The sequence below is a fragment of the Bubalus bubalis genome, chromosome 4, assembly GCF_019923935.1.
Source record: "Bubalus bubalis isolate 160015118507 breed Murrah chromosome 4, NDDB_SH_1, whole genome shotgun sequence".
Lineage (NCBI taxonomy): Eukaryota > Metazoa > Chordata > Mammalia > Artiodactyla > Bovidae > Bubalus > Bubalus bubalis.
In genome coordinates this window covers 163,669,257-163,811,381 of record NC_059160.1, presented here as the reverse complement: position 1 = coordinate 163,811,381, position 142,125 = coordinate 163,669,257, and the positions used below count along the sequence as shown (strand labels likewise).

General features: G+C 47.6%; 4 protein-coding genes, 1 long non-coding RNA gene and 1 pseudogene across 13 annotated transcripts; 4 read left to right on the top strand and 2 right to left on the bottom strand.

The window, feature by feature from the left end:
* Nucleotides 1-10,443: 10,443 nt before the first annotated feature.
* On the top strand, nt 10,444-32,213 carry TMEM72 (transmembrane protein 72). Of its 2 annotated transcripts, XM_006073973.4 has the most exons (6): nt 10,444-10,600; nt 10,715-10,854; nt 26,109-26,175; nt 27,872-27,943; nt 29,500-29,639; nt 30,978-32,213. In XM_006073973.4, exons 2-6 carry the CDS (start codon nt 10,785-10,787, stop codon nt 31,451-31,453), a joined length of 825 nt encoding a protein of 274 aa, XP_006074035.4. In that variant the 5' UTR covers nt 10,444-10,600; nt 10,715-10,784; the 3' UTR covers nt 31,454-32,213. The 2 variants fall into 2 exon arrangements, with proteins under 2 accessions (XP_006074035.4, XP_044798388.2); XM_044942453.2 differs by lacking the exon at nt 10,444-10,600 and having other exon boundaries at nt 10,840-10,854; nt 27,880-27,943.
* Nucleotides 32,214-49,114: 16,901 nt separating this feature from the next.
* Nucleotides 49,115-82,966, top strand: RASSF4 (Ras association domain family member 4). Of its 5 annotated transcripts, none has more exons than XM_044942450.2 (11): nt 49,115-49,251; nt 59,622-59,715; nt 62,113-62,188; nt 71,189-71,322; nt 72,680-72,771; nt 73,778-73,935; nt 78,161-78,262; nt 78,530-78,581; nt 79,141-79,262; nt 80,086-80,183; nt 81,431-82,966. In XM_044942450.2, the coding sequence occupies exons 2-11, from the start codon at nt 59,654-59,656 to the stop codon at nt 81,489-81,491; spliced, it is 957 nt and encodes a 318-aa protein (XP_044798385.2). In that variant the 5' UTR covers nt 49,115-49,251; nt 59,622-59,653; the 3' UTR covers nt 81,492-82,966. The 5 variants fall into 5 exon arrangements, with proteins under 5 accessions (XP_044798385.2, XP_006074032.2, XP_044798386.2 ...); XM_006073970.4 differs by lacking the exon at nt 81,431-82,966 and adding an exon at nt 80,938-81,407; XM_006073969.4 differs by lacking the exon at nt 81,431-82,966 and adding an exon at nt 80,938-81,407 and having other exon boundaries at nt 49,118-49,251; nt 59,619-59,715.
* On the bottom strand, nt 67,121-68,668 carry DEPP1 (DEPP1 autophagy regulator). Its single transcript, XM_006073968.3, has 2 exons — nt 68,367-68,668; nt 67,121-67,806 (listed from the first exon to the last, which is right to left on the bottom strand). Exon 2 carries the CDS (start codon nt 67,777-67,779, stop codon nt 67,153-67,155), a length of 627 nt encoding a protein of 208 aa, XP_006074030.2. The 5' UTR covers nt 67,780-67,806; nt 68,367-68,668; the 3' UTR covers nt 67,121-67,152.
* LOC102403213 lies at nt 75,908-86,744 on the bottom strand. 3 transcript variants are annotated; one of them, XR_006550892.1, is made up of 4 exons: nt 86,280-86,473; nt 84,829-84,860; nt 83,750-84,022; nt 75,908-76,553 (listed from the first exon to the last, which is right to left on the bottom strand). It is a non-coding gene; the product is annotated as an uncharacterized LOC102403213 (long non-coding RNA). The 3 variants fall into 3 exon arrangements; XR_006550893.2 differs by lacking the exon at nt 75,908-76,553 and adding an exon at nt 86,615-86,744 and having other exon boundaries at nt 83,322-84,022; nt 86,280-86,373; XR_328885.4 differs by lacking the exon at nt 75,908-76,553 and having other exon boundaries at nt 83,322-84,022.
* Nucleotides 86,745-91,380: 4,636 nt separating this feature from the next.
* ZNF22 (zinc finger protein 22) lies at nt 91,381-96,567 on the top strand. 2 transcript variants are annotated; one of them, XM_006073967.4, is made up of 2 exons: nt 91,381-91,520; nt 93,923-96,567. In XM_006073967.4, the coding sequence occupies exon 2, from the start codon at nt 94,009-94,011 to the stop codon at nt 94,684-94,686; it is 678 nt and encodes a 225-aa protein (XP_006074029.2). In that variant the 5' UTR covers nt 91,381-91,520; nt 93,923-94,008; the 3' UTR covers nt 94,687-96,567. The 2 variants fall into 2 exon arrangements, with proteins under 2 accessions (XP_006074029.2, XP_025140742.2); XM_025284957.3 differs by lacking the exon at nt 91,381-91,520 and adding an exon at nt 92,679-92,791.
* A 28,391-nt stretch (nt 96,568-124,958) lies between these two features.
* LOC102406126 lies at nt 124,959-126,900 on the top strand (annotated as a pseudogene).
* Nucleotides 126,901-142,125: the final 15,225 nt, after the last annotated feature.

Sequence of the window (142,125 nt, the reverse complement as noted above, 5' to 3'; positions counted from 1 at the left end):
TTAGGGCACTGAGGCAGGCTGCTCATTTTGTTGTTGCTGTTGTTCTTTTCTTTCCCAATTGATTCTAATGTGCAGTCAGGATTGGGCTTTCCTGGTGGCTCAGATGGTAAAGAACCTGCCTGCAATGCGAGAGACCAAGGTTTGATCCTTGAGTCAGGAAGATCCCCTAGAGAAGGGAATGGCTACCCACTCCAGTATTCTTGCCTGGAGAATTCTACAGTCTACGGGGTTGCAAAGAGTCAGATATGCCTAAGCAGCTAACACTTTAGCGTTAAGATAGACAGCCACGGTCAGACCAGCAGTTCTCCATGTTACCTGCACATTAACGTTACCCAAGAAGCTTAAAAAAAAGGTGCTGAGCCTGAGTCCCTCCCACCCCCAACCTCCCTGTGATCTGCTTGAATTGACATGAGGTGACCTGGGCATCAGGATGTGTAAAAGCTCCTCAAGATGATTCCTCTGTGCAGTCAAGTATAAGATCCAATGTTTTAGGTGATACTTAGGGGAAAAGAGTCTGGGTTTCTCAACAAGTCCAAGGATCCCATTAGCTGGGTGCTTAACCCTATTCTCCAGGATCAAAGTCTCTGGTTTCACCTGTTCCTCAGACACCCTTTCACACAGAGAACCCTGCAGCCAGCACTGCAGAGCTTCAGCCAGCCTGTGTCCTTGCCCGGAGCCCCGTCTGAGGCTCTTCCCCGCACCTCAGTTCCCACATCCCCATGTCGCGAGCACAGCTGGCATCCCAGAGACCCTGCAGAGGCTTTTCAGTTCCTCCTAGCCAATTTTCTGGGTTGTGTTACTTATTCAAGGCATCAGCAGCATGACTGCTGAGGAGATGAAGCGCAGTCCTCCAAGGAGTCCCCAGAGTGACTGAGAAGCACTGGCATCCTAAGAAGCCCTCACTGGCCATCATGCACAAGGCAGAGAGAGTCCAGCCCAGGTGCACAGCAAGGCTGGAAGGATGGCTGAGCTGGAGCCCAGGTCTCAGCAGAGCCACCCGCAGGGCTTATTAAGCCAGCCTGGAAAGAGGCTTGAGGATCTATTGTGGTGAGGCATGTGGTGGATATCATCTTCAAGAGGAGGAAGGGGTCTGGCCCCACCCGGCCTCCTTCCCAGCCAGGGACAGAGCCCCCCGAAGCCAGCAAGGAGTTTCCTGTCCCCTGGCCAAGCATGGCTGATGTGGCCCAGCAAGCCTCAGACAGGCACGTCAGTGGCTGTGGGTGATGTGGGGCTGGGCCTGTTCAGGGCAGTGTCCTCTCTCACCAAGGCCTCCACACCTGTGACTTCAAGTGCTTCCTGGAAACCACTTCTCCTAAGGAGTCTCCCTGGATAAGACCAGCCCTCTCATTTCTCTCCCAGGGCACTCAGATCATGCAGCTCTTCTAATTGTTAACTGTATACAACGTCATTCTCTTCTGTACCACCTAGCAGTGGGCCTTCCATATATAGGCTTTCTATATATTTTATTGACTGGTACATAATTCCAATATACTTTTAGGTTAAAGAATCAATTATTTAGCAACATGCATACTGTGGTGAAAAAATGTTTTTCTGTACATGCTTAACTATATAACTTGAAGGATTTACTCTAGTATGTTAGATTAAACAATCTGGAAGGAGGTACTTTCTTAATTTTTATCCCTATTTCTTTTTTCAAAATGCATTTTTGTTTTTGTCCAAGTAAAAAAAAGTAACCAGGCTTAACTCAATTCAGTTCAGTTCAGTCGCTCAGTCATGTCTGATTCTTTGCGACCCCATGGACTGCAGCACACCAGGCTTCCCTGTCCATCACCAACTCCTGGAGCTTGCTCAGACTCACGTCCATTAAGTCGGTGATGCCATCCAACCATCTCATCCTCTGTCATCCCCTTCTCCTCCTGCCTTCTATCTTTCCCAGTACCAGGGTCTTTTCCAATGAGTCAGTTCTTCGCATCAGGTGGCCAGAGGACTGGAGTTTCAGCTTCAGCATCAGTCTTTCCAATGAATATTCAGGAGTGATTTCCTTTAAGATGGACTGGTCGGATCTCCTTGCAGTCCAAGGAACTCTCAAGAGTCTTCTCCAATACACAGTTTGAAAGCATCAATTTTAAAAAAGATTTACTGAGCACAGCCCTGCCTATCAGAACAAGACCCAGTTTCCCCCCAAGTCAGTCTCTCCCCATCAGGAAGCTTCCATAAGCCTCTTATCCTTACCCATCAGAGGACAGACAGAATGAAACCCACAATCACAGAAAACTAATCAAATTGATCACATGGACCACAGCCTTGTCTAATACAATGAAACTATGAGCCATGCCGGGTAGGGCCACTCAAGACAGATGGGTCATAGTAGAAAGTTCTGACAAAACGTGGTCCACTGCAGAGGGGACTGGCAAACCACTTCAGTATTCTTGCCTTGAGAACCTCATGAACAGTATGAAAAGGCCAAAAGGTATGACACTGAAAGATGAACTCCCCAGGCTGGTAGGTGCCCAGTATGCTATCAGAGAAGAGTGTAGAAATAACTCCATAAAGAATGAAAAGACAGCCAAAGTGGAAACAGCTCCTGGCTGTAGATGTGACTGGTGATGAAAGTAAAGCCCAATGCTGTAAAACACCCAGCTTAGTAAGGGCACGAAATAATCAGAGCCTTAGAGCTGCAGATAAAAGCGATAGCAACAAACAGCGATTTGTTTCTCTGATTCCTCTCCCCGATTCCACTGCCCAGAGACAAATGCTGTCAACTCTTCTAGAAAATTCTTCTGATAGACACTTTCGAAGTTTTGGGAATATTCTTGTTGCAGCTTCTCATCAGTCAGCTGTAGACATGAACTTCTGGCATCCTCATCACCGCCTCTCCTCCCAGCTTCCTAAAATATGATCATTCCGGACACTTGTTTTCTTCATTTCTGAGAAATCCTCCTGTGCCGTTTCTTCAGTACTCTTTCCCCTTTGGTCTGTATTTCTGGAACTTCTATAGAGAAGTAGATAAACCTTAGCCTTTCTCCTTTATTTCTCTGTCTCTTTCTTTTGTTCTATTGATTTTAGATTCCGACTGTTCTATCATTTCGTTCCGTTATTTCATTTGATTCTGTTTTCTTTTCTTTTCAGAATTCTGTGCTCTGGCTGTTTTTCCATTGTGCTCTGTCCTTGTTTCGTGGATGTATCATCTTCCCACATATCTTTTAAGATGGTAATCATCGGGCTTACTGGTTTCCGCCTCCGGCACTGTCCACACCTTCCCTCTGTGTATTTTCTTTCTATTTGTCTTGGGCCCTCTCTGTCACATTGGAGCCTTCCCCAGATAACCCATGGCCCTGTGTGGTCCTCATATCTCGGACAAGGTCCTGCAACTCTGACTGGGAGTTTTCTGTGGAGATTTCAGGGGCTTGTGGGTTCCACCAGCAGACCATTAGATTTTTGGTCCCCTGAAAGTTAATGCCCAGGCCTTCTCTGAGGCTGTTCGTACTCTCCAGAAGGGGCCCTCCAGCTGCCTGTCTGGGGGTATAGGTCTGCCTGCTGTTGTTCTAGAGTCAGGGAGGAGAAAAGGGCTGAAGGGCCCACAGCTCAGCACAAGTCTGATTAATCCCTGTCTTCTGTCCTCCGCTTTGCCTAGCCTTCCAGGGCCTTCCATGGCCACCATCCAGTTCATCTGGAGAAGAGGCTCTGGTTTCTGTTGCATGGAGAAACAGGAGAAGGGCAGGACAGAATGGAGGGAAGGGGGTCCCCAGATGATAGGGGAAGGACCTACGAGTCCAACTGCTCAGTTTACAGAATTTCAACTACCTACCCGCCTTTGGGCCCACTCCTGAGCCCTGCTCTTTGGTTCTTGGTGTCTCTGCATGTTGAGCCCCTCAGGGATTTGCAGGGTGAAAGATACACTGTTGACAGGAAAAACCCACTGCAGGCAAGTAGCTCGAACCTTTCCATGTTCTGAAAAGTCAGCCACCATGACTCCATCCTTCACTTGAATCCCCCTCTCTGCTCTTACCTTGTGTTCTTGCAGTGAACACCTTTTTTAAACATTCATTTATTTGGCTGAGCCTTGAAGGATCTTTTAGTTGTGGCTAATGGGATCTAGTTCCCTGACCAGGGATGGAATCTGGGTCCGCTGCATTGGGAGCATAGAGTCTTAGCCACTTAACCACCAGGGAAATCCCAGAATGAACACTTCTGAAATTCTCACACTCTACTTTGATGGGAGCAGGAGCTGCAGAGATCAAAAACAATTCATTCCTCAGCCAGGCTTTAATCACATGGACTTTCAAGGATGAGTATGATGGTGATGAGGAGGGGAGGCTGTTGCAAAAGCAAACATGCCGAGAGAACAGCACAAGGAGGCAACGTGGAAGTGTGTGTCTGGTGGGGCTGAGGCTAAGAGCCCAGACTGTCCGGAGAAAGAGAGGAAGGGAGGGGCCAAAGACTCAAGAGATGGCATGAGGCAGCTTACGGAAGGCCCGAGATGCTGGCCTGAGGAGTTTAGACGTTATTCGTTAGGCAGTAGAAAATCTTTGACGGTATTAAGCAAAGTCATAGCTTGTAAGATCTGCAATCTCCACCAACAACTCAGGCGCAGGATGGAGGCTGGAAGACCATACAATGACAATTATCTGAGCAAGAAAGAGTGAGAGCTGAGCTCAAACAGGGCTAGGAGCAGCAGACATGTGGATGAGATGAGAAGCAATCATGGTGTAAAACTGGAAGAACTGGAGACAGAGGGAGGGGGGTTCTCAAAACAGATGTGCTAGCTTTGGTGACTAGCGAGATAATGAGGCTAGTAGCCAGGATGTAAAAATCAGGGCACAGGAAAATAATGGGGTGGAAATACTAAGTTCAACTTGGGACATAGCAAGTTTGACTCATAGGTGACCAATATACAGGCGGAAGTTTACCTAAGGAAAGGAGGCTTAGGCCAGAGGCCCTCCGCGGGATTAATCTCATACTGGTAACACTCAAGCTATGAAATTAGAGAGAATGGAGAGGGGATGAGAGAGAAGAGGGTTCCAAAGAATGTATTAGTTAATTCTTGGTGAGTAAAAGATTACCCTAAAACTTAGCAACTTGAAACAACACACTCAGCTGGGTGAGTCTAGCTGGAACCTCTTAAGATTATGGTCAAGCTGCCAGCTGGGGCCACAGTCATCCATCTGAAGGTTCAGCTGGGGCGGGGGATTTGCTTCTAGGCTCACTCATGTGGCTGCTGTGGAGGAGGTGCCGGTTCCCCAACATGTGGCCTCTCAGTGGATCTCCTCAAGACACAGCAACTGTCTTCCCTGAGATAGAGAAAGTGGCCAAGGCAGTGTCTCTTATCACCTAGCCTCAGGCTGACGCACTACCACTTCTGCCATATCCAGTCACACAGACCGACCCTCCCGACGCAGGACACACTCCAAGGCGTGACTACCAGGAGTGGAGATCGTTGGAACCGTTCAGAGGCTACCAACCACAGATCACCCCAGGGAAACAGAAAAGAGGACTCAGCCAAGGACACATAAGAAAAAGAAAGTACACAAGCCCTAACGCAGGAAGGAGGATTGCCAAAGGCTGACGTCACAGGGAGCATTTCCAGTAGGAAGGATGTTAATAGCTTCAAAAGCTGAAAAAATCCAAGAGGTGGAGCTGATAGAACACAGCCATTAGGCTGCTGGATCTGGTGGCCCGTTGCCAGGCCGACACAGTGGCAGTGACATGCACCCGGCTGGGAGCCACATTTTAGTAGGTGGACAAGGAAACAAAACGCAAAGAAGTAGTGGGAGGGGTGGTCATTTGAGGCCACTCTCAAAAGCCTAGGTAGTGCAGGGAGGAAGGACTGCATGTGGTTTGCAGGGGGAAGTAGTGCCTCATAGGATAGCTTTGTTCTTGGCTGTAGACGAGTAGGTGGGAAAGGCGGAGGCAAAGAGGAAGATACAGGTCCGAGGTCCCAGGGGACTCGTGAGTGACAGCACGGGTGTGAGGATTAACCCTTGCACCTCCACTGGAAGGAAAGAACAGGTGAGGGGGAGGATACAGGTGAGGGGGAGGATGCCGTTAAGAGGAATGCAAGGGTTCAGGGGCGCAAGTCTGAGGGCCTGTTTTCTTCGGCAGACGCTGAAATGAGGGGCGAGGTGACAGGGCAACTGACGAGGTCAAAGGCTTAGATCAGCTCCAGACTTGTCTCCAGGCCCAGGCGCTCTCGGGAGTTATGCCTTGAGCCTCCTAGTGCTTTGCTGAGGCTTCTGCAGTCTTGACAGATGAAGGTCCATGTACACCCGCATTTCATCTTCCCCTGACTTCTCATGCTCCCCAGGGCCATCCCGAGCATCTGGAATTTGTGTGCTGCTATTAATGGTGCACAATTTATGGCTACCCTGCACGATGGGGAGTCCTGAGAAGCACCCCTTTATAGCAACACACAGACGCTCTCGACGAGACCCAGGGTGAGCTGCAGTCCAGCACCGGAGGCATTCATTCCCATGCACTGTCACTGGGAGGACAGTGTGGACAGCTTCACCATACCCACCACTGCTGCCTGGGATCCAGGAGCAGCGAGGAATTAACACCCATCTTCCACCCAAAGCCCTCCTGAATGCTCTGCCCAAGGGTACTGGGATGGTCTCCTCTCATCCGCGGCAACTGTAAAACCAGACAGGGCGACAGAAGGGGTCCAAGCCGAGACAAGCGGACTAAAATTCCCCTCACTTCTGTTCTCTGTAGGCTTCAGCAAATGCACTTAACCCAACATGACTCCGCTTCCTTGTCTGCAAAATGTGAATAATAATAATAAGATTGTGTATATAGCATTTTGGAGAAGGCGATGGCACCCCACTCCAGTACTCTTGCCTGGAAAATCCCATGGATGGAGGAGCCTGGTAGGCTGCAGCCCATGGGGTCGCGAAGAGTTGGACATGACTGAGTGACTTCCCTTTCACTTTTCACTTTCATGCATTGGAGAAGAGATGGCAACCCACTCCAGTGTTCTTGCCTGGAGAATCCCAGGGATGGGGGAGCCTGGTGGGCTGCTGTCTATGGGATCACACAGAGTCGGACACAACTGAAGTGACAGCAGGGATATAGCATTTAGCCCAGTCCCTGGAATACTGTTCATACTAAGCAAATGCTCGTTATAATTATAATAATCATTGACATCATCACTGGTTTTCACAGCCCTGGAGTCAGGACTCGGATTATGGTAAATTCCTTTCTTTTTGTTTGGCCGTGCCATATGGCACGTGGGATCTTAGTTCCCCAAACAGGGATCAAACCTGCACACAGTCTTAACCCCTGGACCCCCAGGGAAACCCCACGGTAACTTTCTGGAGTCAACTAGCCTTCCTATGGCCGCAACACACAAGGGCTCTGGTTGGTGCAGCATGAAATGAAACAATATGGTAAGCAAAGCCCTGGCTGAGCCCTGTCGTCTCAGATAGCAGCCTCTCCTTTCACCCTGGTTCTCCATGATGGCAGGGCCAGGCTGTGCCCCAGTCTGGGGTATCATTGGTTCAGTGCGTAGGACCCCATGTTAATGAGCCTACATAGGGTGGGCCATGGTGCAATCACTTTGTTCACTTATGCATTAGCCTCCATTTCCTGGCATCTGCTCTGGACAGGCCCTTCTGACACAGCACTTCTGATCCCCTAGTAAGACCCATTTTACAGATAAGGAAGTCAAGAGAGTAAGGAATGTTCCAGGCCACACAGCTGTTAAGGGCAGAAATGAGTTTGGAAACTATCCTGGCTAGTCCCCACAGTGATTCTCTTCCCTGGCCAGGCATTCAGAGCCCATGGTAGGTGGGCAGAAGAGGAACTAGGCGAGGCAGGAAGCCCCAGCTCTCTTCCTTTGAATCCTAGGAGATGCCCCAGTCACTTCTCACAGTCCCTGTCTTGATTCTTTCAGGCATCACAGCCACCAGCCCCTGGGTCTGAATCCTCCAGTCAGTGCTTGAGAACTTCCCACTCTGTCACCTCCCCCCACCAAGTAGTCACGTGGCTCCAAGGAGCCCATTATCTCCTGCAGCCATTCATCCTACCAATGGGGGAAGGATGGTGAGAACACCTTCCCCTACTTGGAGCTAAAAGCTTCCCCACATAATTTCCATCTGCTAGTGCGAGCTTAGACTCTCCAGGATGCAATAACAGGCAAAACAATGCTTTCTCTGTGCGAGATCCGGGTCACACCATTGTCAGGAGCAGCGGGGTCCCTAGCACGATGCTCCTTAGACCTCTGTAATCTGAGACTCCCTTTTTGTTGCTCCCTGTACTTTTCCACACTGTTTATGCTCGTTCCTCAGCAGTCCTTGTTTCTGTCCCGCCCCCTTCTTGGTTTTTCATAGGCTCCCTGGGCGGTCCCACTATTTCCCCAGGAATTGCCCCTTCTCCTTGTCCTCCGGGTCCATTTGTGACTACCAGGTCAGACTCGGATGTCTCTGCCTTCTCAGCCAACTTCTATTTTAGTGTCTCTGACCCCTGGCTCCTGGCAATCTTTTCTCTAAATTCAGAGTTCTAATCTGCCCCAACCAGATTTCTCCCTAAACCATAACCCTCTCCTCCATCCCTCTAAAGGAGCAAGACCCAGTGAAGAAGGGAACCTTCAGGGATGGAAGAACATTCCTAATGCTCAGCGCCATTAATTTCCAGTCTCTCCCAATCTAAGCCCAGCTCACAAACAAAGAGCTTCCCAAAAAAAGGCTTGGAGAGCCATGAAACCTAAGTCAACCGGCTACCAACAAGGAACAGGTAAATTCAGCAGCTCCGTAAGGACGTTCGACGCCCTGCTCTGCTGGGTCTGCCCTTTGCCTCATCCCCTCATCACCAGCGAGCTGCCCAGCCAACACAGGCATATCCAAAGGGAGAGAATGAAGCCCTTCCACCCCTGGGTTAAAGTGAGGGGCACTTTCCCAGCAGCTCATCAGTACATGCCCCTTCCAGGCTATTTGACCAGACTTGGCTTCCATATTCGTTCCTCAGCATCTATGAAGAGGAGGCTGTAACCGGGACCAGTGGGCTGAACAGACCCCACCAAGGCCTGGAAGGACTCCATGTCTTCTGAGCATGGAGGCACCAGATTTACAACATCACTGCTATTATCAAGGAAGAAGCAAGATGTGCTGTGGGGCCAGCCAGAGCTTCCCAAGCTGCTCAGGGAGAACAGGCTCCTCAAGCACATGAGCCTCAGGGTGCTGACCCCAGCCCCCAGCACCTCCACCTGTGCAATTCAGCATGTGCCACAGAGATCCAGGTATCACAGCAGAGAGCCATGCAAGTGCCAAGACCTCTTTAGATTGGGAAGTTTGGAGTTGTCTGCCACTAAAACACAGTCAAGCAACAAGAAAAATTAATATATATGTAAAATCATACTTTTTTTTAACCTCGGTCTTAAAGATCACATGAACACAGAGCTTCTTAAACTCATTCAAAGTGGGAAAGGAGTGTGAAAAATACGAGTTCTTTATGAAATCTTGGTCAAGTTAATCAAGTTAAAATAATTGAATAGAAAGAATATTTATTATATGAGGGTACATACATTTTCAACAAAGAGAAAAACAAAGCAGACTCTGCCTGAGTTTTCTATTGTTACTAGGATTTGGTCTGGGTTTTGGTTTTTTGTTGTTGTTTTTTTGGAGTATAGTTGCTTTATAATGTTGTGTTAGTTTCTGCTGTACAGCAAAGTGAGTCCGCTCTACAAACACATATATCTCCTTTTGTGTTGTTGTTGTTGGATTTCCTTCCAATTTAGGTCACCACAGACCATTGGTTTGAGGATTTTTTTTTTCCTCCTAATTTAGTGGTTGTTTTTGTTGTCTATCCCACAGGGGCAGACGCATAAAATATTTCAGGAAAATGTCTGGAAGGAAAACGAAGACTTGATAGAATTTGATCTATGTCAGTTAGTAAATTAAAAATTAGTAAAAGCCCACCATTGTCCAGTTTTAGAAGACAGTCTCCTCCAAGCCTCCCTCAGAACATGTTTTGAGGACCATCAATCCAGGCAAACACTCTAATTTGTTTTCTGCAAAAGTTACCAAGGCACACGCATATCTTTGGGCTTCCCCAAGGTCACTCAGTTAATTATTGACATAGAAACTCACCTCCCAAAGAATCATAGTAATTTCCCACATCACCTGTCGGGGATACATATCAGGGATGAAGAAAATTCTGTGTGTGGCATGGGCCTGAGCTAAGCATGTCTGGTCAGAGTCCAAACATGCCACAGACTTGAAAGCTTTCTAATCCACCTATGTGCAGAAGAATAGAAGCTTGGGACTCCTTTTAAAAGTTGTTTCTGGGATTTAAAGACACATGCCTCTCTCCCATACACACACACAAACACAAAGCTGCCTGCACATAGTCAGCACCAGACACTGACTCTCAGACCCTCAGGCTTGAGGCCCAGGTGTGACTCTCTCTGGGCCTTTCTGCTGCCCAGTAAGGAACAGCCTGGGCTGGCTCCTCCGCTGACTCCCTCCTCCCAGCCAGAAACAGTTAATTGCCAGCTCCAGGCTGCCTCCAGCCCAGCCCTAATCGGCCTGATCTCCAGCGGCCACGCTGGGGCCGCGGCAGCTCCAGACCAGGCCCTGGCTGTGCTGAGTGGTAAGGGCATTCTTCCAAGGTAATGATTAAGCCGAGCACCTGGCAAGCTGGGAAGGTGAGCGCTATTCACACCTCGGCCAGGCTGAGGTGGCCTGGACTGGTTTGGGAAGGCAGGGCCCCAGGGTGCACAAGCCCAGAGCTGGCAGCCACAGCCTCCCGCTGCACACAGGCAACCTGGAGCCTCTCGGGCCAGAGCTTCCACTGCCCGCCCTGCTGGGACCCTGCCTCGCCCGGGCACCATGAAGCAGCAGGTGTTCTGGACGGGGCTGGAATACACCTGCCGGCTCCTGGGCATCACCACCGCTGCAGGTAAGACCCTGCCTCCCACTCCGGCCCCCGAGCACGGGGCACAGCACACAGGGCTGCCCAAGGGGCTGGCGCCGGCCATGGGGGTGGGCAGAAACACCTGGCCACATCTTCACCTTCTTCCCTCAAACCCCAGAAATGGCTCTTCAGGGCAGGGGCAGATGCAGTGGGGTGATCCTGGGGCTGGGATCCAGGGGCACGGTACAGAATCTCGGCTTGGCCACCCGCCATCCATGTGACTTTGGGAACCCTCAGCATTGTCATCTATGAAATGAGTTGAGGGAGCGGCCCCCCCTTCCTGGGGACTCTTGCAAGGTGGATGGGGGAGACATGAAGGTGAAAGTGTAAAGGGCCAGGCAAAGGCAAGAACGGGATTCTCACTGTATGGGCATGGAAATGGTCAACGGAGTGCACCTTGTTTTATTCTAACCACAACCCACTTCACAGAGGGAAGCTACACTCGGAGATCCCAGGCTTCCCTTAAAGCACCATGGGTTTGGGAAAGAAACAGTTCCCCTTGCAGGGCTGCTCTTCCCCACCCAACCCGATCTGGGGGCTGCTTGGCTTGCTGGGAGGACAGATGGTTATAGAAGAACCTGAGTAGCTATGACTCTGAGCTCTGCCTGCTCACTTCCCCAACTCAAACCCGGTCCTGAACCCAGTGCCCCCTGCGTGGTCAGGACCTTTGCTGGGAAAGTGAGCAAGCAGCACTCTGAACCCCTAGCTCTGGGCCCCACTGAACATTAAAGACCAGGAAGAGACACCCACTGCTGATCAAGTCCTTGCCTTCCCACTACTGCTCACAGTCTCACTGCTGATCAAGTCCTTGCCTTCCCGATACTGCTCACAGTCTCACTGCTGATCAAGTCCTTGCCTTCCCACTACTACTCACAGTCTCACTGCTGATCAAGTCCTTGCCTTCCCGCTACTGCTCACAGTCTCACTGCTGATCAAGTCCTTGCCTTCCCGCTACTCCTCACAGTCTCACTGCTGATCAAATCCTTGCCTTCCCGCTACTGCTCACAGTCTCACTGCTGATCAAGTCCTTGCCTTCCCACTACTACTCACAGTCTCACTGCTGATCAAGTCCTTGCCTTCCCGCTACTGCTCACAGTCTCACTGCTGATCAAGTCCTTGCCTTCCCGCTACTACTCACAGTCTCACTGCTGATCAAGTCCTTGCCTTCCCACTACTACTCACAGTCTCACTGCTGATCAAGTCCTTGCCTTCCCGCTACTGCTCACAGTCTCACTGCTGATCAAGTCCTTGCCTTCCCACTACTACTCACAGTCTCACTGCTGATCAAGTCTTTGCCTTCCCACTACTGCTCACAGTCTTAAGCATGCATCTTGGCAAATGGGAAACGGCCCCCAGCTGATCTCAAACAGTGCTAGTTCCCAGCCCTGTCACTCACCAATGCATGACCTGGGGAAAGCCACCTGGGTGCTCTGGGGTCGTGCTTTCTGGTCTTTATGATAAAGATTACTGGACCTGCTGGCCAGGTGTTTTGGAAGATCAAGGATGCATGAACTGAGCATAGCTAAGTGGAACTGAGGATGTAAGCCTCTTGAGAGAAGCCCTAGGACGTACTTCAGAGCTCCAAGGGGATCTGTGTCATCCCCAAGGTAATATGCTAGCAAACAGACTTTCTCACATGTAACCCTGAGTTAGCACAGGGAGGGCTGTCATCAATGGGCTAATCCCACCCATCCTGTTACAAAACAGAGCACTGAAGTTCAAATAGGGGTAGTGACCTTGCTCAAGGTCATGCTACAAGCCAGGGGGACAGCAGACCTGGAACCCTGACGCCTCAACTTTTTAAAAGGCCAGGACTCTGGCCAAAGAGCTCCTTCTTCCCAGGGTAAGAAGCCCCATGCCCCAGGGGCACTAGAGGGTCCAGAATTGCTCTGCTGAGGGTTCTGGGTAAATGCACAAATGGAGGCCTCAGCTCCAACCTCTGCTGGAACCGCCATGAGGCCTGGACCTGGAGGAAAGAGCCCCAGGCCACCTTCCCACCCAGCCTGGGGGGGGAGGCTGGAACCGCCATGAGGCCTGGACCTGGGGGAAAGAGCCCCAGGCCGCCTTCCCACCCAGACTGGAGGAGGGATGGCCTGGACCTGGAGGAAAGAGCCCCAGGCCACCTTCCCACCCAGACTGGGGGAGGGATGGCCTGGACCTGGAGGAAGGAGCCCCAGGCCACCTTCCCACCCAGCCTGGGGGAGGGATGGCCTGGACCTGGAGGAAAGAGCCCCAGGCCGCCTTCCCACCCAGCCTGGGGGAGGGAGGTTAACCCAAGGGTTTCTGTGTCTGGGGCCCAACCCTCTACCACCGCTGGTCTGGTGGAGACCCTGCCATCCTCTAAGTCTGGGTTTCCTAATATGTGAAACGCACCCCTTTCATCTGTCAGAAATCACAGTGACATTTCTCCCTGTCTTACTCTGCCTGGAGGGGAGGCCTGGCTCCTGTTGGGAAGCTGTTTTAAGAGGTTTATAAACTTCTAATGGATTAGCTGCAGACAGCTTAAAAGTCTGATTTATCTCAGCCAGTGGAAGGGTCTGCAGCTACACACATATAGCACCCACACACACACACACACACCACACACACATGTACAAACTGCGCCTCTGAACCACAACCCTTATCTCTTGCAGAAAGCCACGGTTAATGCAGAGGATGGGCCTCCCGCTTGGTTTTGATATAGGGTCCAGGTTAAATATAGGCCACCATATTGCTTGCTAATGTCCAGGCTTTCCAGAAATGGTGTTTTGGGGCTTTCTAGAGTGCTAGGAGCAGGTGGGAAGCTAGAAAGAGGGGTGTTAGTCATCTTAGGAAAATCTCAAGTTTCTTTCAGCATGCCTGAACTGCTGACCTATTTCCAATGTGTAAGATCTGCAAATTCCTTATTCCCTTAAGCCTTTTTTTTTTTTTTCTTGAAATCCTCTGTTGAGAGGTCCAGGCCTTGTGAATAGGGCCATTGCTGCTAGAGGGGAGATCAGACTTGAGACAGAGGCTGTCACTTTGCAGAAACCCTGGGAAACCTAAAGTAGCCCTGGTCCCCCTGTGCGAGGAGCCTGAGTTTCCTGGAAACTAGGAAAAGCGTGTGACCCAGGTCACCCGGACTGTCACCTGCAGGGACCAGGCAGCTCCTGATCCAGCAGCCCCTCCTGGGTTTCCCTTTCCCTCTGCAGAAGGATCTGAGGCTGTCAGCAGCTCAGAAGGTCCCCAGCCCTGGGGACACACACCAGGGTGGCAAGCCCAGCAGCTGTGGCCAATGCATGCCTTGTGCAGGGCTTCTTGGCTAAGCTCGCCTCTTATTCCCCATTCAGCCCCTCTAAATGAAGCTCCACTAGGCTGTCCGGGGCCCCACAGGCCACTGCTGCCCCACCCCCGGCCAGCCCCACAACTGCACAGAGTATTGCCACTGCCAAACAAGGGCACCCAGGCTTCGCAGATTTCACCCCAGACAGGAGCATTTTTAAAATCAGAAAATGAGACTGTTTTACCTTTGGATCAGTCGTAAGTTTCCCAGATCATCACAGACCCACTTCTCCCCATTTACCATATGCTTGGCTAGCATCATTCATTGGTACCCCTTCCCTGGCCATGGAAGGCACTGGGAGTCCCTCCTTTGCTGAGATATGGCACCAGGCACACAGCACATGTGACTAGTTGAGGCCACCCTATCAGCCTAGTGCCCCCACCACCGGTCCATCCTGACCGGGCACAGCCTCAGGCAGGTGCGGTCGCGGCAAAAGTGGATAGAGTTACACTGAAACAAAGGGAGGTTGACCAAACACTTCCTAACTCTAAAGACTGGCCTTCTTTTTATCTGCAACATTATATGATCGATTTTATGCAATGAAAGATTTGTTAAATTCTATAGCACTTTACAACTTTCAAAAGTTTCACACACATGATTTCGTATAATTCCACAGTAACCCTTTGTGTTTCTTTTGCCTACTCCTCTATTGCCCTTCTGTCTCCCCACTGGTGGCCATCCATTCGTTCTCTATGTTTGTAAAGTCACTGATATGTAAGCCAACTACTCACGCTCTGTCTTTGAATGATTACCAAGCATGTTTGACCAGCACCACCATGACTATCTCCAGCCAAACTCCCTCCTGGACCTCATCTGGGGACAGACAAATCTGCACACATTTCCAGAGGGAATTATCACAGTAGGACCTTCCATGTATGTGTGCAGAGATACCTGACTGACAACAAACTTGAAAGTCAATTATTAATTAAAGTCACTGCCACAGACCTACCAGTGTCCATGAGGACCCAGCGCTGAGCTAAATCTCATTTGACAAATGAGGAAGTGAAGGATTAGAATGTTCAGGTAATTTGGGAGAGGTTAAACAGCCAGTGAACAGCAGGTCTGGTCTTCCCAGGTGGCGCAGTGGTAAAGAATCCGCCTGTAATTCAGGAAACATGGGTTTGATCCCTGGCTCAGGAAGATCCCCTGGAGGAGGGCGTGACAACCCACTCCAGTATTCTTGCCAGGAAAATCCTACGAACAGAGGAGCCTGGCGGGCTGCAGGCCACGGGGTTGCAAAGAGTCGGACATGACTTCGAGACTGAGCACACTTGTGCAGAGCAGGTCTGGTGTTGGAGCCCGTCTGCCCATCACCGCACAGTAATGCAGTGGGACAAGAAGTCTGGAGTCCACCTAGGGTTCATTCAACTGGCAAACGTTGACTGAGTCCCCACTTTGTGCAATGTAGGCACGTGGATTAGGATGGCATGACCTCTAGCCTGGAGAAGTGTGTCTGGGGGCTGTCCACACACATCTCCCAAGAGGATACCACATGGCCAACAAGAAAATGAGCTGGCTTGAGGCAAAGCCATTTTAAGCAAATCCTGCTGATCACAAATCAATGTGGGATCAACCTGGGGTCACTTAGGAATTTTGTTTTGTTCCAGGTTCTTGACCCGTTAACCTCTTCTCTACATAAGCTAGGGAGCTGCATTCCTGACAGCCCCATGCCTTGCACAGCCCATTCAAATGGAGACTTGGCTTATTAATATAGAGGATAAAGGAAGCATTTAAACCTAGATGTTCTCATTATTTTTTAAAGAGTACAGCAAATGCATAGTCTGACTTTAGTCCTATTTAAAGCCTTTGGAAGAAAAACAACTGATGCTTCTGAGACAATCATCTTGGGCCCTTCATACTAATGTCCACCCTTCTTAAATGGATGTCCCTGTGGCCTTCTCCTGCCACCTCGGGAAGCTCCACGCACTCCAACAGTCTGCAGGTGGATTTATTACCCAAGCAAGACCTTACTGTTTTCAGATCTTATAAGTGGATATAGACTGTTTTCCACTCTGATTGTCCCAATGAGCAAATGAAATATCCCCATCTTTGCTCCACCCTCCTACCATTAAGTGAAAGTGAAGTAGCTCAGTGGTGTCTCCAGGCTCCTCCATCCACGGGATTTTCCAGGCAAGAATACTGGAGTAGGTTGCCATTTCCTTCTCCAGGAGATCTTCCTGACCCAAGGATTGAACCCGAGTCTCCTGCATTGTAAGCAGATGCTTTACCGTCTGAGCCACCAGGGAAGATGCTCCTACCATTGGGAGATAATAAATTTGGTCCAAGCATTTCTCTCTTTACTTCTTTATGCCTATGACCTCCTTATTAGGGGCTTCCCTGGTGGCTCAGACAGTAAAGAATCCTCCTGCAAAGCGGGAGACCCAGGCTCGATCCCTGAGTTGGGAAGATTCCCTGGAGAGGGGAATGGTTACCCACTGCAGTATTCTTGCCTGGAGAATTCCACGGACAGAGAGGAGCCTGGTGGGCTACAGTCCACGGGGTCACAAAGAATCAGACACAACTGAGCAACAGACACTTTCACTTCACTTTCCTCCTTCTTGGAGTTAGAACAAAAAATCCAGAAGTCCACCTAAGACTCATTTATCTGGAAACTATTGGCTGAGTTCCCACTTTGCACAGTGTGGACACGCAGATGAGAATGGTGTGACCTCTAACCTAGAGACGTGCGTGATCTGACCAGGGGGACAAGCTAGTAAATACATATCCCAGTGCCTAGCTCTGAAGCGTAGTATTTGGGAGGGTGAATCTGTGTCCCTCTCTACCACTTACTAGACATATGACCTTAGGCATGTCACCTAGTCATTTTAAATGTCAGTTTTCTCATCTATGAAATAAGGATAACAAGTTCATCTGCCTTCTGGGGTCATGAGCATCCAATGAAACAATGACTAAAGCAGCAACCTCCACAGCACGTAGAGTCTCACTCAGCACTGTCTAGTTTTAGAGGATGTGTAGGACATATGGACTGCAGTGTGAGCTGTGGGATCTCCTTGCAGGATGGAAAAGAAAGATCAGAGGAAAGGAATAAGCTAACATATGATCCTTGAGGCTAGAAAGGAAAAGGGGGCTATACTGTGAAAGCTCTAACCCTGAGTCATATCTTTCTTCATGTTTTGAGCTTGGGCCATTGAGACCACCCCACAGGACGCTGGTTATTCCTACACCACGTGTAGTGATGAAACCAGAGGAAAGATGGTAGCCTCATTAAACTTTTCATGGGCTAACAGTTCTTTTAAGATTATTCTTTAGTCTGCGCAACCAACTGAAGAGAATTGTTATCAAGAACGAAGGTCGCCAGAACCAAACGGCCGACGCTGGGGCTGTCCCCGAGCCTTCCTAGCTGCCACAGGCCTCTGTCCCCGAGCCTTCCTAGCTGCCACAGGCCTCGGTAAAGATCCAATTAAAAAAAAAAAAAAAAACATGGTATGTGCAGCAAGAACAGAGAATAGTTGGAGGCATGGTCATTGTTCCCTAATGCCAGGAAAGCCGCCATATGGAAGGCGAGTGAGCAGATGCATTCTCTTGGGATACAAGAAAGCATAAGAATCAAATACTTGAGCCAAATACTTTGATTTGAAATCAAGACCTAGAAGAAATTTCTTCTGTGGGTTTCTACAAGAAGGATGTCATTCTGCATCCAGGTCAATATCGTCAGCAGTATCAGTGAAAGTCTGCAGGTCCCTCCATGTAAACGATGTCACCAGCAAAAGGCAGTATATTGTCCCAGGTGGTGTCTTAACCTTGATTCTTATAGCCCTGAAGGAAGAGTTAATACTCTGCTACACAGCCCTTCCAGAAATTTGAAAAGGAGGAGATGGTTCACAAGTCATTCTATGAACTAGCATTATTGTGTTGTCAAAACTAGACAAAGAAATCACGAGACCACTGGTGACCCAGTGGTTAAGACTCTGTACTTCCAGGGCAGGGGGCACGTGTTCAGTCCCTGACTGGGCACATGCCACATGGTGTAGCCAAAAAAAAATTTTTTTTAAGGATACCCACAAAGAAAATGATTCAAAAAGGTTAGACTTAAATGTAAAACCCAAGACTATAAAACTTCTAGACAATAGGATAAAACCTTAGTGATGTGTTAGGCAGAGATGTTTTTAGGTACAATATCAAAAGTCCAGTTCATAGAAGAACAAATTGATAAATTGCATAACTTCAAACTTAAAAACAGCACTCTTGAAAATATAATGTTAAAAGAATGAAAAATAAATCAACATAGACATGATGATAAATAAGCACATGAAAAAATATTCCACATCAGTAGGCATTAGCAAAACGCAAATCAAAACCACAATGAGATACTACCACATACCTACTGGAAAGGCTAAAATTAAAAAGACTCACTATACCACATGCTGAAGTGTTGGCAAGGATGTGGAACTCTCATACACCACTGATGGGAATTTAAGATGGTACACTCACTATGGAAATGGTTTGGCAGTTTCTTTAAAAATTAAACATATACCTGCTGCATTATCCAGGGGTTCTGCTTCCAGGTATTTATCCAAGAGAAAAGAAAGTCTATGTTCATACAAAAGATTGTACATAAAGACTCATAATATCTTTATTTGTAATAGCCCAAACTAGAAACAACCCAAGTGCCAATCAACAGATAAATTATAAACCAAAGTATATATCCACAGTACTCAGGAATAGAAAGGCATGAGCAATTGATACTATAATATGAATAAATCTCAGAATAATTATGATGAATGAAAGTAGATAGCAAAAAAGGAGTACATCTTGTATGATCCCATTTGTATAAACTTCCATAAAATGCAAACTAATCTCAAGTGACAGAAAACAGATTAGTGGCTCCCTGGGAGTGGATACGAGGGTGCCCAGGCGGCACTAGTGATTAAGAACCTGCTTGCCAATGCAGGAGACTTAAGAGACGCAAGTTTGATCCCTGGGCTTGGAAGATCCCCTGAAGGAGGGCACGGCAATCCACTCCAGTATTCTTGCCTGGAAAATTCCATGGACAGAGGAGACAGAGGTAGGCTACATTCCACAGAGTCCCAAAGAGTCAGACACAACTGAAGCGACTTGGCAAGAACGTACGCAAGGGAGTGGATACAAAGGTAGGAGGGTAGGGTTACAAGACACAAGGAAACTTTTGGGTGATACATATGTTCATTATCTTGAGTGCAGTAATGGTTTCCCTGGTGTATGCATATATTAATACTTAGCAAGTTGCACATTTAAGCACATGCGGTTCGTTGCATGTTAACTATGCCATGATAAAGCTGTTTTTAATAGGTCAGCAATCTATTGCCAGAATAATGCTGTAAAACCTTAGACATCCAGCCATAAGCTTTGTGTGTGTGTGTGTCTTCAAGGTATGCAGAATGTTAGTCCTTGGACCCAAGATCAAACCCACATCCCCTGCAGTGGAAGCAGTCTTGACCACTAGATGGCAAGAGACGTCCCCAGAAATAAGCTTTTATTGTTCGCACATCTGGGCGAGGAGGCTAGGAGGCTCTGCTCATGCAGACTGAGTGCACTCAACTCTCTGAAGATCAGACAGCTGTTGGTCCATCTAGACTCACCTTGGCTGGGTTGATAAGGCCGCTCGTGCTCCAGCAGGCTGGCATAGACACACGCCTATGATAATGGCAGGGACACGAGAGGGTAGGTCCAGTTCCCAAGTCGGTTTCACATCTGTGCTTGCCTGTTACCTGACAATCCTGCTGTCCAAAGCAAGACACAGTGCTGAGCCCAGAATCAAGGGGTGAGGAAACAGACTTCTCTTTAGTGCAAGGGACCGCACTGGCATATAACAAAGAGTGTGGATACCAAGGGGATGAAGACTGGGGAGGCATCACTGCAACCTGCCAAGGCACTTTGGCCAATCTACAAGGCCAGACAAAATAGACCTCTTGGATGGTCCACTATAGTCTAAGACAGAGAATCTGGTAGAGAAAGAGGACTCTCTTGCCTTCAGGACATTCTGCCTAAGCAGGCATGTGAGTGCTGATGGAGGGCACGAAGGACCACCCTACACTCTAATCTCTTCTAACTGATTATCTAAAATTTCCTTCTATAAAATCTTGGCCTCTTCTCATAGTGTCTCTGAACCCTGGTTCCTAGGTGTCCGTTGAATGTCTCTCAACACCCGAGCAAACTTCCCTGCCATACTTAGAATCTGCCACAATTCCTTCTGAGTTAAGAAGCTTGCAACTACTACCTTATTGTCTCATTGGATTCTTAGCAGCTAGTTCCTGCATCTCTGGGTTCTTAGAAATGGTGCAGATATAGCTTTCAGGTCTACAGTCAGCTGCGACCCTTTCTGAACCATCCCCAGCCGTTGCCGTCAGACCAGTGTCTCCCTACAGAGATGTCCCTACAGACATTAAGACCAGTAGGAAATATGCCATTGCTGTGGATGAAGAAAATCAATAAACACAACGCGGGGTGTTAAGAGGCACCTTCAGCAGCAGTGAGTACGACCTTCTCCCCCAACTCCCCAGGCATCCAGGGCCAAAGCCACTGCCTGGCGTGGAAAGTCAGTTAGCATGGCCTCTAGTGACCTCTGAGGAGTGTCCTGCGTTCTCACCAGGACACAGCACTGAGTGCCAGTGAAGTCACTCGGTCGTGTCCAAATCTTTGTGACCCCACGGACTGTAGCTCACCAGGCTCCTCTGTCCACGGGATTCTCCAGGCAAGATTACTGGAGTGGGTTACCTCTCCCTTCTCCAGAGGATCTTCCCAACCCAGGGATCAAACCCAGGTCTCCTCATTGCAGGCAGATCCTTTACTGTCCGAGCCACCAGGGAAGCCTGCACTGAATGCGAGACAGGTGTCAAAACCCAACCCAGTGGCCGAGTCCAGACAGATAAGCTGCAACCAGCCATGACGTTGGCCCTGAAGCAGAGGAAGCAGAGGTCAGACTTTGTGGAGACAGCCTCTTGGCCATTAACCTTAACCCAACCCAGACAAGCCCCAACCTCAGGAGCACATGGACACTTAGCAGGATGCACAGAGAGGCTTACACGCGAGATGTAAAGGTAGATGGGGCTTTGGACCATTTATATCAGGTGAGACTGCAGAAGGGATCTGCGAGACAGGAAAATCAATGACCAACATTTGTATACAGAGAAGAGCTCTTGAGCCACAATAAAAACATGTATTAATGGAAGGAAAGGATAAGAATAAACCCTCCCCTTCCCTCATGGCTATAGATGGGAATGCCCTGCCTCTCTCTCCTAATAATGCTATTAACCATCAACTACATTTGCACAACACTCTATAATTTACTAAGACTGAGGCTCATAGCCAGTTATGCATGTTTTATGATCCCCATTTTCTGGAATAGGAAGCAGACAAGGGAGTTACCATTTGCGTGAGGAACTGGATGCTGCTTTTCTGATCAAGCCTCCCATTCTCTTTGCCGCAGCCCAGCACATCCACCCACACTTCTGTCCGACCACAGTCTGGGACCAGAGCTTTGAGATGCCTGGAAATATGCTCTGCCGTGTGCCTGGCCCAGGCCTGCACCACATGTGTAGAATCTCTGATCCCTGCTAAGGCTGATTAGAACAAACAGCTCAGGAAGGCAACTCAGAAGAAAGCCCTGGCCTCTGGGAGAAGAAAATACTGTACTGAGGTTGGACACAGCCCAGACAAGACGGAGAGAAATCAGAGGCCAGGGGATGAGATGAAGAGGCCAGGCTTGTCCACAGATGCTGATTATAACAAGACTCCAGGAAAGATGCCTCCCCAGAGACTGTGAGGGAACGTGAGATGGAGCGGTGGGACGGGCTGTGTCGGGGTGGGCTTGGAAAGTGGTTCTGTTGGGCTGGGACCAGGGCAAGAGGACCCTACAGGATGGGTGACCAGGAGGGATGGAAGGAGTCTAAGGCCCCTCAGTGGGAATGTGAAAGCCCATATACCACTCCACCCAGCACCCCTACCACCTGCAGCATGAAGAACGATGCAACTCAGGATCAAGGCTGGCCTGGGGCAAGTTTCCTTATAGAGGCGTTGTTATAATGAAGCCTTGATTCGGGAGACATGATGGCACTCGTCCCCCATCTGCATCCTCAGCTCTTCTGTCCCCATCCCCAGCTCATGGCAAGAGCCACAGCATCATGTGTTGGGGTGAGTGGCTGATGTAGGTTGGCCCATTTGCTCAGAGCCCTGCAAAACCACAGAAGATGAGATGGAAGCGCAGTCTAGGAATAGCTGCCGGGAGACACCATGCAGCCTGGGCAGGAAGCGGCCAGGCAGAAGCAGGGTCAAGGCCACAAGCAGACAGATGGGTACAGAGGAAAGGAAAGACTCCACATCTATCAGCATTGCCGCAATGTCAGTGGTCTGCCTTTGAGAACATGAGCCCCAAAACCAGGAGGACCAAGCAGGGGACCCCTTGGCCCCAGTGTCGAAGGGCCTGATAGGCCTCCCGTGAGAATCCCCTATGGATCTCTTGGCCTGAGGGGTCATGCTCCCAACGCCGGCCCCCTGCTCTCCTCCTCCAACCAAAGGCCATTCCTCGGTCCCTGGGCTTGCAAAGTTAGCATGTTTATTGTTGGTTGAGAGCTCTTAGAAGGGTGACCTCACTTCCCTTGCTCCAAAATGGGCTACCTGGAGGCTGGGAGAGCTGAACAGGCCAGAGTCAGAGGGAGGAAGGAACTCATGTGTCTGGACCACCTGACGTCTCTCAGCACAAAACGCATTATTTTCCCCAATCCAAGCAACAACTCTGGGAGATATAACTAATTCTACACATTCCACACACGGCAGACCCAGACCAGACAGGCTAAGTGAGGGCAGACCCAGACCAGATGGGCTAATGAGGGCATGTGTACTAAATCTCCAGTCATGTCTGACTCTTTGTGGCCCTGTGGATCTAGCCCACCAGGCTCCTCTGTCCATGGGATTCTCCAGGCAAGAATACTGGAGTGGGTTGCCTTGCCCTCCTGCAGGGGATCTTCCCGACCCAGGGATTGAACCTGCCTCTCTTATGTCTCCTGCATTAGCAGGTGGGTTCTTTATCACTAGCACCACCTGGGGAGCCCCATGGGTTAACTACTTATCCACAATTACCCACTCAGAACCAGGATTCCAACCCAACTCTTTTTCCTATTGTTACTCTCATTTTTTTAATTTTCTTTTTCTTTTTTGGCCTCACCGTGCAGCACGGCAGACCTTAGTTCTCCAGCCAGTTCTCCAACCCACACCCCCTGCACTGCAAGTACAGAATCTTAGCCACTAGGGCATCAGGCAAGTCCCTGTTATTCTCATTTTTCAAGCTACAAACAAGCACTGCCTCTAGAGCGTTCCTGAAATGCCCCTCTGACTACTGATGCTCTGTTTAAAGACATCAAAATAGCTCTCCATGTGCCAAAGGGGTGCAAGTTAGGGAAAGGGGCTGAGTTCCCAAGACCCTCTCCTGCCATCTGCTGGTCATCCACCAGGACCCAGTGAAAACATACAAAGACCACAGAGGTGAATGAAGGCCCTGCCTCACCCCAGAGGCGAACAACCATAAGAATCGCCTTGGGCAGACGGTGCCTTCCCCCAGGCCCTGGGTGGGAAGATCCTTACCTGGGCTGGGCTGTATTCTTGTGCCAGAAATTAGTGATTTCACTGAGCACCTGTGATGTGCTTGGCATTAATTAACTCACTGAGTCCTCAAAGAGATCAGCAGAACTATTAACTGGCAAGTGTGAAACTGAAACGCGGGATGTGACTTAGATCCATGACTGGGCGGCTGATTGGTTGGCTTTACTTACGCTCTCTACGCCTCCATCACCTCCTACATGAAATGAGGGTAACAGAGTACTCTCACATAAAACTGTTGTGAGGACTAAATAGGTTGTGTGGTGTGCTAAGTCGCTTCAGTCGTGTCCAACTCTTTGTGACCCGATGGACTGTACTCTGCCAGGCTCCTCCGTCCATGGGATTCTCCAGGCAAGAATCCTGGAGTGGGTTTGCCATTCTCTTCTCCAGGGGATCTTCCTGACCTAGAGGCACTTGGGAAGCCCCTTAAATAAGTTAATAAATGCAAATGCTGGAAACAGGACAGAAAACATAGTGAAAACTAAATACATGAATATTTGTTGCATAACACACACACACACTGCCTCACACACACACACACTGCACAACACACACACACACACACACTGCACAACACACACACACACACACACTGCACAACACACACACACACACACACTGCATCACACACACACACACACACACACACACACACAGGTCCACAGTGGAAACCAGGAAATGGTCCATTGCCTGGAGCTAGAATTCTCAGTTTTGTTTTGTAGGTCCTTCACTTTCTAGATGTGTCCTTGGGAGAACCACACAGGTCACTGAGCCTCATCTGCACCCCTGTAGAAGGGGGCATGTGGAACTCCCTGAGTCATGGGGCTGCTGGGAGGAAGCAGGGCATGTACACGCGTTGTATGTAATCTGCTGAGTGCTCCACAGGTTATGTTAACACTGCAGAGGGTCATGAAGCTTCAGGGTATCCTGACCCTTAACCTGGGACAAGCCAGAAGTCAGTTACAACTTGACGAGGACAGAGATGTGGTGTCCTCCACTGCTCTGGCCCTCAAGCACAGGGCGCACTAGAACCCAATCCCTAAGGATACACTGGTATCCCCTTCCTAGATGGAAGAGCTCTGTCCCCTTCTCCCTAAAGTACTTCTGCATCCCACCACGAAGTGAGGGGTGGAAGGGCTAGCAGCTGAGAGACTGAACCCTGCCTGTCAAAAGTCAGACTTTCTGCAGTGGATCAAGAGCTCAGGTGGCCCAAGCATGGGAGCTTACACAGGGAAGCCACCAGGGGAGGGAGGACGCACCACTGCCCAGGGAAGCAGCCCCCAGGGCAGCAGAGACGAAGGGCCAGGCGCCGGCAGCTAAGAGCAGCAGCCCGGCCCTCACTCTCCGGGGGGCAGACGAGGTGAAGCCACAACTTGGCAAATACCAGTGTGGGTCATCAGAGCCCACAGAGAGAAATGTAGGGTGTGTGGGCTGTACCATGGGATGCAGGGGCTGTAATAGGGTGCATGGTACCCTGCAATCAGGTAGGGCCAGAAAGAGATCTGACCCATGGGTCACTACGGTGGGAAGAACGTCTCCAGACAACCGGATGCTGTCTGTGGCGTGTGCCCTTCCTCGGGCAAAGGGGCTGGCGCCACAGCTGGTTGAGTGAAGCCATGAGAGTGAGGAGACAGCCAGGACCCAGCAAGTCCACAGAGCTGGGTCTGAGATGGATTCATCCCGGACAAATGGGAGTTCAAGTATTTGAGCACAAACACCAACTGCCAAGAAAAGAGAGGAGGCGAGACGAGGCTGAGCCACATCTTGTATCTGAGCAAAACTCCAGGGACTTCATCAGCACTGGGTCCAAAACGATGAGCCAAGAGTGTTCAATACAGCGGCCAAGCCAGCAAGTGAGAACGAGGCCATGAAAACAGCAAGAACAGCGATCTGGGCAAGGGAACGGGGTGGGGGCAGGTCCCATGGCCAAGCGCCGAGGTCCAGACACACAGCACCCATGGGCCTACAGGATGGTGAAGGCCCTTGAAGCCACTCCACATGCAGGACAGCTGACGAGCCTGGGGCTCGGGGCCTGTCTGTGGGCTGTTTCAGGGGGCACTCGGGGTGGCAGAGTGACCAGTGTGGAAGAGGACGGGCATCTTCTCTGGGGAGGCTGGATTAAAAGGCCTCTGAGCTTATGCATAAAGGCCCTCCCGTTCCCAGAGACCAATCCAGAAGTTTCCTTGCCCTCCTTCCCAGCCACAGCTCCCTGTGCCACATGGAGAAGAGATCCCCTGACTCCCAGTGCCCAGGAGATGGCTCACTCCATGGCCAAGGAGCCTCCACAAGGCAGTGCCATGGCCGGAGCCCCCGGGCCCACACTTCCCTCCTCTTCTTCCTCCCTTAGTGCTGATCGGCGTGGGCACTGAGACCTTCCTCCAGGGACAGTTCAAGAGCCTGGCTTTCTACCTGCTGTGAGTATGCGTGCACAGGCCCCTCCCTGCCAGTATGTTCTAGTCCAGCTTACCCCAATCCTTCTGCAGAGATCCACCTGCAGCACCTCCCGCATCCCACACGAGCTCCATTCTGTACCAAAGGAGAAAGGAGTAGCGGGGGCTTCTGGAATATCCTCTTGTTTGGAAAGGACTTTTAGACAGATCATCCCATAAACCAACCAATCAGCATTCCATCCATCCACCCACCCATCCACCCACCCTTCCACCTACCCGTCCATCTCTCCACCCACCCACTCCTCCACCTACCCATCCATACATCCATCTGTCCATCTCATCAATCATTTCCTTATTCAGCAAACATTAAGCCAGCTCTTTTTTTAGAGAGATGGGAATCGTTCAAAGGACTCTCTATTTGAGCTCCTCTATATGCCAGGCACAGTTAAATGTTTTATTTATGTTATGTCCTTTACCTCTGACAGAGTTATAGAGGAAGTGCACATTATATAGTCTGTTTTGCAAATTAAAAGAATTCAGAGGAGTAAGCAGCTCAGCCCACATCACCAAGCCCAAGACCAGCAGGGCGCAGATTGATCCACCCGGGTCCCTTTAGTTTCTCAACCTCTGTCTTTTCTTCCAGTTGCCTCTGCAAACGCCCCCTAGTGGGGAAAAAAAAAACCTGTGCAGGGGTGAGGAGAGCCTGGGGTCCCTTCCCCGCCGGTCCTGACAGCCCAGCTTCTCAGCAGGCCACCTTGAGGGACCACCATCTGCCTGCAGCATCACCAGGCTGCATCCCCCGCCCCCACCTGCTCCCAGACACACCCGCCCGCATCACTGTGCCCTGGTCTGTGTCCTAAGGAGCCCTCCCCAGGGCTGCTCCTCAGGGCACCCTCCTTGGTTTGCTGTTAATACATGGATCACACCCATCAGCTCCCAATCCCATTCTACCCTTCCGGTCCATCTCCACTCTACCACTTTAGCCACTTAAAACTAGGTCCTTCTGACAATCTTCAGTGGATCCCACAGCCTCCAGCCCACACTCCTTTGTCATCCTCTGGCCTCTTCCTTATTTCTTATCCCTCAGTTTATACCCCAGGAACTTCTGAGTCTTTCTCAAACTCACCCATGTAACCTAACCACCCCTCTAAGCCGTTACTCTATTCTGTAGAGCACAAGAGCACCTTCCCCGTCACTCCAGCATTCCCAGAGCCTGGCATTTTTCCCTGCATGCCTCCCGAGCCTGGAGCCCCCGCCAGACAGCGTGGCTTTCCCTGGCTCCGAAGGCCCTCCCTGGCTCACTGAGCCTGTCCCCGGCCACTGCGCACTGTCCCCCTAGAGCCCAGAAGCAGGGTGGGCCTTCCTCCTGTCCACATGGCTGCCTCGCTCACCCACAGTCCTGGTGACCCTAAGTGGATGGATGTGCCTGCCAGGGTCCCAGCAGCAGTGTGGGGTCAAGGTGGTCCCGCCGGCCTGTAGGTCCCTCACCGCCCTCTGGGCCCCGGCCTCCACCCCACGCCCACAGCTAAGGCCCAGCCCAGCCCAGGGCCTGGCATCCAGGCAGCTCCTAGTGGCTGTCGGCTGGATGGCAGGATTCGGTCAAGAAACTCCCAGTCAGTTGTTCAGCTATGCACAGAAGCCCAGGAGGCCAGGGCGCTGTGAGGAAACTCCCAAGGAATGTGAAGAGTGTGTCTGGCCTCCCTCACCCGTCTCCACACAGCTTTACAGGAGCCGCTGTCTCCGTGAGCGAAGGGGCCTACTTTGTGGCCCAGCTGCTGTCCGTCTGCTTCCAGTAAGTAGCCCCTGGAGCTTCCCCAACACCCCCCGTCCCAAACACCCCAGAGGCCTCCACCCATGAGCACACATCTGCGAACTGTTCTGCTCCCGGAGCAGCAGGGGATGGTTCCCTGCCGGCCCTGCAATGAGCCCCAGCCCAGACTTGGGCTCAGGCTCATGGGGCTCAGCGGCCCCCTTTACCCTTCCCCCAACCAGGGAGTGGACTGACACATCCATCAGGGGCTGACCCCACTCAGAGTCCACTTGCAGCGTCATCCTCATCCTCCGGAAACACCCGGTCACCATACCTGCCATCTGAGCCAGCCACCAGGGGGTAGAACCCCACAGAAGGCCAGCTTGCAGCACGCAGAGCTGGGTTTGAGAACTGACTCTGCCTCCTGCCAGGATGCAGGGACGAGTCCGGACCTTGGCCTCCAGGCCCATTTGTGGGCAGGACTGCAGAGCTGGCAGGGTCTGGGGAGGCCGCACGGCCACAGAGGCTGTCCCTCCGCCCACTCGTGCTCAGCTCACAGAGGCTGTCGTCAGCGTGGCCGAGGACGAGTGCTGGACCACATTCCCAGAACCTACACGGTTGGTTCTCCAGGCAGTCAGCATGAAGAGTCAGACTTCAAATCCAGCTGTCCTGCATCTTGCAAGGCCACTGGCTGCCTCCCAGGGGCACTAGCCCTGAGGCAGAAGTCTTCCCCCATTTCTGCGGAACACCACTGCTAAGGCACCCTTGCAGCTTCTCAGGGCAGGGGAGGGTGCTGCCCTCACCCTAAAGGGGCATGTTACCCTCTCTGGACTTCTTCATTCCCACCCTGGGTTCGTAACAAAATAATGACCACCAGGGGGCACCAATGGACCACGGCAGAAGGCTCTGGCCCCACACAACCCAGCCACACCATGCAGGCCTGGGCTGTGTGCAACGCCGGGCTTCAGGCCACGTCAGAGGGTGAAGGAGGTGGAACTAAATGCAAACACTAACTTCCTTTGCAACTTGGAGGGAGCATCCTCAAGGAAACCTGCGCAGCATCAGACCACCAGGCCCACATGTGGTCCTTGCTGCCAGTTAACAGAGAAGCCCCTCCAGGCCGATGCCACCTCATGTCCAGGCAAGGCCCCTTTGAGCAGGGTGCAGCTGGATTCCAGCCCCGTCGCCCATGTGTCGGGTACAACGCACAGCCCTCCAACTGTCCCAGCCAGGGGTCCGCTGGGCTGCACGCCTTCCCCACCACACTGGGGACTTCACAAGGTGCCCCTGAGTCTCCTACTCTCTTCCAACCGCCTTTGCAGCCTCCTGAGAGCATTGCCTTCCTCCCGCTAGACCAGACAGCTGTGGCTGCACAGCCTTTCAGAAAAACTGCTGGAGGCCCTCTGGAGGCTCAGGCAAGGCCCCCTAACTGAAAGCCACAGTGAGGAGTTCACCTCTCGGGAGGACTTCAACCAGGGGCCGCTGCAGAGAACACTGCCATAATGGAACCCAATCCCAGACTCTGAGGGCTTTTTACATTGCGGGGACTTTTCCGGCACCTCCCTACTTCCTGCCAATCCTGGACTTCCTCCCCGCAGGTGTCAACCAGGGTCCCTGGCCTACAGAGCAAGAGAGAAGGCCCGCTGGCTGGGCTGCTTCCAGAGGTTCCTGGCCTACATGCTGCTCTCGGTGGCCTGCTTCCTCCACCCTGTCCTGGTCTGGCATGTGACCATCCCAGGTAGGAGTTCCAGGAGGTAGTGGAGGCAGGCAGACTCCGGCCGAGGGGAGGCTCTGAGCAGGAGGGTCTGAAGCCCCTCTTATGCGCCTCCCGTGATGCTGGCTTAGGGCCCCCCTGGCCTCTTCCTGGCACAGATCGCAGGGATGAGGGACTGATCAAGAGGCAGGAACATCCCAGGAAACGCATTTTTCCTGTAAATGTCCAGAGGTTATACCCACAAAAGCGAACTGACCTTTTCTCCAATTCCTGTGTGTGATCTGAGCTTTCAGAGGGAGCGAGATGATCACTTCTCCATCCAAACCCTTGTGTCTCCTTAGCCCCTACCCATTCAGGTCCAAACTCCTCAGCCTGGTTTGAAAGGCACACTAAATGGGGCCCCCAAAGGCCCTCAAACCCCTCTTCTTATCCCTCTACTCATCCTGCTAGCCAGCCCAGGTTTCTGACCTCAGAAGCCAGAAATGGATGCTTCTACCTCCTAGGTTTCAGTGATGACTTTTTCTGCTGGGACACTTCTCTCTCCTCCCTAGCTGTGAAAACTGCACCCCTCCTCAATACCCATCTAAAATGCCATCTAAAATTCCTGGCATTTGAACCCCTTTGGAAACGAGGTTCAAAGGCAGAGCCTCCTCTCAGGGCCACTCCAGGCAGCCTTCAGTAGAGTCAGACCCAGCACTGCCAGGGTCAGAGTGAGCCACAACCTCCTACCTTTAGAGAGGGTGAGATACACAGGGGGCTCCAGCCCTGGCAGGCAGGAGAGCCACCTTCACGCCTTCCTCTGGACACGGAGGGGCTCCCAGCAGGAGACAGGGGGCCTCTGGCCTGGAGGCTGCGTGAGGGGCCAGGGAACACTGCCAGCTGCACCCAAAGGGCATTGCAACATCCCGTGTTTACTGGAGGCAGGTGGTAGTAAAGGAGGTTGTCCCCACTCCTGGGAATAGAAGGCAGCTCTGATCCAACCTAGAGTCCAGGTTGCTGAAGGCATTGCAGGTCCAGACACAGCAAGCCATCCCTGAGAGGGAGGCTGAGCACAGTGCAGGGAGGACAGGCAGGAACAGCACAAGGATCCACTTCCTGCACGAAGAGGGCCTCAGGCACAGGGCCTCCTGGCTAATGGTCGCGGTGAAGACCCCAGCACAGACTGGCCCCACTGACATCCCCCGCTGGCCAGGCAGCAGCCTGCCACAGGGTCTGATGTGGGTGTGTGAGGACAAGTTAGGCGTGTGGGCTGGAGCTCTGGGGGCTTAAATGTGGCTTCGCAGGCCACCTGCGCAGGGATGGTAGGCATCTGGCTTTTCTCAAGGATGTGTCCAGCATCCTGACCTCCCAGATCTCTCCCAGGCTCTATGCTCATCATCACCGGTCTGGCCTACTTCCTGCTGAGCAAGCGGAAAAAGAGCAAACCTGCAGCAGAGGTGCTGGCCCCCCCTGAGCAGTACACAGACCCCTCCAGCAGCGTGGTGAGCACCACCGGCTCTGGGGACACCGAGCAGACCTACACCTTCCACGGAGCCCTCAAGGAGGGACCTGGCTCCCTCTTCATCCACATGAAGAGCATCCTGAAGGGGACAAGGAAGCCCAGTGCCCTCCAGCGCCCGGACACACCGACGGAGCTGCCTCTGGAGCCAGCTGGCTCGCTAGCCAAGAAGCAGGTGCAGTTTGAGGACAGCGTGGTGAGAATCAGCCCCGCCCTGGCAGAAGGCCTGGACGATGGGGACAGCGAGCCGGAGGAGACCACCTCTGACACCACCCCCATCATCCCGCCCCCCGAGACCCCACTCTTCCTTTCTGCCCTCACGAGCCCCGACCTCTTCTGAGCTGCTCTTTCCAGGCTGGGGGATGCTCAGCAAGGAGTCTGCATAGATAGATGGTCCTGCCAGGAATTTCCTGGTGTCCAGGGCCCCTCGGGGGAGCTCAGAGTCTTCACGGGTCAGCTCTTCAGGGGTTACCAGACATCCTCATGGTGGCTGGGCCTCTGGGGCCACTGGGCAGCAGGACAGGTCCTGTGGAGACTGTGGGGGCAGCACAGATGATGCGCACGCTGCCTCCAGCCCTCACGGGTTCCTCCCTCCTGGACCCAGGCCGGAGAAGTCCGGGTGCTTCCCTGAAGGACAGCATCGCTCCCACCTCACACAAGGCATCAGCCCAGACGTCCTGGGGCTTCTTTGGCTCCTGACACCGGATCCTACACTCTACACCGGCATGGCCCAGCTCCTCTCTGATGGCACACCTCAGCTCTGCAGGCCCAGCAGTGCTCTGGCAGCTCATGCATCTCAAAGGCAGGTGCTGACGACTGCCGTGGTCCCGAACTCCAACTGAGAGCGTTCAGGATGGGAAGCGGGGAAGGAAGGCAAGCTGGCAAAGCCCCAGGGTGGGAGCAGCGCCGAGCAGTAGGCCGCATTCTCTGCGTGCCCCAGTGCTGGTACCCGGCAGCGGAAGCCACAGAGCCACTCAGGGAGACAAGGCAGCTCTGTGCTCACCGCAGGGAGAGCTGGGCTGGGAGGACCATGCTCATTCCAGAAGCATCGCTGAGGGCTCCCCGTATCCCCACCACATGGGTTCTCAAGATTCCAAGCAGATGATGTAAACTAAAAGAGACTGTGAGCCGACAATCTTCAGCCATGAATGCCAACATACAGGACAAAGAGCCTGCTGTGTGCAGGGGCCACACGGGTGGTGTCTTGCAGACTCACACAGCTTGGAGACACGGCTCTGGCCTGCTTGGTGATTGGTAGCAGAAGAGGTGAGAAATGTATGCTTGTTCAAAATGGGAGAGAAGGAAGGAAGAGCAGGGGAAAGAGGGAGGATAGGGGAGTGGGCAGGCAACAGCCCAGCTCTGCACCACAGGGCCACGGAAATGACAGTCAACCCAGAATGCACAAATAAAATTGAATCAAATATTCAGTTAAGGAAACTGCAATATATATTTCTAAAAAGTGTTCTGTGGTCCTTCAGGTGGTTGCAAAGCAGAACAGACGTGTTATTCTTCATAAACAATCTTAATTAATGAGCAATTACATTATAATGCTTCCCCATTCGTGTGTGTGAGCAAACACTAGGCTTCTGCAGAATAAACCTTAGAGCACCTGCTTTGAGGTTTAGGTAAGAAACATGTGCTTATTCTTGTACACTTTTCCACATTCCCTACAAGTTATTTCACAAATGTACGGAAATAGCCAACCAGAAGCTGGCATCAGTGTGGTGCCTAAACGCAGCAAGTGTCCCAAACAAGCAGACTCCTTCCGGGGTGGGGAGGGGAATAGTTCTTCTGTAAAACCAAGTGAGAAAGGATACTCTCATGATCCCTCAAAGGTGGAGGCTGCAGAGTTGTTTCTTTAGCCGCCACCGAGGAGGAACTTCAGGAGTCACTGTCCGGGGAGAATGAGTAATATGTATCGTGGGTATGTGTAGGCAGGGATTGTGCTGGATTCGTAATGGGCCAGGGTTCTCAGGCTGGCCTGCTGTGCACCCAGGGGCCCAAGTGGGAAGGAGTTAAGGTCCCCACCTGTCATGGGGGGCGGGGGCGGAGGTGATGGGCAGAGACACCCTCACTGCACAGGCCTCTAGGGAACACGACGCTCCTGCCCCCTTCCCAGCCCAAGTCAGCTGAGCTAGATTGATGACTCGGTCTCAGTAAGCGGCTGGGAAGCACAATCTCAGAGCCTTCAGACCCCTCAGTTTATTAAGAGATGTTTAATAAACGTCTGCTATGGCATTGTCTGTGAGGTGGGCACTGGGAGTTCTGGGTGATATTCTGAAACCTCTAGGTTTCCTGGTGGGCTTCCCTGGTGATTCAGAGAGTAAAGAATCTGTGTGCAATGCAGGACACCTGGATTTGATCTCTGGGTCAGGAAGATCCCCTGGAGAAGGGAATGGCTACCCACTTCAGTATTCTTGCCTGGAGAATTCCACGAACAGAGGAGCCTAGCAGGCTACAGTCCATGGGGTTGCAAAGAGTCAGACGTGACTGAGCGACTAAACACTAGCACACTAAGGCTTCCTGGTGCCTGCTGTCAGTGAAGGGAATCTGCTGGGAATGGAGCATTAGGGGCTTAAGTGACTACGAGCTTACCTAGGTTAACAGGGTAAAGTTCTTCAACACTCTTCTTGCTGACCCCACCCCACCCTCCAAAACAGGCTTGGATGAGGTCATTCAATAGACCAGAGCCCTCATCTCTGTCCACGGACCAGGCAAGAAAGAAGCACCTTCCTCAAAAGCAGGCAATCACCACGTCTCCATTTGATTCTCTGTCTAAAACACTAAACCGCATCCTTATCTACTGCCGTCCTTATGAAGATGTCCTGACTTCCATCTCACTAAGAGACAAAGACTAGAAGGGCTGACCTTGCGGTAGCCTGCCCCACTTTCTCAGCAGAAGGCAGAGCAGACGTAGCGTAGAGGTCTACCAACTGTTGGAAGTGGAGCACTGGGCTGAGCTGGGGAGTGGGATGGGGGTGGTTCTTAAATCTGCCCTTAACACATTGACTGACCTCCGCCAAGCTCTTCACCTGTCTGGTTCCAGGTTCCCCTATTAAGTAGGAATAACAGCACTTCTCTCAGAATAGGTGCAGAGTCTTCCAAGAAAGATGGGGAAAGTGCTTTTTCAGATTACATATCACCCAAGTCAGTGTGAGTGCTTGTTGCTGTGGGGCCTCACAGTGAGAGAACATCAACAAGGCTTGTCTCCAGGGCAAGGCCAATGCAGGTCACAGCTCCAGGTTCCAGGGCTTGAGCCTGGAGAGGGTGCAGACACCACACTCCAGCTTCAGCAGAGAGTCAAAGCAGACCCCCAGTAATGAGGAGCCAAGCTCTGGGGTCGGTGGGGGTGGGGGGTGACCTAGTATTCTAGTCTCTCCCCCATCAGTACTAAAGGATTATTTTTTAATTTTTAAAATATGTTTATTGAGATATAGTTCAAGTACCATACAATTCACCAAAGTGTATAATTGAATGTTCTCTGTTATATTCATAATCGGGTTTACTACAAACTAAGATAATGCATTTTCATCACCCCTACAAAATGTCTGTTACTCGTTAGCAATTATTCCCCACCCTACTCCACTCCTACCCTAAGCAACCACAATCTACTTTCTGTCTTTTTAGGTTTTCCTATTTTGGACATTCCATGCAAACAGAATCATATGCTATGTGGTCCTTTGTGACTAGCCTTAGTCACTTAGCATAGTGTTCGCAAGGTTCGTCCGTGTCGTAACACGTGTTCCACTCTATTCCTTCCATGGCTGAACGCTCTTATATGGAGGTTCAGCTTGCACTCATCTCTTGATGGGCTTTTGCGTTGTTTCCATTGTGTGCCTATTATGAATAACGCTGCTGTGAACACCCTCAGGTACAAGTTTTAGGGTGAGCATGTATTTTCATTTCCCTGATACATACCTAGCTGTGGAATTGCTTCGTTAAGTGGTAAATCGATGTTTAACATCTTGAGAAACCGCCATACTCTCTTGCAAAGGGGCTGCATCACTTTACCCTCCCATCAACAGTGTATGAGGGTTCTGATTTCTCCATATTCTCACCTACATTTGTTATTGTCTGATTTCTTTTATTATAGTCATTCATTAATTATGGTTTTGATATGCATTTACTTAATGCCTAGTGGCTTGGGGCAAGTTTCCATGTAATTATTGACCATTTCTGTACCTTCTTTGAGAAACACCCACCCAAATGGTTTGCCCGTTTTTTAACTGGACTATTTGTCTTTTTATTTTGAATTGTAAGAAACGAGCTTTTAATATTTTATGGATACTAGACTTTTATCAGGTATGAAATGTCAAATATTTTCTCCTACTCTGCGGATTGCCTTTTCTCTTTCTTGAAGTGTCTTTTGAAGCCTTTTCTCTTTCTCGCCTGATTCTCCTAGCTACCACCACCGGTACAACATTGACTAGGGTAAAAGCAGACATCTTTATCTTGTTCCTGAGTCGTAGAGAAAGCAATCTTTCACCATCGAGTATGATGTTAATTCAGTTTTTTTTAGATGTCTTTACAAGGTTGAAGAAGTTTCCTTCTATTTCCAAGTTGTTGAATGATTTTATCATGAAAGGTTAGTGGATTTATCAAATGCTTGAGGGAAAACTGTAATGTAAAGTGAGAATTGGAGGGAGAGGGCTCCCCTGTGTTATCAGCCATCCTTGCCCAGAGTGGACTACAGGTACCTGGAGTAATTTCCAAGAGAGAGAGCTGAGAGGGAGTAAGCCAATGGGTCATGGTTCAAATGCCACACACCCTCTCTGTTCTCACCAGGATTTAATAGATTTTCTTGAATGAATATTTCTCCATTTGCTATATGCCCTTAGGACAATTTCCAGAGATCTTAAATAATTGATACTTTTAATTTCCCCCAGCTAAATAGTTGGTTTGTAGGGAGAGTGTCCCCCGAGATCCTTATGCTGCCAGTCCCTGAGTCCTGTTCCTAATTGCTTGTGGCGCAGCCATGAAGACACGCGTGTGTGGGGAGGACGCTGGCCATCGGTGCACGAGGTGTAGTCTGGAGCCCTACCTCTGCTCCTCTCCTCGCCCCCATGTGGGCGGAGCTCATGGAATCCCTCTGAACCTCCATTTCCCCATTTGGAAAAGGGAAATAATAAGAGTACCTACCTCTAAGAACTGCTTGAGAGTTAAATATAAGGATTTAAATGAGGTAAAGTTCCTGGTTGCTGGCAGGGACTTAGCAAACACCAGCCTCCAGCCTCTGAATGCTCCTCTTTTAGAACACGCGTGCCTATGACCATTCTGGAACCTTTTGCTGGCTCCCTGGTCAGCTTTGCTGAAATGTAGCTGTCTTTCTGCAGGCGTCGTGTTACTGTCTCAAAGCCCCACCTACCCCTTTCAGCTCAGCGTGCAGTCCAAACCCTGCCATGACATATATGTCCCAGGAGCAGACGTGAGCCTCTTTTTCTGGAGTTCTGCCCCATCCACACCTTACTGTTCTCTCAAAGGAAATGTACTATTTGGTGTGTTCAAATGGGAGAGCACGTTGCACCATCCACCGCCTGCACAGAATGTCAGCCTCTCTCTGCAAACTGGCCAGTCATCCAGCCTGCCTCTTCCCCTCAAAGCCCAGAAGTCAGCTGGAGATTTGAGCTGCTGCCCTGTCAATGGAGACCCAGCTGTTTGGCCACTTGGAGAGGGGAGGAAAAACTAACATTCCTGGGAGACAAAGAAGTAGTGTCCCCATTGGCTGGATGAGGGCTGCTCCTGTGGGATTTGTCTGGCTGGTTATTTTCTCATTGTTTGGAGAAGAAGAAAGAATTGATTAGTAAAGACCTTTGCACAAGAGGGAAGTGGATTTCTGAGAAGCCAAGTTTCATTTAAGGGGAACATTATGCTGTGAGTTTCATATTATGACAAAAGTGAAAACAGCCTTTATAAAAGGAAGCTTCCAGGAAGCCAGGAGTATGGTCCCACTGGGCTCTGCTGAGAAATGAGGTCATCTGTAAAGTTTCTCCCAGCTCCAAGCCTCAGCAATGCCCAGCTGGGCACATTAACAAAGGGTATTTGCCCAGACTTCAAAGCGAGTCCAAGGAAAATCCAATACTGAGTCTAAAGATAGGCTGTGTGGTTTGTTTGTTTTTTAAAAAAGCTAGATCTTCTGGGAAATTCATAGAGTCTCTGAAGATAGAGAATGGAGATCTGGGGCAGTGGGAGTGTTGGAACTGCGGACATGCTCTGACATGTACTGAAGCAGGTGCAAGAGCCCATCCAATGAAATGTTTACTAACTAATGGATATTGAAAGCCTTTGCGAGTCTCAAATCAAATTCCCCTTTAAAGAGAAGATGACAAGTAAAGTAAATAGGCAAAGCCTGTGATGATTCATTTGTCCCTAAACAACTGCCTCAGACTGAGGCTGCATGCCGTCCAGAGTGGGGCTGAGGCTGCCACGAGCCCACGATTGCTTCAGTTTCCAGGAGACCCAGTGAGACGTTAATAGGTCCCAGGTCTCGGGTTCCCCTCCTCAATGTGAACTACATCTTTCTTTTTGGCCAGCAGCACCAGTATAAACTTAGAGATCAGGTTGCTAGGGACAAGAGGCCATTTAAGGAACAAATATCCATTAAGCTCCACCATGAGAAGTGCTGGGCTAAAGGGATGAGTCCGGCTTACTGTCTCATCCCATAGATGGATGTGTGGCTGACATGAGGCGGATATAAGCATTATAATGAAACTGCAGACAATATTCCATGAGAGATGAATTCAGAGGGAGACCTAGGAAGGAAGATTCATGTTGAGCTTCAAAAGCACTAGCGTATTACCAGGTACATCATTGTCTCTTCTGGGACAGGAGAAGCAGGGCAAAGTTCATCAGAATCGGAAGCTAGAAGATACGTCCTCCATACACAACAAAGAAGGTTTTTGTGCAGTAGAAAGAGCTCAAGGCAAAGAGCCCTGTCACCAAGGCAACAGCAATGGGTAGAAGTGAGGCCTGAGTGTGTGCAGGGCAGTCAACATTCTGCAAGTCCGTCTTCTCTAATTCTTGAAGCCTATGAGGCAGGGTCTCTACAATTACACATTACAAAAGGGAAATCATAGCACAGAGAATTTAGTGACTTGCACACTGGCTCAGGAGGTGCTGAAGGACAGGGAAGCCTGGTGTGCTTCAGTCCATAGGGTCCCAAAGAGTCGGGCACAACTGAGTGACTGAACACAAACCCTGGCTCACAGCTAAAAAGCAGTCGAGCCAGTATTCATCGTAGGCTCCAGAGCTGAAGTTCTTCAAGCCATCAGGAGAACAAAGTCTTAGATTGGCCACAGACCTCATCAGCCCATGACCTTGACCTTGCCCCATCCTCTGGACCTGTCTCCCCTGTGTTTTGAATGAGAAGGGTGTTATCCAGAAAACCCTAAGGTCCTTTCCATCTAAGTCCTCTGAGACTCATTTTTCTGAGGGGTGTATTGAGAGGAGGAAAGGAACGGGGAGGGATAAGGGAAGTTTAGGGAGTTTGGGTGGGGAGAGGCAGAAGACCAGCTCCCCACTGAGGCCTTGCCTGTGTTTACAGCATTTTCCACCAGTGTTTGCATGCCCAGGAGCAGTTTCTATACCGAGCACTAAACCCTCCCACCTCAACGCACAGCCTGAGCAAAGCCTGACTCCTGCTCGAGGCTCAAGCAGTGCTGAGTTACTCACCCTGCCAGAGGCCTGGCACCTTTGAGATTTTCCCTGGTGGCTGATTGGCCTGAGCAGAGCCTGGGAGCTGTGCCAAGCCCTCCCACATGGCCTGCCTTCAAGCTCAGGACAGAATCGCAGCCTCAGCAGGGTCTTCCCTGCTCCATGCAGTAGGTAAGTAAGTAAGCAGTAGCTAAGTAAACAGCTCTCTGACACTTAGATTCATCAATCCCCAGGCTATGCTCTGGTTTCCTTCCAGAGACTCAGGTCTCCTTCTGCTCCAGCTTGCTGTGTTCCCAAAGGATGCTCAAACTACCACACAATTGCACTCATCTCACACGCTAGCAAAGTAATGCTCAAAATTCTCTAAGCCAGGCTTCAACAGTACATGAACCATGAACTTCCAGATATTCAAGTTGGATTTAGAAAAGGTAGAGGAACCAGAAATCAAATTGCCAACATCCACTGGATCATCCAAAAAGCAAGAGAGTTCCAGAAAAACATCTACTTTTGTTTTATTGACTATGTCAAAGCCTTTGTGTGGATCATAACAAACTGTGGGAAATTCTTAAAGAGGTGGGAATAACAGACCACCTGACCTGCCTCCTGAGAAATCTGTATGCAGGTCAAGAAGCAACAGTTAGAACTGGACATGGAACAATAGACTGGTTCCAAACTGGAAAAGGAGTATATCAAGGCTGTACATTATCCCCCTGCTTATTTAACTTATATGCAGAGTACATTCGGAGAAGGCAGTGGCAACCCACTCCAGTATTCTTGCCTGGGAAATCTCATGGATGGAGGAGCCTGGTAGGCTACAGTCCATGGGGTCGCAAAGAGTAGGACACGACTGAGCGACTTCACTTTCACTTTTCACTTTCATGCCCTGAAGAAGGAAATGGCAACCCACTCCAGTATTCTTGCCTGGAAAATCCCAGGGATGGGAGCCTGGTGGGCTGCCTTCGAACAGAGTCGGACATGACTGACGTGACTTAGCAGCAGCAGAGTACGTCATGAGAAATGCTGGGCTGGATGAAGCACAAGCTGGAATCAAGATTGCCAGGAGAAATATCAATAACCTCAGATACACAGATGACACCACCCTTATGGCAGAAAGTGAAGAAGAACTAAAGAGCCTCTTGATGAAAGTGAAAGAGGAGAGTGAAAAAGTTGGCTTAAAACTCAACATTCAGAAAACTAAGATCATGGCATCCAGTCCCATCACTTCATGGCAAATAGATGGGGAAACAATGGAAATAGTGAGAGACTTTATTTTCTTGGGCTCCAAAATCACTGCAGATGGTGACTGGAGCCATGAAATTAAAAGACGCTTGCTCATTGGAAGGAAAGTTATGACCAACCTAGACAGCATATTAAAAAGAAGAGACATTACTTTGCCAACAAAGTTCCATCTAGTCAAAGCTATGGTTTTTCCAGTAGTCATGTATGGATGTGAGAGTTGGACTATAAAGAAAGCTGAGCACCAAAGAATTGATGCTTTGAACTGTAGTGTTGGAGAAGACTCTTGAGAGTCCCTTGGACTGCAAGGAGGTCCAACCAGTCGACCCTAAAGGAAATCAGTCCTGAATATTCATTGAAAGGACTGATGCTGAAGCTGAAACTCCAATACTCTGGCCACCTGATGTGAAGAACTGAGTTATTGGAAAAGACCCTGATGCTGGAAAAGATTGAAGGCAGGAGGAGAAGGGGACGACAGAGGATGAGATGGTTGGATGGCATCACCGACTCTATGGTCATGAGTTTGAGTAAGCTCCAGGAGTTGGTGATGGACAGGGAGGCCTGGCATGCTTCAGTCCACGGGCTTGCAAAGAGTCAGACATGACTGAGTGACTGAACTGAACTTGCTGTGTTCCAGTCTCTAGGGTTTATAAAAACAGTTAGCAGAGCGAAGCCAACCAGCACCGCCTACCAAAGGCCTCTTTATTCCCTTGAGCCCTGAGCCCATGGCCAAAGACCCCCAGTTGCTGGTGGGAGTCTTTCCGGCCTCAGGACCCCATGGCCACTCTTCCCATTTCTTAGGTTTAGGCAGCCCCCTGTGCTCGCAGCCAGGCCACTTTTCTTTAGCCAGGGTCCTTTCCCCATTACTGAGAGCTTCCTCCCAACCTCCTGGGTGCTCCACAGTGGACACTGCTCTCCTCAACTTCTCTCCAGCTGTTGTCCTCCCCTCTCAGTTCAGATCCAGTTCACTCACCCCAGTGCAGTGACTTTGCCCCCACAATGGGCTCTCCTTGTCTGCCATGACTGTGCAGTTACCGCAGGCATGGATGGGCTTCTTTCCAGGGGCACTGTTGATCCCTCGCTTGCTGGTAGAGCCTGAGTTTTCACAGCTGATCTACCTTCCTCCCCTCTGCCAGTCATATGCTGGGTCACTTGGGTCCAGTCACCTGGATCCGTCCTCTGCAGGGCACCCATATCCCACTCCTGGACAATGAGAAGTGAGAGGTGGCAGGGGTGGCCCAATACTTTCTCCAAAAGGTTTCCTTGCTACTCACACGAGCCTCAAGCGATCACACCCTTCCTCTCCTTCCATTCAATGTGGTCATGACTGCTGAGAAATATAAGAACCATTTCCAAGTGTAAGGGGGAACTAAAAGTGTGAGGGCGAGTGCAGAGATGGAAAGAACCTGGGTCTTTGAAAAGGTCTCTGAGACCCCAACTTAAACAACAATGGAACCCCCCATCCCTGGGGCTTTTTACTGTGTAAGATAATGAAATCCCCTTTGTTTAGGTTTTTTCTTCCTTACAGATGAAAACTTCCCATGCTAGAGTGTAACTTGCCGACACCCTTTGCTAGGTTTTGCATAAAGAAAATGTTCTATATCAACCCCACCTCTCTCTTTACTCATGGACCAAATTGGGCCCTCATCCTGTTTTGGTAAATAAAGTTTTATCAGAACACAGCCATACCATCCATTTACAGGTCATCTGTGACTGCTACTGCTTGAGAAGTGGCAAGAGATGGCACAGGCCACAAATGAGAAAATATTTACTATCTAGCCAACTCCTCAGTTAGACTCAGTAGACCAATGGAGAGGCAAAAGTTCCTCAAAAATTGCCCCAGATTATAGAGGCACAGTAAAATGGGGAATTGCTGGGAAAGGAGGCACTGCCATATTTCAGAGTATCTTGAAATTCCGAGCATCAGGCTGCACCCGGCCACGGAGCCTGTTCTGAGAGGGGCATGATTCATTTTCTGTGTCCGCTTGGCTAAGCCATGGTGCCCAGCTGTCTGATCAAACACCAGTCTAGATGCTGCTGTGAAGGTATTTTTTTTTAAGATGTGATTAACGTTTACATCAGTAGACTTTGAGTAAAGCATATTTCCCTCTATAATGCGGTTGGGTCTCATTCAATCTTGAGGCTTCCCTGGTAGCTCAGGCGATAAAGAATCTGCCTGCAATGCAGGAGACATGGGTTCCATCTCTGGGTCAGGAAGATCCTCTGCAGAACGGAATGGCAACCCACTCTAGTATCTGGGGGCTACTGTCCATGGGGTCGCAAAGAGTCGACACGAGTGAGCAACTCACACACACACATCCTTTCTTAAACAGTCAGGTCCTTAGTTTACAAAGTTTGAGAAGGAAGCTTGGGGATGGGCAGCTCTGCACACCAGGGGCGAGACAGAGGTGGCTTTGATAGCAGGTTCAGAGGTAAGGTCAATTCAGCTGAAACATCTTTTTAAACCCAGGGTTAACAGGTCAAGTCTGGCCAACTTGCCCCTTCCCCGCTGGGGATGTTTTCCATTCCTTGGGAAGCTGCATGCTTAGAAGACAAGGTAGCCGAGGCCACTCTTCCCTCCAGACACAGTAGCAGCCACATTCTCCATGCCCGGGAGTCTCCCCAAAGTGCCTGAGGAGGATCACTTTGAAATTCACAGCCCAGGAGCTGGACAAATGGCCCTTGTTTGTCAAATGCTTTATTTTTCATCTGGAAGATCTCGGCTTCCTTTGGCTGCTTAATATCCTGGCTTGAGGGAAGGTCCTGACACTCCTTAGTTCTCAGCCTTGAGGATCAGTCAGTATTTTGTTATTCATAGAGATTCTGGCTCCCAAGCAACACAGACTTTCTGTGGAGGGAAATCCTTAATTAAGACATTCTCCTTTGAAACGCATTGTCCCGTAAATCCTCCTGCCCTTATACTCTGTCATGTCCAGCCATTGTGTTCAGTAAACAGTCTTGCTTTTTGTTAAATGAATCAAAATATTAAACAACTTCAAGTCATTTTTATTATTAAAATTATAGTTACAATGAAAATGCAGTTTGTCCAGGAGTTTTGCTTTGCAAGTTATTTTCATCCTATTGTTAAGATCTTATTAACTCCTGATCATTACAATATCCATTCATAATAATCAACTTTCTAGCAACCCCATATTGTCAGCATCCTCCAGAGGCACATAGACAGTGGAAGAACATATGAGATGTGGGTGAGTGGGGAGGTGACACAGGTCTGGGGGAGACATGGGGAGGCAGGGAGAATCCAAGGACACGTGGAGAGATGTCCCTTCCCTAACTTTCTGATTTGTACTGTTGGATGAACCCAAAAAAAAAAAAAAAAAGTCCGCCTGTCCAGTGTCAGGAAGAGAGGGAGGAGAGTGTGAAGAGAAACGTCTTAACTGATCAGCCAACCAGACCTGAGTATGCTCTCTGCCTAGAGATGTTCATGCCATCCTTGTCCTCACATATGTTTCTCGAGCGGTTCTGGGTACATTTACATCCTCTTCTTGGGGCCAAGTGGAGAAAGGGCTTGAGCTAAGCAGTTATTTTTCCCCAAAGGAAATTTCAGCAGCAATCTTGAGCAATTAATATATCACCTTTTAAAGCAAACTCTTATCCTCCTAAGAAACCCAGTGCCTAGCACTTACTAGATCTGCAGCATGGGATGTTTTTCCAAAGCCTAACTTAAAAGGACAGATAATATGTTAAGTGTGTGTGCCCATTTAAGGAGAAAGAAGGCTCTTATATGGCAAACATCATTGAAATTTACGTCCATCTGTAGAATAAATTCTCATTCTCAGCCTGCCTCTGGAATGGGTTGCAGAGTTCCATATATTAACCTGAAGTTATTATTTATATGCTAACAAATAGAGTTAATGAAAACTATTTCATATAGGAAAGAAACGTAGATGGTATACAAATTATCTGAGACATTGTCTAAAAACTGGCAAACCCTGCTGCACATTAAGATCACACAAGGGGATGACCTTGCTACTCAAGGATTCCACCAAGGGAACACTACAAGAAGTATTCTGTAAGCGGAATCTTCCTGCTAATGGGTGCAATGAAACAGAACCCACTAAAGTAAAGAAAAACTACTTGAAACTAGATCTCACTGATCTCAATCAAGTACAATCATCCAGTTGTTTTCCAAAGATATGCATTCAAAATCTGCAGAATTTTTGAAAACTTGCTTTAAAAACTCACTTGTCCAGAATCTTCTGTCAGAGAACATAAAAGGGAAAAATCATACAAAGTCACCCACAAAAAGCCTTAGGAAATTACCCAGTAATTTTAATTCAAACTCCACTTTACTGTTTTAAAAAGAATGGCCTTGACAATCATCTTCATTGTTAATATTATTTATGTTAAAATATATGTCTATTTTCTTTCAAGACTCAGAGAAATCTAAATTTCTGCTGCTGCTGCTGCTAAGTCGCTTCAGTTGTGTCCGACTCTGTGCGACCCCATAGACGGCAGCCCACCAGGCCCTGCCGTCCCTGGGATTCTCCAGGCAAGAACACTGGAGTGGGTTGCCATTTCTTCCTCCAATGCATGAAAGTGAAAAGTGAAAGTGAAGTCGCTCAGGCGTGTCCGACTCTTAGAAACCCCATGGACTGCAGCCTACCAGGCTCCTCCATCCATGGGATTTTCCAGGCAAGAGTACTGGAGTGGGGTGCCATTGCCTTCTAAATCTAAATTGACTCGCCTCTAATTTCTCCGCCTTCTTGGAATGGTGCCAAGAAGCTTCAAGGAAAGCCAAGCAGAGTGCACTGCCCCAGGAGCAGCCTTATCTGATGCAAGAAATCACATGTGTTTGATCAGACTTGGGCTCCTTTATGTTTCCACACTTACAAGTCAAACATAAGTTTATTCTCTGTGGCTCCTTCTTGGCTAAAAATGTTGGGTCATGAGTGCTTCCCTTCGGCATTTTATGGATCTTACAAGTCAGTCTGGACTGTTCACAAAATAAAGAACTTTTTTCCTAACAATTTTCTGAAGCAGGAATGCTATAAAAAATGAGACTGCCCAAGATAACGGGATAATACCCTATTTCCTTATTGACTCCCAAAGGCCCCCTTTATTGGGATAATTCCCTGGGGGAAGAAGTCTTCCAGAAAATTCTGTGGCCCCTGTTTCCCTGAGCCCCAATCTTCCAATAGAGGCACATGCTTAGTCGCTCAGTTTCTTCACCCACTGAGTCATCAGGGACGCCCCCTACAGAGGCAGATATTGTTCTACTCTTGTTCCCTGGGGGCACAAATACGACCATCAGGACTATTAGGAGGCAGACTCAGATTCTACAACTTTACTCACTCTGTCCCCTTGGATGGGGTAATGAGCCTCCTTATGTCTGTTTTCTTACCTGAATTTGACAGTCAGGGAAAAAAAAATCAATCCTACACCAAATGTTGATTAAACACCTTCACATTCCAGGCAGAGTTAGCATCTAAGGAAACAGATAAGATCTCCCTCTCAAGGATCTCCTGATAAAGACATGAAATGCACAGCATGCCAGAGAGTAGTGTGTGCAGGCCAGGGACTGGCCTTCTGCACAGTGGGCAAGGGAAGACTGCAGAGAGGAGCAGCTGTGTGTAAAACCTGAAGGAGGCAAAGGAGCGAGTCCTGCAGATATGTGGGAGAAGAGCCTTCCAGGCTGTGGGAACAGCAAGGGCAAACTCCACGAGGTGGGAGTGGGCCTGGTATGTGGGAAGAAGAACAGAGAGAGGGAGGGGAAGTGGGAGGAGATGAGGTCAGAGAGGCAATAAAAAGGGCACAGTCATCCAGGGAAAGCGAGCAAACCACAGCCCAGGGGCGACATGTGGCCTGCCTCCTGTTTTGTTAACAGTTTTACTGGAACTTCACCAATGTCCTTGGATTTGCCTGCTATCTATGGATACTTCCAAACCACGACAGCAGAATTAAGTAGTTGTGACAGAGATCACTTAGCCCACAAAGCCTAAAATATGGAATATCTGGCCCTTTACAGAAAAGACTTGCCAACCTGGGGCTTAAACAAATAGTAGTTTATCTGGGGGCCTTTCCTGGTGGCTCAGAAAGAAAAGAATCCGCCTGGAAGTCTAGAGACGGCAGTGAAGGCGTTGCACAGCAGCTCCGTAACGTTGCTGAAGGCCCAGACTCCTTTCATCTTTGTGCTGCACCAGCTTTAGTATGTGGGCATGTTGTATCATAACCTCAAAATGGTTGCCAATGTTCCAGACATTACACATTATCCACATTTGAGACAGAAGGGCAGGGAAAATAGGAATCTATCTGCTCCTTCTATCACGAAAGCAAAAGCTGTCTTCACCCTCCAGCACAGTTTTCCCTATCTCTTAGCCCAAAAGTGGGTCACATGACCACTTATAGCTTCAAAGGGAGCTGAGGAAACTATGTAAAAGATTGTTGAGATTGACTTAGTAACTTTCAACCTTTTTTTTACTGAGGCCCACAGTGAGAAATATATTTTATAGAACAGCCTAATACATCAAAATAAATCATAAGGTAAACAAAATTTTGTAAGACACAACTTTCTTGACTATGTGTGCTATACATTGATACTTTCTATTTTTAAAACACTAGTCAAATCACATACTAACTTAATTTCATGGCACACTGTTCAGCTGTAAGTACAGTATGAAAAACACAAATTGTCACGACCCATTACTAGGGAGTGGCACATTGCTGCTCCAAACAAGTTGCTCACTCTTGCTCTCTCCCTCTTTCTCTCTCTGTCTCCCTCTCAACTCTTTTTTTGAAGTACTGTTGATTCACGATGTCATGTTAGTTTCTGGTTTATAGCAACGTGATTCAGTCATATTGCTTTTTCTTATTCTTCTCCATTACGGCTTACCACAGGATATTGGATATAGTTCTCTGTGCTCTACAGCAGGACCTTGATGTTTATGCATGATACAGTAGTTGTGTAGCTGCTAATCCCAAACTCCCAATTTATCCCTCCTCTATCCCCCTTCCCCTTTGGCAAGCACAAGCCTGTTCTCTACGTCTGTGGGTCTGTTTCTGTTTAGCAAATAAGTTCATTTGTGTCACAGTTCAGATTCTACATATAAGTGATATCATAGGACATCTGCCTTTCTCTTTCTGATTTATATCTCTTAGTATGATAATTTCTAGGTCCACCCATGTAACTGCAAATGGCATTATTTCATTCTTTTTTATGACCAGTAGTCCATTGTATGTATCTACCACATCTTCTTTGTCTATCCATCTGTCAATGATGTTTAGGCTGTTTCCATGTCTTGGCTATTGTAAATGCTGCTGCTATGAACACTGGGGTCCGTGTATCTTTTTGATATGCCAAGGAGTGGGATTGCTGGATCATATGGCAACTCTATTTTTAGTTTTTTGACAAATCTCCTTACCGTTCTCCATAGTGGCTGCATGAATTTTCCTTTCTTTTCCTTTCTTCTCCTCTTTCTTTTTTCCAAAGCAGAGAGTGGGTACTGGGTTGGCACCTAAGAGTCTACACAACACCCACCATAAGTGATCTGGGGGCCAGATACGGACGGCGCTGTTGAACACGGAGGGAAAAGGTGATTCTCCTTCTGAAGCTCCTTGAGGATGGACCCTTGTGTTCTATGTAAAATGTGGTTAGTAACAACCATTCCCAGGGAGGTCGCAGGAATTGGGTGGGATCCCCACGGTAAAGCCCCTACAGAGTGCCTGGCACACAGTGGGAGTGAGGGACACATCAAGCTGTTCCTTAAAACCAATCATCACTCCAGTCCTGGCCCTGAAGTTAGCATCAGCTTGATCAGCACTCTCAAGTGCTGGAAAGCCCCAGGGAAATTGTATTTTACCTAGGTGCTCTGTCCACTTATCCTATTGGGCATGAATGAATGCTCAGAGGTTGAGGGTTACGTTGAATTTTACTTACTGTTTGAAAAGATTTTTAAAAAAAAAAAAACTACTTCTGAAGCACCCAATTATTGTCCTCAGCTTTGGTGATCAGACCTTTGGGCTCTGCAGGAACGGAGGTCCCTGACCCCAGGGGTGTCCTGAATTGGCATAGGATGGGCTACTCTTCATGAAATCATGCAAAGACAGAGCTGAAAGATCCTTGGCCTGGTCATCTTTAGCTCCCTCAGTTTTACAGATGGGGGAACTGAGGCCCAGAACCATTGCAACAGGGGGAGGTTATGCAGGAAGTCGATGGTAGAGCCCAATCTCTTTACCCCATATCCAGCAGCCCTAACAACAAGGATTAGTACAGCCTCCCTCAAATGGGGTCCAGAGGCTCATAGACTCAAATCCCAGGCTGATTTTTGCCTGTGTGGGAACCTGCATTTTTCTAAAAGGTCCATATCACATTCTAAACTGGCCATATGACTCTAAAAATATTAGGAGCCACAGATTGAGAAGAAAGTAAAATGATTCATGCTGGGGGGAGGGAAGGGGAAGTCCCAAGGTCAGGATTGGGATGGTGGTATGAAACAGAAATCGGAACTGTTTTCGTCAACCCCTTCTCCATCCCTTCCACCCCCACACCCCAGAATTACTGAACTATTCGAGTTCCCCAAAAGGCCGTGGTCTTCCGTTCACTCTGCCCCCGCGCAGATAAATCCTCCTGCAGCAGGCGGTAACTGGCAGAGAAGTTATCTCCTCTTCATCATCTGAGGATCTGATTTCTTAAAGGCGGTGAAGCTCTGAGAGGCAACGCCAACCCTGCAGCCGAACTACAGACGGGTGGCCCTTGAGCAAAAGCTAACATCGTTCGGGTTCTACTGATAACCTCCTCTCTCATGACAGGCACACTAGGAATTGCGGGGCTTGCACAGCGACCTTTGTTGGAAACCCGAGTGTCTATTCCCGCAGGGTTCCTGACCTTGGCCCGCATGCTTGATCCTGCCGACCCAGTCGGGGCTGCTTCCTTCTTCGCCCTCGGGGTGGTCCCGGGACAGCCCACACAGCCGATGCCCCACACCTTCCCCGAGTCCCCTCGGCACCTCCCCTACCTTCCCGGGTGTGCCAGAGGCTGGGCGGGTCCGTCAAGGTGACGTGATGCCACTGGCCAGAGCTGGCCGAGAGGCGGGGAGGGGCGGGAAGAGCCTGGGGGGCGGGGCGGAAAGGGAGTAGTGGGGCTGTGCCATTGGCCGGAGCGAGGCGAGGGGCGGGGAGGGGCGGGCCTGACGCTCCAAGTCCTGGAAGACGGGCAGTAGGCGCTGCGGAGGCATCTCGGGTGACTGCAAGGGCAAGGCACCGGCAGCGGGTTCTGCACTGCGCGATGAGTGGTCGGTGAGTGATGCACGGGGCGTCCGCGGAGCTCCGACCTCCCTCCACCGCGCGAGCCCAGGACCTTCCCCAGGCAGGGGCTCTGGAGTCTAGTCACTTGTGGCTGCATCGTGCTAAGTCCCCTCCCTCTGCCAGCCTGGCACTTTCTGGGCCTCGGGCCCAACGCTGAGAGTGGGCACTGCGCCAGGCACCTGCTCCAATGAGAGGACACTTAAGGAGCTAAAACCTGAGCAAAGCAGGTGCGCGCGCGGCCGCCGGCTACACCTTTGCCCACCTTGTTTCATCTTGGCCAATATCCTGGCAGCATTGATCTTAGAATTGGGGGGAGAGGCTTGAAGTGCCTCAGCCACAACCCTCAGATTTCATGGATGGAAGACCACGAACTCCGAGATAATAGCAGCAGTAGGGCCTCACAATCGCTATTTACAGAGGATTTGCCTTGTTGTCAGACCTGGGCTAAGAGTTTTAGCACAATATACCTCTCACACTTCTCACAGCCTTGATACTTTCAGTGTCCCCATCTTCAGATGAGAAAACTGAAGCTTGAAAAGTTACAGAGTTGTCTGGTTTTACCCGGATGAGTCAGGGATAGGGTCGGATTTTTAGCCAGGGCTTATTATGCCAGATTTCTTTCATTTCCCCCAGTGACTTCAGCACCCTGTTTGCGCCGTGCTCCTGACTGTCCTGCACTTCCCACTCATCTGTCACCGCCCTGGGGGAGGGCTGTGTGTGATCTCTCGCACCAGGGTCAGGGCTAGGCCAGTGACAGCGTTTTCTTAAAACACTGAAAACGCTTTAATAACCCCACTTCACAGAGGAATTAAGTACGGTCATAACAGGTGAGGGCTGGGAGTCTGGAATTTGTGCCCAGAAATGGTGAAGGACAGGGCAGTCTGGCACGCTGCAGTCCATGGGCTGCAGAGTGGGACATGACTTAGTGACTGAACAGCGAGTTGGACTCCAAAGCCATGCGCTTACACTTGCAAGAAGGACCCTCACAGGCTTCTCTGTACTTTAACTGCTCACGGCACAATCAAGATTTGTTGGCAGAAGCCATGAGTAAACAATAACAACAACTACAATGCCGGTCTGCCTGCCTCCAGCCCTGGAGCAATTGCTGAGCTGCTGCCAGCAAGGTGGGAGGTGATAAGGAGGGGATGGGGCTGGGAGGGGAGGGGAGGAAGCGGAAGGAAGAAAGGGAATACGAAGGCCTTAGCCTAGGTCAGACATCGCTGGCCAGAAGTTGTTACGGGCTGTGTTTCAGCGCTGTCAGTACTTGTTCATTCGTTGTTGCCGTTATCCCCTCTGTGCGTAGTGCTGGTGCTTCAAGACGTTGCAGGGAAAGTGAGATTGAGACCACAGATTAAAGAGTCAGTGTGAAAGCAAGGGTGGGGGTGGGGGGATGATGGGAGGGGAGCGGGTGGGGGTTAGGGAGTGAGGGGGGGTGGAGCCGTATTTCCACCATGAGACTCCAGCAGGTGGCCTGGAGAATGGAGCAAAGGTCCAGAGTCCCCCTGGGTCAGGGTCAGCTGGACAATGACCCGTAACAACACAATATGAACAGAACTCAGGCATGTGTTATAGTTCAGGTTCTATAAATGCAGAGGCTCAAAGGGGAGGCTCTGACTCTGGGAGCTACATAACACACTCTGGACTGGGCCCTGGTTTTGCGAGTGAGTTCAGCCAAATACCGTGGCTCATAGACGCTCCTGCTGAGGACCGTCATCCTCTCTGAGTACCATGTTCCCTTATCTGAGCCTCCCTGTCCCTCTGGAGCTCTGGACTCCCATTCAGACTTCTGCTGGGAACTTTTGTTTATCATGGGTGAAGCCCATCTTACCTGTTCCCTCATTCACCTTCACAGCAGTCAGTGATTCAACTGAGGAATCTGAAGGTCAGAGAAGGAAAGGGATTTGCCTAAGGTCACACAGCTACAGAATCCCAGTTCAGTTCAGTTCAGTCGTTCGGTCATGTTCGACTCTTTGTGACTCCATGGACCGCAGCATGCCAGGCCTCCCTGTCCATCACCAACTCCCAGAGCTTACTCAAACTCATGTCCATTGAGTCGGTGATGACATCCAACCATCTCATCCTCTGTCGTCCCCTTCTCCTCCCGCCTTCAGTCATTCCCAGCATCAGGGTCTTTTCAAATGAGTCAGTTCTTCGCATCAGGTGGCCAAAGTATTGGAGTTTCAGCTTCAGCATCAGAATCCCAGAGCAGAGCTCTAAATCCAGATTCTTGCAAAGGCTGGTGGTTACCCTGCCACAGAATACACTGAAGAAAACATTTTCAAGCTGTTTTAAAGTAAATCAAAATCAAATGGGAAGCGGCTGCACTTTCCGAAGCTTCGGCAGATTTCTCACTCCTGTTAAAGGGGAACTTGCATTCGGTTCCCTCCTGTTTTTGGCTTCTGACCTCCTTCCCCAAGATGCACTGCTGAAAGAGATTTGGAGCCCCTTCCCCTTTCCTTGGGCTTCCCAGGTGGCTCAGTGGTAAAGAATATGCCTGTGGTGTTAGAGACGCAGGTTGGATCCCTAGGTTGGGAAAATCCCTGGAGGAGGAAACGGCAACCCAGCCCAGTGTTCTTGCCTGGGAAATCCCATGGACAGAGGAGCATGGTGGGCTATAATCTATGAGTTCACAAAAGGGTTGAACACAACTTTAGTGACCCAACAAGAACAACAACAACAGCCTTGCCTGACCTTGGGGGTAGAAGTGAAGGTCTCATACAGCCCCATAGCTGCAGAGCTGGAAAGAGACCTAAAGACACTCTTGTCCAGCTGCCTGGCTACAATCCTGGCTAAGCTGAGGCCCAAGAGATGCAGCAGCATGCTGAAATCATGTACCCAGCCAATGCCCCAGCAAAGCTCACACCTGCCTTCTCTCTGGGATGCCCCCTTGTCTCCTCTCTCTTGTTGTGACACATTTTGGCAGAAGTTCTTAACCTGAGACCTAGGGATCCTGGGGCACATGGATAAGGGTTTACTGATCCCCTGCAATGGTGTGCAGACCTCATGTGTGTCTGTGTGCACACTCACGCTCATATGGGCATTTTTCTGGAGAAAGTGTGTTAAGCTTTCAAGAGACTCCAAAGGGCTCCATGACCCATGGTTCTGAGCTGAACCGTGTCTTGCAGGAAGCCGCCTTCAGCAGCTTCATGCAGTACGCAGGTGTGGTGCAGTGGGTAGCGCTGGCTGGGGCAGGAGGGCGCGTCAGGGAGCAGGGGGTGGGGCAGCAATAGAGCGTCAGTGCTGCCCCACAGCACTGGGCACCTAATAATCAGAGAGCCTGCCCCTGTAACCCCAGGCCAGCGGGGTACTGGTCAGTGATCATTCTCAGTAGCTATTTGGCCCAAAAAGCACGGCTGCAAGGATTCCTGTTTCTATGAGTGCGTGCTCAGTCGTGTCTGACCCTTTGTGACGATATGGACTGCAGCCCACCAGGCTCCTCTGTCCAGGGGATTCTCCAGGCTAGAATACTAGAGTGGGCTGCCATTTCCTGCTTCCTCCTTCAGGGGATCTTCCCCACCTAAGGGTTGAGTTCTCATGTCTCCTGCGTTGGCAGGCAGGTTCTTAACCACTAATGCCACCTGGGAAGCCCTCCTGTTTCCTTAGATTTCTTCTTCCATAGGCAAGGGGCGGGTCCAGTTTGAGGAGGAAGAGGTGTATGTAAGGACTTTGGCCAGGGAGTACGTATGTGTGAGAGGGAGCAGGAGGATTGGAAGTGCTTTCTTGCCCCAGGTTGCCGTGTTTTGAAAGCAAGGACAGAAACCAGAGATCTGGCTGCAGGAGTCTGGGTGTAGCACCACCTCTAGGTGGGACCTGTCAGAAAGCTTACAAGAAGGGCCAGGCTGCCTAAGTGAAGAGGACTCGGCTCTTCAGAGGAGGGCGATGGTGTCATGGAGGACTGGATGTTGGGATGGTCTGAGCGAAAGAGCTGGTGGAAGCCCAAGACTTGGGTGAGGAGAGGATACAGTAAAGGTGAGCCAGGGTCAGAGGATGGACCCAGGAGAAGGTGGTGAGGAGACGTGCCAGTGGCTCTGCCGTGGCCTCTCGTGCTCTGCCCGACTCCACTTGGACTGCACGATGTCCCCCTGAGCTTCCCGGCCACCAGGGCTGGGGCGGGGAGGGTGTGGTCAAGCCCAGGGTGGGGTGAAGATGGAGGAGAGAGGAGGAGCCAAGACAGCAGTGTGGAAGGGGATGGGAGCTGCAGCTGCTGTGTTCCTGCTCACCACCCGCATCCCAACAGCTGGCTCCCTTGGCAAAAATCTGTTGCTTGGGAGTGGCCTGTGTCTGGCCAGACCCCCTATCAGGGGCAGCTGGTACCAGCAGGCACTACAGTTTCTTCCTTGGCCAACTTCCTGCCATTTGCTGGCTAACAGGTGCTCTCGAGGGCCCACTTAAAGGTTCATTGTTTTCCCCCCCACCTTCCTGCTGGCTCTGGCTGGTGATCGAAAGTTGTAGCCTTGGGCTGCAGAACAGGGGCCTCAGGCTTCCCAGGAATGCATGGCAGTGTCCCAGCACCTGCTCTTTTCTTGAGAACTGCCTTTCTCCTTCTGGTCTGAGTAGCCTGGGCTCAGAGGCTCCCAGCCGTGCCCCTCACACCCTGTCCCTTTTCTTTGGCTCATCGTGTCACGGTCCTTAACATATTTAATTTTCATCCTGCCTGCCCGCTCCTGTATTCTTGGCTGGAAAACTCCACAGACAGAGGAACCTGTCCGTGGGGTCACAAAGAGTCAGACACAACTGAGCGCCCATGCAAGGAGGAACATCAGAGTCATAATTTTATAAGACGTAAGAGCAGAGGTTACCAAGCATTCAGATTTCACAAACATCCTCAGCACATTTTAATCTGGACACTAATAACATTTTCCTTCTGCCAAGTGAGGACAATGACCATCTATTGTTGCCACAAGTTTATGAAAGAGGGAGCATTGTGGGAAGCACATCACCTTGAAATCAGAGGCTTCCAATGCAGTGGATTTAGCCTCAGGAAAACACCGCTGCATCAGCCTTCTTTTTCTGCTTCAGACCTTGGCCCATAGCAAGTGGGCTATAGTGATAGCCTGAAGAGCCATCCGCCTTCTCCCATGATAACCGGCTCCACCACCCCCAAAGAGGAAAGATGGTCCAAACCAGGCAGCTGAAGACCTTCAGTGTCCTTTGTTCCAAATGAAAGACCAGGGACAATGGGGAGGGCAGGCAGCCGGCTCACTGTCCTCACGGCCCCTCCTCACGGCTGGCAGAGCAGCTACTGAAGTGGAAAGCGAAAACAATTCCCTGCCTGTTCACTGGGACAGGTAACCATGGCTGGCTTGCTGCCCTGGGGCCCCTCCTCTGGGGACAGGGAACCTGGGCTGCAGCCTGAGTCCTTGGATTGGGGACAGAGCCTCCTCCAGCCGGGGAAGCAAGAGTGGAGCCTGATCTGTGTGCCCTGGGGCCTGGGGGAGGGGAGCCAGCCAGGACAAAGAAAGCTGGGCTCCGCAGAGCCACAGGGCTTGGCCTGCCCAGCTGCATCTCACTCTGTACTTTGCAGACTGCACCAGGGCGGCGGGCCAGCCCACCCTCTCCCCGACCCCACCCTCGACCAGAGCGGCCCGTTTGTGTGTTAGGCTTCTCCTGGGGTTTTATTGAAAGATAAGATCATGCTTTTTATAAAAGGTAGAAAAACATTCTATTGGAGATTCATTAAGTCCTGCCCAATGCATGAGGACAGCGAGTGTTTAAGAGGAGGTTTCAGGAACATGTTCCAAAAAGAGAGACATCTCCATTGGCTTTCTTCCTGGGCCTGTGTCCCCGCTCTCTCTCAAGCTCTCATTCAAGTGATCTATAGGATGCCTCGTAGGTACCCGCGCAGCTCACTTGAGAACTGGACAAGACCCTGGGAATGAAAACTGTCTCAACCTCCAGTCGGGTAAATGAGGCACAAACACAGTATCGACATTTGGAGTGGAATTCTAAAGTGACCCCAGTGCTCAGGTCTGGAATGCAAGGAGATGACGGAGTGGCCAACTTGGGAGTCGCGGGATGAGACACGTAAGAATCAGAGACCGTGAGAGTGGCTTCAGGCCATACTCATGATGGATGTCAGAAGACACAGCAGTTTATGGTTCTCTCAAAGAAGAGAAGATGGTTTTTCCCTGGGGTGGAGGCTCCCGCCCTGTAAGGCTCAGGCCTCGCCCGGCAATTTGGAAGCAGCTTTGTTGCTTCTGCCAGCCTTCCTCACGTCCCTCCTTCCCTTACTTGGGATGGTGTCCTCCATTCTCTTTCCCTGACACAGAAGCTGTTTACTCAACAAGCCACCTTCTCCTTTCACTTCATTCTGTGTCATCTAGGATCCTTCTGCACTTTGCTCCTGATTCCCTCTGAGCTGCCAACCCCAGCTGATGTCACCCAACTCCAGCTGGAGACCCTCAGCTTGTTGATCGTCTCCTTTAAATAAGCAGGCTCTCTAGGGTAAAGTGTATTCCAGAAGCCCAGTGCGGAGAGCATCTCCTCTGTCATGCAGCACAGTATTATCCAGAGATGGAAGATCCCCTGGAGGAGGGCAAGGCAACCCACTCCAGTATTCATGCCTGGAGAATCCCATGGATAGAGGAGCCCGGTGGGCTACAGTCCATGAAGGTCCCAAAGAGTCGGACACAACTTAGCAATGAGCACACACGTGGACAAAGCCATGGATGGGGGCTGCCCGCCACCCACCTCACCTTCAGCCAGAACACCCCCTTTAATCTATCTGCATAAATATTCCATTTGAATGAAGAGTTCCACAGCTAAGAAAATTTCTGACTCAATGGAAATCAATATTCTCATTGTACAGATGGAAAAATAAGACCCAGAGAGGAAAAAGCATGCAACTTAAGCTATATGGGTTTTTAGCAGCTCCTAGCCCAGAACACTTTAAGAAGCATCTTCTATTAATAACTAATCACTGTTTAGAAGAGAATTCTCTTAGAAGAGAATTCCACTTAGAAGTGTCCCTACAAAATAGAGCAAAATGGGCATATTCCTCACAGGCTGTGGAGAGTGAAAGCATGAAGTGTTATAAACTGTCATGTATCTGCAAGCTTTATATATATATGCATATGCATGAGTGCTAAGTCGCTCAGTCGTGTCCAAGTCTTTGCAACCCTATGGACTGTAGCCCACCAGGCTCCTCTGTCCATGGGGATTCTCCAGGCAAGAGTACTGGAGTGGGTTGCCATGCCCTCCTCCAGGGGATCTTCCCAACCCAGAGATCAAACTAGGCATCTCTTGTGTCTCCTGCATTGGCAGCCTGGTTCTTTACCACTAACACGACCTGGGAAGTTAATTAATTTTTTAATTAATTTATTTATTTTAATTGGAGGCTAATTACTTTCAATGTTGTAGTGGTTTTTGCCATACATTGACATGTATATTCAGTTTAATTGAATTATTTATTGTGTTAGAATAAACTAGATTATCCTGCAGTAACAAATCCCTGAAACAGAGAGGTTTATTTCTCTTCCCCCATCCACATCTGTTGTGGATTGGCAGAGGCCTCTGGTCCCCAGAGATACTCTGGGACCCAGGCTGACCATCAAGAAGCTATACTAACTGGGTTATGTGGCTTTCCGGGTCACCATGGCGGGAAACAGGAGAGCTGCTGGGCCACACGCTGGCCCAGATGCGCTGGTCTGGGAGTGACACTCAGCACTTCCATTTGCAGAGCAGGTCACATGGCCCTGTGGCTGCAAGGGGCTGGGGAGCGGGAGCTATCATGCGGTCAGTCCAGGGGCAGTGATTGTCTCCACCACAGTCACCCAACTTTAAAATGAACTATAGTTTGTAAAAATCCAGATTTCTGGCTTCTCATGAAACACCAGAAAAGCTGCCCCACCGGAAGAAGAATGTGTCCCCAAGCCCCCATAGACTCCATTGACCAGTGTCCCTCAGCCAAGTCACGTCCCTGGCCCCTAGAGACTTTTACACGATTTATTCCGGCTGTGTATACACAACTCTGGGAAAGTTGACTTTGTTGGACCTCATGAGGCTTTCTGTACTCATTCAATAATTTAACACCATTTATGAATCTCCTGCAACATCCAGTCTTGTGATTTGTGCTGGAAACAAATGGTGAGGCATAAACGTAACATCTCTGCCATGCCAGGCTCCTGCTCTTCTGGGAGAATCAAAGCGAGAGGCAGGTTCTGTGACGGAGACGGGGCGCAGGTTCTGGCCCAGAGAGGAGCTGATGGCTGGAGGAGGGGCCTGATCTGGGAAGGGCTTCCTGGACAGCTAAGGGCAGAGTCTAGGATGAGGATGATGCTGGATTCTGAGAGAGAATGGCCATAAAAGCCCAAAGGGAGGACAGAGCCTCAAACCCATTAGGGGACCTGAGAGAGCTCAGGCAGCTGTGCTCCAGAGCAGGAAGTGGGGAGGAGTGAGAGAGAAGCTGGCTGCAGAGCAAGGCATGAGGGAAAAAAAGCTCCTCGGGTTATTTCTGGGTAAATCCAGCCCTTCCCATTATTAGCTTGCTTAAAACAAGACAGTCGGGTCACTGACCCCATAGGAACAGGAACAGTGTTGGCTGAGAGACTCAGCCTTGCCCCGGGCTGAAGCCAACTTCTGTGTTGGTAGCATTTACGGAAGTACCCGGAAAGAGAAGCTGGCAGGTCAGTTTTTCCACAGGAGAGCTGAAGTGCTGAGGAACTGAAACCCTATTTTGAAATAGGCCAAGGAGAAGGCCGCTGGAGGCCCCCAGCTCCAGGGCCCCATGGTGCGAATGCCCCATGCCCTATGGAGGCAGGGCCGGCTGCGGCCGCAGCTGGGAGCCTGCCCCGTCTGCAGGCCAGTTTGCCACACTGCAGGCCAAGGCAGAGGGGAGGCGTTTCGGGGATGACTCTGATGTCACTGGGAAACTCACCACCCCCAGATCATTCCCCTTCTCCATGCCTTCCGTGTGTCCCCTGCCTCCAGCATCGGCGCTCAGGGCTGATGTGGCCGCAAGAAGGCTGGCTCTTCCTGTGTGTGGGAGGATCAAGCCAGCAGGGAGACAGTGTGCTGGGCTAGTTGGGATCAGCGCCCGGGGCACAGTGCAGTGAGGTCCTCCACGCCACAGCCTAGGGGCAGGCCCTGAGCCCCACAGCAGCACTGGCGTGCACACAGGTCAGGGAGATGTGGCTGAACCAGGTTTGTGTGAACAGATGTGCAGTGTTTGGTTTTTTTTTTTTGAGAAGAAGGCCAAGGCGCTCCATGATGTGAAAGGCATGCTGTGTGCCCTCCCAGGTCTGTGCCACCTCCCAGGGTCGCTAAACTCCTCATTCCTAGCTGCACCTTGGGAGAAGTGGGGCAGAAGCAGGATCGAGGTTAGAGTGTGTGTGTGTGTGTGTATGTGTGTGTGTGTCTGTGTGAGAGAGATGCTGGCTTAGAGCCCAAAGCGCAGGGGGCATTGATAACAGAGCACTTGGCCAGAATAATGCAGAGACAGAAAAGAGTGGGAATCTATGCACAGGGTGCCAACAGGATAGAGAAAGCTCTAGATTTACCCTCCATGAAAGGAAGCCCGGAGGGCTTGGGAAGCTGCACAAACATTTCCAGGCTGTGAATGAGAAGAGACAGTTTCATGGATGAGTCTACGAACAGCCCTGTAGGACAGAAGTTACTTCACGCGCCAAAGAGAAAATGAAGGGCCTGAGGGTTTAAGTCACTGTCGAGATCAGTACAGAGAAGGGGCTGAAAGACCAGAATCGAGGAGCTAGATGCTTGTGATCAGTGACTTTGCCGTCTACTCGCCGGGCATCTTAGGTGAAGCACGTAACTTCTGTCCCTGTTTCCCGATCCGTGAAATGAGTATATGACGGTCCTTACCTCGTAATAGTACTGTCAGGAATAAATAATTCATAGAATACTCCCAACGGCCTCCGGCATGTAGTGACCATGGTACCAATTAGCCTGTCACTAAGAGGGCTGGCCCAGGGGTGCTGCCTCCAAAGGCAGCAACGGGGCAACCACCCCGGGACCCTTGGGCATGGACAAGAAAGGCCCAGGGCGACGTAGAGGTCTGAGGGAGCAGCAGAGGTGGAAGACATCTTTCAAGGTGCCCTTAAAAGGGAGAGGATGTAGCCTGAAGCACTTGGGAGAGTGATCTGATTCCTAGGGGTTGTGAAGAGGTTTGGGGCAGGGGCTGAGCGGTAGTTCCGACCTTGCCCTGCCTGGGCTGGCGCATGTGGGCGCAGGGTCCAATTAAGTCCTCGGGGTCTGACACTTCAGCCACTCCGTGCCTGGGCGTGGGCGGTGCGGTGAAGTAGGAGTAAGTGGTCTCAGGCCTCTACACCAAAGCTCTGGCCCCACACTGGCTGTTGCTCCTCCTGGCTTACCCGTCTGTGGGCCCTTCCTTGTCTACCTAGCAGGTAACTTCCAAGTCTGCAGACAAGAGGAGAAGATGAAGGAAGATTGTCCCCCCAGCTCTCATGTGCCCATCAGCGACAGCAAGTCCATTCTGAAGTAAGTCACTGTGTGCAGAGAGGGGCGTCCATGCCCGCCCTCCCTGGCGGCCACGCCCCTGCCGGGGGCAGCCTTCATGGGAAAGGATTCTGGGCACTTTTAATAGGTATGATGGTGGGCCTGCCCCAGGGACAGTGATGGGGGCGCTTCTTTCCGAAGTCTTTCTCTTTGGAGATCAAGGATCAAGGTATGCATTTGACCCCCACCTCCCTGGGGCCCAGGAAGGCAGGAAAGTGTGACTGCCTACTGTGACTCTGCAGAAATGGCATTTAATTTATTTAAAAACAAGAGCAACCCTAAACTCTTATTGTGTTAAACAGTTCATGGAAAGAACCCTCAAAACTGGTGTTGAGTTTTTATTGAAAAAGTATATTTTATTGACATTATGATTTAATTCTGCTTCTTTTTATTTTATTTACTCCCTGTCTGTCTCCTGATAAAAAAAAGAAAAACTGGGAAACTTTCCCAAGTTCACCGCTGAACTAAAGAAAAAGTTTTTCTTTTTTTTTTTCATTTTATCTTACTTTTCGAGTCCTGACTCCAAATATTTTCTAAATTTAGTCAGCTCTTGTCTGTTGTCCTGAAGGCAAACCCAGTCTCCTTAAAATGCATTAGCTTTTACTGAGGACCTGGCTCCTAGGATCCTCCTTCCGGAGAGCCTGAAAAAAGAGTGCTGCCTACAAGATCGTTTTCCTTATTTAGATTTGATAATAAGAACAATGTAACAATATTAGATATTTTGAAAAAGTCGTAATAATAACCCTAATGTGATGAATTCTAAGTCACTTCAGTCAGAGATCAAACCCCCATCTCTTACGTCTCCTGCATTGACAGGCGGGTTCTTCTCCACTGGCGCCACCTGGGAAGCCCAATTATATGTTATGCATATATATACACATATATTCTATTAATTATGTGCTATAAATATATTCTAACAAAATTGTATTCCGTGTTCACACACTTAGAAGCACACTGGACATGCAGTATTGAATCCTGCATTGTTAATACCATTACGTTGTAACACCTCGCCAGTTCCCATCATCCCATGTCACACAGGGCTGCACACCAGAGCAGCAGAGTGTGTTTTGCTCATCCAGGCCCTAGATTGCTTGCGTGAAAGCACAGCCCGAGAGGTTCTAGAGCCTCTCTTTCCAGCAGGGAGCCACCAGCCACCTGCGGCTGCTAAGCACGTAGCCTGTGGCTGAAAGGGTGTACTGAATCTAAAAGGAGCTCCAGGTGGCAAACATTTCTTACAAAATAAAACAATGAACAAAGTCTCATTATTTAATAGATTACATGATAATATTTTAGATACACTGGGTTCAATAAACATTTAATAGATTACATGATAATATTTTAGATACACTGGGTTCAATAAACTGTGTTATTAAAAATAATTTCCCCTATTTTATTTTCCTTGGTAACATGACTTCTGTGGTGATTTAGTCCCTGAGTTGTGTCCAACTCTTTTGCGACCCCGTGGACTGTAGCCCACCAGACTCCTCTGTCCATGGGATTTCCCAGGCAAGAATACTGGAGTGGGGTGCCATTTTCTTCTCTAATGGATCTGCCCCAGCCAGGAATCGAACCCGGGTCTCCTGCGCATCTCCTGCGTGCAGGCAGGCAGGCAGGCAGATTCTTTACTACCTGACCACCAGGGAAGCCCGATAAGGCTACTGGGCCATTTAAAATCATATGTGTAGGTTCCATTTCATGTCTGTTGGACCGCACTGCCTGCAGAGCCCAGCTTGGGTGCCGCAAACTGGAGTCCTTTTCTCTGTGCCGCACCTCAGCCGGGACACAAGCCGTGGCTTTCCCTTTATTCTGGGGAGAAAACGTTGGGATACAGTAGCCTTCCTGCGGCCTTCAGGATCTTACCCTCGGGGCTGTCGCTCTCATCCCTTGACCACGTCCAGAAAGTCAGGAGGAAGAAGAGACAGACATCTGTGCTGGTACTCCCACAGCAGCCACCCCAGACCCTTATAGGAAGTCATATGGGGGAAAAAAGCAAGCTTTTAAAAAGCCAATTATCCAAGCCTAAGTGATTTATTCCAAGGAGGTGACTCAGAAGTAAAGTGTAGAGAGATTGTCAGGAACTCTTATCTATAACAGTGAAATTGTGCAAACACCCTCGAAGTACAGCTGTGTGACCTGGGCCCCTCGGTGAGTTTTGCTTCCTTCTCGGCCCCACCTCAGCCTTTCCAGGAGTGCTGGTATGTGAAACTCCCTAGAAGATTAAAAGGCATGTGTCTGATGGCAAAGTCTAGCTTCTCAATGGAATATATATTGTTGGCAAAGCGTGTTCCCCATTTTATAAAACTGAGGCCACCAAAGCCAAATGCTTTATCTAAGGCCCGGCCACATCCCAAGATCACATGTGTGTCATTTCCCTTTCAGGTCAGAGCTCTTAAGCCTGCTGAAAACCTACAACTGCTACCACGAGGGCAAAAGCTCCCAGCTGAGGCGCAGGGAGGTGAGGCCGCGTCTCTCTTTTTCCACAGGTCACCACTCATCCTGCCTGGCCAAAAAGACTTCGGCCAGTCTTTTTTGGAACTGCTATATACCTGTTAACCAAGGGCAATTCTTTATACCTGTTAACCAAGTGAAAGGATAGTTCCTTCACTTTAAGTGTCCAGTAAGGATAATGAATTGTCAGGTCTCCCATTCTCTGAGTTGGGGACAAAATTATCTCCTTTGAGGTCCCTGTAAGGGGTCCTGAGGGTCGGACCATCCCCAAGAGAATGCAGAGCTGATGGGTTTCAAAATGTGGGTCTTCTTCTTCCTCCTGGGACTTTTGTCTCAGTGAAGGTCAGGATTCTGGTGTTTGAAATCTTTGAGATTTCGCCCAGCCCAGTCCTTCCTCTGCCCATCCTTCATCACAGGGTGCTGGTTTGCCCAAGTTCATAGCAATCCAGGAGTAAAAGCAGAGCCTCTCTGCTTTTCAACCAAGAGGAGAGCCTTGCAGCAGAGGAGGGCTCCCCAAACAATGCTCACAGGGCCAGGCAGGTCCAAACGTGAAAGGCAGGGTGGGCGTGGTGAGAGAGGACATCAGAGAGGACATTGGCCCACTGGCAGGCCACCGCTGCCTGTCACATCCAGCCCAGGGTGGCCACGTGGAGTTCTGGGATTGGGACACCCAAACCCTTCCTGATTTTTCAAAAGAAGCTAGATATCCGGAATTTCATGTGGAATTTCCAAACCTCAGAACACTATGTGAGCTAAACAAAGCATGTCTATATGCCAAACATAGCCCATGGGCACCAGCTAAACTCCAGGGAGTGACCAGCATGGCCAAGGCTCAGGAAGCCGCTCACCAGGCAGATTAAGTAGAGGTGGTCTTACCACCATCCAGAACTTCCAGGTCTTTCACAGGGGAGCCCTGGTCGGGATAGTGGGACATTTGAAAAAGCCAAATGGGAAGTCTTATCGTGATCATGATTAAGCTTTATTTTGGGGGTTACCACAGCTGAGATCCCCTAGACAAGGAAATGGCAACTCCAGTATTCATGCCTGAAAAATGCCATGGACAGAGGAGTTACATGGCGGGCAGAAGTCCATACAGTCACAAAGAGCTGGACACGACAGACAGACTGAACACAGGGTTGAGATCGTGTTGGCTCTTGGACTTTCTGCAGCCCATCAGTGTCTGAGAAGGGCCAGCAGACTCTTCCCACTCTCCTTTTCTCAGGCCTGCTGAATCAGAAACTCTTTCACCCTCCCAGCTGTTTTGACAACTCCTCCAGGGAATTCTGGTGATGGCCAAGTTTGAGAACAGCTAATTTAAGAGTTTGATCTTGGCACTTGGGATTCCCCAGAACATTCCCCTCTGTAGGAACAGCTGAGTGGGAAGGGGGACTGGGAAGCACCAGCCCTGTTTGTGTGATGGGACAGTCCCAGTGGAGGAGTAGAGGACCCTGCATCAGGAAGAGAAGCCCCTGAGGTTCGCCAGAGGCAGGAAATTAGCATCCCACAGGCAGGGATTTTCATTTTTCTAACCTTAAAGCAGGTGAGGGGGTCTGCCTTGATCTCCTTGGAGCTGGAAAGTACTTTCCATGAAACTTCTGCAGCTTTAACCATCCAGGTGTGCCAGCCTGAGGGAGTGTATGTCTTTGGAGGTAACCGCCACCATCGAGACAGGTCACTGGCTTGGAAGGCAGGGGCTCTAATACTGAAATGCATGACTGGTTCCTGGAGCACCACGTCTCAGAGTGACTCACCCACACCCAGTGTCGGGGCCTCTGCAGTTCCCCTGCTCGCTCACCTGGGACCTTCTGGGCCTCAGGGACTCGCTGTCCTCAGAACTTGCTACAGGGCCACCTGAGACTGGCCTCTCCTGGCCCTGCAGGCCCCAAGGGCAGGACGGACAGGAGGAGCTTGGCCTCAACTCTATTCACTGTAGTCCTAGAACTTGATGAGGGAGGAGGGGGCATTTTCCAACAAAGAAACCGAGACTCTTAAATAAGTCTCTGGTCCACGATGCCATTGAAGTAAGTCGGAGATGCTGCCGTGGCTCCCAGAGCTGAGCAGAGAAGTGTAAAACACAGTGACAGCATTAAGCTCTGGGGGCCTTTGGAGGCCTCTGTCGAGGATGACTCACCAGATCTTAGAGACTCAGAAAGCTGTTCATTACCTTTGATCCCCAGGCTCGACCCCCAAGCTAAGCACGGGGTGCTCAGCATCGGGTACCTCCCCACCCCTGTTGTCACCAGGCCTGCCATGGAGCAACCTCGGCCTGGCTGCTGCAGTTGGGGCACCTTCTCTTCCACTGTCTCATCTGCAGTCCCTTGAACTTAGAGAGATGAAAGTTGTCAATGGGCAGGGGCCGCACCTGGAGCAAGCGTTTCCCCGTGAACTTTCCCCCAGCTTCTAAAGGGCTAGGAGCAAAGGATTCCCAGCTCGGTAGGCTGAAGCACTAGCTTCCTTCATTGAAAACCTTGCCTTTAGGATAGGACAATTCTGCTTGTTTTACAATGAAAAGTGGGAATAACCAGGAGCAATCTGACCCTTTTAGAAAAATAGCAAAGCATTTTAACCAGGCTGTTTGGTGCCTGTAGAGAATAATGGACCACCAGGAAATGCCAGTGGGCAACTACATCACTGCTGACTTTACGAGCTGAGGCCTTAGGGCCCTGAAGTCTCTGGGTGTGGTGTGCGGCCACTTCCAAAGCCAGCCTCCCACCTTGCCCAGCGCTCAGCTCTAAATGGGCGCAGAGCTCCCCCTGGTGGCCTGAGCGCATATCACACCCAGTGTGGGACCTCAGCCCCTGAGTCACTGCATCCAGCTTAAGGGAAGGACCTTCCTCCACCAGGGATCCCCTTCCCTCTTACAATGATCCCCCTTCGTCTACGGCCTGAAGGCCGGAATGACAGGGGTTGACAGACCACCGGCCCCTGGTGAGTACTAGGCCCGTGTTCCCTGGGAGTTGCTGAGTGCTTTCCAGGCTGCCTGTCCAGGTGGGAGGGGCTTTTGGGTCCCTTCCCCGTCTCAGTGCTGGGTGGGAGAAGAAGGAGACTGCTCACTAGGGCCTCACCAGGAGCACTTTCTGTTAGGCTTGCAGCTCCTGTCCTCAGGAGTTTGGGACGCTGCTGGAGACCACTTCCCCCAGAACTATATTCTTTTCTGTTTTCTTTTTAGGGGGTACCTTCTGAAGGGGCCATTAGCTTCTTTTACATCCAGGAAATAGACAGAGAAGTCCAGAGCCCAGGGCTCTCTCTGATCTCCCGAAATGCAGCAGTGTGATTTCTGAGCTGGCGGGATGAGCAGCGTCATTCTAGTTTCTGCTGCTTCGCTGTAAGGCTGGCCCAGTGAGCCCAGCACATCCCGTCACCAGCCACACCGCCACCCCCCCCCCCACAGTAGGTCAGCCCTCCTCGTCACCTGCTAAGGAAGTTCCAACCAATGCCTGTTCCACACATATTTGCTGCAGAAGGTCAGGGACCCAGAGGTGTGAGCCAGCCAGAGGCACGGCAGGGAGTGACCCTTGGGAATTTGTATATAGTGTTCATAATTCCATCTCTGAGTTCACTTGACTGTTTCCCCAGTCACTGTAGAATGTGAAGGATGGGCCTTGCTGTCCCCACTTTACAGATCAGGGAACTAACCACTTGTCTGAAACGTTTTCTTTTAAAATTTTAAATTATTATCATTCTAATAATTTTTTTTTTAATGTATGGTTTACATTCTGCCTCCTCAGAGAACATACATTAAAGAGGACTGGTGAGCGCCGTAAAGATCCAAAGCAATTTCTGTAAATATTTTAAAGTTAAAGGAAAGAAAGGGCGAAAGAGAGGCAGGGAGGGAGGCAGGGAGGGAGGCAGGGAGGGAGAGTAATTTGCTGGTCCGCAGAGCAAGGAGGTAGGGGAAACTGAAGCGGGCCTCGAGCCCACCCGTGGTCCCAGCTCTGTCATTTGCCTCTGCGTCCTTCCCACCCTGACGAGGGCAGCCAGCCCTGGCCTGGCCCAGGAGAACCCAGCAGCAGGCCTCGGGCCTGAGTCTTCTGATTGCTCTGATGCCCGACTCCTCCCCGAGGAAGGCAGTCTGCCCCCTCCCTGTTCCTCATGCTCACCCCCTTGCCTGCCAGACGCCTCTGGGAACTGAGGTTTGCCAGGCTGTGGGGACCCAAGGCTGGGGTGGGGGGCACCCATGGACATGTGGAATGAGGCTGTGGTCCCTGGACCCTGCCGTTCACCCCACGGATGAGAGGCCCCCGGGTGAGGCGGTGGGGGGTGGGAACGAGTGGGGCAGAACCGTGTGGTCTGGCGTGCGGTGCCCTGCAGGCTGGCTGGGGCAGCCTTTGTCTTGGCCATCAGTGTGGGGGAATGCTCCTGGGGCCACAGCAGGACTTGCACGGAGGGACCCCTGAGGTTCCCTGGGAAGCCCCAGGGACAGACCCCTGAAGCACAGCAGCTGCGTTTGTTGAGCCCCTCTGTTTGCTCATGGGCCCCGTGGGGGGACTTGGGAGCACCCAGGGCTAGGCTGTGAAACCATTGAGGGCCAAGACTTTCATTTCTCCTCTCCCCCAAGCTTCCTTGTTTCCCCACCTGTGAGGCCGCCGGAGAGGCAGCAGCTGCCCCACGTGTGGGCTCGTGACCTGCGCCCCCGAATGAGTGCGGCTTCAGCGCAACCTAGGAGGCAGGCCTCATTAATCACCGCTTACCCAGGAGAAAACTGAGGAACAGACATGTTAAATAACTCGCCGAAAGTGATAAGCCAGTTAGGAGAGCCACATGTGGGATAGGCTGTTATTCAAAGAAGGGGTCTCACTACGACTTGCTCAAGCAGAGAGCCCCTGCAGAGAGGTGGTTCCCTCCCAGAGACCTGCCAGGGGCAGTGCCCAGCTGGGGTGGGGGCCGTGGGGGGGGCGGTGGATAGGAAGGGGAGGTGTGGAGGAGACGCAGACCTGTGTTCTATTTACAGAAGGCTTTATTGGGGAGGTGTCAGAGTTCATGGATCACCGGGAGGTGCAGATAGAGAGTTCTGAGGATGCTGCTGTGGCGAGGGCTTGCGGGGGAGCCCGCATCCTGTCCAGGTTGCCCAGAAGCCTGGGAGCACTGGTGCCAGTCCCTCGACGTTCTCTGCAGAGAGTGTCCTGGAGCCTTGGCATCACTCAGCCTCCCTCTGGGGGTCCCTGGTGCCTTGCCACTGTCCGTCCGTCTGCGAGAAGCCCAGGGATCAGCGGAGGGTCCGGTCCTCCTTGGTACATCCCTTTTACTTGGCTTCTTCTCCTGAGACTCCCCAAAGAGCCAGTCCAGGGGATCCACAGTGCTAGTCCCGGGCAGCGAGGGCTGCTGGCCAGTGGAGCAAGTGGTGATGTCCTGTAGAGACCCAGTGGGGCAGCTCTTCGCACAGGAACGGGCTGGCCGGTGGGGTCTGCTGGTTCGCACCCTGGCTGCAGCCTCATCCAGCACTGAGGTGGGCTGTGCCAACTGACAAATGGACCTCACGTAGTCATCCAGGCTGGGGGAGGCGGGGGGTTCCTCTCCAGCCCCTCCGGGTAGCATCTCCTCCGAGGTCTCCCGAATTGTGGGCAGGAGGGCCACAGAAAGCAAAAGCCGGGACCTCATGGCTGCCGGTGACAGGGAGGCAGCAACCTGTTGGTTGACAGAGGACTTGGGGTGAGAGACTGCTGACCATCCTGACACCCCTCCCATGTCCCCTCCCCTATCTGAGGTCACCTGGGTGAATCATAAGCCTGAGAGCAGTTTAAAGTCTGCAGATCCAAGACCAGGCTCGAACTCCTGGGCTCTTTCTGCTAACATCCCTTAAGGCTCTATCATTACTGTGGTTCAAGAGCCTGTACAAGTCAGAGAGCCCAGCCTCATGGGACTGGAGTCGGAGGAAACCTGGGTTCAAAACCAAACAGCCGTTCCCGACCCAGGGTTCTTTGGCAAAGTCACCTCTCCAAGCCTCCACTTCTCCGTAAAATAGGGTTATAAATACACTTCTCCAGGGTGCTGGGAAAACATATGGCGCGCCCCCCGGGGAAACGCCTCTGAATATAAAGCCTCTGCAGCTGTTGCCGGTGCTGTTGGCCGCATCCTGGCCGCCAGCCCGCGGTGAGGCAGGGCGTGTGCCAGGCTGAGAACTGCCCTCGACATACCCAACGCGTTTTTGTTTTACCTCAAGCCAGAGAGCAGTAGCCCTCCCTTACCTGTAGCTGAGGAGGTCTGGGGGTAGCAGGGGAGATGGATGAGCAAGGAAGTCCTCAGGAAGCGCCCAGGAAACTCAGGGCCAAGGGCCCAGGGTCGAGGAGTTGGAGCCGGTGTCCGGAGCCAGATTCTGCGAGAGGGACAAGGAGGACGACGCTCCAGGCCTCTGTCCAGAGTGCAAGCCTCCCTGAGCGGTCTGGCAAGCCTGGGGCCTGGCCGCTGCTTTTATACCTCTCCACTGGCAATCAATTACTGTCACACGGGGCCAAAAATAGCAGCGCTCAGGAAGGCTCTCAGAGGAAAACAGCTTGGCGGGCGGGGTCTGGCCCAGCTGCCAGCTCGGAGCAAGTGTTTGCGCCGTGGGAGGTTCTGGGAATGTTTACTCCACAGGGCAGGGGTGGGGTAGCCTCAGCTCCTGGCCATCTCAGGGCACTGGGAGGGCCAGGGGCCTCCACTGGACCTCCACAGCGGCCCTAGGCTCCTCCATCTCCACCTAGAAGTGTTCTTTGATACATCTTACACCAGCACCCCGACACCCCACGTCACTCTGGCCCACTGCTGGCTCTGGCTGAGCTCCAGGCCTGCACCTGCAGGGACCCCGTCAGACACAGCGATGTGGAACTCAGCCTGGAGATGGCCGAGGCCGGGCTTCCCTGGGCTTGCTGAGCCTTGGGCTATGCCCACCTTCCTCTGGGACCAGGGGCAGCCTGCGGGGTCCTGGTCTTGCTGCTTCACAGATGAGGAGCTGTCGGATGAGAAAGGGCTTGTGTATTTGCTCCTGGCTATCTAACCACCACACCTCTGCGCCAGTGACTATTCTAGGTACAGAGAACGTAGCAATGAGCGAGTCGTTATGTCCTTCACCAAAATGCGGTTCAGGTCTTGGCTTTCAGACTCGGCTTCAGACACCACTGTCAGATGTTGACACATTGCTGGAGAGAGCCTCCACTCACCAGGAACAGCTCATGTCCACCTGCAGACATGTTTATCCATAGATACCCGCCCCACGGCGGACTCTGGGTGGAGGAACATGAAAAAAACCAAAGCCACAGACCAGCTGATGCTCTGGGGCAAGGCTGGGGCGGGGTCTGTGAAGCTGGACATGCTGAGGCCAGGCCTTCAAAGACAGTTCTGGGGACCCCACTGTGAAGAAAGATGCAGGGGCTTGGTCTGGGGAAGCGAGGGGCTGGGGCAGAGCTGCTGCCTCTGAGGTCAGGGCTGAGCCGCGCTGGGGACCTGCTGCCTCGTGTGACTCATGTCTGATGCCCCTGCGCAGACAGCAGGGGTGCCCCCAGCCTGAGCTTCCCTTCCCTGGATGGAGGGAACGCCCTCCCAGCCTGCAGCTTTCTCTGATCTTATCAGAGGAAACCCACAGCAGAGGCGAGGGACCTCCTTCACCTCCCACTTTGGGTTTTCTGACTGTCCTCACGGGACCGCTAACTCACTGAATCCATAGTCTTTACTTTCCGGGGATAGCGAGTCGCCTCTCTGTGCAGCGTCCGTGGTTGCCAGCGGCTCTGGCTGCTCCTGTTGTCACTTGTTTTCTTTTTAGCAAATGGTGCAAGGCCGTTCCAGAAAGCTATGTGTATTTTTGATAACCTTGAGCAGAAGAGACCTATTTTCTTTGTGGATGGCAGGGTGTTTTTAAACTGTTACTAACTACCATGAGATCAGTAGCGCGGGACACCCTATAAGTGTTGCCAGGGATGTGAGACTCCCACAGGGCCTCTGTTCTTACAGTTTTCAGTGCCAACAAGGAGAAAGAAATGGTGTTGGTGAATCTATAATAGAATGGTGCTTGAGAGAGCACTGGGAGAATGATGCTTTAAGTTCATTGCCAAAAGACCAGTATCAGAGCCGACTAGGAGCATGTAGCTGGGGAGACGTGACTCGGCTGAAGGGTGAGGCTGAGAAGGTTCCTGGCAGGTGCTCTGAGGGTACAGACAAAACAGCCTAGCCAGGAGCACGTGTGGGCTTGATTAGCTTGGCACAGGGAAGTTGGAGGTGGTTGTGTGCAGACAGAGGCCTGAAATAGGTCAAGAAACAGAATCAAGAACCCAAGGGGAGCACGTGAGAGCTGGCTGAGAGTGCTTCTGGAGGACTCTGTTGATTAGGACCTCAGGGTTTGGCAGCAGATGAGTGGCCGTGCCATCTGCAGACCTTGGAGAATTAGGGCTGGTCAGGGACGCCGGCTGGGAGCTGTTGCAGATACTCTGAGTGTGTGTGCCATGAGTGGGGCACAGGACTGGCCATACCCCAGGTGGTGAGGAAGGCAAGACTGGCCTTCAGGAGAGAGGCCAGCTTGGAAATCGGGGGTGGGGACCATGCTGGTCCTGCTCAGCTCTAGTGGGCATGGGATCCAGTGCCCTTGGCACATTCCCAGTAGGAGCAGGTGACCGTGGGCCCCCTGAGCAGGGCAAGCGCTGGGCGGAGAGCTGGCCCGTGTCGCACCGGTGTCTGCACAGCTGTGCTTCCCTGGAACGTTTTCCTTGCCACTGTGCGGACGTGCCTGCCGGACAGCAGCTGCGTTCCTGTGGGACACCTGACTCAGCGCCCTGTCCCAGCCCCTGCTCCCGAGCGGTGGAAGGGCACGCCTCAGGCTTCCTCTCCAGCCCGGGCCTCGTGCCTTAGAGCACAGAGAAATGTGTGGGCCTTCCCCTAGAGGAAGACGGGACCCTAGGGATGAGAGGCTGCACCTGGGGGCCTGAGTGCACAGGGGAGTCCCGTGGGTGGGGGCTGACTTCTGAGGGGGGTGTGAGGGTGGCCAGTGACCCCTGAGTGCAGCTGCTCTGAGAGGAGAGGCTGAGCGTGTGGGTCCCCACAGGAAGAAGGGGCTCTGATCATCGAGGGGCTCCTCAACATTTCCTGGGGACTGAAGCGGCCCATCCGGCTCCAGATACAGGATGACAGGGAGCGCGTGCACCTCTCCTGGACACCCGGACAGTCCAGCTGCCATTCGTGAGTGTCCCACTGGGTGGGGTGGGGCCCGGTGGTCTCCATGACAACCTAAAGGTACTGCTTGGAGTGTGCGGGGCCAGGAGGTTGATCTCTGTCTCTGAGTGAAAGCCCCATTTCTGTTTGGGGCGGGAGGTGGGAGGGTAACCCACCCTCAACCTGGTCAGTCACCCCTTGACTGCCTCAGCCCAGGACCTCAGCTGCCAACCTGAAGCCTCACCCCCAAGTGGTTCTTCTCCATGACAACCAAGTCACCCCCGACCCCCTCCTGGAGAGCAATCCAGGCTGCCCTCACCTCCACTTGTGCTTCTCAGATATTCCTCGTCTGTAAGAGAAAGAGGCCTCTGTCTGCAAGCCAAGCCTCTCAGCCTGTTCTGTCCTAAAACACACAGGTTTAGCCTCCAACGGTTCTGCTTTTATTTCAATATCAGAATTTACTTTTACAAATTTATCAGAATTTATTTATATCAGATTTATTTGAATATATTAAGAATGTTTTGATAGGGATAAAATGGTTTTCCACCTGTCTTAACAGACGTTTGCCTCTTCCCACTTCACACCCAAAGATGGGCAGTAAGCTGCTGAGTTTTGCTTGCTTCCACACATAATAAATCCTTCTAAGAGTCGGAAATTCAAAACGTTTTCCCCTTCAAAAATGCAAGTAAAGTTGCTGCTCTCACGGCCCTCTGCACGCTGATGCCCCTGGCGCATCTCCAGGTGTCCCTAGTCACATAGTGGATTTTGGGCCTTAGAGCTTCGAGTTTGGATGGGCTCCTTAGAAAGGAGGGTAAAAGTGGTCACACGAGCCGTCTCAGACAAGGCCCCTCGGAGGCCCCTCAGTGCTGGCTTGGCTCCTCTGTCTCTTCCTCCCAGGTTCCTTTCCCGGTATGGCTACTTCCCATTACGCCCATCCCTCCTCCAGTCCAGCGAAGGCTGCCCTGGCTTGGAGTCCACCTTTCGCAGAGGCCTGGAGGTTAGCCCCCTCGAGGGTGCTGCTGCCCTCCTCCCCCGGGCCAGAAGGCAGCCCAGAGAGCCCACTCGGCACGCGGCCACAGAAGCCAACCACCTTGGCCTGGTGCCCAGCATGGGTCTGTGTGTGTCCCTCTGTCCGTACCCCAGGGCTTAGAACAGGCCACTCAGGTCTGCAGGGCAGATTCCCTCTCCTTCCAGCAGATGCTGGCAACCTTTTGCTCTTCTTTTTATTTTTTACGTTGACAATGTGTGAAATCCCGGCCTCAACTCGGCCTGTCCTGCTTCTGGCCTGTGTCTGGCCCACAGAGGCAGCCAGCTTCCTTTTCTTTGATCCAAACTACCCTTCTCTGCCAGCAGCCCTCTCAGCACCATGACTGTCTCTTTTCAGGAAGGAGCCACCTGTTCAAGATGGCAGAGTCACTGCTCAGGAACCCAGCTCTCAGGCTGGGCCCCAGGAGGAGAGTTCCAGAGACAGATCAGGTCGGTGGGGCCTCAAGAAGCCCGGGACCCGGTCCCACTCATCTGGGGTGGTGGGGGGGCTGGCTCATGACCGCCGTCTCTGGAGCTCAGCTTTGTGGAGTAGCAAAGAGTGGCTTTGTTTGCCTTCAAGAGCGTGTGCACTAAGCTGTTTTGGTCGTGTTCGACTCTTTGGGACCCCATGGAATGTAGCCCACTGGGCTCCTCTGTCCATAGAATTCTCCAAGCAAGAATACTGGAGTGGGCTGCCATTCCCTTCTCCAGGGGATCTTTCTGACCCAGGGCTGAAACCCACATCTCCTGCAATTCCTGCAGTGCAGGCAGATTCTTTACCAATGAGCCACCAGGGAAGCCCAGCCCCTGCTAAATCTCTCTTCAGCCCAAGATATTCTTATTGACGCCTCACCCAAGGACAAGGAAGTGGAGGCTTCCAGAGGTGATGTGGTTGTCTGAATCCCTGCAACGTGCTGCCTTCTGAAAAGGAGAACATCTGCAGAGAACACAGCTCTCACCTGGCCCTGCAGGCCTCTGGGACCTCTTCCCCACCTGCCAGGATCCGTGCCTGGGTGTCTGTCCTCTCTGCACCTCCTCTTGGACTCAGTGAAGGGCTTGTCCCAGAGGACAGGGCTGGGGCTGTCAAAGTCCTGCTCTGTGTCCCTGGAGTTGGAGGCCCAGAGGCTATGGCCGTGTGGCATGGTGACACAGGTTATCTTGTGTGGGGGTCACCTTTCCTGTCTGCAAAGTGGGTATCACGCTGGCTGGACCCCAGCCTCCATCACAGGGACGGTGCTCACACTGCGTCTCCCGCAGCCCAGTGTGCCAGGGAGACAGACTTCACGCGGCACTGCCACAGGGAGCCACACTTCATGCAGCACTGCCACAGGGAGCCACACTTCACGCGGCGCTGCCACAGGGAGCCACACTTCACGCAGCACTGCCACAGAGGCTGTTCTGTCACTGTTGCAGCCCCTGTCCTGAGCCTGACCCCCTTGTCCATTTCTTGCCACAGAGCCAGTGGAGGAGGACGAGGAGACCCCACAGCTGATGCGGACCAAGAGCGACGCAGCCTGTGTGATCCAGAGGCGGCCCAGGAGCCGAGCAGCCGGGGAGGCCCAGAGGATCCGGCGACACCGTTTCTCTATCAACGGGCACTTTTACAACCACAAGGTGATGGCCCAGCCTGGCCTCTCCCCTGGGCCCTGAAGCTGAGGCTTGGAGAACCAGCCCCAAGCGCCATGCACTCATTGGACCTTCCGTAGTGGGGGCCCCCGGTGATCATGCCTGAATTCACCCTCTGCAAAACCCTGGTAGGCCTCCCAGGTGGTGCTAGTGGTAAAGAATCCACCTGCCAATGCAGAAGACGTAAGAGACGCAGCCTGGATCCCTGGAGGAGAGCGTGGCAGCCCACCCCGGTATTCTTGCCTGGGAAATCCCATGGGCAGAGAAGCCTGGGGGGGCTACAGTCCAAGGGGTCGCAAAGGGTCAGACACAACGGAAGCGACTTAGCACGCATGCACAGCCCTGGTATACAGGTGAGGCTGTGCCTGTGTCCTGATGGAGAAACAGGCTGAGGAGGACAGTTGTCTTGCCCCAAATAACATTTCACTTCCTGACCACAAAGCCTGTAGTTTTCCCTTCGCATGCTCACTGTCAATTCATTCTCACAGACTGCATGTGTATTTGGAGAATGATGCTACATTTGTCTTCAACAAGTCACTTTTCTGTACGGCTCCTACCCAAGGTCGCTTCGTTGTTTCACGGGAACGGCATGTCCCTGCTGCATTGTCGCTTGGTGGATTAAGCCACCTGGGTCGGGGTGTGCCCCGGAGCATGTGTGATGGGTCCCAGAGAACTCGCTCAGCTCCTGATTCCCAGCACTTACCCTTTTGTCCTAGCCTTTTGTCCTAGTATGTATTGTACTGACCTCAGGAAAAAAAGATCTCCTTCCCCTGATGACATCATTCCATAAACAAACCCAACTGTAAAAAGGAGAAGTGGATTGTTACTATAAATGGCACCCATGGCAGTGTGGGTGAGGCCCGGAATGGGGCGTCCTGCCATAGAACACATCCTGCAGCACTGGGAAGCTGGAAGCCAGGGCTTCCAGGCTCAGCAGCTGCCCTTCCTGATAGGTGGTGGGTGACTCATGGGATGGGGAGCTGGGCGAAGGGAGGTCTTGGGTCAGGTCTGAAGCACAGTCACACAGGTGAGGTCTGCTCAGAGCCATTCAAGCTCCTCTTGCAGTACCCTGCACTTGGGAATGAAGAATTCAACAAGGCGGGCTGAAGGGACCCTGCTCCATCATCAGGACCTCCCTCCACTCTGCACTAGCTTTGCAGTGAGTGTTAATGAGGAACAATAGGTTATCTTCACTAAATCTAGGAGGCTGGGTGTGTCGGTCACTCAGTCATGTCCAATTCTGTGACCCCATGGACTATACTCTGCCAGGCTTCTCTGTCCATGCGATTTACCAAGCAAAAATATTTGCCTGGAGTGGGTAGCCATTCCCTTCTCCAAGAGATCTTCCTGGCCCAGGGATTGAACCCGGGTCCCCTGCACTGCAGGCAGGTTCTTTACCATCTGAGCCACCAGGGAAGCCCAAATTTAGGAAAACCAGAGTATTTGAGAGTAGTTTCCTCAGAGGGGAAGGGGAAGGCAGGGCTGAAGTTAAACAGAGATTAAGAATGTCTGGATTACCCAAAGGACCAGCCATCTAACTTGGGTATTCTTTTTTTTTTTTTTTTTTTTTAATGTAGACCATTTTTAGTCTTTATTGAATTTGTTGCCATATTGCTTCTGTTTTATGTTTGATGTTTTTTGGCCACAAGGTATGTGGGATCTTAGCTCTCTGCCCAGGGGTCAAACCCAGCCCCCTGCATTGGAAGGCAAAGTCTTAACCACTGGACTGCCAGGAAAGTCCCTGACTTGAGTATTCTTTAAATACTGTTCCAAAGGGGTTTAGTCTGCAAAGTATTAAGTAAGCACCATTTGCTAATATTTGAATAAATATTGATATGCTACTTTAAGGGACTATTTGAAAATTTAGAAAAATTCTTTGCATGGATTTAGGCTCATTCTAATTCTACATTCCTAAAAAAAAAAAGGAGGTTTTTATGACTCAAGGTACTGAATCGTGGGCTTTATCTTCAGTACATCCACCTCTCCTCTACGAGGTGTGTTGGGCACTTTAAACCTTACATTAGTCATTGCAAATGTCACGGGGACATGGAGAAGTCTGAACAGCCTGTAGCCTTTGAAATGAACCGAAGTGACCAGTCGCGGCTTTCATCACAGCCTTTCGCGTCCCTTGGTGCCCTCCCGCCCTTCTTAGCCAGCCAGACCTACACTCGACACACTAGTCAGGGTGGCTGTTCCCCAAGCCACAGACTTACCTGCCGCACGTGGATCCATCCTTCCAGGCAAACTGGGTACCTTCCGGGACGTGAACTGCTGTCTTAGCCATGTTGGACAGTTGATTCACATCTGCTGAAGGAGCGAGGGGCTCCCTTTTTTGCTCCTCGCTCCACATCCATTCAGAATGTGTCCTTAGAAATCAGGTAACAAAGTGCTTGAGTCGCCGGCAACAATTGAAAAAAATTACAATAATAAATTCCTAGAATTAGCTTCTGGAGTTGTTATTCCAGCTTTTCTTTCTTAGAACTGCACGCTGTTGCTGCACTTCACTATTTTCTAAACCGGCTCCTGCTCCCAGCAGTGATGGCCTCCCGGCGCGCGTGAGCGCGGCGCCCGCCTTCAGTGCCCTGCCTGGTGGACTCAAGCGTGTCCTGGGAGGGAGAAAGCACCGTGGTCAGAGACGGGAAAGGGGCCACGGGACCTTTGTTCCTACTTGGAGCTGGTTGGTCTCTTCTGGAGAAAAGAGTTCAGGTGGAAGAAACACGATGGCTTGTTGACATGACCTTTCTTCTCCTAGAGATAGCCTGACTCCTCTGTTTCATATTTCTTAGAAACTGAAAGTCTAGTCGGACTTTCTGCACCACCCAGAGTCATTCTACATCTCAACTGTGGAGAAAACAGGTCTGGGTTTGAGCCTGGCTCTAGTACCTGGACATCAGCTGGGGACACTGAACAAAGCCCTCAAGTACCCTGAGCCCAAGTACGTTCCGGGGAAAGCAGAGCTAGGACCATACAGGAGGAATGTGTGAACGGGAATTGGTTTCAGAAAGCAAGGAGGAGCTTGCCCACAGGGAAGTCAGACATGAAGGGAGGACCCTGTGCCACGCTGGTGAAGCATGAGGCTTGGGGCAGCTCTGCCCTTTCTAGATGGGTGACTCCAATGAGCTACTAACCTCTCCAAGCTCCATGTACTTCTAAGGACTGTTGTGAGGATTAAATCAAAGAAGCTATATGAAGTATTTTGCAGGGTTATTACCTGATTGGTGATCATTAAGGACTTAATAAGCTTTAACTTTATTCCCCGGAAATTCCCTGGTTGACTTCATGTATGGTGTCTCATGAACAAAGGCAGGATACCTGCGAGAATATCACGGGCCCCCGAAACTGTGCAGAAGCCGTGTGGCTGGAGCATGGGATGCTTGGGAGGGAGCCATGCGTCACATGTGCACCGTGTGGGAGGAGCTGCGGACGCCACTGTCCAGGCTGTGGCGTGCGCTGTGATACAGCCCTGCTCAGGGTTTACCCTGCAAATGGCATCCCGGACATTCTCCTCAAAGGCAGATGCCGACCCAGGAGTCTGCACCAGGCAGCCTGAGACTGTATACTGACACGGCTGGTCCAGAACACACTTTGAGTTGCAAAATGTTTGAAAGGTTGTTCCTTTGTTCAATAGGGTGGGAAATGGATCGAAAGGGCTGAGACTAGAGGGGAAAAGTTGGGAAGCTGATGCAGTATAAACAGAGGGCCTCACCACAGGCAAGCTGGGAGAATAGAGCAAGGTGGACAGATTTGAGAACCTTTAGCCGTAGAATCAGCAGACACTTGGTGATTTGGTTCTAGACAGAGTAGAGAGACTCGTTCCCCAGCCCCTCGTGAAGGGCTCTCATGGCCCTGGTTATTGTTCAGTTGCTCAGTTGTGCACAATTCTTTGCGACCCCATGCACTGCAGCACACCAAGCTTCCTATGGTCCTGGTTCCTAGAAAAAAGAATCTGGCTTTTAAAGATCTGCAGGCATCTTTCTTAGAGGCCTCTGTATGATGTGAGCTGTCAAAGCTTCTCTGCTTATGCCTGGATCTGGGCACAGCTTGTGTGTGGATCTGTGTGGATGGACAGACACAGGTGATCGCAGAGCCCAGGCTCACCTGCTGTCCCAGGCTGCTCAGTGCCAGCGGGCTGACAGGATGCTCATACCCTGCCTGGTGTCAGCCCTGTGTCTCCTCTGGCCTCCCCCTGAACCGCCTCCCCCTTCCTGTGCAGACCTCCGTGTTCACTCCTGCCTATGGGTCCATGACCAACGTGAGAGTCAACAGCACCATGACGACCCTGCAGGTGCTCACTCTGCTGCTGAACAAGTTCCGAGTAAGTCTGGCCCTGGGCAGCCTCGCCCAGAGGCTGGTGGTTTGCAGTTTTGCTGGGGAGGGGGCTGGTGAAAACCATGGCTCCTGGTAGAAGGCTGAACGAGGTTTCCTCTGCTGAGCTAGCAGGAGAAATGCTCTGGGAATTTAAGGGGGTGGGCCCTGGGGATTTGTGTGTGTGGCATTGGGGATGTGGTTACTGCCAGGGGTCCTTTTCTCTCTCTCCTGTCTTGAAAAGCCATGGTCTGACTTCCTGTCACTACCTGTGCAGGTGGAAAACAGCCCCAGTGAGTTTGCACTCTACGTCGTTCATGAGTCGGGGGGTAAGTGTCTGCCTTTGACTCAAGTCCCCATCCATTTGGCAAGCTCGCCAACTGAGCTCCTTCTCTGAGGGCTGAGCTGGCTTGGGCAGTGGGCACAGGGCAGGTGCCCTCCTGGCCTTGGGACACGCTGTGCCCCCACCACGGGCACCCCTCCCAGGCTTATATCCAGGCACACTTGTCATCCCTTTCGGAATCCCACCAGGACCACGTGGTGAGCCGCTCTCTCCAGGAGGTTCAGTGAGAGGTGGGGAGGACTGTGCGTCTGGGTTTTCAGGATGGATGAGAAGCCCCTCACCCTCTGGGAACAGCCCTCTGTCCAGCGCTGCATGGCCTGGCCTCCCCAAGTCCACTTCCCGCGCCGTGCTCCTCCAGCCGCTGTTCCTCTCTGAGCTGGGCCTTCGCTGAAGGACACGATCCACATCAAGGCAGTGTCCGTCACACAGCATCTGGCAGCAGTGCCAGGGCCCCTGGACATCTGTCTTCCATCCCATTCCCATCCTAGAACAAAGAGACACAGTCCTACCACCCCACGAATTTTGTCTACTACATTCTTTTTCAGAGCGTACAAAATTAAAAGACTGTGAGTACCCACTGATTGCCAGAATCCTGCATGGGCCCTGTGAGAAGATCGCCAGGATATTCCTGATGGAAGCTGACTTGGGCGAGGAGGTCCCCCACGATGTGAGTGGGGCTGCGGCATCTCGAGGCCTCTCCTGAGGGAGGGGCTGGGGGACAGCGTGGCGGACTCCTGTGACCTTGGGCAGAGCCCCCTTGGGCAATGCTTCCAGGGCCCCCAAGGCCATCACAAAGTCCATCCCATCTTGATGGTTTCATCCTGTCTTGTTGCTATCAGCCACCACCAGATCCATCAGCTGGCTCAGGGGAAAAAGAAGTTGGGTCTTAGAAAACCATGGCCTGGCCTTTTCCATTCTTAACAGGCAGGTACAGTCTTTTCCTTCATTGGAGTGTGTTTTGTTGTTATTTACATTTAAAAAAAAACAACAAAAGCTCCGTACCTAGGGTCTAACTGCACCTTAGGAAAGGCCCAGGTGTCTCAGGACATCTTCGTCCTGACTGGGCGAAGAGCACATTTTCAAACTCCGCTACACAGAATAGGCCTTAGGGTGTGGACCTCAAGAAGAAGGCCTGTGACCCTGTGTCCCTCGGGCCATTTGCAGACTAGTGAGTTTCATTCTATTGTTAGAAACAATGGCATTCCCACCATCTCCACCCCAACCCCAGAGAACTCCCAGAGTGACTCTGCTCACTATTGAATGGTCTTCCTAAAACTCAGTTTAATCTTTCCTCCCAGGGATCACAGTTGCCTTTGGGGTCAGAATGGGCTCCATCCTCCCATCCTGGTACACAGAGCTGTGTCGGGGGGTGGGAGGAAGACGGGCAGCCTCTTCCTTGGAGACAAGACCCTGCTGAATCGGCCACAAGGAAAAGAAAACATTTTTGGCCTCTAATTTAAAGCACATTAAAATGTTCTTGGATTTTCTAGGTCGCTCAGTACATTAAGTTTGAAATGCCGGTGCTGGACAGTTTTGTTGAAAAATTAAAAGAAGAGGAGGAAAGAGAAATAATCAAACTGACCATGAAGTAAGCAGCACTTAAGTAGCCAGTCGTGGGTCTGGAACATGAGGGCAAGTCTGCAGTCAGAGCACCAGGCCCGGGGCTGGGAGAGCTCTCCCTGCAGCTGTGCCAGGCGTCCTCACGCAGTTCAGGGATGCCTGCTAACCCTGGCTCCCCAGCACCTCCCCCGGCCCCTTGCTGCATAGTGCCACCAGACCGGGGTGACGGCCTGCCCAAAGGGGGGCCTGCAGCCCAGGCCGCCCATCGAGCCTCGGCAGCCCCACCATCACGGGATGGACACGAGCTGCTGAAACTGGGCAGGAGACTCGGGCAGTAGCACGGGCCGGCCCTGGCCCAGGGCTGTGCGTTCTGCTGGCAACCCTGCCCTGGAGGTGCCGCCAAGGGGGCCTGCCCATGCGCATTCAGCCTGGTCTGAAAAGTGCCCGTTCACGCTAGCGGGAGCGCTGAGCCTGCCCCAAATCAGCGGTTGTTGGGACTGCCTGTACCCACTGATGGTGGCAAGCACAGGGGCCAGTCCGGTGGGCAGGGGAGTGGGTGTCACCTGCTGCTCCCGGGGGATGCTCCGGCAGGGCCTGGCTCTGTGAGGTCAGGTCGCAAACCCCGATGGTCTGTGTCTCCCTCTGCAAGGGAAACTCGGTCCCAGAGTCCCTCTTAGGAAGGGAAGGAGGGAGGCCGCTCGCCGTGAGAGTCTGCGGTCGGGGGACTGTGTAAATCCTGGCTTCTGGCTGAATGTCTCTTTAAAAGGCTTCTGTGTGTACAGTCAGGCCCCACTCAGGCAGTCAGCGGAGACCTCATCGGGGGAACCGTGTCACTGTAGCGAGAAGGGACCTGGGGGTCACCTGGTCTAGGTCTGCTCGGTGCACAGAGAGGGCAGAGCGGCCCGAGATGAGGAAGGAGTCTCACCACGTGACTGTGGAGCCAGGCTCGGACGCAGGCTTCCTGACCCCCCCTCTGCTGCCCCGTCTAATCCAGCACACTCCTGTCCGTACTGGAGACTGTTTGGAATAGAAGGAGCATTCTCCTGTGAAGCTTGACAGAGTCTGCAGCCCTGTTTGACTACTCCTCGAAGCCAGTGGCCTCGCAGGATGTGGGTCCTGGCTCTTCCTTCTTGGCAGAGGAGAGATGTTGGCCACTAATCAGCCGGTCAGGAGCCATGGGTCTCCAGGCCCAGCATCTCTGGGCTCCTTTGCTGTGCTCCTCGCTCCCTGTCCCCTCTGGTACCAGTGAATCCTCTCGGCTGTGTCTCCCTCCAGGTTCCAAGCCCTGCGTCTGACAATGTTACAGCGCCTGGAGCAGCTGGTGGAAGCCAAGTAGCCCACTAGCACCTGCCCCTTCCGAAGCCCCCAGCAGCCAGTGCCCACTGAGAGCCAGTGGCCAGGCCCTGACGGGTCGCCCAGATTGGTCACACGGCCGAGGAATCTAGCATCTGCGCTTCTGCCTGTCCACCTGCCTAGCTAGCATGAGTCCCATGGCCCTGGCCCTTGGCTCCAAGCTGAGCACTCAGGGGCCCAGTCCTAAGCCTGAGGACCCAGGAACTTGCTGGGTGGGGTCTGCATGTGAGGTGGGCCTGGGCTGTGAGGAGCCCTGAAGCTGTGACATGAGCCAAGTTAAGGAGCTAGATGGCATGGCCAGTCCTGTTCATGCCACACCTCTCCAAATCAGGGGAGCAGAACATGGTTTTGCTTCTAGGGTGTGGGCTCCATTTGCTTTTCCAGTGCCTGGCCCAGAGTTACTGCAGAACCACAAGCCATTGTCCTCATGAAACACGTGAACCACTAGACCCTGTCCACCCTCGCCTCATGCCGCCGCTCAGAAACTCTGCTGGGAAGAGCAAGAACTGCCAGCGGGAATGGGATGTACAGTGCTCCCAGCTGTCACTGTGCTGTGGCGTGCCAGGTGAAGCCTCTGATGTCCTCAAGCCTCTGATGTTGCTCCATGAGCCTCGCACAGCTCAGTGCCCTGCCGGCAGAGGTCAGACCAAGAATAAGAGCACCAGCAGCCCATCTTCTCTCGGAGGCACTCACCCTGAACTTCCCAGCAACACCTGAAGTGACTCTTATAAGGAACTTGCTGAAAGAAACATGCCAATCATATCACATTGAGGAGATGACCCACATGACCTTGAAAGGATGCTTCCAGGGTGGGTGAGAGGCCAGGAGCTGTCTAGGGACTGCCGGCAGCGGCTTGGGGAGGCCACGCTTCGCCCGTCACTCTCCTCGGACACTTGTATGCCTCCCGCCCTCTCTGGATGTGCGTCAATACTTTCCATCAAAGGGCCACCACCGGGAAAAACTGTTTGAGGAGAAAGGGCTTTGAATCCCCTGGGGCCAAACCCAGAACAATTTGGGCCTGCCAGTTGATGGAAAAATTCTAGAATGAACAAGAAGGCCTTTGCAAAAATTATGCAACAGTTTACAGCAGTCATGTGAGGTGTTTGTCCAAAACAGAGCAAACGAGACCAGATTCTCCCCATGGGGCCCATAGATTGTGGATTTAAAGGGGAAAACTATAAAGTCTCCCAAAGCCAGAAAGTCAGCATGAATGAGATTCCAGCTCTGCCTCAATCAGTAGCTCCTCACCGGCACCCATAAAGAGCAGAGCGTGGGAGCAGCTACGCCGTTTGAGCCCACTATTCAGGGTGAGCCCCACACCAGGACTGTCCTGACCTGGCGCCAAGCTCACAGAGGCAGGTGCAGAGATGCCCAGGGGAGGTCTGCCGCAGTTTCCCGTCTCCTTTGTCAGCAGAGTTTCCTAGGTACTCAATAAAGGTGTTGCCATGTGGAACCAAAGGAGTTAGGTCCAAGCTTTTTTTTTCGCTTGTGTGTGCCCACCCCGACCCTCTGCTCTGGCCTCTGTCGTGTGTGCCCACCCCGACCCTCTGCTCTGGCCTCTGTCGTGTGTGCCCACCCCGACCCTCTGCTCTGGCCTCTGTCGTGTGTGCCCACCCTGACCCTCTGCTCTGGCCTCTGTCGTGTGTGCCCACCCCGACCCTCTGCTCTGATCTCTGTCGTGTCTGCCCACCCCGACCCTCTGCTCTGGCCTCTGTCGTGTGTGCCCACCCCGACCCTCTGCTCTGACCTCTGTCGTGTGTACCCACCCCGACCCTCTGCTCTGGCCTCTGTCGTGTGTGCCCACCCCGACCCTCTGCTCTGGCCTCTGTCGTGTGTGCCCACCCCGACCCTCTGCTCTGGCCTCTGTCGTGTGTGCCCACCCCGACCCTCTGCTCTGGCCTCTGTCGTGTGTGCCCACCCCGACCCTCTGCTCTGGCCTCTGTCGTGTGTGCCCACCCCGACCCTCTGCTCTGATCTCTGTCGTGTCTGCCCACCCCGACCCTCTGCTCTGGCCTCTGTCGTGTCTGCCCACCCCGACCCTCTGCTCTGACCTCTGTCGTGTGTACCCACCCCGACCCTCTGCTCTGGCCTCTGTCGTGTGTGCCCACCCCGACCCTCTGCTCTGGCCTCTGTCGTGTGTGCCCACCCCGACCCTCTGCTCTGGCCTCTGTCGTGTGTGCCCACCCCGACCCTCTGCTCTGGCCTCTGTCGTGTGTGCCCACCCCGACCCTCTGCTCTGACCTCTGAAACTCTTGTCCTACAGAATGCGTTGCCGGGTTTGGTAGAGGAGCTAATGCTGAACGCAGCCCACCGCTCTTGACGTTGACATGGTCCTTCCTTTCCAGGCACATCCTTGGGATTGGTGTGGGGCCTGAGGACAGCGACAGCCGTAGGGCTCAGAGGAGGAGGTCTGGGCAGCCTGGACAGTAAGCGTTAGGGTCGCCCCGAATTGCAGAGTTCCAGCATCAGGAGCACCTCAGGAATCTTCCGGGGCTCAGGGGGAGGCAGCAGGGTCTAGGAGATGGTAGAGAGCTGGTCAAACAGGGTTCCCCAGTGAAATAGTGAAATAGCTACCCAGAGGGCCTCCCTGGTGGCTCAGATGATCAAGAATCTGCCTGCAGTGCAGGAGGCCTGGGTTCAGTCCTTGGGTTGGGACGATCCCCTGGAGAAGGAAATGGCAGCCCGCTCTAGTATTCTTGCCTAGAAAATCCCAAGGACAGAGGAGCCTGGCGGGCTACGGTCCATGGGTCACAAGAGTCAGACACGGTGAATAAAGCCACCACCAGCCTCCCAGACCATACTATAAGCTCAGGTCAAGGACAACCGCTGACCATCATTCAGCAGCAATCGAGGGGCCACTGCCTCGTGCCAGACCAGCTGAGCTCCAAAGGGACAAAGACAGTCCTGCTGCAGCCTGCATTCAGAGGCCTCCTACCCGGGAGACCCGGCCACACACCCTGGAGGGCCAGGGGATCTGCAGAGCGCAGATGGTGACGCTCCCCGGAAGGAGCCCAGGGCTGAGCCCAACTGGCCTAAGACAGCGTGGGAGACATTCCAGCCTGAAGACGCCCGCTAACCTTGGAGCAGATGGCCTGACACATGAAAAGCCATCAGATGAAGAAACCCTCTGTAAAGATTTCCCAGTTTTGTTTTGAGGGTTTAATTGGTTGGTTTTGTTTTTTCTTTTCAGCTGTTACAATATTACTTCGTTTAAGGCCTGTTTTGATAAGGGCCACTTGTGAAATAGAAAAGTTACCAAAGCTAACTTCTGAATAACATAGCTAAGATATCTCTAACAAGGGGAAAAGGTACAGACATACCTCAGAGATACTGCAGATTTGGTTCCAGAGCACTGCAATAAAGCAAAGATCACAATAAAGTGAGTCACACAACTTGGTTTCCCTGCATATCAAAGTTAAGTTTAAGCCCCACTATCACCTATGAAGTGAACAGTAGCATTGTGTCTAAAAAACAATGCACATACCTTAATTTTAAAATACTTTATTGCTAAGAAATGCTAACCATTCTCAGAGCCTTTGGCATAATCTTTTGCAACAGTGATATCAAAGATTATTGATCATAGATCACTATTATAAACACAATAATGACAGGCTGGAAAATTGCGATGTCAACTGAAAAAAAAAAAGCCTAAAATTTGCGAGTTCTTTTTAAATTAGAGGATAATTACTTTACAATATTGTGATGGTTTTTGCCATACATCAACATGAATTGGCATTGGTTTACATATGTCCCCTCTCTCCTGAACCCCCTTCCTGAGTTATGTTTTATTTGGGGAACTTACTGAGGACCAAACCCCATGGGAGAGCCTGTTAGACAGCTCTGAAGAACTATTCCAACAAGTTAAGAGAGGAAACAAGATAGGAAGTTTTTGCTTAAAAACAGAACAAAAAAACATGTAATCAAACATCAAAAGATTAATGCTAATCACAAAAAAACAGACATCTCAAGTTAATGATTTTACTGCCTTTTGTGTATGGAAGATACAAGAGTCTAGGTTCATTAAAATTACTCCTTAGATACGCATCTTAACGATGGAGGGCCAGTATCCTGTTTTTCTCTATCCTGAATTCCCCTCGGGGTACACCCTTGGAGCAGCTGCAGGGACTGATGGCTTGATAGCAGCCAACATTTCTTGTTTACAGAAATGGCTGGCAACATGCAACATTTTTTTGTCCGCAGTGAGAATTACCAAAACATGACACAGAGATATGAAGTGAGCAAAGTGAAGTCGCTCAGTCGTGTCCAACTCTTTGGGACCCCATGGACTGGGGTCCTACCAGGCTCCTCTGTCCATGGGATTTTCCAGGCAATAGTACTGGAGTGGATTGCCATTTCCTTCTCCAGGGCATCTTCCTGACCCAGGGATCAAACCCAGGTCTCCCGCATTGTAGGCAGACGCTTTACCGTCTGAGCCACCAGGGAATTGAGCAAAGGCTATTAGAAAAATGGCACCAATAGACTTATTCAATGCAAGGTTGCCACAAACCTTCAATTTAAAAAAAATGCAGTGTATGCAAAGAACAATAAAATGAAGTATGCCTATACATTTCTACGACCATCTGAGGATTACAAAGCTATCAACGATACTTGCTTTTCAGAGGCAATTTGAAAAGATGCTAATTCAGCTCACCAGGACACCACAATTTCAGACTTTCTCCTAGGCTCTGCAGTTTCCTGCTGGTTTGTGTGGGAGTTCATGTGCCTCTCTCCTAGAGCTTTTAGAGAGTTTGTCACACCCTGCTTCACTCACTTGTATCTCAGGTAGAAAATGTATCCAAAGGTAAGGTGAAGATTGCGGTGATAAGCGTCCTCTCCTAGATCAGGACGGTCTTCCCAGGTCAGACCTCAGGAACCAGGGAAAATAATAAACACAAGATAAAATCAACATGATTGCAAAAGATCTGAACTCAGGAAAAACAGGGTAATTTGCCCAGAGCAAATGAGCAGAGGGAATTTAAAAAAAAAAAAGGCTTGTGTTTTTCCTGTGGTGATAACCATTTGCTACCAGCTTAGAATGTTTACCAGAAGATGGATTAAAGACCTTCCCACTGTTAAAATAAAGCCATTGGTTCACCAAGGACACACCTGGCCCCTTAGTCCTAGGGAAACGAAGCACGAGGCTTAGCCTGTCAGATCAGGTGATTGTGGAGAAGCGCACAATACGCAGCGTGCCGTGTGGGCAGGATCCAGGTGCCCAGAGCTGCAGGGCAGCGGGTGCCCAGAGCCGCAGGCAGCAGTGGGGTATGTTTGTCAGGCGCCCTGCTCCTCCCTCCCAGGAAAGGCGGTCAGACTCGAGCCTTTCCAAATGTAAAAACAGCAAGTGCACATGCTGTCTTCAGGCCCCAGGAGCTGTGATTATCTGGGAGAAAGCCAGCTGCTGATCCGCCCTTGGACTCTGCTCCCTCCTGGCTGGGCTTTTAACAGAGATGTTTTCTGCACACTCAGGAATGGGAATTCCCAGAGTTTCCTTTCCCAGAGAACCCAAAGGAAACAGAAAGCAAAGTCTCAGGCTTGGAGGGCAGAACCATTGTTCGGGGGCCCTTCGTGGGAGAGAGATGGCCCCTGTTACCGCACTTGGTCCCTGGGCCACATGTGTGACCGGCCTCCTTTGCATTGTTGCCAAGGCAGATCCCAGGCAGTAATGCTCCCTGTTGAGGCCGTGCTTTCTGGTGTGTGTGTCTGTCTGCAAGGGAGTTGGGGTGCAAGGGACAAAGCTAGAGTAAAAAGAAGCTGTCTTGCCAACGGTTCTGTCTGTAACACAACGGTGTATAGCAATTATACTCAAAAAAAAAAAAAAAAAAGACTGTTCTCAGCCCAGAAGCCTCTTCTTCCTTGAATGAGCCCTTCAGATACAACTGGGCCCAGGGACACTCTGGCCCCTGCTGTGAGCAGTTTCCCAACGAAGCCCTAACCATTCAGAGAGCTGGCCTGTCTTGACCCAGTTTTCTCAGAAGGATGTGCTGTTAGGAGAACACAGCCTATCTCTGTGGCCCTGACTGTACAGTCTTCCCTCCCCCTTCCCCGCCTTTTTCCTTTCTGCTTTGTAAATATCCGGGCTTTCCTTGTGGCTTAGCTGGTAAAGAATCTGCCTACAGTGCAGGAGACCTGGGTTCGATCCCTGGGTTGGGAAGGTCCCCTAGATCTGTAAATATTTACACTAGATCTGTAATATCCAGTGTGATCAATTTTAATCACTGCTAGGTAGAGGCGAAGAGCATAGGCTCTGAGGCCAAACTGTCTGCACTCATGAACAGGTGGCCTAAGGCAAGCTACATGCCTCCCTTTTCTCACTGTTACAGGATTATAACAATTCTTACCTCTTAAGGTTGTGGAAGGTATATGAGCTTTGCTGTAGTAACAAGTAAGAACAAACATTGTGGTTACAAGAGTGTTTATTTCTCTGGCCTGTTCACGTGACTGCAGGTGGCTGCAAGTGGGCTCGTGTGGCTCCGCTCCACATGTCTTCTCATCCTGGAGCAGCCACTGCTTGGGACATGTTATTCTTGACGCAGAGGGAAAAGAGTGCTGGCAGAAACACAGTGACCCAAGCTCCTTCTGGAATGGGCTATACGTTGCATCCACACACGTGCAGCTGGCCAGTGCTACTCATGTAAAGTTAATATCAGTGGAATGGACAGTCATTCACTAGGAGACAATGAAAGTCACACAGCTTTGAGCAGGGATGTAAAACTCAGGAAGGGTGGAGCAAATGCTCAGGAACAGTCACACCACAGGCATACGGAACGAGACACTGCCGGTGCTTCCAACAGCACCTGGAGCCTAGTAAGCACTCAGCAGGTGTTGGCTATTATCATACTGGCAATCGAGAGCATCAAACCTTGCCTGCTTTCTCTCTCTTCTTCCTTTTCTTCTTTACTCCGCCCCCTCCTCTCCACCGCATATCCTTTTCTATCTCTTGCCTCTTCCATCCTCACCTCCTACTCTGTTCACTTTGGCTACCCACAGCCCTTTATTTCCTGACTTCTGTTCTCTCCTTTTTAAGATTCATCTTTCTTCATCCACTTCTCTACTCCTCTCATCGACACATCTCTGGGCCTTCTGTAGCTGGCCCAGTTGTTTTTAGGTACAGGCAAAAGGGATGATCCACCTTTACGTGGGATGTGTAGTTTTAACTGGGCTTCCCAGGTAGCTCAAATGGTAAAGAATCTGTCTGCAATGCAGGAGGCCTGGGTTCGATCCCTGGGTTGAGAAGATCCCTGGAGAAGGACATGGCAACTCACTCTAGTATTCTTGCCTGGGGAATTCCATGGACAGAGGAGCCTGGCAGGATACAGTCCATGGAGTCGCAGAAGAGTTGGACACAACTGAGCGAGTAACGCTTCTCTTACTAGCAAAATTTTTTGAATAAATTTTTACTATTTTAATGCACATAAAGCAAACAGTCCTAGCAGGTCACTTTTGTTCTTGAAACTTTACCTAAACTATCTTTGTCCACTGTCCCATACCTCTACCCCCATCCAGCCACTAGAACCACTTGTAATAATAATTTAACAGTAAAATAACAATGCCTGGCATGCTCCAGTCCATGGGGTCACAAAGAGTCGGACACAACTTTGCAACTCAGCAACAACAAACCATGCCTCATATTTCCTATGTGTTAGGCATTGTGCTAAGTGCCTTACATTATCTTATTTAATCTTAACAGTCTGGCTGTCATCTAGATTACTGAGTTGACAGTCCCTGTCCAGGACAGTTTCATGCTTTGCCATCTGCAGAGCAGAAGGCTCCATCTTGAGATCTGAACCTTTGATCTAGTCTTGCTTCTGCCATCAACCCACTATGTATTCCAGGAAGGTTTCCCGCTCAGCCTTATTTTATTTCTCTTTAAGACAGATACTAGGATACCGCTTCGTGAGACTATAAGACACTTTAAGAAACATAAAGATGAATGACCAGAGAACAGATGTAAAAGCACTTTGTAAACAATGAGAAATCTTATAATTGCATTCATTCAACAAATATTTGCTGAGTGCCTGCTACCTTCTAGCACTGTTCTGAGCACTACAGATATGACAAAGAACAGGAGATAGATCATGACAGCTTTGGTGCCCCTGTGAAGTCATGAGCTCTTGTTCTAGAAACATGGGGAGCTTTTGCTCTAATAAAAGCAGTCTTTTGAGAATTTAGGAAGCCTTTGGAGGATTTTGAACAAAATGAATGACATAATCTGAGTTGTTTTTCAGAGGACCACTCGGGGGCTGTGAGTAGATGTAGGAAGACCAGAGAGGAAGCCAATGCAAGCAGCCTGGTGGCATTAATAGCAGTGGAGGTGTTGAAAGTGGTTCAATTCTGGATATATTTTGCAGACAGGAGGTAACAAAGCTTGGTGGAGCTAATAACAGGAGGTGTTGAAAGTGGTTCAATTTGGGATATATTTTGAAGATCGAGCCAATAGAATTATAGATGGCTTGGAATTGGGTTTGGGGTAAAAAAAGAGACACCAGTGGCATCAAGATTTTTGACCTGAGCAACTGGAAAGCTGGAGCTGCCATCAACTGTCAGGATGAAGACTGCTGAAGTAACATGTTCAGTGAATACAGTAAGTTCATCTGGGGGTATACCACGCATGCAGATGGGCACTGAGTAACTGTTTATACAAGTCAAGAATACCTGCATCCCAACTTCAGACTGGAGTTACCAGTTCAAGAGTCTTCAGCACATACAGATAGTATCTGAAGCCATTAGATTGGAGGTGTTCTGTAGGCAAAGGAGGGCCCAGGAAGAAGAGGAGGGATCAGGTGACCCAGCACAGGCTAGGTGGGACAAGAAGGCGATTGGCTGCAAGAGATGAAAACCAGGAAATCACCAGACTTGGAGCCAAAAAGACACATTCCAATGTGGCCATCCACTTACACACTGTCTGAACTTGAGCAAACCGCTAATCTAAGCCTTGGTTTCCTTAACTGTAAAATGAGTGAGCAATTAACACGACACTGTAAAGCAGCTACGTGTGTCTGCTTAGTCCCTCAGTCGTGTCTGACTCTGCATTTCCCCAGGGACTGTAGTCCGCCAGGCTCCTCTGTCCATGGGATTTTCCAGGCATGGAAAATCCCATGGACACAGGACAATTAAAGTGGGTTGCCATTTTCTCATCCAGGGGGATCTTCCCGACCCAGGGATTGAACCCACATCTCTTATGTCTCCTGCTTTGCAGGCGGATTCTTTACCCGCTGAACCATCGGGGAAGCCTCCAAAAAAGCAACTATACTCCAATAAGAAGGAAATGGCACCCCACTCCAGTACTCTTGCCTGGAAAATCCCATGGATGGAGGAGCCTGGTAGGCTGCAGTCCAAGGGTCTCTAAGAGTCGGACACGACTGACTTCACTTTCACTTTTCACTTTCACGCACTGGAGAAGGCAGTGGCACCCCACTCCAGTGTTCTTGCCTGGAGAATCCCAGGGACGGGGGAGCCTGGTGGGCTGCCGTCTATGGGGTCGCACTGAGTCGGACACGACTGAAGCGACTTAGCAGCAGCATACTCCAATAAAAACATTTAAGGAAAAAAAATTTAAAAATAGTATGATCGTTCCCATTTTGTAGGGGGTTTTTGGAATAATTAAATAAGGTGACTCAAAAGTATCAGGAATAGTTTAGGCTCTCCAGAAGTACCTCTATATAATCAGTAATTACTATTTGTACAAGGAAGTCTTGGGGTCGAACGGGCTTGTATTGAATCCAAAAGCCCTGAAACTCTGGCTGCAGCTCCCGGCCTGTTGGTGGCTCCTCCACCACAAAGGGAGACAGCCACAGGTCTTGCGCTCCTGGGAGGCCACACGACGCCTTTCGAGGGATACGAGACGAAAACAAAAGGACAGGAAGAAACGAAGAGCGGTTTTTTCCGGTGGGCTCGGGACCATAGAGGGCCACTCCGCCAAGCTCCTAGAGCGACCGCGTGGCGCCGAGTAACCGCGCGGCCTGCACTTCCGGCAGCGCGAAGGGCTCGGGGCAAGCGAGCGAGGGCGGCGGCGGTGAGTGGGCCGAGCCCGCAGGGGCGCGAGCCGGCCGCGGCTGGGCGGCGCCGACCCGGGAACGGCGTGGGGGCGCGGCTTCGGGCCTCCGCTACCGGGAGGCCCCGAGGGCTCCCCGCGGCCGGGGGCGAAGCGGGTGGGTGGGCCCGGCAGTCGGAGGCCTCGGCAGGGCGGAGGCCTTAACCGAAGTCCCGGCGAATTGAGGCCAGAGGAGGACTGGCCCAGGCTTCTGAGCCGCATTCCTTTCGCCGTCCATCAGGCGCGTGGCCGGATTAAACAGATTGAACAAACGCCTGGGTGGCGCAGGGCTGTTCTGAGCAATTTACAGACGTTGACTCATGTAAATTTCTAACCCCTGATGATCTGGCGGCTGTATTGTCGTCCCAGTTTGTACTGGCGAGAAAGCAAGCACATTCCAGCCAGGCTGGTTCGCGTGGCCAACAGTTCCATTCACTCAAATTTAGCTTAATGCCCGCGACTACCATGGAATTTGGCAGAGCACCGGTCGGAGCGCTGGACTTGGTATTGCAAGTTGGGGTTGCAGTCAGTTCTGCCCCTGCGAGCACAGGTTCTGGGGTCAGGCTTCTAGGGGCTGGGAACCTGGCCAAAGTATGCCTACCCTTTCCTTAGAAATGGAAGTAGAATGGAGATAATCCCATAAACCTGCTCTGAGAATGAAATAGATACCACAGTGACCCAGGCTACCTGTATGATTTCCTCGTCTGTAGTGCTCCAGCTGAATTAGAGTTTCTTACTAGAACTGCCTTCTATAGTATTGAAAAATAAATGTGGGGTTTTTTTTCCAGTATATAATTACCATTATAGCTATTTTTGAACACCAACATCATGTACCTAACAGATGTCTCCTTGAAATAGATGTTCCACAAATATTTACCAAGTTAAGAAATGAGCAGTGCTCTCTAATTTTGTGTTGTGGGCAGTTTTCTCTTTCTGGTACTTACCTTAATTACAGCAGATGTAACTGTTACATACACAGTTAAAATCTCAGCACTATCAGGTCTAGAGTCTCAGTTATACAATATAATGAAGGAAAAGCAGTGACCGTGAAATAATTTTTGTTTTCAGTTATATCCTTTGTAAGCTTGTATGCAGAGACCAAGGTGATTATTCCCATTTTAAAGTCTACTTGCTGACACAGGAGGTGGAAATTAGTTCCAATAATGGTATTACCTTTGCAGTCTTAGGTTCTCCCACATTTGTCACCTATTTGGAGTTTGTGCTTGTTTGTGGCCACAATATTAAATAACCTTGTAAGTAATTAAATGAAATTAATTTATTTGAAAATTTGGATTCTTGCAGCATTTAAGTATTTTTAAAATTCCTCCCTATTTTTACGTGTAAACTTACTTTCTTGTCTTCTTCTTGTGTTTTACCACCACCTTTTATTCTGTCTCATTACACTGTCAAATAAAGTTCTTTGGAAATTTTTCCCTCCCAGAAAAAAATCCTCTTGTATCAAGCTTTCAAACAATTGTCCTTTCTTGGATCCTTGGAATCTAGAAGAAACAATAATGAAACATTTCATTGTTGACATTTTCCTCATCCAGTATTTGTTGAATAGATTCACAGAAACTTTCCACCCCTTATAGAATAGTTCTTAACATTCAAAACAATTTATGCTACAAAGTTAGAACTAAATTGTCCTCCACAGCTGTGAAAGTAGAATGGCTAAGCAAATAAGGCTAAACAAATATTTAATAAAGTAGTATGATTCGTCATTTCTTTCTAATTTGGGCACCCTAATTAGCCACCCATAAATAACAATCAGCTTAATATGGGAGCAAATATTAAAACATAATGATTATCTGTTACCCAAATCTTTATTGTCTTTTGGAGCTATTTTTTATTCCCATTAAAATATTATGTTGTCTCTACTTTTTAATCTTTCAGAATTACATACTCATTTGTTATTGCCCAACAAAATTTTGTATTATATATTATCACTTTTTTTTGTCCTGTCCCAACAGACAAGAACTCCAAAGGTAAATTTGGTTGTATTTATTAAGTTTAGACTCTGAAATTATTGTGTTTCCCTTCTGGCTCAGCTGGTAAAGAATCTGCCTGCAATGTGGGAGACCTGGGTTCAATCCCTGAGTTGGGAAGATCCCCTGGAGAAGGGAACAGCTATCCACTCCGGTATTCTGGCCTGGAGAATTCTGTGGACTGTATAGTCCATGAGGTCGCAAAGAGTCGGACAGGACTGAGCGACTTTCACTGCAATTATTAGAACTATTTTGCACATTATTTTCCCTAGAATTATCTTTGTTTCATATATATATTGAATACATTCATAATTTAAAAACATGAATTTTGATGGGCTGAAGAGGTGTTAAAGTTGAATAATTAACAAATCATCTATAATTTTTTTTTCTTTTATATAGAAAATTCTGAGCTGTATAGCTCTAGGAAGTGGAACACTCGTTCAGAAGAACATAGACTGTCTTAAGAATACATTTGGCTCTTCACCATGAGGTTAGGAAAACCTAAAGGAGGTATATCTCGGAGCTCAAGCCAAGGAAAAGTCTATGAGAACCAGCGCAAAACCGGCCGGCAGCGGCAGAGATGGGGGATGACTGTCCGATTTGACTCAAGCTTGAGGAGACTGAGAAGAGGCTTGGATGAAAAGCCTTATAAATGCGTTGAATGTGAAAAGAGCTTCAGTCAGAGCTCGACTCTTTTCCAACACCAGAAGATCCATACTGGAAAGAAGTCCCACAAATGTGCGGATTGTGGGAAAAGCTTCTTTCAGAGTTCTAACCTCATTCAGCATCGCCGCGTCCACACTGGGGAGAAGCCCTATAGTTGTGATGAGTGTGGAGAGAGGTTTAAACAGAGCTCAAACCTCATTCAGCACCAGAGAATTCACACTGGAGAAAAACCCTATCAGTGTGATGAATGTGGCCGGTGCTTCAGCCAGAGTTCCCACCTCATTCAGCATCAGAGAACCCACACTGGGGAGAAGCCGTACCAGTGCAGTGAATGCGGCAAATGCTTCAGCCAGAGCTCACACCTCAGGCAGCACACCAAGGTACACAAAGAGGAGAAGCCCCGGAAAACCCGAGGCAAAAGCCTTAGGGCAAAACCTCACTTGGTGTCGTCTTGGAAAGCTGGTAAAGGGAGGAAGTCAGTGGCTGGGCTCCGCTGAGTAAAGGGCACTGCGTCCGCCGTTTTTTAAAAAATAAAAAGTGTTTCTTTTAGAACTGGAGATATTTTTTAAATTTAATAGTGTACTTAAATTCTGTATCCTTTCCCAGCATGAGGACATTGGGAGTTTAATGACATTGGGATCAGAGAAATTATGAGTCCAGCCTTCCTTATTTTTTATGTAACCTGCAGTACAAAAACCAGAAAATGTGTTTCTAGAGAACATAAGCTCCTTGATCTCATTCAAAATTGCTTCCTGCATCATTTTGACAAAAAAAAAAAAAAAAATCATGTTTTGATGATGTGTAAAAGTGTAGAAATTCCAGTGACTGCTCAGTGTCAGGACTTTCCTTGGAAAGAATAATTAAAAGGGAGAAATTAATTCCATCAGTTTTAGAGTTCTGTTGTAGATGAGATTTTATGTTTTTAAAGTTTTGTAGTATATTAACCATTGGTCTGTAAGTATGTCTCAAGATTCAGCATACTAAAATGAATTCACGTTCACAGTTTTTTTAGTCAGTTAAGTACATCACTTTGTGTTAGCTTTTTTTGTTCGTTTCTCCTGCTTATAGATAGTAATTAAAGGAGAATTTCCCTATTTTTCATCAAATTCTTAGTAAGTGATACTCTGGAAGCCAAAGAGAGCAGTGAGTTGGTCACAGGCCTCCTGTTCTGCGAATGCGTCCTCTGTGATGGTGTGACACTGTGTTACCTGTTTCTAGAGGTGGGAGCGGCTTTATGTTCGTCCATACCCATGTCTTTGACTTCTTCCAGCTCTCTCTTGTGCTCTGACAAGCTGAGCCAGCCTTTTAGAGCTAAATGAATAAATAAACCAAAATTATTTCTTCAAAATAATCTCAACTTGCAAATTAAAAATCTACAATTTATATGCTTCCCTGCCTCCCCCTCAAGAGCTTCATATAACCCTGGTTATCCTAAATGTTTGTCAGTAGCGTAGTGAAGTTTTTAAAAAGCCAAGTGTTCCTGCATTGTAGCTTTTTTGAAATCTAAGTTTAACTTTTTCTGAGTTACCTGTCTTATTTATAAGACCAAACAAGTTTCTTATCTTTCATGAGAACAGTGCCAAGTATCAAACATTTTGATCAGCCTTCAGCTCAGGTTTTAATTTCTATTAAATGCTTACATTCTTCTGATTTTTTTTTTGTATCTTTCATAATCATATCTGATCCTGCTGTATTAATGACAGTTATCCATAAAAATGTTTTAGAGAGTATTTTGCGTATCACTGCCTTCTGTTTATTTTCCCCTGGGATGTTGCTTGGATGATGAGGTAGCATCTAAGATCACGGCCCGGGAAGAATCGCTTGTTTTGCCTGTCTTTGATTGCCTCAGACTTGAACTTTGCCTCCCTCACGGCCTTGTATTTGAGCGCCAAGTCGTGGAAGATGGCCTTGTCAACAGCAGTTTGATCCGATAGGACATTCACAGTGTTGTGGGTGCAGGCATGCCTTAGAGCACCACAGTAAAGCAAATACCGCAATAAAGTGAGCCACATGAAATCTTCTGGTTTCCCAGTGTGTGGTGAAGTTGTGTTTACACTCTATTGTAGTCTATTAACTGCAACAGCATTATGTCTAAAAAACAATGGAATACTGTAATTACAAATACTTTATTGCTGAAAATGCTAACCATCATCTGAGCTTTTGGTGAATCATAGCAGTAACATGAAACATCACCTGTCATGTAACAAATATAATGGAAAAGTTTGAAATGTTGCGAGGATTGCCGAACTATGACCCAGAAACACTGAACGCGTGCTGTTGGGAAACGGCACTGACAAGCACTCAGTGCAGGGCTGCCGCAATCCTTCTTTTTTTTTTTTAAAGCAATAAAGCATAATAAAGTATGCCTTACAAAGTGATCACAGTTATCTTTTACAAAAGACATGTTTAGACTTTACTGATTGACTTATCAGGTCTTCAGACGCAGAAAAGCTATTGAATTAGATCTAAAATTGTCAGCAGCAAAAGTATTACTCCCACGGATTTAAAGGTGAGTTCAATTTTATTTTGACGGAGTCAGTACTCTTGAAAGAAAGTTACACCTATAAAGGACAAGAACCATCTAGTAAGTTCCTAAGGGAGATTGAAGTATTTGTTTGAAGTTTTCACCGGTGGTGGGAGCATGTCTTCAAAATAAAGATGCTACAAATGGAATCCAGGCCCCGTGACAGGGAAGGGAAGTGCTGTCATTCTGCTGAGAAAATAAAATACTTGGTGAGTACTGGCCGTGTGTATTTCTACCAAAAACTGGTACAAGAGGTAAAATTTTTTTAAGTGAAAGTAAAAAACAGGTAATGAATATACCATCTGATTGCCATTCAAATTGGGAGGATTTTCATCAGGTTCAGGGAAGAAGGAAGGGCTCTTGGATGGCAAGTACACTCAAGGAATAGAAACCCTAGAAGTCTGTGGAGGTCAGGTCGCTAGTGTCAATGAGTGAAGCGAGAAGAGTGCTGTAACCCGAAGTGCGCATGCCCGTCTGAAAGGATAACCTGACTCAGTCTTAGTCAGTTGTTGCCATGCAGAGAATCAGGCCCAGATACGCCACATCTTGATATTTTCAAGAGAAACTAGAAATCCAGATTTTAAAATTCACAGTACTTCTTAGCCGTTTACCACAGCTGAGCTATCTTTTCAAGGCTCTTGTGTGTGGCTGGCTGTGGTGGAGGTGGAGGTGGAGAGCCTGGCATGGTGAGAGGTAGGGGTACATGATGGAGTGGAAGCTGCACAGCACAGAAGAATCTGCCCAGAGAACAGCAAGTGGCTGCTTTATTGACATTTGGTGTCCCTGAGAGTCAGGACAGTGTGATGCAGTGCTCTGTCCCTGAGCCACGCTTTGGAGTGGGTGGGGGTGGGGGTGCAGATAGTGAATCTTTTGGCTGGTGGGGCTCTGGACCTTGCTAGTGGTAAAGAATCTGCCAATGCAGGAGACGCAAGAGACATGGGTTCGATCCCTGGGTCAGGAAGATTCCCCCCCCAGAGAAAGAAACGGTACCCCACTGCAGTATTCTTGCCTGGGAAATCTCATGGACAGAGGAGCCTGGTGGGCTACAGTCCATGGGGTCGCAAAAAGTCTGACGTGACCAAGTGCACGTACACACAGGAGGACTCTGGGCCAGTAAGAGGCCAGGCCTGACACAGCAGTGGTCCAGAGGCGTCCCTTTCTTACCTGTTCCTCCAGACAACACGCTCATCCAGGGAGGATGATCCTACATCCCCACAGTCACTACAGCGATCTGAAAATCAAGGATTGCTGGCATCACCCCTGGAATTAGAAAACTGGTCCTGAGGCCTATACACTTTCTTCAGACATGGGAGAAAGGGGTGTGCATCCCTCTTACATGCAGAGTGAGCGTGACGACCAGTGACAGCATGGTACACAGGCACCCGGAGGACCCACCTGTAAGAGCAGGACCCTTTATTGCACAGGGGATGGACCTGCTACCTCACCTTGATGCCAAAGAGATGAGTCATCCTGGACAGTGAACACCCCGCCCACAGCCATGATGAAGGCTAGAGGACGCTCCTCTGAAGTCCAGGTGCCACATAAGGCCCTGGGTCGTGATGCAATTCGAGGTGCTGAGAGGACTACAAAACAGGATTGGGCCTGGAGTTTTCACCACCCTAGAGATGAAAAGGGCTATCCATTTCCTTTCCTTTTTTTTTTTCAGGTAAAAGTGTATTGAGCTGTTTCTTAAATTCAGAGTTTTACAGTAAAACTCATAACCCAGAAATTCTTTCTGTCAGTTTTATATAAAGCACAGGGGCCTATCTGGTAAAATAGTTTTGCTTCATTTTTCATTATAAGTGCAAAATAATCCACTCCCGTTTGAGACATAAACTTTGCTACTGAAAGATGAGAAAAGATGTAAACTAGAGATACAATTCTTGGTGGCATTCGTTGGAGAAAAACCAAGTACGCATAGCAGTGTTGTCTAAAATTTAAATATAAGTAAGATGAAAGCTTTTGTGATTATTTTATGAGGTAGTGATTGATATTTTTCTCCTTTGACCCATTTATTTGGCAATGTATTGAATAAGTTCTAGAAAGTATACCTACTAAGTAATAGGATTTTGTTACTAGTGCTGTTTGATTATTAGCGTTCAGAGTTTTTGCATCAGCGTACATGAATTAACTTTGTTGTAAGTTTTTTCTTGCGTGTTACCTTTGTTGTAAAATACATTGCTATTGATGAGTCCACGTCATAGTTTTTGAGAAACTGGGCCAGGATTGAAGTGGCTTGTTTAAAGTGCCATTCTGCCTCCTAGTTTTTCAAGAGACCTCTCAGGCACAGATTTTTAAACATCCAGACATTTGGGATGGGCATGTTGACTTAAATAAAGCTTCTGAGATGAGGATCTTTCTCAGATCTCAGAGAACCCTCCCAGTCATATCTTTATGTTCAAGACAATCTTGTGGCACGTAAGAAACCCCTCTAAATTCAGTGACATTAAAAGGCTAAGTATCCGAGTTTGACCAGGTAAGTCAGAGAGAGGTCAGTATGATGATCTGGGGGCAGCAGTCACGGAGAGAAGTCAAGGTTCAGTTGAAGGCCAAAGTCAGTCTATATATTCCAAAAATGAAGAGTTTTAATATAGCTGATTTAGTTTGCAGTCTTTATTTCCTCGTGCTTTCTTTTTGCCTTTTTAGTCCAATTTTTGTTTAACGTTTTACCTGCATTTAGTTTTCTATATTAAAATATTTGGTGTAGTTTTCTTTCCCTCACTAGACTTTGATTGAAACAATAGTCAAAACAGAAGCAAACCAAAAGGACCAGAATCTATCATTTTCTACCCACCAGATTGGTGTTATCAAAAAGTGTAAACGCTGCTCTGCTGGCCAAGCCAAGAAGAACCAGCCAAACTCACGTTTTGTTGGTGGGGATACAAGATATTGGAACCTCTACAGAGGGGAATTTGGCAATATCTAGCAGATTTATATATGGGTTTACTGTTTGACCTAGAAATTACGCTTTGGAGGAACTGGTCCCAAAGATATAGTAACAAGAGATATAATGTACATACACGGCAGGAAACTTATAGAAAAGACTCGTTTCTCATGGGGGACATTTAGCTTCAGTGTAATCAGATACGCGTCCGTTCAGCGGTGGGTTTATTTTTCGTGATGGCCTCATGGCTATTGGCCTGCGCTTGAGTTGAATCCCACTTGCGTTTTCAGGGGTCGGCTTGCCTTTATAGTGGGCCCAGAAGCGCGTTTAGTGCGTGCTCTTGAGGGTTAAGTGTCACCGCTGGTGCAAAGCAGCAGATCGGATTCCGAGGCTCAATCAGAAACAGTCCAGGCCAATGGGGGCACTGCCTGGGCAGAGGACATGCAATGCACTGCGTTCCTGAAGTCTTCTGGGATGCTGGACGCCTTCATTTATTTACATTACCTGCAGTGGTCGCTAGAGGGCAGCAAAGGACATAGAATGGAAACCAGCCTCTACATTGAATTTGTATTTTCCCTTGAAAATACCATACTCAAAATGCTAACAAGTTTGAGGCCACTGTTTACAGTCAGCTAGGATTTAGTAGGGAGAAGACAATGGCACCCCACTCCAGTACTCTTGCCTGGAAAACCCCATGGATGGAGGAGCCTGGTGCGCCGCAGTCCATGGGGTCGCTAGGAGTCGGACACGACTGAGGGACTTCACTTTCACTTTTCACTTTCGTGCATTGGAGAAGGAAATGGCAACCCACTCCAGTGTTCTTGCCTGGAGAATCCCAGGCACTGGGGAGCCTGGTGGGCTGCCGTCTGTGGCGTCGCACAGAGTCGGACACGACTGACGGACTTAGCAGCAGCAGCAGCAGGATTTAGTAAAATGTCTTTGAGGATACAAACTTAATTTTTTAAATTGAGCATATTTTCGGAGAAGGCAATGGCACCCCACTCCAGTACTCTTGCCTGGAAAATCCCATGGAGCCTGGTGGGCTGCAGTCCATGGGGTCGCTAAAAGTCAGATACGACTGAGCGACTTCACTTTGACTTTTCACTTTCATGCATTGGAGAAGGAAATGGCAACCCACTCCAGTGTTCTTGCCTGGAGAATCCCGGGGACGGGGGAGTCTGGTGGGCTGCCGTCTATGGGGTCGCACAGAGTCGGACACGACAGAAGTGACTTAGCAGCAGAGCATATTTTAGGCAAATTACCTGGATGTCATTTCCATTTCCACCGTAACTTAGACATTAAATATATGCAAAGCACAGGGATATAAGCAAGTCCCATTCTTATTTTGGGGAAAGTAAATCATGTAAATTGTTTTTTAAGAAAATCATGGCTATTTTCTGTGTTCCCCTCTTTCTTTGCGCTCCTCTACAGCCTTCTCCTTGATTTGTTTATCTTTCCCCCTTTACACACCTGGTATTCTTTCCTTAGCCCATTTCTTGTTAAAATCCATCAGGCTTTCAACACTTCTCTGCTCAGAAAAACTGTTTCTAAGGATTCTCTGAAAATTCATTCAGCACAGTGGCTCGAGGCCACTAAGAGGAAGGCTCAAAGGTAAGACTCGAACCGGTGCAGGGTAGAATGCAGCTGAAGGACTAACGTTAGAGAACGTTTTAGAGTTGGTGAACAGTTTGCTCGCCACAGTTTGAACCTTTGATTCAGTGCAACTATTTGAACTTTTTACCTTGTGAATGCATTATACTTACTGTTTACATGTGAATGTGAAGCCAATTACATTGCATAGCAAGATGGAGATGGGAACGGCTGGGAAATAGGCGGTGAGGCCCCAGAGCGGTGCCCGGCGCTGTATCGCGAAGTCCTAAGTAGCACTGCACTTCATAACCTTGCCACCTCATCCAGAACTTGTTCCTCGCATCCTTTTCCTGGTACTTTTATTTCCCCCCACTTCTAAAAGGCTGAGTTATATCACAGAGCCTACATGTGGGAAACTTTTTATTCAGTGGTGATGTACATCCGGGGTGGGGCGGGGAGAAAGGGGCTATTAAATACAAAAGGCAGTGAGGCAGCGTAACATACAGAAATATCTCTGCATTGGAATGATTAGTTCTGAGTTCTAGATCCATTTCTGTGGAAAACCCATGTGCCCTTGGGCAATTCATTTTTCCTCTCTGGTCCTAAATCTGCTCATCTGTCAAATAAAGACGAGTTTGGCAGTTAAACCAGTTGTTTAATTTATGAGTCTCTGTTTCTAAGTTGCTGAAACTGATTTTAGCCAACTAAAGAAAAATCCAGTGAAGTCAAGTTGGCCTTCGGGAACATTACTACAAACAAAGCTAGTGGAGGTGATGAAATTCCAGCTGAACTAATTCAAATCCTAAAAAATGATGCTGTTAAAGTGCTGCCCTCAATACGCCAGCAAATTTGGAAAACCCAGCAGTGGCCACAGGACTAGGAAATGTCCGTTTTCATTCCAATCCCCAAAAAGGGCAATGCCAAAAAATGTTCAAACTACTGCACCACAGCACACATTTCACATGCTAGCAAGGTAATGCTCAAAATCCTTCAAGCCAGGCTTCAACAGTACACGAACCAAGAACTTCCATATGTAAAGCTGGATTTTAAAAAGGCAGAGGGACCAGAGATCAAGTTGCCAGCACCTGTTATATCATAGAAAAAAACAAGGGAATTTCAGAAAAAACATCTGTTTCATTGACTGTGCTAAAGCCTTTAACTGTGTGGATCACGACAAATTGTGGAAAATTCTTAAAGAGATGGGAATACCAGACCACCTTACCTGCCTCCTGAGAAATCTGTATGCAGGTCAAGAAGCAACAGTCAGAACTGGACATGGAACAATAGACTTGTTCCAAAGAGGAAAAGGAGTACATCAAGGCTGTATATTGTCACCCTGCGTATTTAACTTGTATGCAGAGTACATCATGCAAAATGCCAGGCTGGATGAAGCTCAAGCTGAAATCAAGATCGCGGGGAGAAATATCAGTAATCTCAGATATGCAGATGGCACCACCCTTATGGCAGAAAGCAAAGAGGAACTAAAGAGCCTCTTGATGAAGGTGAAAGAGGAGAGTGAAAAAGCTGGCTTAACACTCAACATTCAAAAAATGAAGATCATGGCATCTGGTCCCATCACTTCAGGCAAATAGATGGGGAAACAATGGAAACAGTGAGAGACTTTATTTTCTTGGGCTCCAAAATCACTGCAGATGGTGACTGCAGCCATGAAATTAAAAGACATTTGCTCCTTGGAAGGAAAGTTATGACCAACCTAGCAGTGTATTAAGAAGCAGAGACACACTTTGCAAACAAAGTCAGTCCAGTCAAAGCTGTGGTTTTTCTAGTAGTCATGTATGGATGTGAGATTTGGACCATGAAGAAGGTTGAGCACCGAAGAATTGATGCTTTTAAACTGTGGAGCAGGAGAAGACTCTTGAGAGTGCCTTGGACTGCAAGGAGATCAAACCAGTCAATTCTAAAGGAAGCCAACCCTGAATATTCATTGGAAGGACTGATGCTGAAGCTGAAGCTGAAGCTCCAATACTTTGGCCACCTGATTTCAAAGAGCCAATTCATTGGGAAAGATGCTGGGAAAGATTGAGGGCAGGGGGAGACAGGGACAACAGAGGATGAGATGGTTGGATGACATCATAGACACAATGGACATGAATTTGAGCAAACTCCAGGAGACAGTGAAAAACAGAGAAGCCTGGCGTGCTGCAGTCCGTGAGGGAGCGAAGAGCCGGACAGAACTTAGAGACTGGAAAACAGCAACATGTGCTTGCCAGGGAGCCGTCATCTCCGATATCAGTCTTTCTTTGCAATCTATTTTTGCATCTGTTTTCCTTTCTAGTAATCTATCAATGTTCCTAGAAATGTGTCAGTTTTATTCATCTATCCAAAAAGTTAACTTGGGCTTTGTTAAATTTTTCTATTTACATTTTTAAAATTAAGACTATGACTGTAGAACAATTGTGGGTTCACACGGCAAAACTAGGGGGAAAGTACTGAGATTGCTCATATCAACATGTGAATAGGCTATTCTGTTATCAATCTATTATTCAGATTGGCTTCTTTTCACTTAGTAATATGCATTTAAAATTCCTCCATGGCTTGGTAGCTCATTTCTTTTTAGTGCTGAATATTCCCCTGGATATAATACAATTTATTTTCCATTCACCTACTAAATGACATCTTCGTTGCTTCCAGGTTTGGGCAATTATGAATAAAGCTGCTTCGAATATCTGCATGTAGGTTCTATTGTGGGTGCGTGCTAAGTCGCTTCAGTTATGTCTGACTGTTTGTTACCCTATGGACTGTAGCCTGCTAGGCTCCTCTGTCCATGGGGATTCTCCAGGCAAGAATACTGGAGTGTATTGCCATGCCCTCCTCCAGGGGATCTTCCCGACGAAGTTGAAAATATATGTCTGTGTTTTTGTGTAGACATACATTTTCAACTTCTTTGGGTAAATACTCAGAAGTGCAATTGCTGGATTACATGATAAGAGTGTTTAGTCAGACTGTCTTCCAAAGAATGCACCTGTTTTCCAGTAGTGTGCTGAGTATACTCTAAGATGGCCAACATGACCCTCACCTCCTAGTGTTCAGGCCCTGTGTGATCTAACTTTGAGTGCAGATGACCCTTCTGACTTGCTTGTGACCAACAGAATATGGCAAAGATGATATAGTTATCACTCTTGTGATTACATTACATTGTACAAGGCTTTATCTTACTAGTACTTCTTCCTTTTTCATACTGGCTGCTAAGAAGCAAACTGCCACATTGTGAGAGGACGTACAGAGAGAGCCACCTGTCCAAGAACTGCAAACAGTCTTTAGGAGCTCAGAGTTCAGTTCAGTTCAGTCACTCAGTTGTGTCCAACTCTTTGCAACCCCATGAATCGCAGCACACCAGGCCTCCCTGTCCATCACGAACTCCCGGAGTTTACTCAACTCATGTCCATCAAGTTGGTGATGCCATCCAGCCATCTCATCCTCTGTCGTCCCCTTCTTCTCCTGCCCCAATCCCTCCCAGAATCAGGGTCTTTTCCAATGAGTCAACTCTTCGCATGAGGTGGCCAAAGTACTGGAGTTTCAGCTTCAACATCAGTCCTTCCAATGAACACCCAGGACTGATCTCCTTTAGGATGGACTGGTTGGATCTCCTTGCAGTCCAAGGGACTCTCAAGAGTCTTCTCCAACACCACAGTTCAAAAGCATCAATTCTTCGGCACTCAGCTTTCTACACAGTCCAACTCTTACATCCATACATGACCACTGGAAAAACCATAGCCTTGACTAGACGGACCTTTGTTGGCAAAGTAATGTCTCTGCTTTTGAATATGCTATCTAGGTTGGTCATAACTTTCCTTCCAAGGAGTAAGCATCTTTTAATTTCATGGCTGCAGTCACCATCTGCAGTGATTTTGGAGCCCCAAAAAATAAAGCCTGACACTGTTTCCACTGTTTCCCCATCTATTTGCCATGAAATGATGGGACCAGATGCCATGATCTTTGTTTTCTGAATGTTGAGCTTTAAGCCAATTTTTTCACTCTCCTCTTTCACTTTCATCAAGAGGCTTTTTAGTTCCTCTTCACTTTCTGCCATAAGGGTGGTGTCATCTGCGTATCTGAGGTTACTGATATTTCTCCCGGCAATCTTGATTCCAGCTTGTGCTTCTTCCAGCCCAGCGTTTCTCATGATGTACTCTGCATAGAAGTTAAATAAGCAGGGTGACAATATACAGCCTTGATGTACTCCTTTTCCTATTTGGAACCAGTCTTGTTGGTCCATGTTCAGTTCTAACTGTTGCTTCCTGACCTGCATATAGGTTTCTCAAGAGGCAGGTCAGGTGGTCTGGTATTCCTATCTCTTTCGGAATTTTCCACAATTGTGATCCACACAGTCAAAGGCTTTGGCATAGTCAATAAAGCAGACATAGATGTTTTTCTGGAACTCTCTTGCTTTTTCGATGATCCAGTGGATGTTGTCAATTTGATCTCTGGTTCCTCTGGCTTTTCTAAAACCAGCTTGAACATCTGGAAGTTCACGGTTCACGTATTGCTGAAGCCTGGCTTGGAGAATTTTGAGCATTACTAGAGTGTGAGATGAGTGCAATTGTATGGTAGTTTGAGCATTCTTTGGCATTGCGTTTTTTGGGGATTGGAATGAAAACTGACATTTTCCAGTCCTGTGGCCACTGCTGAGTTTTTCCAAATTTACTGGCATATTGAGTATAGCACTTTCACAGCATCATCTTTCAGGATTTGAAATAGCTCAACCGGAATTCCATCATCTCCACTAGCTATGTTTGTAGTGATGCTTTCTAAGGCCCACTTGACTTCACATTCCAGGATGTCTGGCTCTAGCTGAGTGATCACACCATCATGATTATCTGGTCAAATAACCTTTAGGAGCTCAGAGTGGCCTGTAGCTAAAAGCCAGCAAGAAGCCAGGCCTCAGTCTTAACAGTGACAAGGAAGTGAATTCTGCCAACAACCTGACTGAGTCTGGGAGTGGATACATGACCAGTCAAGTTTCTGGATGAGAACCAAATCTGGGCCAACATGTTGACTGGAATCTTACAGAAGATCTAGCTAAGCTATACCCAGACTCCTGACCTACCAAAAAAAACCAAAAAACAAACAAACAAAAAAAAAACTTAAAGATAATTACTGTGTGTTGCTTTAAGTTTTTAACTTTGTGATAATTTGTTACTCAGCAATAGAAAATTAACACGAGTAATTAATTGAAAAAAACAGGCTTTGCTTGTTGTCAAAAGGAGGAACTTCCTCAGTCGCCGATGCTTCTCTCCATACAAAGCTCCTGCAATTGTCACGCATTTGCTTTCTTCCAATCTCATTCACTCTTCTCCCACAGAGGTATGGGTTGGGAATGACCTGTTATTCGTGAATTTTGAAGGAAACACTGAGCAGGTCTGTCCCAGTCCTTTGGTTTCGCTTTCCTCTTAGAAGCACGCCGTGCACGCTTACTTCTGCGGGGCAGCTGCCGCTGTGGGCTCAGGGCCCCTTGTGCTGCCGCCAGTACTGAAGGAGGAGAAGGGCGCTTAGTGAGACAGCGGACTTAACTATGTGAAAATTAAACCCCTCTACATTGAAACTATTGGGACTATATGAGAGAAAGAATTAATATTATTAATATGTAAAAATGATCATCCAAGCCAGTAAATAAAATATAAACACTCTAAAAGAAATGTGGTCAAAGGACAGGAGCAGAAGATAATAACAAAAGAAATTCAAGTGATAACACACAAGTGAAAAATTCATCTCATTGTACATCATTTAAAAGAGCAAGATCCAGATATTGCCTATACAATGGCAAAGGCCCAGAAGTGCATTAACACATCTTTTAGAGTGTTTATATTTTACTTACTGACTTGGATGATCTTTTTTACATGTTAATAATATTAATTCTTTCTCTCATATAGTCCCAATAGTTTTTAATATACAGAGGTTTAAATTTTTACCTAGTTAAATCTATTATCTCACTCATTTTCCTTCTCCTTCTTCAGTTTTGTGCTTATTTGCCATTAAGTGAAGTGAACTGAAAGTCACTCAGTTGTGTCTGACTCTTTGCAACAGGTCCCTCTGTCCATGGAATTCTCCATGCCAAAGTACTGGAGTGGGTAGCCATTCCTTTCCCCAGGGAATCTTCCCAACCCAGGGATTGAACCCAGGTCTCCCAATTGCAGGCAGATTCTTTACCGTCTGAGCTACCAGGGAAGCCCATTTGCCATTAAGAGATTAGTTAAATAGACATCATACCTTTCCATGGTTTCATTTTCCTTAATTCTTTAATTCAAATAGAATTGATTTAATGTTATATTGTTAAGTAAGTACCTATTTTTATAAATACTTCAAACCCCAACACTTACTTGTGAAGCTATATTTGCTACATATTAGTTTATTAAATATTTATAGTTTGTTTGAAGGCTACTTTTCTATTAAATTATAATAATTTTATTTGTAAACAATCAGTTCAGTTCAGTCACTCAGTCGTGTCCAACTCTTTGTGACCCCATGGACTGCAGCATGCCAGGCTTCCCTGTTCATCACCAACTCCCAGAGCTTGCTCAAACTCATGTCCATTGCATTGGTGATACCATCCAACCATTTCATCTTCTGTTGTCCCCTTCTCCTCCTGCCTTCAGTCCTTCCCAGCATCAGGGTCTTTTCCAATGAGTCAGTTCTTCACATCAGGTGGCCATGGTATTGGAGCTTCAGCTTCAGCATGAGTCCTTCCAATGAATATTCAGGACTGATTTCCTTTTGGATGGACTGGTTGGATCTCCTTGCAGTCCAAGGGACTCTCAAGAGTCTTCTCCAGCACCACAGTTCAAAAGCATCAACTCTGCAGTGCTCAGCTTTCTTTATGACCCAACCCGCACAGCTATACATGACCGCTGGAAGGCACAGCCAGCTGATCATGTGTATGTGCATGCTAAGTTCCTTCAGTCATGTCCAACTCTTGGCAACACCATTCACTGTAGCCTGCCAGGATCCTCTGTCCATAGAATTCTCCACGCAAGAATACTGGAGTGGGTTGCCATGCCATACTCCAAGGGATTTTCCCAGCCCAGGGATGGAATCTGTATTTCTTAACAGCTCCTGCATTGACAGGCAAGTTCTTTACCATTAGCACACCTGGAAAGCCTAAAACCCATCGTGCCAGCTTTCAAAAGCACAGCTTTTATTTCAAAAGGGAACAAATGCATGCTGGGCTTCTCTGTGGTTTCACGCTGCTTCACAAAAGAGAGATTTCAGAGGCAAAGCCACTGTGACACGCACATGACAAGTAGTTGAGAAGTGTTCTCAGTTGTCCTGCTTCACACACACTGCATCTTTCTGGCCCTCTGTACAGACACAGGGTCTTATAAAGTTGATTCCAGCTGGGTTCTATTGACCTCACCTCGTCACACTAGCTTCATAACATTTACTTGTTTTAAAGGGCCGTGGCATTATGATTGCCAGAGAGGTGGTAGAGAGACATGGGAGTTGGGCAAAGAGGAATACAGTTTAGGTGAGGGTCAAGGAGGAAGACCCTTACAAGCACTACACATCTCCATTTAGTCAGCAGCGAGCATTCTAACCCCTGCAGATCAGGCTTTTGCAAAAGCCTGCTCACTAACTTGGGGCATCATTAGCACAAAGGTAAATGATTCCCCAAGCAGAGTCCTTTGGGGCCTCCATTTCTCCTAGCGTGAACTCAATCCAGCCTGTAGACTTTTCTCTTAACTATAATTCCCCTGGAACCCATATGTCTCTGATCTACTAGAAGAAGTTTAAGAAAGGTTCCTAGAGTCATCTCTGGCCAGAAACAGCCCCTGAAAATTTGTCCCAGAGCCTCTGCGCTCCCTGGAAGCACCCACTGGGAGACCTGCTTCTGCGAGATAACAAAGCCCGCAGAGACAAGCGGATAATGGCCGGATCCCAGGGTCCCTGAAGATATGGCCAGGACTCAGTCTCTGTCTCCAAGATCCAGAGACTTCTTTTTGGCCCTCAACCCACACTTTCTGGGAGTAATTAATACTCAAGAGAAACATCAATAAACTTCAGAGCCAGAGCTCCAGGGGCAGGCCTCCAGGGTGAATCTGTTTTGGGCTGGGGATACGCAGGCTTCTCTCCGCTCTGTCTGCTGGCCCTCCTGCCGCTTCACTGGGTGCTGGGCTGTGGGCAACACGGAGTGCAGAGGGCGGTCTGTGAGCAGTCACGGCAGGAAAGCTGAGGTCCTCTTGTGGAAGTCTCACGGTGTTTCCACATTGCTGTGTGTTTTAATATCGATACCTAATTTGCAAAATGTATTTCCTATATACTAGCCTTCATCCTGGCAATGGCCTCAAGTACACATCATCGTCAACAATTTACTAGTGTGGAGGCTGTGTCTGGGGTACAGATCTTTGCCCGTAGATTCTTACATACGGGCCTTAAGTTTTATAGGATGGCTCTCCCGATGTGATTGCTGGATCATGTTCTAAATGTCACCAGGTACTGCCAAGTTCTATTTCAAGAAATCCATGAAGGCTGTAGCAATTCACACATCCACAGCAGAGGAATGGGCCTTTTTCCAGTATCCTTTGCTTACACTTACTGTTACTGTTCTTTTAAGTGTTGGCCAATATAAGATAAAATGCTATTTCAATATTATCTATTATTTACTTTGCATTTTTTGATTACCAGTGTATTTCAAATGAATGTTGCCTATTCTGAGCTGTATCCCTTACCATTTTGTCTTTAGCTGTTCACCGTTGGAGAGTCTCATCCCAGTTCTGAGTTTATACTCAGTTGTAGTGGCTATTTCTCAAACATGCTTTCTGTCTCAAGCATGGCTTATTATCCAACACTGTTTCACTTATGTCATTGCTCAGATTGTTCCAGCATTGTTCTTTGAGAGCTCCTTCAGTTGGCTTCTCTTTCCCTTTGCCATATCCCTATCATTTGGGGATTTTTTTTAGCACATCCTTTTTTCTTACACTACAAGATGTTCTATGCTTATCTTGTATATTTCCTGTACCAATCTTAGAATCAGCCACTTCTCCAAGGAGCCCTGGTGACTTCCATTGAAAATAGTGGTAGGAACCACGATCTGGGAAGGCTAGCTCTGTTCAGTGCTTCTGGGGTGTCACTGCTTCTAAGCCTTCTCAGCCGACAGATTAAGGAAACATGTTTAAAACCCCCAAACAAACAAATTTTTCTATGTGTAACCATATATATCTTCACTAAGCTAAACTTCAGTTCATATGGATCTCTTCAACTCTAATCCATAACTACATGGATCATCCTCGCTTTCTTCCCTTGATTATCTGTATCTCCAACTCCAACAATAGATAACCTGGCTCCTGCCATCTGCCAATCATTTACTCAATTGTTCAATTCCATTATATATATGTATTGCTTTCAGAATTATTAACCCGTACCCCCTAGGCAGACAACTTTATCACCTAGAGTAGGGTGCTACGTAGTTTCTTTAGCCTTTAGCCTCACAGATTATACTCACGTCACAATTTCTCAGGTCAGCAGCTTTTCCCCTCTGTGAAGTTTTTATATGCATTTGTATACAGTTAGACTCTTTAGTCACATTCTACATTCCATTCTGGGATACTCTGACCTCCTAATGATTTTTCACTTGTGTACGCCAAGACTTATTCTTTGTACTGTACAGTGCTGTGAGTTTTGACATGTGTCTGTCATGTACCTGCATTTACCATATCATATAAAATAGTTTTACCGTGCTAAGAAATCCTCTGAGCTTCACCTGGTAAACTGATCCCTCCCGCTTTCCCCCTGGACTCCTTGCAACCACTGATCCATTTATAATATTTATAGTTTTGTCTTACTCAGAGTGTCATATAACAGGAATCACACAATATGTAGCCTTTTCAGATGGGTTTAACTTAGTAATATGCATTTAAGGTTTATCCATGTATTTTCATAGCTTGATGGCTCATTTTTTTTTTATTAGTGAGCAGTGCTCCATTGTATGGATACACCACAGTTTGCGCATTGACACACTCAGGGACGTGTTGGTTGCTTCAAGTTTTTGCCAATATTGAATAAAGCTACTATAAACATTTATGTGCTGGATTTTGTGTGGATATAGCTTTCAAATCATTAAATACCCAGGAGTGCAATTGCTGAATTTTATGGTAGTATTGCAAACTGTAAAATATTCCCAAATTATCTTCCAAAGTGGCTGTACCATTTTCCATTTCCAGCAGCACTGAATGAGAGTTCCTGTTACTCTGCATCCTCACCAGCGATTGGTATTATCAGTTTATGGGCTAGTCGTTTAACATAAGTCACTGTTGAGTTTTCCGCCCCTACTGAGGAATGATGTTGAAATCTTTTCACATGCTCTTTTGCTTTCTGAAAATCTTCAGTGACTTATCTGTTCAGATCTGTTGTCCAGTTTTAATCAGATTATTATTGTTGAGTTTTATAAGTTCTTTGTATATTTTGGATACAGTATTTTATAATGTATATTCTGCTCTTTAGCCAGTAAAAGCATTCTGTAATTGTCAATTGTATCTATTTAGTTAATGGTGGTGTTCCGTTCTTCCACATACTTGCTGACTTTCTTTTTCCTAGCTGAATTCATTATAAATAGAGGAGTCTTGAATTATCCAATTATATTTGGGGGTTTATTTCTCATTAATTCTGCCCCTTTTGTTCTATGCATTTGAGGTTCTTTGATACATACATTTAGGAATTTTGCTTCTCCGTGAATTAATGTTTGTTAGTATATAATGTTCCTCTTTATTCTTGGTAATTTTCCTGGTTTTCTAGTATACCTTTTTCTGATATTAATATAGCCACTCCAGCATTATTTTGATGAATGTCCACATACTATATTATTTTCTGTTCTTTTGTTTATAACAACTGATATCATATTTGAAATTAGTGTCTTATAAATCACATACATTTTGGTCATGTTTTATTTGTTTGTATTTTTAAAATTAATCTGATACTTTCAACTTTTTATTGTGGTAAAAAAAAAAATACTATTTATCATCTTAACCATTTTAAGTGAACAAAAGTGCTAACTCTATGTACAGTATTGTGTAACAGATCTGTAGAATTTTTATTCTTATGAAACTCAAAGTCTATATCCATAAAAAAAACTCCCTTCTTTCCAGTTCCTGGCACCCACTATTTTACTTTCTTTTCCTAAGAGAGTGACTCCTCTAGATTCCTCATATAAGTAGAATCTTATAGTGTTTTGTGACAATCTATCTTTTCACTGGTGAGTATAGGTCATATCAATTTAATGTAATTATTGATATGCTTGGATTTGGGTCTACCATTTTATTATATGATTTATGTGGTTTTCCTGTCTTCCCTTCCTTTGTTTCCCCACATTTTGCCTTTATTTGAATTATCGGTATCTTTTTATTAATCTACTTTAATTGACAAAGTGTGCTTTAGTATATCTCTTTGTACAGATTGTTTTTGGTGAATACTTTGAAAATTACAATCTACATACTTAACTTTAACAGTCTAATAGAATTAATACTTTACCTCTTAAGTTACATTTTGTCTTACAACTGTCTTACAACTGATATTTTGTCTTACAACTTTTACCCCCTATATGTTATTGTTGTCTTTTATTTAAAATTTTTTTTAACTTGCAGATGGTGTTTTATATTTTGCTTTCAATCATCAAATATATTTTAAAGAATTCAAGGATAGAATAACCTATTATGTACCGTGATATTTACCGTTTCTCTTGCCTAGTATCCCTGATGTACTATTTTTTTTTTTCTGGTATCATTCCCCTTCAAGGGGAATTGTTCAACTTCCTTTAACAATTCCTTTACAACAGATCTGCTGGCAGCAAGTTCTCTTAGTTTTCCTTCATCTGAGAACACCTTCATTTCACCTTCATTCCTAAGGCCCTTCTTACTAAAAATAAATTTTCGAGCTAACAGTTCTTTTCTTTCAGCAAATGTCACTCCACTTCCTTCTGTAGTTTCTGGTTAAAGATTAAGTCATTCAAATTGTTCTTCCCCTACACATACTGTGCCATTCTTTTCCTGTGATTTCAGGATTTTTGTTTGTCTTTCATTTCAGTAGTTTATTATGGTTGATCTGAGCATGGAATTTCTTTGGGCTTGTTGTGTTTCAGATTTGTTCAGCTTCTTGAATCTGTAGGTTTAGGTGGTTTGCCAAACTTACGAAGTTTTCAGACATTGTATCTTGGAATATATTTTTTCAGCACTCATGCTGCAACTAAGACCCAGTGCAGCCAAACAAAATAAATAAATAAAATATATTTAGGGACTTCCCTGGTGGTCCCAGTGGCTAAGACTCCACGCCCCAGTGCAGCGGGCCCAGGCTCAGTCCTGGTCAGAGAACCAGATCCCACATGCTGCAGCTAAGGCCCAGTGCAGCCAAATAAAATAAATAAGTGTATAAAACATTTTTCAGCACTGAAATCTTTCCGCTGTCCTCGGACTCTGATGACAAGAATGTTATACCTTTTGTTGTTTTCCTACAGGTTGCTGAGGCTCTGTTGATTTGCTTTAAATATTTTTTCTCTTTATTTTCCAGGTTAGATAATTTCTATTGATAAATTTTCAATTTTACCTATCTCCATTATGTTTTTAAGCTCATTCAATGAGTTTTGTATTTCAGTTATTATATTTTTCAGTTCTAACATTTCCATTTGATTCTTCTTTACACATCATTTCTGAGTCCTTCTGCTTATCTAATAATTTTAAAAGTGCTTTCAATTGCTTGATAGAATATTTTAAATAACCAGTTTAAAATCTTTGTCAGATGATTCTCACAGCCGTGTCCTGTCAGTATTGATGTCTGTTGATCGTCGTTTCTCATGAGAACTGAAATTTCCCAGTTTCTTCATCTGCTAAGTAATTTTGGACTGGGATGTCATGTTTTCAGGCTCTTTAGGGGTTTTTTTAATCCTTTGAAAAATGTTTATATGTTTATTTTGCCAAAAAATTGACCAGATTAAACTCAGGCCATAAGTTCCCTCCCATCTCCCATAGGCTGTGGTTCCAGTGTCAGCTCAGTTTTGAAAGCTTTGCAGACTGTTCAGAGCTGTCTCACATGTGCATCCAATGGCAGTCTGGGTTCTTGCCAGAGATTTTCCTGGAAATTCAGTTTTCAAAATCTTTATTATATGTGATTAGGATCATTCATATCTAGTCACACTCAGTTTGGGAGTAATTCTTGGAATTATTTAACAGTTTAACAGGATTTCTTTCCTGAGTTTCCGGCTCATCATAATTGCTTCAGTATATTTCATTCCCTTGAAGTGCCTCTTAGGTTCCATATCCTGGAACATGGGGCCTTAGTTACTCTTCTCTGCTGCTCACTTTTGCTGATTTCACCTGGGTCATAGAGTAAGCAGCAAGAGGACCAGAGGACAAAGACAGGGTGAATTCACCACTGATGGATGACACTTTACTCTGGTCTTCTCTGCAATCCTCCTGCTATTATTCACTTTGCAGAGTCGTCTGATAGCTGCTCCATCCATTCTGCTTCAGAGCTGCACAGCTGCCTCTCTAGAGATAGAGTGGAACATGTTTTCTCCAACTTACCTGGAATAATTCCTAGAATTACTTATTTACTCTTTATTTCTGCTTATCACCTACATCCAATCCTGCCTTGCCAGTTTCTGAATACTTCTGATCCTGATTCATTTCCCTTCTCCCCCAGTCCAAGGACTAAGTCTCAGTGTCATTAAATGACATTAATGCCTCTTATGTTGTAACTGCTTTGTCTAGCTTTGCTCTGAGTTTGAAGAGCAGACTTAACTGAGTTTTGGTTGTGTGGGGTGAGGGGATTCCTGATAACCACTTTCCTGTATTAATTCATTAGAACATCAGCAGGAATGAAGTATTTTATGATTTCCCAGAGGGGTATAAGTTTCACAGAAAACATTTCCAAGTTGAACTAAACAATGAAAAAAGTACTCCCTAACAAATTAACTCTCTGCTAATTTATCATCACTGGAGTGACTGGTAAGCCTAGAAATAATAAGTTCAAATATATGGAGAAATTCCCTTTGGTGGCTCCTTACTCATGGTGTTCAAGGATGACAAGAGTCCTGTGGAGTCCAGGAGAATCCCCTGAAAATGCGTGCTTAGGCTTAGTCATGTCCAGCTCTTTGCAGCCTGACGGACGGTAACCGCAAGGCTCCTCTGTCCATGGGGTTCTCCCCACAAGCATAGAAGAGTGGGTAGCCATTTCCTACATCAGGATATCTTCCCTACCCAGGGATCAATCTTGCATCTCCTGCACTTGCAGGCGGATTCTCCCCCACCTGCGCCACCTGGGAAGCCCTTCCTTGAAATGTTCTATCACAATGGCCACCGGCTGGCTTTGCTCGTGGGTCTCAGAGGCAGTGACACACAAAGTTGGTGAATATAAATAAAAAGTAAAATTCCTTTTTCTTTCTTTTGCCTCTTCATTCTTTCTGTCCCCGCTTCCTACAAACAGCTCAGTTTTAATAAGCCCCTAGTTTAAGGCTTTAGGGCTTCTCTGGTGGCTCAGATGGTAAAGAATCTGCCTGCAATGCAGGAGACCCAGGTTCGATCCCTAGGTCAAGAGGAAACCCTGGAGAAGGGAATGGCTACCCACTCCAGCATCCTTGCCTAGAGAATTCCACAGACAGAGGAGCCTGGCGGGCTGCAGTCCATGGGGTCACAAAGAGTCAGACCACGACTGAGCAACTAATACGCTTGAGGCTTATTTCCCACTACATTGATTTGCTTATACTCCACTTTGTTCCTGGACATAAAACAGCTTATTTTTTCCTCAGTGTCATTTTTCTCCCTGCTAATCTTCTTGAAAGACTAACTTACACTTACTACAAGTGGAATGATGTCAAAGGAATGAAGTATTCCATTGGTTCTACACCAGTAGCAATATATCACTTGATAACTTGTTACAAATTCAAACTCTTGGGTCCCACCTGTAGAACCAGAACCCCTTGGGTTGTAGTCCAGCAGTCTGTGTTTTAACAGGCCAGGTGACACTGATGCATGCAAAACTTGGGAACCATTGCGAGTGTTGATTTAATCATTGCCTGGCACTGGCAGAAGGAGGAAGAAGAGTGTGCTCCTGATGTGGATTTTCTGTCAAATTGTAAAGGCCTATTGAACTGGTTACTCAACAATGCTTGGAAGAAGACTTGTTGCTAGCAAGTGGCTGGGTGGAGTGGGGAGAGGAGACAAAGCATAAATGTTGGACAAGATGGATTGACGATGCCCAAAGTCTTCATCCCATCTGTCTCCCTGCTCCATCTACTGGTTTCCGCAGTAATCTCTGTGGCTCCTATAAACACTTTGGCAGTTATACCAAGTGGCACTTTTCTAATAGAAACCCACTCATTGTTCTTCTAGGTGTTTCCTGCTTCAAAGGTCCTGGGAGCACTTGACAAACACATCTTTAATAATCAGAAGTCACAAATATGGCCTTATGCTCTTCTCCGTGTATTACTTCAATAACCCACTGAGACTTCTTGGCTGCCTTTTACAGTTATTAACATCACATAAATTTTTATTCAGCCAAACCTGGTTTTTGTTAACATAATACAATTATTTCAATATTATAAATAATCTGAAATCTGAATCACTATGTCTTGTGATGGACACAGGATTATATGCTGCACTAGAGTTTATAACTGAACAAAATTTGTCCTTTTTTATGACGCATTCCTCTACATCACTATAATCTACACTGGAAATAAGGACACGGTGACTGGTTAAACAAAACTTCTATTATAAGAAAAATTCTTTCTGCAGAGAAATTTTGAGTGAGTGGAATATGTCCATGGCAATACTGAAATTGATCCTGGTGCTCCTACATTGGCGTTTCCATCTAAACATCATGAAATTAAAGAGTAGGAAAGTCTGTGCAGAGTGAACTCAGTTGCTTCAGTTGTGTCCAATGCTTTGTGACCCCTTGGACTGTAGCCCAACAGGCTCCTCTGTCCATGGGATTCTCCAGGCAAGAGTACTGTGGTGGACTGCCATGCCCTGCTCCAGAGGATCTTCCTGACCCAGGGATCGAATGCACATCTCCTGTATTGCAGGCAGATTCTTTACTGCCAAGCCACTGAAGAAATAGGAAGGTATACATATTTTTAAATACACTACAATTCACTATCAGTAGAAACACTGGCACCTAAAAAAGCTCATATTTTTCTAAAAATTTCCTCAAAGTCAGCAAACAAGATATGAAGTGATGTGAACATTAGAGTCAGAGGAAACTTTAATCATTAAAATATCATTAAAACATTAAAATCAGAAAGAGTTTTACAACACTTAATTTTTGCACAAAAATATACTCACAGCTCAAAGACGATTATAGTTGGCCTCTGAACAATGCAGGAGTTAGGGATGTTGGCCCTCCTTGCAGTCAAAAATCTGTGTATAACTTATAGTTGGCCCTCCATATACTTGGCTTCTCCATATACGTGGTTTTACATCCACAGATTCAACCGATCTTAAATCATTTTGTACTGTAGAATTCACTGCTGACAAAAAAAATCCCTGAATAAGCACACCTGTGCAGTTAAAATCCATATTGTTCAAGGGCCAACTTTGTTTTAGAAGATTGTGTTTCTAAACAATAAACTTTTTAATTTCAGTTTTTTTGCTGTGCTCCTGCATAACAAAGAAACTATCAGCAAAATTAAAAAGTAACCTAAGTAATGGGAGAAAATATTTATAAACCACGCATCTGACAAAACATTAACCTCCAAACATAGAAGGAGCTCAGACAACCTACTGCCAAAACAAGCAACCCATTCACAGCACTGTTTATAATAGCCAGGACCTGGAAGAAACCTAGATGTCCATCAGCAGATGAATGGATAAGAAAGCTGTGGTACATATACACAATGGAGTATTACTCAGCCATTAAAAAGAATGCATTTGAATCAGTTCTGATGAGGTGGATGAAACTGGAGCCAATTATACAGAGTGACGTAAGCCAATACCAATACAGTATACTAAGGCATATATATGGAATTTAGAAAGATGGTAACAACAACCCTGTGTGTGAGACAGCAAAAGAGACACAGAGTATAGAACAGTCTTTTGGACTCTGTGGGGGGGGGGGGATGATTTGGGAGAATGGCATTAAAACATATATAATATCATATAAGAAATGAATCGCCAGTCCAGGTTCGATGCAGGATACAGGAAGCTTGGGGCTGCTGCACTGGGATGACCCAGAGGGATGGTATGGGGAGGGAGGTGGAGGGGGGTTCAGGATGGGGAACACGTGTACACCTGTGGTGGATGCATGTTGATGTATGGCAAAACCAATACAATATTGTAAAGTAAAAAAAAAAATAAAAGAGTATAGAAATACCATTGGTAGAAGGCCATAAAGAGGCAGACAAAGAATGTGGGTAGAGTGCTTTGGAGATAGCATTGGAAGATGATTCAAAAACACAGATGCTGAAATTCCTAGAATTGCCTTAAACTTAGGACTTTTCTCCACCTTTAGTGTCCATGAGGACCAACGCTATTGTGACATCCTTTTTTTATTTCTATGAATGAGATGCCACTCATGAAATAAAACCCCTTCAATTGACCAAGATTGATTAGATTTCCCTTTTTTTCAAAACAGAGTCAGACTAAAATAGATATATGGAGAAGGCAGAGCTGTGCCCAGCCAGCTCCTTTACATTTGCCTGTATGTGTCTTTCTCCTCCTCAGACATGACGTGTAAGGGAGAGGCACTGCCAGGAGAAGCCAGCCTTCTGGCGGCATAGCACGTGCTTACCCTGGAAGTGTGCCTCTCCGTCATCCTGAGCACAGGTTCCCCTGCTATGCCAGCACTGTCCCTTTTCTGTCACTGCTTTGTGGCTGGCCTCACCTCCCAAGTGATGGAGAAGAGGCAGATAGCTACCTCCACCCAAAGTGGAGCAGTCCAATCATATTGGGATGTTGAAGAATCCTAGTACCTCTCCTCTAGTTCCTGAGAGTTCTTTTCAGAAAGTTTGCCTTTAAGCAATGACTAAATAAGACAGAATTTGATTATGTTATTGTTCTGAGGAATATCTCCCCAACATGTTTACAAACAACTCTGGACCCTGAGATCCACAGAGTTCCACATATGGAAAGAGATCTATCTGGTTCACAGAATTTTAGAAACTGACTTTAGGACACACACCTATATAATATTAATGGTGAGGTGATGTCTCAAGCCCAGTCACAAGGACCACATTTTCTAAAAGGGGATTATATAACTTCATTTTCTCTCTCCATTGCACATCTTTCATCTTTTCCTTCTAGTAGGTTCCCCTCCCAAAATGGTAAAACTGTATATTGTGTGATAAACTGTGAGGATCTTAGGAGACATGTGAACTTTCAAAAGTGAACCTTGCCCCCATTTTAAAGGAATTGTGTTTGAGAGTCCCTTGGACTGCAAGGCGATCCAACCAGTCCATCCTAAAGGAAATCAGTCCTGAATATTCACTGGAAGGACTTGTGTTGAAGCTGAAACTTCAATACTTTGGCCACCTGATGTGGAGAGCTGACTCATTTGAAAAGACCCTGATGCTGGGAAAGATTGAAGGCAGGAGGAGAAGGGGACGACAGAGGATGAGATGGTTGGATGGCATCACTGACTCAATGGACATGAGTTTGAGTAATCTCCGGGAGTTGGTGATGGACAGGGAGGCCTGGCGTGCTGCAGTCCACGGGGTTGCAAAAAGTCGGACTCAACTGAGCAACTGAACTGGATCAGAACTGTTGTGTTCTGGGTCCCCCTTGGGATTGGCTTATTGGCTTATTTTAATGGAAATTCCATGAAGGGACAGTTTGGTTCTCAAAGTACTATTAGTCCTATACCAAGTCCACCCTCAGGCTGGGCTTCAGTTGCTGACAGTGCCTTCTCCCATCCCAACCGCCATTTCCTGTTCAACACATCACCCCCTAGTCCCTCTCCCACAGTATCACAGTCGATAGGATTCACCTTTCTACAGTCCTCACGTAGCCTTCTTGTTTGTTGTTTAGTGCTAAGTGGCGTCTACTTTGCACTGTAGCCCGCCAGGCTCCTCTGTCCATGGGATTCTCCAGGCAAGAATACCAGCGTGGGTTGCCCTTACCTTCTCCAGGCATCTTCCTGACCCAGGGGTTGAACCTGCACCTCCTGCTTAGCAGGCAGATTCTTTACGACTGAACTACCTGGGAGGCCCATGCAGACGTCCTACTCAGGGATAAAGCCCTCAAAATCAAAGCCTTTCTGTGAATAGATTATATTAATCATATACATTTTAACCCAAAATATTCTTATTATCTAGATCCCAAATATTGGGGCAGCTTAATTTGTTCAAGACTGGCTCACGAACAGATTGGGGAAAAAAACAATACTCTGTAAAGGAAAGTCCACACAGCAGCATTTGCCTCACCCTTCCACGTTTAGATGATCACAAACACAGGTTTAAGAATTATCCCTTTCTTTACCCTACCTGGCTAATTAAATCCTCAAACAACAAGGAATTCAGAAAAACTTCAAAGATACATGAGACTCAAGGTATCATCAAAAGCAAAACAATTACTGACTGTTGGAGAGCTATCCAGAAAAGAGAAACATAGACCAAGAAAACTTTGAAGCAGTTCTTGGTGCCAGGCTCTATCCCTTAAGCTAGGCATAGTATAGCTAATTTTGTTGTTATTGTTTAGTCGCCACGTCACTATCCCATGGACTATAGCCCACCAGGCTCCTCTCTGTCCGTGTGATTCTATAGGCAAGATTACCGGAGTGGACTGCCATTTCCTTCTCCAGGGGATCTTCCCAATGCAGGGATTGAACCCTCATCTCCTGCATATGGTTAGTTTGCCCATTTCTATGAGTATTACCATTGTAAGCTTTTTTCAGTCCAGCCACATGCTAGACCTCTTCCCACGTTCACACCATCATGTATCACTGGGACTTGCTCAGATGAGATAGGCGCTCCTGAACCGTGGCGCTGGTGCCAAACAATATTAAAACAAGCACATGCAAATAAGCCTCGCATGCTTAGTCACTCTGTCGTGTTCGACTCTTTGTGGCCTCGCGGTCTGTAGCCCACCAGGCTCCTCTGCCTATGGGATTCTCCAGACAAGGCTATTGGAGTGGGTTTCCATGTCCTTCTCCAAGGAATCTTCCCCACCCAGGCATTGAACCCAGGTCTCCTGCATTGCAGGCAGATTCTTTACCAGTGGGAGCCACCAGGGAAGCCCAAATAAACCTTGCTGCTGCTGCTGCTGCTGCTAAGTCACTTCAGTCATGTCCGACTCTGTGCGACCCCATAGACGGCAGCCCACCAGGCTCCCCCATCCCTGGGATTCTCCAGGCAAGAACATTGGAGTGGGTTGCCATTTCCTTCTCCAATGCATGAAAGTGAAAGTGAAGTTGCTCAGTTGTGTCCGACTCTTAGGGCATTACTATGACTAGTCTCAATTTGTTCCAGCTTCTGTTACTCATCTATTATTCTTTATTTTCCCTACCTTCTAACTGAAAGTGTGAAAATGAAATCCAGGTTTGGTTTAGCCTTGATTAAGAGCAAAGTGTGTGGATGGAGAGATGTTTCAAAAATGATTTTGACTATTTGTAGGAACATGGGACCCACATGAATACTCATGAAAGTTTCTATAACGTTTGCCTTGACCTTATAAGATCAAGACAGGCAAGGGAAGACATAGGCAGAACAGGTCTGCAGACAGACGCTGTATACCTCAGGGTTTCCTCCAGATACACCTTGGGAGTTTACTTCCCTCCCTTGGCTTTCAACAGGAAGCCAGAGGCCACAAAAACATGGGCCAGTCTTACCACAGCAACCCAACTAGGGTACCAAGGAAGGGAAACAACCTTCCAAGCCAGCGGTTGCTATAGCAATAGTTTTTCCCCCATGGGGCTCACATCCTTCCTGTTCTGCATTAGAAGTTCTTCCTTCCTGTTCTGCATTAGAAGTAATCTAGGGATCCACTTTATATATTCTTTTAAAAAGAGAGAGGCAGGCCAGTTTAGAGATATCACAGAAAACACCCACAGTTTCCTTGTTTTCTCTAAAGAAGAAGTATGTACTTCCCTTTTTTCAAAGGGGTTGGGGAGGGCAACAAAAATATTCTTCAGACAAATAAAGCCAATAAAAAAATTCAAACGTTGGTGGAGGCTTGATGAATAGCTGAGAGAAGAAAGTGGATTCCCCACATTTCTTTCCTCAGAAATGATCTTCCCCAAAGCCCGATGAAAGCCAGTAAGCCAGCTATTTTTCATGACGAAATATATTCTTTTAACCTCTGTGATCTGGCTTCAGGGTACACATAAAATGCAGAAAGTTGTAGTCTGGATTTTTACCTGGAATAAGTAGCAACATTCAAATTGGGATTTTAAAAACCCATGGGAAATTAAGTCATTTAATTTCTTTGAAAATCTCGGCAGAGAACACCGTGGCAATTGGGAGCCATTGTAACAACAAACAATGGAAGGATAAACATGAGCATTGTGCCAGTAAATCTTATTCTGCACAGTGACCCATTAGCTGTCCCCAAGGCACCAGCCCTGCCTTTACTTTCTGAACCTGTCCCTTTGGCTGCTAATGAGGTTTGAGAGCCTGCACTCTGCTCACCAACTGGGTCCATCTTGCTTGGTACAATCCCAAATACAATCTTATGGGAAATCTACCACAGAGGCCCCGGACCTGCACATCTGGAGCTTCTCATTGTTGGCAGTGGAACAAGGATGCTTCTTCCTTAGGAAGGTGAGGATATCATGGAGGAGTGTAAGGCAACAGAAGGTGTCTTGGAGCAGAGGTGCCCAGGACCACAGTGTACTTCAGCAGAAGACTGGGCTCAGAGGCTCCTAGAGCTGGACTCAAAAGAAGCTGCCTGTTCTCATTAGCTGGTGTAGGAGTTGGATGGCAGTGTTTCATGTTAGACTGGGCAATTACCAACTAAGGGAAGTGGAGCCCGAACTTTCATCAGAATCCTAAGTAGTCCTAGAATCAAGCTTTCACTTGGAATTGGGGGCAGCAATTTGCGATTGTTTTATTCCATGTGCTCCTTTCTGGGGTTTCAGTGGTCAAGGCTGCCATGTAGCCTTGTTGTGGTATAAAAAATTATGGGCTACAGAAATCAGGTTTTGCCAGTCAGGGACACAGAGAGCATGGGAGGCACACTCCCCCCACACTGGAGCAGCAGGCTGTGACAAGTTTCCTTTTCCTCTCCTTTTTCCTCAGTGCAGAGAAGGTTCTTGATTTCTTGAAAGAGAATGACTGTAAGAGGAGGGAACGCCCCTACCCCAGTGAGGTGACTCCTGCCTTCCTGGGTCAGGGGCCATGGTAGCTTTGAGGACTAGTACTATAACTGGAACAGAAGCAGGGGTACCTTTAGGCTGCCCTGGGAGCTGTGTCACTCTGGGGTGAGCAAACAGTTTGGTTGTATGAGCATCACTAAAGAGAACTTAGCCCCTCAGTTCAGTTCAGTTGCTCAGTCGTGTCCGATTCTTTGCGACCCCATGAATTTCAGCACGCCAGGCCTCCCTGTCCATCACCAACTCCCGGAGTTCACTCAGACTCACGTCCATCGAGTCAGTGATGCCATCCAGCCATCTCATCCTCTGTCGTCCCTTTCTCCTCCTGCCCCCAATCCCTCCCAGCATCAGAGTCTTTTCCAATGAGTCAACTCTTCGCATGAGGTGGCCAAAGTACTGCAGTTTCAGCTTTACCATCATTCCTTCCAAAGAAATCCCAGGGCTGATCTCCTTCAGAATGGACTGGTTGGATCTCCTTGCAGTCCAAGGGACTCTCAAGAGTCTTCTCCAACACCACAGTTCAAAAGCATCAATTCTTCGGTGCTCAGCCTTCTTCACAGTCCAACTCTCACATCCATACATGACCACAAGAAAAACCATAGCCTTGACTAGACAGACCTTCGTTGGCAAAGTAATGTCTCTGCTTTTGAATATGCTATCTAGGTAGGACAGAAACATTTACTCTGTGCTACAGACCTCTGGGCTCCCCTGGTAGCTCAGTTGTAAAGAATCTGCCTGCCAATGCAGGAGACATGGACTCAACCCCTGGATTGCGAAGATCCCCTGGAGAAGGAAATGGCAACCCACTGCACTATTCCTTTTTTTTTTTCTTCAGTATTCTTGTCTGGGAAATCTCATGGACAGAGGAGCCTGGTGGGCTACAGTCCATGGGGTCACAAAAGAGTCAGACGTGACTGAGCGACTAAATAACAACAGATCTTTAGCTTAGTATTGAGATGCTAGGGCCAAGCATCATCACGAGAGAAGTGATTTACTGAGCAGACTGAAGGAATGAGCTTTGATGCGAAAGTGAGTGTGTGAGTGCCGCGTCCCCAGGTCACTTTCCTAAGGACGCTAATTCTGTGAGCTGCTGTCATTCCCCAGCTCTCTGACCTGCCAGCCTGGAGACTTAAAAGGGCAGAGCAGATCCTGGTTCACTATTTGTGCCGTGTTGTTGAGCAGTTCCCCAACATCCCTGGTCTCCAATCTGTTCTGTGAAATGATTATACTAAACTAAGACCTGTCATATTGTCGGTCAGTAATTCATCAATGATATTAACTGAATGATGAACAATTAAGTTCAATAAAGCTAAACTTTCACTTAAGGTTGAGAGGACATCACCAAGGGATTTGTTTCTATTTTCATAGCATTTGGAAGTAGTAAGGGCTTTTGGACAGAAGTCACTAAGGTCCCAGCTGTGTGGCCTAACCTCTCTGGAACTTCTCTATGTCTCAAACTCTCTTTGTGTAGCAGAAGGAGTGAGGGAAATCTAACACTCAGGGTTATTGTGTAGAGCAAGAGAAACACTGGATTTCAGTGACCAGCATAATACCAAGCATTAGTAAAGTCTTCAACAATGATGATGTTTATAATCTGAACCATAGAATTTGTTGCATATTGTAAAAGGCATATTCAAAGGGAATATTGTTATCCTACTGTTGTCTTTATTTAAATAAAAATTGGTAATACTGTAAAATATATAACTTGCAGATGTGAATAACACTGCCTATTCATCATGCCATATTTAAAAATACACTAGTGATTTCAATATTAAAATTAGACCTTGAGGAACACATAAGAATCATTGATATCACATGACAAGTGAATTACATCCTTCATTTTATTTAATTCTCACCAGTACGTGAACTGTAGATCCTGTCTTCTTTTTACACAGAGTGAAAGTGAAGTTCACAAATGTTAACCGTTAATAACTTTCCAAAAGCATCACTCTCTCAAGGGATCAGAACTCGGTACTGAACTAGTGTTGAAGTCATGTCTTTTTGATCCAATAACCAGCGAACGGGACTACTTTGCCCTCCATGTAGCTGCCTTCTTGGGTGGTTAAGGAGCTTGATCCTGTGCTCCTCTAAAACTTTTGTTCTTGCTGGGATGCCTCTGTTGTAGGCTAAGACCCACAGATGATGCTGCTGTGGAAAGAAATGTTGATGGTAATGAGAAATGGGACAACGGTCCAAGAGTTCACCTTGGAGAGCTTCCCTGCTGCCCAGCACCTGGGCAAAGTCCTCTTCTTGGTGCCCTTGCTGGCACACCTGGCGCCCACTGCAGGCAATGCCCTCACAGCCACCGTCAGCCGTGCTGACTCCAGGCTACAGACACCTGTGGGTGTTGCTTCATGAGTACAGTTATTCCTAAACTGATGATCATCTTTCTTTTAGGCAAAAAAAAAAACCAAACAATTTCCTTTGCTGCCTGTCTCACACAAGCCTTTGTGTTAATATTTCTGGGAGCAGCAGGCTTCCTCCTCATAGCAGTGTTATCTTTGGACCAATACTTGGCTATTTACAAGCCTCTGTATTCCACCACCATCATGAGCCTGAGCACTTGCTGCCTCCTGTTCACAGCCTGCTGTGCTTTGGGGTTCACTGTTATTTCTGGTCTGGTGTGAAGGTGTCCCAGTTATCTTTCTGCGGCCCCCAAGTCATCCCTTACTTCTTCTGTGACCTTGGCCCCCTGATCCATCTCTCCTCCTCTGACACCAAACTTGAAATGTATGCCTTTATCCTTGCTTTGTGGGTCCTTTTGACATCCCTCATCATAACCATCATTACCTACAGCAACATAGTAGCCACAATCCTGCGACTCCCATCAGCCAAGGAGCAACAGAAAGCTTTCTCCACCTGCTCCTCTCACCTCATTGTCCTCTCCCTGATGTACGGCAGCTGTGTGTTTATATACGTGAAACTGAAGCAGGTGGACGGGCTGGACTCCAACAAAGAGGCTGCCCTTGTGAACACGGTGGTGACCCCAGTGCTGAACCCTGTCATCTACACCCTGAGGAACAAGCAGGTCCACCAGGCTCTGAGAAAAATGATGTTCAGGATGAAAATATCAAGCTAAAAAAAAAAACTATATGGCCTTGGAGTGGAAGTCTTCAGAAAACCATTTGTCTTCCTTCCAGACACTGTAGCAGTTCTCAGAGCTGTCGTGGGAAGTCTGTGGCAGACCTTACCTGATCTCTGTTAACTCATCCCCATCAATGAAGATCTGTTTTCTCAAGGCCACTTTGCACCTTGGTGTGCATGAATATTTTCTCCCTAAATATGCCACATACTGATGACATTTACTTTGATTGTAAAATACCTTACTACATTTTCATTCTTTCCTCTGATATAAACCATGTTTTGAAATTTCTGAAATTTTGTAACCTATACTCTTTTTATTTTACTACCATATGGCCCAAATGGCAATCCACGGCCTGAAGAAAGCCACGGACAGAGTAGCCTGCTGGGCTACAGTCCATAGTGTCGCAGAGTTGGACACGACTGAAATGACTTAGCATATATGTACCATCTGACCATAAACATCATTCAACTGAATTACAATTATTTGGGGCATCTCAGGTGGCTCTGCATGGATAAGGAATCCACCCACAATGCAGGAGACATAGGAGACTCGGGTTTGATCCTCAGGTCGGGAAGGGCATGGCAACTCCCTCCAAGCATCCATATAATTAAAACAATAAAGAAAATGATAACTATAGTACCAGAGCTCAGGTCTACATGCCCTTCATGCCTACCTCGAGGAAATAAGGGTTATGTACCCTTCATAATGGGATGTAGATAGCTTGCACCTGATGTGCTCTTAATTGCTGTTTTTAGATAGCTTAGCTACATATGTATGAATCACTTTCATGCTGAAAGAAATAGAACTGTGTTAGCTCTTAGACCATCCTCTAAGGAGGGGGACTAACTAAAGCATTCCACAGCTGATCAATGCTTCTATTTTCTAAATAATTTATTCCAAAACCAGTTTCAAAATGTATACTTATGATTGGTTCTTATCCTAAAATTGTTACTATAGAATGGGTGTGCTCATCAGTGAAAAGGAGCACTTAATCCACATTTGTCTGATTGCTTCCAAAGTCACAACGCAATGAAATCTAAGTTATTTGCTTATCAACTTACTTCATGATACTAATGAAAATAAACAATTTTTTTCTGGTAGACTTGTGTTGTCAACTACAAGGTTATCTTCTGAATGATAACTTCTTCTAAAACCAACATTTCTGTTATCTCAATTCTCATCCTTTGCATGCTTTTAGCTCTTTTTTCCAGGATAGAAACGTGTCTGTTTCATTTCCAGAGGAAATACCTTTAGATTAATACCGTTTTTATTCTCTCTTGTTTGCTTTTTAACCCAAACTCTGAGATTAAATAATCACAAATGAATTTTATGAAATATGTCCTACACCATGGTAGAATCATACTTGGCCTTGAAGGTCATATTACAAACTTCAGATTTCATCTTACTGACAATGAAGAGGTATCAAATGCATTCTAAAAATATCACAGGTATGTTCTGATTAGCTGTGTATTATAATTCATAACTGTATGAAAATTCATACAAATTCATGTTGTATGAAAAAGACATTGGAAAAACCAAGATCAAAGGAGGAAAGTGGATACAAAGACTGTTGCAGAAATCAAGAGAAAGAGAATGCTGGCTTAGGGAACTGGCAGTAGAAATGGAATGCAAAGGGACCTCTAGTAGATTCTGAAACAGTTTGCATTGGAAGCCCTGAGTTCTAAGGCTCGTGCTGCCTTTCTCTAACTGGTCAACTTCCCAAAATACTTAAGTCATGTTATCCATAGAATGTGGAGATTGAGCCAGACAATGTCAAGTCCACTTGAAAATAACTCAAGATGTTGTAGGAGCATGGAAATAATGCTCCACCCTGAGAGATAAACCACTGAAAAGTGTATTGACATGGTTGATGTTTAGTATTTTATTAATAAGTCAAGGAACCAAGAAATGACAGGAAGCCTTCTTAGGTTTAATCAACATTTGATTATAATTTATTATGCTTAAACTATTCAGATGTACTTTATGTTACTTAAGATAGATATGATTGAATGGTGAACTTGATAAATAGAAAAATGAACCCCAGAAAGCCAAAATTTAATTTATGAATCTAGCCTGGTCATTGCTAGCTACAGGTGGTACCCAATGGGGACAAACTCTAATGTGAAGATTAATGCACCAGGCTCTGGTGCTGTAAAACATTTTGAGACAAGTCCCCTAACCTAATTCTGCATCAAAGATATTTCCATTCATAACATTTAAAATAATTTTATTGAAGTATGACTGACAGAAAAGCTATAGATATTTAATGTATGTTATTTGATGTGTTTGGAGAGACATAGACATCTGTGAAATCATCACTAACAAATCACCTCCAAAGGCTTCTTCTTGCCATGTTTGTTCATAGACAATACTGTATTATATATCATAGGCCCTGCTGCTGCTGCTGCTGCTGCTAAGTCGCTTCAGTCGTGTCCGACTCTGTGCGACCCCATAGACGGCAGCCCACCAGGCTCCTCCGTCCCTGGGATTGCCCTATGTTGCACGTATCTCCAGAAATCATTTATTTCATATAACTGAATCTTTGCATCCTTTGACCAACACCTCCCTCTGTCTCCCTCACCCAAGCCCTGGCCATCGCTGCTCTGTTCTCGGCTTCTATGGATTTGATTAAGCTCCACACATACGTGACCATACAGTGCTGCTCCTTCTTGTGCCTGGTCCCACTTGGAATAATGTCCCCAGGCACATCCACGTTGTCACAAATGGCGGGGTTGTCTTCTTTTTAGTTTAAGGCTGAATAAAATCTGCTTAAGTGCTCATGCTTGTCTGTGCTCGGTCATGTCTGACTCTTCATAACCCCATGGATTGTAGCCTGTCAGGCTCCTCTGCCCATGGAACTTTCCAGGCAAGAGTACTGGAGTGGGTTGCCATTTCCTCCTACAGGGTATCTTCCAGACCCATGGATCAAATCCGCATCTCTTACATTGGCAGATGGATTCTTTAGCACTGTGCCACCTGGGAAGAGTGTTCTCTCTTTTTCCCTTGTTTCAGTTCAGTTCAGTAGCTCAGTCATGTCTGATTCTTTGCAACCCCATAGACTACAAACACGCCAGACTTCCCTTGTTTATCATTCAAAAAAAAAAAAAAATACCAGCTCTTAGTTTTGCTTAACTTTTTCATTCTTTTTATTTCCCTTATTTCAGCTTTGATCTTTGTTATTTCCTTCCTTCTATTGACTTTCAACTTAGTCTATTCATTTCTAGTTTCTTAAGCTGTAAAGTTAGGTTGATTATTTGATATCTTTCTCTTTTTTCAACATAGTCATTCACCACCACACATTTCCCTCTCAGAATTGCCTTCCCAACATGTCATAAGTTTTAGTATGTGTTTTCATTTCCATTTGTTTCAAAATATTTTTTATTTCTCTTTTGACTTCTCCTTGACTATGAGTGTTCAGGAATATGTTGGTTGTTTTTCACATATTTGTAGATTTTCTCATTTTCCTCATGTTCTTGATTTCTAGTTTCAAACAATGGTGATCAGAAAATATACTTGATATTATTTCAATCTTTAATTTTGCTAAGACCTGTTTTTTGATCTATGGTATATCCTGGAGAATGATCTGTGCACACTTAAGAATAATATGTATTCTGCTGCTGCTGCTGCTGCCTGGATAGATGGAATGTTTTTAAAATGTCTGTTAGGTTCATTTGATCTAGCATATGGTTCAAGTCGTGTTTCCTGGTTGATTTTCAGTCTGCGTGAATTTGATGAGATCATCACAATGATGAGAGTGGGGTGTTGAAATCACTACTTGTATTGTATTATTGTCTATTTCTCCCTCAGTTCTGTTAGTATTTGCTTAATATGTTTAGGTGCTTTGATGTTTGGTACATATGTAATATATATATATATATATAATTGTTATATATATATAATTTACATCATATATACACACACACACACAACTGTTATGTCATCTTGGTGCACTGACTCCTTTATCATTATGGAATAGCCTTCTTTGTCTCTTGTTACCAACCCAGTGCCCCCAGTGCCCCCAGTGCCAACACTAGCGGCAGCGGTGCCACTTGCACCTCCAAGGCGCCAGAAGCCCCGGGGCTCGAGCAGCACCCGTGAGGGCATGAGCAACACTTCTGCAGAGACACTGGAAGGTAGAAAGCGCAGATTCTCAAATATGGCCAGGGGCAGCACAGGTAAGAAAAACCAAAAACATGTGCTATAATGCCACCTACTGAAAAACAAAAGAAAGCTCTCTAATTACCAACCTGTTGACTTGTTAGAATCAAAGCAAACACATCTTTGCCTAAATGAGAATGATGTTCATTGCGTGATGTGGACTGGCTGAGGAACAACTCATTAAGTACCGTGAAAAACCAGAGTAACACAGTATTGCAGAAAGAAGATGACAATTCTTCAGAAAACAAACTTAAAGTCATGGAAGATTATGATGCAACTGATACAGAATTCAAAATAGTGGTCATAAAAAAAACTCAATTAGCTGTAAGAAAACTCAGAAAGGCAGTTCAATGAGCTCAGGAGTAAAATTAATGAAGGAAGAAAATGCTTACCAAAGAGACTGAAACTCTAAAAACAACCAAAGTTTCTGGAGCTGAAGAACTTGATAAATGAGGTAAAGAGTTATTAGGAAACTCTGAAAATAGAGCAGACCATATGGAAGAGAGAATTAGCAAATTCAAAAATAGAAATCTAGAAGATGGCGGAGGAGTAGGTGGACGTGCCGTACATTTCTCCCCATGGATACGTCAGGAATACACCTTGAGACACAAAAGTGCATGCAGAACACCAGCTGAGAATGGACAGGAGTGCCTGACCAGTGGAAAAGAATATATAGAAGCACACAAAACTCAGTAGGAAGAAGGAACTAGGGGGGAAAACCAGGAGTGTCAGTAGGACTGGACCAGCCCTTGATGGGTGGGGGAACTGAAGCAGGGGTCTGATCCCCACATCAGGGCAATTGTCTGAGTCAGAGGAGAAACATTTAAGACTGAGAGTGAAACAGCTGATCTGTGGAAGCCTAAATGGAATGAGAATCAGACAGTCCTTGCCACAACCATACACATCGCAGACAGGAACGCTGGTCCCCTGAAAGGCGCAGCAGCTAGGCGCTGGAGTTTAGGGATTGTGGAGCAATCCCAGGACAAGGGCTACTCTTGATTACAGACAGATGGGTTGAGGGGATTTGAGGGAGGAGATCCTGGTGGGAAATGCCAGTGGAGGAAAGTCAGGCAGCCATGGAAGCAAAGCGGTACTGCTGAGTCACATGTAGGGGTGGAGCCTTCACCATAGCCTCCCTCTCCCCACATGCCAGCATCAGCAGCTTAACAATAGAGAGGCTGGCCCATCAAATGCCTGACACACTGAAATATAGAGTAGGACCCCACCCAGGGTGCCCCTTTAAGTGCCTGACATGCTGACCTACAGAGTAGGACCCCAGTCAGGGGGGGCCTTCTGTGTGCCTGATGTGCCAAACAACAGAGAAGGACCCCAGGCAAGGGAGCCCACTAAGTGCCTGAATGGGCAGAGCAATAGAGAAAGACTGGTTAAAGAGGCATTCTGATCACCAGCTACTGCTGCTGCGGCTAAGTCGCTTCAGTCATGTCTGACTCTGTGCAACCCGATAGAAGGCAGCCCACTAGGCTCCCCCGTCCCTGGGATTCTCCAGGCAAGAACACTGGAATGGGTTGCCATTTCCTTCTCCAATGCATGAAAGTGAAAAGTGAAAGGGAAGTCGCTCAGTCGTGTCCGACTCTTAGTGACCCCAGGGACTGCAGCCCACCAGGGTCCTCCATCCATGGGATTTTCCAGGCAAGAGTACTGGAGTGGGCTGCCATTGCCTTCTCCGTTCTGTATCTATAGATTATATAAAAGATCATTGAGAGCTCCCACAAAAGAAAATGCACTAGTTCTGATAGCTCTGGACATTAGAGGCAAGAACACACAGGAAGAGTAAGATCAGATTAGAATCTGAGCTGCCCTCACAGCAGGTCCAGAGATCAGCAGCGTTGGAGGGCATCCTAGGGAGGTGAGGGGGACTGTGACCCCCAGTGAGGGAAAGGACTCTGACAGCAGTGACTCAAGAAAAACATTTATTATTCTTGTGTTTTGACTTGTTCTATAGATCCTTTTGGATTTTTTTTCTTCTTTTTTCCTTTCCCCTCCCCCCTCTGTTGTAGTTGTCAATTTTATTTGTACTATGAAATCAAATTAAGCTTTTGAGGTTTTTTTCCTCAGTCACATATTTTATTGTTATAAACCACTGCCTCTATGTTGGACTTTTGTAGTTCTGTAGAGCTTCCCTTTTTTCTCTCTCTCTCTCTCTTTTTTTAATTTGAATTTTTAATTTTTTGAACCTATTATTATTCTTTTTACATTTATTCCTTTGTTTGCTTTTCCTACTGTTCTTTTCCCCTTGCAGTTAATATTTAACAAATCTAAATCTTCTTTATCTATCTCTATTTAACTTTGTATATCTATTCTTTCTTTCTTTTCTTTCTTTCCTTTCCTATCAAAATATTTGTTAGTTTTGTTTTCATTGCTTTATTTCCCACTTGGCACCTTGCTTTAGTTTTGTTTTCCAGTTTGTGCTTTCGTTAGTTTTGTTCTTAACTTGAAAATATAATTTTTTATTTCCTTTGTCTGCCAGGCCAATTTGCTGTACTTTATTTTTTTGAACTGTTTTGACTTTGCTCATGGGTGTATATGTATATGTGTATATTCCACTATTTTAATTATTATTTGTCTGATTTTGTAAGTGCCATTTGTCTGGGGTTCATCTTTGGTTTCTCGTTTTTGGATATTTGTCTCAATCCCACTTAATGCCATAACAAACGACTTGTGGAATCTTTGTTCCTGACTATAGATCAAGCCCTGAGCCTTTGGAGAGGGGGAACTGACTCCAAGATCCTAGACTATCAAAGAATTAACCCTAGGGAATATCAATAGTGAGAACTCACACAAAGGAAATGACTTGAATACAAGACCAGGCATCACCCAACCACCAGTAGCACCCTGTGCAGGATGCCTCATCTAAACAACAAACAAAACAAAAATACTAACCCAATCATCAGCAGACAAGATTACCACCTCACCCAGCCTTACCCATTGGAGGAAAAACAAGCAAACAAAAACTCAGCAAAAATCTGACCATATACAAAGCTTACACAAACCACTGGACCAACCTTAGGAGGGCAGAAACCAAAAGGAAGAAAGACTTCAACCTTCTTCAAGGAAAGAATTTAACTTTCCTTGAAGCCTGGGAAAAGGAGACCTCAAACACAATAAGTTAAAAAAATAATGAAAAAGCAGAGAAATACTACACAAATGAAGGAACAAACTAGAAACACAGAAGTCCAAATAAATGAAGAGGAAGTAGACAAACTACCTGAAAAAGAATTCAGAATAATGATAGTAAAGATAATAAAAAACCTTGAAAACAAAATGGAGAAAATGCAAGAATCAACAAAGAAGAATTAAAGAATAAACATACAGAAGAAAGTAAATTAAAAGAATAAACATACAGAGACAAACAACACAATTACTGAAATTAAAAATACTCTAGAAGGAATCAATAGCAGAATATCTGAAGCAGAAAAATGAATCCGTGAGCTGGAAGATAAAATGGTGGCTATAACTTTTGCAGACCACAATAAAGTAAAAAGGATAAAAGAACTGAGGATAGTCTCAGAGACCTCTGGGAAATTATAGGGGTCCCAAAAGAAGAGAAAAAGAAAGGGTATGAGAAAAATTTTGAAGAGCTTATAGTTGAAAATTTCCCCAAAATGGAAAAGGAAATAGTCAATCAAGTTCAAGAGGCACAAAGAGTCCCATACAGGATAAACCCAAGGAGAAACATGCCAACATACATACTAATCAAACTAACAAGACTAAACACAAAGAAAGAATATTAAAAGCCACAAGGGAAAAGCAAAAAGTAACATACAAGTGGAAACCCCATATGCTTAACAGCTGATCTTTCAGCAGAAATCCTGCAGGCCAGAAGGGAATGGCAGGATATATTTAAAGTACTGAAAGGGAAAAATCTACAACCAAGATTACTGTACCCAGCAGGGATCTCATTAAATTGATGGAGAAATAAAAAGCTTTTCAGACAAGCTAAAGTTAAGAGAATTCAGTACCACCAAACCAGCTTTACAACAAATGTGAAAGGGACTTATGTGGTCAAAAAATACAAGAGAAGAAAAAAGATCTACAAAATCAACCCCAAACAATTAAGAAAACAGCAATAGGAACATATATATCAATAATTACTTTAAATGTAAATGGATTTAATGCCCCAACCCAAAGACACAGACTGGCTGAATGGATACAAAAACAAGACCCATATATGTATAAGAAACCCACTTCAGACCTAAAGACACAAAGAGACCAAAAGTGGGAGGATGGAAAAATATGTTCCATGCAAATGGGAAGCAAAAGAAAGCTGGAGTAGCAATCATCATATCAGACAAAATAGACCTTAAAATAAAGAATATTATAAGAGATAAGGAAGGACACTACATAATGATCAAGGGATCTATCCAACAGGAAGACATAACAATTAGAAATATCTATGCACCCAACATAGGCACACCTCAATACATAAGACAAACACTAACAGACATAAAAGGAGAAATCGACAGTAACACAATAATAGTAGGAGACTTTACCACCCCATTCACACCAATGGACAGATCATCAAAACAGAAAATTAATAAGGAAGCACGAGTCTTAAATGATACATTAGATGAGATGGATCTCATTGATATCTTCAGGACATTCTATCCAAATGCAGAAAAATACACCTTCTTCTCAAGTGCACATGGAACATTCTCTAGGACAGACCACATCTTGGATCACAAATCAAAATTCAGTAAACTTAAGAAAACTGAAATTGTATCAAGCATCTTCTCTGACCACAACACTGTGAGACTAGATAACAACTAGATAACAATTACAAGAAAAAAAACTGTAAGAAACACAAACATATGGAGATTAAATAATATGTTTCTAAATAACCAACAGGTTACTGAAGAAATAAAAAAAAAACTTCTAGAAACAAATGACAATGAAAACACAACAACTCAAAACCTATGGGATGCAGCAAAAGCAGTTCTAAGAGGGAAGTTTATAGCAGTACAATCCTACCTCAAGAAACAAGAAAAACATCAAATAGACAACCTTACTTTACATCTAAAACAACTGGAAAAAGAAGAGCAACAACAACAACAACAACAAACCCCAAAATTAGTAGAAGGAAAGAAATAAAAAAGATCAGAGCAGAAATAAATGAAAAAGAAATGAAAGAAACAATAGTAAAGATTACTAAAACTAAAAGCTGGTTCTTTGAGAAGATAAACAAAATTGACAAACATTTAGCCAGACTCATCAAGAAAAAAAGAGAGACGAATCAAATCAACAAAATTAGAAATTAAAAAGGAGAGGTTAAAACAGACAGTTCAGAAATACAAAGGATTCTAAGAGACTATTATGAACAACTTTATGGCAATAAAATGGATAGCCTGGAAGAAATGCACAGATTCTTAGACAAGTTCAATTTTCCACAACTGAATCTGGAAGAAATAGAAATTATGAACAACCCAATTACAAGCACTGAAATTGAAGCTGGGATCAAAAAACAAAAGCCCAGGACCAGATGGCTTCACAGGAGAATTGTATCAAACATTTAGAGAAGATCTAATTCCTATCCTTCTAAAACTCTTTCCAAAAATTGCAAAGGAAGGAACACTCCCAAACTCATTCTACGAGATCACCATCACCCTGATACCAAAACAAGATAAAGGCAACACACACACATACACAAAAATCTACAGGCCAGTATCACTGATGAATATAGATTCAAAAATCTGCAACAAAATTTTAGCAAATAGAATTCAGCAACATATCAAAAAGCTCATACACCATGATCAAGTATGGTTTATTCCAGGGATGGAAGGATTCTTCAATGTACTCAAATCGATCAATGTGATACACCATATTAACAAATTGAAAGATAAAAATTATATGATAATCTCAATAGATGCAGAAAAAGCCTTTGACAAAATTCAACACCAATTTATGACTAAAATTCCTCAAAAAATGGGCATAGAAGGAACCTACCTCAACATAAGAAAGGCCATATATGGTAAGCCTACAGCAAACCTCATTCTCAATGGTGAAACACTGAAGGCACACCCGCTAAGATCAGGAGCAAGAAGAGCCTGTCCACTTTCACCACTATCGTTCAACATAGTTATGGACGTCCTAGCTATAGCAATCAGAGTAGAAAAATAAATAAAATAAATCCGGATCAGAAAAGAATAAGTAAAGCTCTCACTGCAGATGACATGATACTGTACATAGAAAACTCTAAAGACAGTATCAGAAAATTACTAGAGCTAATCAGTGAATTTAGCAAAGTTGCAGGATACAAAATCAATACACAGAAATCACTTGTATTTCTATTAACTAACAATGAAAAATTAGAAAGAGCAATTAAGGAATCAATCCCATTCACCATTGCAACAAAGAAAATTAAATATCTAGGAATAAACTTACCTAAGGAGACAAAAAAAACTGTACACAGAAAATTATAAGACACTAATGAAAGAAATCAAAGATGACATAAACGGGTGGAAAGATAGTCCACGTTCCTGGATAGGAAGAATCAATATTGTGAAAATGACTATACTACCAAACACAATCTACAGATTCAATGTGATCCCTATCAAATTACCAATGGTATTTTTCACAGAACTAGAACAAAAAATTTCACAATTCATATGGAAACACAAAAGACCCTGAATAGCCAAAGCAGTCTTGAGAAAGAAGAATGGAGCTGGAGGAATCAAGCTTCCTGACTTCAGGTTATACTACAAAGCTACAGTCATCAAGACAGTATGGTACTGGCACAATAACAGAAATATAGGCCAATGGAAAAAGATAGAAAGCCCAGAAATAACCCCATGAACCTATGGGTACCTTAGTTTTGACAAAGGAGGCAAGACTATACTATGGGGCAAAGACAGCCTCTTCAATAAATGGTGCTGGGAAAACGGGACAGCTACATGTAAAAGAATGAAATTAGAACACTTCCTAACACCATACACAAAGATAAACTCAAAATGGATTAAAGACCTAAACGTAAGACCAGAAACTATAAAACTCTTAGAGGAAACCATAGGCAGAACACTAGATGACATAAATCAAAACAAGATCCTTTATGACCCACCTCCTAGAGTCATGGAAATAAAAACAAAAGTAAACAAGTGGGACCTGATTAAACTTAAAAGCTTTTGTACAGCAAAGGAAACTGTAAGCAAGGTGAAAAGACAACCCTCAGAATGGGAGAAAATAATGGCAAATGAAACAACTGACAAAGATTAATTTCCAAAATATACAAGCACCTCATACAATTCAATACCAGAAAAACAAACAACCCAATCAAAAAGTGGGGAAAAGACCTAAAGAGACATTTCTCCAACGAAGACATACAGATGGCTAACACATGAAAAGATGCCAAACATCACTCATTACTAGAGAAATGCAAATCGAAACTACAATGACCTCACACTGGTCACAATGGCCCTCATCAAAAAGACTACAAACAATAAATGCTGGAAAGGTGTGGAGAAAAGGGAATGCTCTTACACTGTTGGTGGGAATGTAAATTGATACAGCCACTATGGAAGTCAGTATGTGGATTCCTTAAAAAGCTAGGAATAAAACCACCATATGACCTAGCAATTCCTTTCCTAGGCATATACCCTGAGGAAAGCAAAAGTGAAAGAGACACATGTATCCCATTGTTCATTGCAGCACTATTTACAATAGTTAGAACATGGATGCAACCTAGATGTCCATTGACAGAGGAATGGATAAGGAAGTTGTGAGATATAAATATGGAATATTACTTAGCCATAAAAAGGAACACATTTGAGTCAGTTCTAATGAGGTGGATGAACCTAGAACCTATTACACAGAGTGAAGTAAGTCAGAAAGAGAAAGGTAAATATCATATTCTAATGCATATATACAGAATCTAGAAAAATGGTACTGAAGAATTTATTTACAGAGCAACAGTGGAGAGACAGACAGAGAATAGATCTATGGACATGAGGAAAGGGGAGACGGTGAGATGTATGGAAAGAGTAACATGGAAACTTACATTACCATATGCAAAATAGATAGCCAACGGCAATTTACTGTATGTCTCAGAGAACTCAAACAGGGGCTCTGTATCAACCTAGAGGGGTGGGATGGGGAGGGAGATGGAACCGAGGTTCAAAAGGGAGGGGATGTATGTATACCTATGGCTGATTCATGCTGAGGTTTGACAGAAAACAAAATTCTGTAAAGCAATTATTCTTCAATAAAAAATAAATTAATTAAAAAATAGAAATCTAAAAATGACATATTCAAAATGTTGCAAATATAAAAGCTGTCAGCCAAGTATGTTCTATCCAGCAAAGTTATTCTTCAGATATGGAGTATAAAAACTTTCCCAGACAAACGAAAGCTGAGGGAATTTGTAGCCACTAGATTTGCCTTACAAAGAGTGTTGAAAGGAGCTTTTCTACAAAAGGCAAAGATACACAAAACTTTGAGTAGGTGATAAATAGAATCAGAAAATTGCAAATATATATCAGAATAGTTTGTTAAATACAATTATAGCATAAAAATCAAAGGGGGAAAGCATTAAAAATAATAGATACTTCAACTCTGTAATGAACTCACAATCTAAAAAAAATGGATAAAGGGGGAGAAAAAGGACGGAAGCTGTATAGGCAGATGAAGATAAGATGTTGCCAGCAGAAAAAGGACTACAGTAAGCCCCCCACATATGAAGCTTCAAGTCGTGAACGTCCAAAGATGTGACCGTGGCACTTCCTAATGAAAACCAGATGGAACTGGAAGCCCAAAGACAGGACAAAGAGAGACAAGAGGAAGAAGTAACTGAAGAACCAAAGAGAGTCACAGGAAATGGCAGGAGGATCTTCTTTATCTGAGGAGGCACTGCTAGTTTCTGGGGCACAGGAACCGAGCCTAGAATGGCACATGAAGGTACAGCAGCTGCGTAGAATGCAGTCTCATGGTACTGGGTCATCTATGATGAGAAAAAAAGAGCTATTCCCCAGACGTCACTGGATTAAGGGTAGATAGAATTGAACCCAGCAAGGAACCAGAACCTGTGCCATCAATGACAGGCGTGAGTGAAATTGCAGCTTTCCCTCCATCTCCTATTACTGATGATCCTTCAGCTCTACCATCTCCCATCCCCTCTCCCTCCTCCAGTCAGTAACTCTTCTTGCCCGTTCACCCGATGCCAGCTCCTGTATGCCAACTGTTATACTGTACCACTGTACTTTTCAAGGCCCCATAATTTAGACCAAAAATGTTTTCTTTATTTTTTGTGCTTGTCTGTTTGTTATGTATTATTTGTGGAGAAAGCCTTATAAGCCTATTATGCTGCTGCTGCTGCTAAGTCACTTCAGTCGTGTCCGACTCTATGCGACCCCAGAGACGGCAGCCCACCAGGCTCCTCTGTCCCTGGGATTCCCCAGGCAAGAACACCGGAGTGGGTTGCCATTTCCTTCTCCAATGCATGAAAGTGAAAAGTGAAAGTGAAGACGCTCAGTCATGTCCGACTCTTCGCGACCCCATGGACTGCAGCCTACCAGGCTCCTCTGTCCATGGGATTCTCCAGGCAAGAGTACTGGAGTAGGGTGCCATTGCCTTCTCCGATAAGCCTATTATAGTACAGTATCATATAGCCGATTGTGTTACTTGGGTACCTAGGTTAACCTTGTTAAACTTTAGGACAAATTGGACTTTTGAACGCACTCTTAGAATGGAACTCACTGGTATGTGGGTGACTTATTATAATTTCTCTTTGAAACCTATTTATATAGGATAATGACAAGACAAAAATCAAGAACAGAGTCATGAAACATGAAAAAAGAAAAAACTGAGAAAAGCATCATAGAAACCATCAAACTGAAATGGCAAACAGAATCACAAGGAAAAATAAACAATGCCGTCAGAATAATCAGAAAACAGAAGACAAAATTGAAGCATTAAGTTCTCATATTACAATTATCCTAAATGTAAATGGATTTAATTCATCAATCAAAAGACACAGAGTGGCTTGATGGATTAAAAGATAAAACCAATGATAACTGCCTCCAGGAGACTCTTCTCAGCTCTAAAAATAAATACAGGCTGAAACTGAAGGTATGGAAGATGCTACTCCAAGCAAAGAGCAGCCAAAATAAAGCAGCTATAATCATACTCATATCATAATAAACTTCAAGCCAAAGAATGTAACAAGAGACAAAGATGGAAAATATATAATAATGAAGAGGACAGTCCATAAAGAAATAACATTTATAGTATATACAAGCATCCAACACAGGAGCATCAAAATACACATAGTGATTATTAACAGACCTAAATGGAGAAATTGACAGCAACACGATAATAGCAGGGCATTTTAATACCGCATTTACATTACTGGGTAGATCATACAAACAGAAAGCCCACAAGGGAGCATCAGCTTTAAGTGAAGCATTAGATCAGTTACGTATAGTACATAGGAAGACATGTATGTGTGCCGTCTGATCAATAAGTTTACCTGAGGCCACTAGAAGACAGCAATGCTTAACTGAAATGGTATGACCATACATTAGCAAAATCACTGCGGCTGATTTGGGGATTGAGTGGCATTCTGATTAACTGGAGCTTATCAAGTGAAGTGAAAGTCGCAACCGACTTTTTGCAACCCCATGGACTGTAGTCTGCCAGGCTCCTCTATCTGTGGATTCTCCAGGCAAGAATACTGGAGTGGGTAGCCTTTCCCCTCTCAAGGGGATCTTCCCAACACAGGGATCAAACCCAGGTCTCTGACATTGCAGGAAATTTCTTTACCAGCTGAGCAACAGGGAAGCCCTAATTGGAGTTTATAATTTTGCTAAATGTTGTATCATAAGCACACAGTATGCTTCAGCCTTGAGTCTTGGGTACCATTTTCCTTGCTGTCCACATGCCAAACACTTCTGTGGGAATAATAATGGCTTTACTTTTCTTTCTCCTTCTTGCTAGCTATCCCATGATGCCTTTCATTAGAGGAATTAAATCCCTGATGTCAAGGGGTGCCCTTAAATAGTTATAGTTAGTTCAGTCGCTCAGTCGTGTCCAACTCTTTGCAACCCCATGAATCGCAGCACGCCAGGCCTCCCTGTCCATCACCATCTCCCAGAGTTCACTCAAACTCACGTCCATCAAGTTGGTGATGCCATCCAGCCATCTTATCCTCTGCCATCTCCTTTTCCTCCTGCCCCCAATCCCTCCCAGCATCGGACTCTTTTCCAATGAGTCAACTCTTCGCATGAAGTGACCAAAGTACTGGAGTTTCAGCTTTAGCATCATTCCTTCCAAAGAAATCCCAAGGCTGATCTCCTTCAGAATGGTCTGGTTGGATCTTCTTGCAGTCCAAGGGACTCTCCAGAGTCTTCTCCAACACCACAATTTAAAAGCATCAATTCTTCGGCGCTCAGCTTTCTACACAGTCCAACTCTCACATCCATACATGGCCACTGGAAAAACCATAGCCTTGA

Excerpts from the sequence above, each read along its gene's own strand:
- TMEM72 (XM_006073973.4), top strand. The coding sequence starts at position 10,785 with ATGAAGCAGCAGGTGTTCTGGACGGGGCTGGAATACACCTGCCGGCTC. Across the intron at positions 26,176-27,871 it reads AGCCTGGCTTTCTACCTGCT|CTTTACAGGAGCCGCTGTCT; the intron begins GTGAGTATGCGT and ends GTCTCCACACAG. Across the intron at positions 29,640-30,977 it reads CTGGCATGTGACCATCCCAG|GCTCTATGCTCATCATCACC; the intron begins GTAGGAGTTCCA and ends GATCTCTCCCAG.
- ZNF22 (XM_006073967.4), top strand. The coding sequence starts at position 94,009 with ATGAGGTTAGGAAAACCTAAAGGAGGTATATCTCGGAGCTCAAGCCAA.
- DEPP1 (XM_006073968.3), bottom strand. The coding sequence starts at position 67,779 with ATGAGGTCCCGGCTTTTGCTTTCTGTGGCCCTCCTGCCCACAATTCGG.
- RASSF4 (XM_006073970.4), top strand. The coding sequence starts at position 59,654 with ATGAAGGAAGATTGTCCCCCCAGCTCTCATGTGCCCATCAGCGACAGC. Across the intron at positions 78,582-79,140 it reads CGTCGTTCATGAGTCGGGGG|AGCGTACAAAATTAAAAGAC; the intron begins GTAAGTGTCTGC and ends ATTCTTTTTCAG. Across the intron at positions 79,263-80,085 it reads GCGAGGAGGTCCCCCACGAT|GTCGCTCAGTACATTAAGTT; the intron begins GTGAGTGGGGCT and ends TGGATTTTCTAG.